The following is a 144,179-nucleotide window of genomic DNA, read 5'->3' as shown; positions in this document are numbered from 1 at the left end:
CTTTGTTTGTTTGTTTATTATTTATTACATATACACACTCATCTCATGAGCTTCTTCAGATGGTTTGATACCCTGTATTTCTTTCATTATATTAATTAGGTAATCAATAATAATCACTTTTTCAAATCTTTTTATTGTCACAAAAATAATGATACTAATAATAAGGAAGTATTTTTAATTGGGATGTTTAAATTTGTATACCCAGTTACAAGTACAATTTTAAAAAACTGTTGCATAGTTGCAAGTTTTAGTTACTCAAGTGGATTTTTAATAGGATAAATAAATAAATAAATAAATAAATAAATAAATAAATGGTAAAGACATAAATTCATATATATATATATATATATATATATATTCTTAATTTGTAGTATTATAATATATGTAATATTATAGAGAAAAACCAAATAGTTTTAATAACTGAAATTTAACAGAATAGACTGCTATCTGAATATATGTGGCATTAACAGGAACTGAATTCACTTTATGGAAATAAAAACATTTACTTTCATGAAAGAAAGAATGATTAAGTAATCAGCTTTTCCACAATGCTTAACAGGATTTACTCTGCCTTTTAAAATCCAGGATTTGCTTCTCTACTTCTGACAAAGATTTCTGGCCTCATTCTTTTATAGATCAGCTTGAAGTGACTATTCAAATCCAACAGTTAAAATGGAAATTGACAAAAATCCATTTTGATAAATCTTTCAGCCTCTTTTCCAAGCAAAATGAATAGAGGAAAAAAGCTGCTGCTACATTGTAAAAGAAATTGCTATGCAAGCCAGCATACGACCTTTTTCCCCCAATAGTATACATTAAAAAGAAAATCAAGTTTCAAATCTCTTAAATTCCAAACTACAAAGTCTGGCAGTTAAAAAGAATAAATAATACCCTACAAGAAGACTTTATTATATTTTCATTAAAAATCCTATATTGATTGATTGCCATCAGATCAGGGATGACTTACAGAAATCATATGAATAGATTTTGTCCCAAGATAATCTGAACTCAGCTTGGTCTCTTAGCAGTGCATTCCAAGTGGAGTTGGCTCCATTTGGTCCGTACTGACATGAAGCTCCTAATAAAATAACTGGTTTTCTTTTGAAGCTTGGCCCAAGGCTCATGATTTAATTAGGGCATCAGTCAAAACCCTGACAGCTGCATCCATCCAGTTTGATGTCTTCACTGTCAATTCTGATTGTTTGACCTATTATTATTATTAGTTTGGTGTTATTCATATTTAATCATAATCCCATATTTTTACTCTACTCCTTGACATTATTAGAGCTTGCAGGTAGCAGTGTTATCAACAATACAAATGTTTAATTTTTTTGTCTAATTTTCAATGCACATCTTCTAATTCATATATTCTGTATATAGGATGAATAAACAAGGAGAGAATGTGTAACTGTTTTTTCAATATCTGACATCTTCCTTTCTATGATCTACATTGGGCTCTAATCTGCATTGGATGATCCTCAAACATTATTTTACTGACATGAAATTATAGATTCTGTGATATTTTACACATCCTGTTAAATAAATAGCAATATCAAAGAAAGGAGACTTATTTATTTAATAAATGTCTCAGCTGCTCATCTTGTATACAAGGCTCTGGGTAGCTCACAGTAAAAACAGTAAAGATGGCCAGAATTAAAAATAACAACATCAAAAAAAAAAAACTTAAAACATTAGCCAGGAAGACTCACAATCACTCGAACAAGCCATGAAATGCTATCAGAATCCTAAGTATAAACAGTACAATATTTTATTGAAAATATCCAATTCCTATCAATTTCAATGTATAGATGGCTAAGATATCAATCTGTAGTCAGTTTATTTAATCTTTCACTTCATTGAGTTTTCACATATGAATTCTTCTTTAGCTAATCTAAAATGCATATAAGACAAATTTCATCATCTGGTGTAGCGCTTATTTTGTCACTTTCCCACTCTTTTCACACCATACATCAGTCAGAGACTGCTTTGCTAGGTTTATTGAGTAAACTATGATTACCTGCCTTTCTACAACATCATATGCCATAGTTAACAAATACATTTTGTCAACTGAGAACCCATTTTATCTTAAAAGGCTCCCTTGAATGCTCAAATGAAGGACAAGATATAACTGTTATACATTAAATGTGATCCTTCAAATAGGATGCAAGAATAATTAAACATATTAAATATATTTATAAATAGTTTATAACTTCATAAATAACATAGTAAATTTATAATTTAAATGCATTAATTTATAATAAATTTATAAAGAAATAAATAACTAAATATACGACTTAATATTTGCAATGCGTAAATAACTTCTCAAGGGCAGAAATGATGATTTGCAAAAAGATATATGTAACACTTACAAGACTAAAGGCAAGTTATTCAAACCATCAAATGGTTTAAGTGAGGGATGGCAAACTTCTTAACATCTCAAAGTTTCGCTTCAGTATAAAAATGTAACGATTCCCTTAGTTGGTTGCTCTCTTTCTTCTTTGGAAGAGATTGCGAAGACCAGACTCCTCTCTAGAGCTCTAAAAATCTCCACAGACCATTCTCATCCTGGACATTCATATTTTGAACTGTTACCATCAGGGAGGCATTATAGGTGTCTTAAAATGAGGACTAATAGACTGAGAAACGGTTTCTTTTCCAAGACAATAATTGTCTTGTATCAAACAATGCATATATGATTTAGCCCTATGTATATAGTGGCATTTTTAAACCATCTAACTTACTATATGTTTCAGATAGGTTTTAGACTAGGTTTTTAATTATTATGTTAATTATTTTAATTTTTAAATACTCTGTAGTGTGATTGTGATGTGGTGTTTGGGACACTGTGCTGGAGTAGCTTTCAAATTTCATTGTATTTATAGAATGCAATGACAATGAAGGTATTCTATTCTATTCTATTCTATTCTAGTTCATGCTCAACTTCTTCTAAATTTGGGGACATATGTCAGCAGCACTAAAGTCTGGTTCTTTCAAGGTTATTCTCCATATGAAGGATTAGTTCTGTCCACTTCCACCAAGCTAGCATTTATGATGTTACTTAGTTAGATAGTGAAAGATCTGCAAGAAAACAACCAAGTTCAGAGAGCACCCATACCTCACTTTTCTTATTACCTCCTCAGCAGTGATGGGATTCAATTTTTTTTCCTACCATTCTGTGGGTGTGGCTTGGTGGGCATGGCTGGGGAAAGATACTGTAAAATCTCCAGTCAGAGGTGATATTTGCTGGTTCCCTGAACTACTCAAAATCTCCGCTACCAGTTCTCCAGAACTGGTCAGAACTGCTGAATACCACCTCTGCTCACCAGGTTCTGGCAGTTTGGGAAATTACTATTATATCTCAGTTGACTTCAAGGCTGGCAGGTCTTGGCAGGGAAGGGGGAGGAAATCAATGGGGGAGGAGATTTTTTTTGTGAGGAGAAGAGAAGAGAAGAGAAGAGAAGAGAAGAGAAGAGAAGAGAAGAGAAGAGAAGAGAAGAGAAGAGAAGAGAAGAGTTGGAAGGGACCTTGGAAGTCTTTTAGTCCAATCCACTACTCAGGCAGAAAATGCTATACCATTTCAGACAAATGTTTGTCCAATTTCTTCTTTAAAACTTCCAGTACTGGAGAATTCACAACTTCTGGAGGTAAGTTTTTTCCACTGGTTAATTGTTATGTCAGGACATTTCTTCTTAGTTCTAGGTTGCTTCTCTCCTTGATTAGTTTCCACCCACTTCTTCTTGTCCTGCCCTCAGGTGCTTTGGAGAATAGCTTGACTCCCTCTTCTTTGTGGAAACCCCCGAGATATTGGAACACTGCTATCATGTCACCCCTTGTCCTTCTTTTCATTAAACTAGACATACCCAATTCCAGCAATGGTTCTTTATATGTTTTAGCCCCCAGTCCCCTAATCATCTTTGTTGCTCTTCTCTGCACTCTTTCTAGAGTCTCAACATCTTTTTTACATTATGGTGACCAAAACTGGATGCAGGATTCGAAGTGTGGCCTTATCAAGGCATTAGAAAGTGGTATTAACACTTCACGTGATCTTGATTCTATCCTTCTGTTAATGCAGCCTAGAACTGCGTTGGCTTTTTTGGCAGCTGTAGCACACTGCTGGCTCAGTTTTTGAATTGTTCAGAGCAGTGGTGGTATTATTATTTTTTACTACTGGTTCTGTGGGCATGGCTTGCTGGATGTGGTGTGGCTTGGTGGGTGTGGTGTGGATTGGTGGGCATGGTTTGGTAGGTGTGGCAGGGGAAGGATACTATAATACTCCCATTTCCACCTGACTCCAGGGGAAGGATACTGTAAAATCCCCATTCCCTCTCCTCCCCACCTCACTAACCTGCTTTCCAGCTCCATTCTCCTGTACAGGGCAACAGAAGACCCAGCCGATCAGCTGGGACTCCAATCAGGTGGGACTCAGGAGACAGTAAATAGATGGTAGCAGGGCCAATCAGAAGTGGTATTTACCTGTTTTCTGAACTACTTAAAATTTTCACTACTGGTTCTCCAGAACCTGTCAGAACTGGCAAATACCACCTGTCAAATATCAGAGAAAAGTCTTGGCACATAAAAAGTCACGTTTTCTTGATTGGCATGTCTTGCCAGCTGAAAAAGAAGCTGACAGGCATCACTGTGGAAGTGCAATAACATGAGAGAGGTTTTGCTTTGCCACACCATCTTGCAGAAACTGTGAGACATTTGGGAGCTCATTTAGCATTTCTTCAGAAAAGCTCTAAACAAGTGTTTCTCAAACAGAGGTGGTATTCAGCAGGTTCTGACCAGTTCTGGAGAACCGGTAGCGGACATTTTGAGTAGTTCGGAGAACCAGAAAATACCACCTCTGACTGGCCCCACCCCCATCTATTCTCTGCCTCCCAAGTCCCAGCTGGATCTTCTTGTGTTGCCCTGCACACGGAGCTTAAAAGCAGTTTAGTGGGATGGGGAGGGAATGGGATTTTGCAGAAACCTTCCCCTGCCATGCCCACCAAGCCACACCCACAGAACTGGTAGAAAAAAAAATTGAATTCCACCACTGTTCTCAACCTTTTTTTCACCATGGATGTCCTTTAAATACCTTGTGTGGGCTGGGACCATGGCCACAGACCACCAAGGCTTAAGATTTAAATCATAACATTTCTTCAAGCCTTCATAGACCCCTGTGACAACATTGTGGCCCTCCAAGGGCCCATGGACTCAGTGGCTGGGAACCACTGCTCTAAACAAATGTTTAAATAGTTCTCAAGCCAGTTGACACTGGGAAGTGGTTGCAAAGTGAAGTAGAAGGACTCACTTCACTTTCTGTTCTTGAGAATATTTCTAAAACTACACAAGACTTGAGTGTACTTATGAATGCTATCAATTGTATAGATTGGAGGTACTTGGCAGTGACCAACACCATTTACATTCCTTGCTGTCAGAGCATTATTTTTAGTGTAGACAGTGATTATGCAAATGGAAGAGTTGATTACAGTTCAAGTGAGTCAGCATGGAGAGCAGACATGTTTCAACACAAAAGAGCTTTACTGAAAATCAAAACAAACATGAAAAAAAAGAAGCCAAGTTCTTCCCCTCACCCCAACCAGGATTTTCTAGGGGAAAAAAACACAATTGCTTTGCACAAATTTACTTATATTAGAGGTGAAAGCAATTAGCTTTTCAATAAAAGGTCCTTTTCTCCAGCTGTGCTCCATTTTAATGAGGGCAGCAGTGAGAAAGAGGCTGTAGGTACAGAAAGTAAGTACAGACTTCAAATTGTTGATCATATGGATTTCAGATTTAGCCAAGAATAGTAGGGTTTGTGTTCTATTTTTTACTGTTCCTTTTAATTTATTGGGGAGTTCAGGCAATGTAGTATCAACTCTAGTCTTTACAACTGTTCCCTTAGTCGTATGAAGTTTTGAAAGAATGTACAGTAAAGCTCCTAAAGTTTTGAATAGAATCTAAGCCATACTGCATCCAAAAAAGAGGAGAATATACCGAAATTGTTTAACTCCTAGACTAATTCTATGTTAATTATTATGTGGTTCATCCAATAATCAGGTCTGCCATTAACACATAATATATTTGATTAGTTGCTTTTTTTAACTCCTCACCAGAGAAAAGAAGGTGTATAATTTCTTTATTAAAGAATCAATAATTATAAGAGTAATTTCTGAAATTACATATATGTCTTACACAAAATAGTATATTAAACAATGGTGATTGAGATATTTTATAATACCACAGTAATTTTAATAGTTGTTCTTTTATTCCTAACTCTCCATATTCATAATAGATACAAAAATATTGATACAAAACTGAAGATATTAATAAAATAAATGATGTGTAACAATTGGGAGGGGCAGATATTGTATCAAGAATTCCATTTCCACTTGTACTTTCTTCTTCATGATACTAACCAAAACAACAACTAATATATTAAAGCATTCTTAATTACTCTTGAAATTTATGTTGGAAATGTGAACAATAAGGAACATTTTATTATGTTGGTAGATATGTAAAAAGGCTAGAAAATTCTGGATTCAAATGCATATACTGTTTCAGAGGATTTTGAAGATTAATATGCAATTGAAAACTTATTGACATTTAGCCCAGATGTTTTGCTTCATTGCATGACACACATGACTTGCCATTAATTAATTGTCTAATTATGTTTAGCATAATGTTAACTTCTGCTCTTTTTAAAATATATAATATAGCAAAATATTCCTCTTTTTTCCCTATTTGATGCTGCGGAAAACAGCTGTGTCAGTTCCATGTGACTGCAAGCAATTAGGAACATAACAAAACACATCATTTAATGTTAAGAAGAAACTTAGACCGGAAACACTCCATTCTCTGTTAGATTTGTATCCAAACTGCTCGACATTCCATTTGGGGAGTGGCACAAATTAGCTTTTGTACCCATTCTGAAACCTCCATCTTAAATGCAAAGGATTATAGCTAAGTATTGAACAGAGAAAGGCATGTTTTTAAAGGTATATCATTAATATCATCTATTTTGTTGTAGTTTCGATTTATGATTAGCAGTAAAGAAGCAAGACAAATTTAGGAAATCATATCTGAATTGCCAACATGAGGATGAATACTGCTAGATGGCAGCAAAGAGCTGCAAAAAACGAGCTCTTTGCACATGGCTCTTTGGCTTTTTGTAGTTCACATATGGTAGCCTTAACTAAACTGATCTAAAATAATTATTTCTTTCCTCTTACAAATCTATATGCTCTGATAACATTAACATTCCATTTGTTCAAGAATTTATAAGGAAAAGACAAGTAAGTTTTTCAACATAAAAGCTTACAACCTTCTATCTATCCCAATCTTGCCAATTTCCAGATGTGTTGACTCAGAATTCCTCTGCCAACAAATGCTGATATTCTGGGAACTGAGGTTCACGCAACTGGAAGTTGCCCAGTTGACAAATCTTGCACTACCTTGTTCTCTGAGTTTGGCTACTCTTTTAAAAGTGGGGTGGCAAGTTAATAAACAGAACAATATTATTACAAATCAAAAATAGTCTTTATTGATGTAAAAACTAAATAAGCAACCTCTTTATTCAAGTGTTTCAGAACTAAAACTCCTAGTATTCACAGCTGGCATGAATTTGATTTAAATCAAGAACATATTGTGGCTGATTTAACATTACTAAACTGCATCATCCCTCAACATCATACAGGTAGTCCTCAACAACAGTTCATTTACCGTTACAATGGCACTGAGAAACATTATGAACATTTTTCACAGTTACAACCTCGGTAGCATCCCCATGATCATGTGATCAAAATTCAGATGCTTGGCAGTTGGTTCATTCAACTATCTTGCTTTGCATGTAATGAGTCTATCTCATATATTAGTTTCACCTTGTTGCATTATTGAAATAAATGAAGTTTTGCACAATATTCTAATTTTTCGAGTTTCACCTTATGACCATTGCTGTATCACAAGGTCATGGGGCAAACTTTGGCAACTTTTTGACAAGCAAATTCAATGGGGAAGCTAGATTCACTTAACAAGAAAATTACTAACTTATCAACTGCAATGATTCACTTAAGAACTGTGGCAAGAAAGGACGTAAAATGGAGCAAAACTCACTTAACAAATGTCTCAGGAATTTTGGGCTCAATTGTGGTCATAAGTCAAGTATAGCTATGATTATAGAAATTGTAATCCCAAACATCTGAAAAATATATTGGAAAAACTGACAAGCAGCTGCCATATAGACTATTTCAAATCACTTGTTTATTAGTCCTGTCAAGTTTTAGCAAAAAGGTAGTTAGACTTTGCAGAAACCTGAATAAATCTCATTAAGGAGTTATTATGGTGTATAAATCTCATCTTGTTTTAAAGAGCTGCCCTTTGACCAGAATGCTAGTGAAGATGGACAGTTATTCATAATTTCTAAACCTCATTTTGGTTTGCAAAGATTGAAAGGAAATGAGTTTGTTATTATTACTTATTTTGAGGTTTGGCCATCTCCTGAGATGTGGGGCATTTAATAAATGTGAGATTCTGAGGCTGCCTTTGCTTATTTAAAATCACTATTTGAATGGATGTGTCTGTACATGTGATCAGGCAATTTTGAGTATTACTTTTTGTTTGCAAGTAGAATCAAAACTAACATCTCCCTTATATATTTTTACAAAATGAATAGTAATAATTGACATTTAATTACTGAAAAGGAACAAAACTAGTCAAAATTTAAAGATTTTTTTTAAAATTCTGCCACTGCAGAAAAACCTGGCTTTCTAGTCCCCACCAGCTGACATTCTTTGGCTGATCAGATCTTCAGCATGCCCATTCTGTTTGACCCAGTAGGACAAGTAAAGACTCTTGAAAAATGGTGATCCTTCAGGTACTCTGGTCCCAAGCCTTGTAGGGCTTTATCGGTAACCACCAGCACCTTGACTTGCACCTTGGAAATGCACAGATAACCAGCGCACCTTATGCTGGAGTTTCCTGTGCCAAATATCTGGCACCATTTAATCTAACACCACGTTTTTATGGGTATAGGGAACGAGATGCTCTAGAGGGAGTTTGTCATTTTTTCTGTATTTGTTTTTGTGCAACAATAAATCTATAACATGGTCTCCACTATTAGTTTTGTGTTTCCTGTTCCCCCCCCCCCCAAAATCATCTTTTTGGCAGTTATGAACAGATAGTGTCCAGCGGCAGCTCTAAGTTTCAAGTTACTTGCTCCAAATTTAGTTGACAAGTTATCTTCAACAGGACAACTTATTGTTTAATATGTGTCATCCAGCTACAGAAATCTTATTTGACGGATTAGACATACATTATCCCCTCAAAGTGCCTCATGCTTGACAGATCAGATCCCAGCCTCCTATTAGCTTACAAAAGAGATCATTAGAAAGGGAGGAGAGGCTGACATTAAGCAGGGAATAGCATATCTTTCTCTCAACTGCATCTGTTTAGGCCAAGTTCCAGGTGAGCTTTATAAATCATTTTGAAGAAGGCAGCAGCTTTTTATTTGTTTTTATATGATTCGTGTGCCTGTTGGATTGAGCAGCAGGAGGTGGCATATCTTTTAAAAAGATAGTATCTTTTCCTTTGTCTAGAGGGCTTCAGGAAAAAAAAAACACATATATGAAAAAAATGTGTGCTTCCATTTTCATTTAGATGCTTTTAAATAGTATTTTAATTGACTGATTGCAATGGACTGATTAAAAACCTGTTGGCCATCCTTGTGCCGTTCAAATATGTTGGAACTGAACTCCAACATGCATCAGAGGAAGGAGGAAGTGTCATAAGATTGAGACTGGCTGATGTAAACTATCCGTGATGACCCAGAGTGTAACATGAATGTAACAAAATCCAAAATGTAAATAATTGTCTTTTAATGCCTCCAACTTGGCCCCAGTGTTCAATAATTCTCAGCTGGAGATAAAACTATTCAAAAATAGTCTTCAAAAGAAAGCAATTCAGTCTGAACTTAATGAGCAGATAGAGATGAAATAAAAAAACCAAACAAACTACAATGATGAAATTTCCACAACGGAACAGGATAAGTAATTACCAAATTCAAGAAGATAACAAGGCATAATCTGTTGGAAGGACACACAACCAAGATAACTTAAGCCCAAAATAAAACACACTTTGCTTCTGGCAACATTGTGTTGTAATCGGCTCTCTTATATACTAGTCTCCCCAGCTGCAATCAATGAGGAGGATCATGGCCACCTCCTCTCTCACAAGCCAAATTGTTGCCTTCTCCGTTCCCCTTTGTGTGTCCTAGGATGCAGAGGGGATGGGCCTGGTTCTTCCTCTGACTGCCCAGCCAGTCATTACCTTCCCCAGCCTCCTCCACAACCTCCGGAGCCATACCTCCACTCCCTATTGGCTATTCCTCCTCTCCCTCAGAGTCCAACTGTACCAAGAGCAAGACACTATCAGTATTTTTATTTCTTATTTCTACTTCCTAGTAATCAAAAATCATGTTAAATAGGCAGATATTTTCTTATGAAAAGAGCCCAGAGAATCAAAGTCCTATTTACATAACTAAAAAGAAGAATACACACATCTGTTTTGCAAAGGATAATGTATAAGAACATTCAGAATGTATTGCTGTTCCTTAGATCCAACTATTCATACATTCATCTTAGCAGAATTGGTGGCATTTCCCTCCGCTATCCTCATTGGAACATCTGGTATATATTTTTTAGCTTCTGGGTATACTATATCTGTGTATGCCAGCATAATGCTTGGAATAAAAATTGGATTTGCTTTAAGGATAAAAACATAAGCAATCATTTTCACAACCTTAAAAATCTTTTTAAAAATCAGATATTGTTAATAGAAAATTATGATTCGCAAAAAGTATCATGTTTTGAAACAAAAACTGAATGATATTGATGGGATATTAGAAAAATAATAGGAGAAAAAATTGGCAGATAAAGGGGATGTGCCATGAACTGTCAGAATTATGTATTCATAACTGTTCAAACTGTCTTACTAAATTATCTTACTTAGCTTGTTCCCAAGTAAAAGGAGATCTAAAACTGCAAACTTAGTCCACAGCAAAATAAGTTTTCTTTGATGTTGTGCTTATGAATCACAAATACAGTATATTTGAAGATACTAGCCCATCAGGTATCTTAAGGAATTATTGTCTAGAATTGTGAATTGCATGGGAAATTATATAGGAGACTACTCAGTTCTTGGAGACTGATGGAAACTGTGACAAAAGGGTAGGGAATGAATACATCTGTCTCCATTCTTCCTCTCTAATGAGGTAACTTGCTCTTGAAGTAGTTTACCAGAACTGTTCAAGAGGATTATGCAAACATCACACACTGATGAAAATGTAGGATTCTGTCATTCATGTTTTTAAACTGAACACCTGCTTAGTGGAGTACCTACTGTGTGTATCTGAATTTTCAAAGAGATTGTTTGATTTCTCTGCTGTCTCAGTGTTATTTCAAACTCTATATATTCTATTTTCATGAAAGATTAATATTCCCAGGTAGATAAAGGTTGCACGTTGATTAATTTTGAGAAACCATGTGATAGAATGAGTAGGCAATATTTGCACAAGGGTTAGTTGCTGAATGTATTAAGAGTTATATATGATGGAACATTAACCAGGGAATAAGATAAGAATGTGTATATCTCCTTGATTATTTAAGAAACTTATAAACATACAAAAATGGTTTTGGAGGTGTTAGAATTTGGCTGATTGAGGACATGAATATACATGTACTTTGTATGCAAATGTTGCCAAATTGTTGACTCATGTGATTAGTAGCAATTGCAAATAGAAAGCATCCAGCTCACTCTGTCTCAGCCCAACCCACCTCACAATGTGTTGTTAGAAACGCAGAAGGCATTAACGTCAGAAGGCAGAATAGAGTATCACAGAATAACAAGAGTTAGGAGGGACCTTGGAGGTCATCTAGTCCAACCCCCCTGCTCAAGCAGGGGAATCTACTCCAAATATTTGCCTCTATCTAGGATCGAACTCAAAGCCTCCTAAAGCATTATATACACTAAACTGACCTATACAAGCAAGGATCTAAAAATTAATTTGTGAATGACAAACATGTTTGGCAGAGAAAATACATATGAGAAATTACAAGTTATACATGCAGTTAAAACTAGAAAAAGTAGATAAATATATATACCTTGGCAGAATATGAAGAAATATTAAGACAAGAAAGACAGGAATATACAGTTGCATATTTTCCGACATATATTTTTTAAAAGTTCTTTTAAAGTTGTTGTGAACTGCAAACCGCAGAGATTTATGTCTTTAAAAACATGTAGCATTTCTTTTTTTTTTCTTCCATAGTTTAATACAGCTCCCTTCCTAGAATCTAGTTAACATCAAGTTTGTAATATGGAATTAATGGTTCTTGAAAGAAGCAAAAATGGCTGTATTTAAGGGGATATTTTTGCTCACTTTATTATACAGAAGTGGAAAATTTGGTATGTCAGGAAGAGCATTAAAGTAAGGTGAATGAAATTCAAGCAGGATACTTTAAAAAGTTATAAACTATTGAAAGATAAGGTCAAGATCCAGTGACAAATGAATATGTTTTGAATATAGATTCCTTCTTGCTCTGAAATTGAGGTATCTGGACAGGCCAAGTGCTACAATATATACGTTATTTTTAAATGTTCATAAAAATGAAGGAATTATAAATAAAATGATAGGTAAAGACTATGTTGTGTACTTCCTTTAATTTCTCTGGGATTAAATAATGCAGAAGCAAGCAGCAGTGCTTTGTTAATTTTACACTCCCATGTTGCTTCTGGCATGTGGACAATTTCAAGTTAAACTCTAAATTGTGAACAATTCCTAAAAATAATCCAGTTCATGAACAAGATTCCAAAATCAATATTACATTCATTAGGACAGTTTTCATATTCAAAAGTTATAACAGCTACTTTTGATTTATATATGACAATAGGTATATTTCCCATGCAAGACCTGTTGGACATTGAATTTTATATATGACAACTTAAAAGTAATTTCTTTCGTACAGGATTGTAGCTGAAGACCTGGGCATTTTTTTCACATGCTACACCCTCATCAATTCCAGGAACAGGATGAAGACATTTATATTGGATCCTTGTCAATTATAAGTAATAGCATTTGTCTCATGCACCAATATTCCAGGAAGAATCGTGTTGATTAATGCCATGGACATAGATACATAAATTTGGGAGTCACAGATCAAGTCTGATGCTCTTCCTGTTGCCATAACATATTCTTGTAAAAACTAATGTAGTCCCTGTAAAAAAAAAATGTTTTGTTAAAAATCATATTAAACAATGGAATATTTTTCAAAATGGTGTTTGCTTCCATTGGTCCGAAGAATAGGTCACAAGCTAATTGTGACCATGATCCAGCCTTGACAACTGGGAATTTTGAACAAGCCTTTCCCACTAGCACCAAGACTAACATCATATGCAATTTGCTTTAGGTGGAAATCATAACAAATGGAGAAAGCTTAACTCTTTCATACAGAATAATGCCATACAGAATAATTATGTAATTATTGTTGTTGTTATTATTATTATTCAATATTTTAAACATTCCAAAAAATTTCAGTGTTCTAAAAGAGGTGTTTTCACACTTATTTGGCTAAAAGAAAGTCAGTGGATAGCCTTCTACATCATAATGAAACTCTTTCCAAGATTTCATGCCATCAGTAAAGAAGTCTTTCCATTGACAAATCATTGGGAATTTCTCCTCCTTCAGGAATGCTCTGTCAGTTCTTATCCTGCAGTGCCAAATTCTTGTCTTGCATGGCATCATGTAACACCCACATTTCTTCATGTAAGTATTTTAAAATTCCCCATGTATTACAGCTATTTATTAGGCTACTTAGCAACAATTACTTCAGCTAGCAATTATGTCTAAATTACACACTTTGAAAAAATTAATAAATATCATTGTGTGTTTTTTCATATAATCCGTGCATTAATATCAATCCCATTAAATGCTATAAATACAGAAACCCTTTCAAAGATGTCCAGTTCCATGAATTACCTGATCATGTCCATGGAATACTGTGATGATCTCTGCAGTAATGACCAGTATTCATTCATCTGATTAGAATAAAAATATGATTTAGTTTAACAAGGAAAAAATGTTCTATGGATATTTATTAGCATTGACGATCTCAGAGAAGCTAAAGATGATAATTCACACTTGTAGCTCTGAACCGAAAGGCAGAATAAAAACTGAAATAATAACAATTTGCAGACCTCCCAGCACCCCCAAAGAAGCACATTGTCTTCTGCAATTAATGCTATTGTAGTATGGTAACTATAATTCCCAACCAGTGTGACAGGCAGTCCTTCATTTATTTTTCTGTCATTTTGCAGTATTTTTAACTTTCCTTTTTTTCCAATTTTCTTTCTTTTTCCTACTTTCTGTCTTTCTGTCTGTCTGACTGACTTTTCTTTCTTTCTATTTTTCTTTCTTTCAGAGGATGAATATGGTTATCATGTCTTAGTTTAGTTTAGCTATTTTTTATTATAAAACAAAATTAACATCAACCCAATATAGAAGGGAAGGGAAGACACAATATCTCAGGACATAGCTTTGCAAATTAAATACTGATTTTGCATTGAAGTATAGGAGAAAAAAACACAAACTGAGAATGCATACAACTAGGCTTAAACAATTAACTAAACTACAATATTTTCATAGCATCAGAATAGAAAAGGAACTTAAAGATTTCTACTCTGACCTCCATGCTCAGGAAGATTCCCTACAATATTGAATTGAATGAATAAATATAGAATTTCTGATCAATGGCCATTACATGTCTGTCTCCATGAAAAGCAAATGCACCACACAATGTGACAATCTTTTCTTCTGGTTGACAACTCATACAATCAGGAACTTTCTCCTGACTTCTACTCTGATTCTACTTCCATGTACTTTTAATTCATTTGTTCCACTCCTGTTCTCCGAGGCAGGAGAGGCTAAGTCTACTTTTCGTTCTGAGTAACAAGCTTCTTAACATTTCATCCCCAGAAAGATATTTCTATAATTGCTGTATGGGAGGGGGGGGGACTATTTCTTAATGTAAGATGCCATTAAGAAACAAATAAAAAATTACAGGGGTGAGAAGGATAACAAATTACTCTTCATTGTATTTAAAAAACAAAAACAATTAGACTTCACATTCCCAAACTTAGATTGCACAATATTCCGAATTTCTGATTTCTTAGCTAGAAATCCATTTGTGTCATTTCCTACTCAATTACTGAAAGTTGTTGTTACTGTTGTTGTTATTATTATTAATAATAAAAATAATAAAAATAAAAATATTTGCACAGCTTAAGACTGGAGAAGTCACTCTTACACACAAAAAGCATTAACTATTTAAACAAAAACATCAGAATTTAGCACTAAATTCCTTGGTACCGGGCCCATCCCAGTTGAGTTATGGTTATAAACCATGATCCTCAGACTGATAGTTCTGAAATGTTTTTCCAATTCTTCCTAAAAGGATTATGATTTTGCTATTTCTGAATGATTCATTGAAGAGAAAAATCAAGTAGATCCAAACTCCTTATAATGAATCTCTTTTTAAATCATCATGTTATTATCTCAAGTAAAATCTTTGATTGTGCATGCAAGTATGGTGTTGTGTTTCAAACCCCACTCAGTCTGCGTTACTTTAGATGAGTCATTTTTCCTCTGGTCAAATCTTCATCACAAGGTTTTAGGCCAGCATAAGTTCCCCCAGGGAAAAGGTGAATTGGAAATTGAGTAATAAATATAGGTTTTAAAGATGTTAGAAAAGGTCAGTACCTGTTCAGACACTGTAACTGCATGCCAATTGGCTGGGTAAGGTAGCCTCTTAAGTCCTAAAAATTCATTATCTTCATCTTGAGAGGCAAACGGTAGTCCCCAAGCCACTGAAATGACAAAGCCACAAACTTGACAGTCATGGGTGCAAAGAATATACAAAATCTAAAATATACTGCTGTATGTCAGATTTCTCTAATCTGATGGTCTCTAGATATGTTCTACTCATGGGCATCTGCATGGGGGCAAATGACATATGTGTCATGTGAGGGTCATCACACAAATGATATGAATTATGTATGTTCCATCAATCATATATAATGTCATAATACATATTACCTCATTGGGCCTTTTTCTGGATGATAGATTCTACTCATATCTTTTGGTCACACCAGCTATGGAAAGTGTAACTAACTCTATGTTAGTTATATTCCAGAGTACTATGCTAGGGAGAAAATTTCTATGTTTTTAATATTACTAAACAATAGATTAGGCTGACTTTTATAATCCACAAAACCAAATATTATTTTGAAAGAAAAAATACATCTAATCTGAGTCACCATAACTTTCCAGTTGCAATCCATTATACCTAGTGAAATTGAGTTTGATAATGTAAGAGCACTTCCTTGCAGTTCTTTGTGAATCTCAGCAATTCGTTCAACCAAAATTAATATGCATATTTCAAGAACAAGCGTAATGTGTTTTAAAAGCTTACCTGTAAGCAGAACAACACAGGTCGTCGCATGAAGCATTATAATACTCATGGTGCCTTCTCTCTCATTCGAAAAGTAAAAACTGTATCCTTTTTGACCATTGGATTCCCTTTGCTTTATCAATCATTTACTCTGTGTCTGAACAGTTGTGCAGAACGAGGGCAGAGTCCATTGTTGCATTTTCATGTTCCATCGACCTCTCTGTGCCCTTTAGACTTTCCTACATGGAAGTTTTGATTCACTTCAGACATGTTTTTTCCCTTCTCTGCATGGACACTGGACCCATTAAACTTTAAACTTTATTGCAAACACGTTTCCAGTATTTTTGCCTTGTGAGCAGAGCTGGGTGAAATAATTTCCTTCTTGAAATAAAGACCAATATGGTCCCTTTTTGCTGTTCCCCATTGTAAGGAAACTATAGACAGCACCCTTTAGTGCTAGTGAATCTCTTTTACAGTTACCTAGGATAGGCTAATTTAAAGTATCCAGTATAATTTTCCATATCCTGCCTGCTCATCATTCCACCACCTGAGGATGTGCAAGCCAACTTGTTGCAGATTTCTGTCAGCATTTCTACCTATCATCTGCCTTCCACATTTATTATTGTGCAGCTACATACTAAACCAATATAGATAAGATGCGGAAGCAAGCATGGAGTGGAGAAGTTTACAATCAAGCTATTAAGAGCATGCCATTTTAAAGAAAAATTCTTTTCAAATAATGGCTTGAATATTTTGGGTTTTTTTAATGCAGTAAATTGGGAGGGTAACTTGCAACTTTAAGGCATCTTTCTGGGTGTTACCATAAAATGGGACCTGACCTGGGGTGCTTACATTGAAGCACTGGTCAAAAGGGCCCAGCAGAGATTATATTACCTGAGACTTCTCAGAAAACAACAACTGCTGGTGACCTTTTACGGCTGCACCATAGAGAGTATTTTAACTTACTGCACCTGTGTATGGTTTGCCAATTGCACAGTGGCAAATAGGACAGTGCTCCAGAGGGTTAATGTCATTGCCCAGAGGATCATTGGTTGCCCTCTCCCCTCTTTGGAAGAGCTTTATAGCTCCTGCTGCCTTAAGAAAGTTCAAAACATTCTTGAAGATCCATCTCATCCTGGGCACCCTTTTTTTGAACTATTTATTTAGTGTATTTCAAATACATGGACTTATAATAGTTCAAATGTTAATGTCCAGTCTACCCAGCCATCCAAGGACAGGGTGGTCTAATGAGACATTGGGCTGGTATAAGCTCTTGATGGACACAATGTGATGGATATTTTGTCACACTGAGGGGTAGAGACAAGACCCCACTTAAACAATGAGTCCTGGCAGACACCTTGTTGGTTATGGATCCTGTTCAGAGTTGACCAATGCTGGTGAGGAAGGTCAAAATCTAGCACCTTTTGTGTAGCATCATCTACATAACTGCCCGTATCTGGGTGTTCAGCAGCCTATTTGGCTTTCCACTGTGAGTTGATGTCAAAGTTGTTAGACCTGTTGAGTGAGTGCCAGAGAGGGCTTCCTGGATTTAAGCCTGCCAATTGATAGATGAGGAAGATCAGTGTGCACAGGAAGAAGTGGGTTTCTCATAATTTTGTTGTACTCCTTCACTAAGGCTTCCTGCCTTCGTAGGGTTAGTGGTGCTATTTGGCTCAAGACGAGGAGCCAGCAAGTAGGAGTAGATTTTATGCAACCACTTATGATCCTCATTGTTTCATTTAGTTTAGCCTTGAACGTGTGGCAGCTGTTAACCCAAATGGGGGCACAGTATTCAGCTGTGGAATAGACCAACCCTGGTGCTGATATTCTGAGAGTAGAGGGTGAGGCTCCCCATCTAGATCCTCGTAGTTTCTGGAGTAAGTTGTTCCTGGTATTGATTTTAGTAAAGATGTTCTCTAGGTGTTTCTTATAGGAGAGAATCCGATCCAAAGTTACTCCAAGGTATTTGGGGTGAGGATCATAAGGGAGAAGGTTGTTATTCAGGTAGGCCTTTGTGGTGACATTGGCAAGTTTGTTGCTGAGACGGTGTTGCTGAAATGATATTGTTGAGATGATTTTGATGAGAAGTTGTTTCAAAATTAGGTGATTTCACAATAGTCAACATTTACAAGCCACCTCAGATATCCTGGCTACAGCATGTTTTGGATGTCAAACCTCACCCTGAAATTTATGCGGGTGATTTTAACATCCATCATGTAAATTGGAACTATCGCTCTTCTGACAAAAATGGGGATCAGCTTTATGACTGGGCTGTTGCAAATAAAGTCCACTTGATTTTTGATGCCAAAGACAAGTGCACTTCCCAATCTGCTGCCTGGAAATGTGTAACTAACCCAGATTTGTATTTTGTCTCAGAAGGCCCAAACATGCAGCCACTTCCAATAACAAGGAAAGTTCCTGACAAATTTCCTCAAAGTCAACACTGTCCTGTTTTGCTTGAAATCAGAATTCAGATTCTCCTAATTTGCTCCACACATAGATCCAGATGGAATTTTCATAAAGCTAAATGGTCAAAATTTTCCAAAAACCTCGACAGTATCATTCATCGGATCCCACCAACCAGTCAACTAATGAAACTGGGAGCTGACAGACAACTACTTGACAAACACCCAGAGTAACTGCTGATCAAGTAGCCTTCCTCTCTAAAGCCCCAATAGTGAAGGACCACTCAACTACAATCATCAAAGTGCTCTTACCCTTTCAACGGTCGGCTTTACGCACTCTGAATTCACCCACCCTTTCTCTGTGGACAGTCTGAAGTCCGACAAAGCACCAGGCTTTGTTGATGGCGTCCACCCCAAATTTCTAATTCATTCTGGGAGACTAAAAAGGAATTGGCTCAGCAAATTCTTTTCAAACATACTTTCTAGTGGACACCTCCTACCAGAATTCAAAAGGGCCAAAGTAATATTGCTTCTGAAACCTGGCAAACCACAAAACAGAGTAGAAAGCTACCATCCCATTGCCTTTCTGAGTTCTTGTTACAAATTTCTGGAGAAACTTATCATAAACAGAATTGGACCCACATTTCTGCCCTTGGAACAAGCTGACTTTCATCATAATCGCAGTTGTGTTGATCAGGTGCTGAGCCTAATTGCACATATTGAGGCTGGTTTCCAGCAAGGCTTAAAAACTACAGCTGTGTTCATCGGCCTTACTGCAGCATACTATACCATGTGGAAGAAGGGTCTGCTTTACAAACTGAGTCACATCATCCCCTGTAAAATCCTCTATCACCTAATAAACAACATGCTCAGCAATAGATCCTTTCAGATCACTATGGGGGACAAAGTTAGCAAGTTTAAGAAGACTCAACCAAGGCCTTCCACAAGGTTCTGTATTGGCACCCACAATGTTCAATCTTTAGATCTCAGATATGCTAGCTACAAGGGGACAAAAATTTGGGTATGAGGATGACCTGGCCCTAGCAGCACAAAATAAAAACTTGGAAGTATTGGACTGCCTCTTCTCTGAGGACATGAAGTCCCTGGGAAAATCCTTTGTTGACTGAACACTCATGCCCAGTGTCAGCAAAAATGGTGACTGCCTGTTTTTTTTAACTATTACCATCTGGAAGACAGTACAGGATAATAAAAACAAGGACAAATAGGCTGAAAAACAGTTTCTATCTCAGAAGAGACATTCAATTCTACTGTATAGTGCAATATTAATGCAGTATCAGGGGTTTTCAGTTCAATTGTATAGAATGTGAAGGATGTCTGTGTTTTACTTTTATAATTATAATGTACACTGAAGATGGCATTTAATTTTGTTGTATGAGGTGCAATGGCAAGAAAGTAAACTAACTAATCTTGTGATCCTCAGTATAAGTTTAGCCCCCTCGCCAAGATTCATGAACAGATTTTGCCAAAACTAATCACTCCATTTGTTTGAACCAGTTTGCATTAATACAATCAGTTTCTGCACTTCCACTGCCCTACTTAGAAGCTATATATTATGGTTCTTTATCAAATGGGTGCTTCGAATTCAGGGATCAAAATGGAATCAAGCAACCCTTTGTCAAAGGGAAGTGTGATGACCCGTAGTCTCTCAAAATAACCCCAAACCCAAAACATATATTAAAGTCTGGTAAAGCCTTCAACTTAACTTCACTGTTTTATTAGGCACAGTTTAAAGGCACAAAAGTAAATAACGAGATAAACAGAAAACCAAAACAAACCTCATTGATGAGAGTTCCGAAGCAAGCCGAGATAACTAGTTATAAACTCCAGGAAATTAACTGAGAAAAGTCCATGGGAAGAATGCCAGCAAAGATAAGCCTCTTTCAAGGTGAACACTAATTGACTTCAGCAATTCTAACTGCGCAGTTGCAAACTTATATACATAGCTCCCACCTGCAAGCCACGAGGAGGTTCATGGTAATCTCCTCTTGAGTAGACCTCACTTTTCTCTGATCCTCTCCTCCCTGCGTGACCTAGGGTGGATAGGGGATGGGCCTGGATCCTCCTCTGACTGCTCAGCCGGCCTCTGCCCTTCCCCAGCCTCCTCCACCACCTCTGGAGCCACACTCCCACTCCCTGTTGGCTGTTCCTCCTCTTCCTGTCAGACTCCACCAAGGGCATGACAGGAAGCAACCCTTCCAAGAACTTTAATATCTAGACCATGGCCTTTTTAATGACTTGTGGAACAATTCCCAGAATTCCTGAGCTCAGATCTAGACCATTCAATAACCAGCTATACTGGCTAGGGAATTCTGGGAGTTGAAGTCCACACATACTACAATTGAGAAACACAAATCTAGACCTTTCGTAAAATCAGACAAGACCAAAGTCAGAGGAAAAAGGATGTTTCTATGCACTTTGGTGTCTGACCCCACCTTTGATTAAGCCCATTTAAACAGATCAGAATATAGGAAACTGTTATACATATTACAGCTGTGGAAATATTATGCTTTGGAAATAATACAGAAAATTGGCCTTGGCCCTTGCCAGTGTGGGACTGTATGACCTCTTCAAAGAAGCCATGGATTTTCTATCTACTTTGAAAAGATGCTTCAGGCATATCTCTGTTCTTTTCAAAAAGCAACTTTTGAATCATTTTCAAAGTATATGTGTATTCATACTATGTGTCTTTTTTCTCTCACTGAATATTTGAAAAGAGGTTTCACACAAGTTATGGAAAATATGTGAGTAGGATCTCACATCCTGCAACATGAATCTGATGTCAGGAATAGTCCTAAAAATACTGAATCCTTTGGAAAGATTTGTTATAGTACCAGTATGGAAGTCCATTAGCCTTTTGCATTGACAAGAAGATACAAAGTGAAGTCTTCTTTCATCATAAAAAAAAGTAAACAAGCAAACCTTAAGTGTTGCTTTGCACTGCAAATTCATTCATTTTCAAGGGAATAACAATAATTTTCTTTATTACATGATACTAGAGCTGAAAGGGGTCATTTCAGCCATCAAATACAACATGTTGCTCACCACAAGAATCTGAATCAAAGAATGATTGACAGATTGCTTTTCATTCAGTGTTTGAAAGAAGAACTGACTGCCTCTCGTGTAGGTGATTGAATCTAGAAAAGGATTTTGGCCGCTAATCTGGTGCTTATGACCTATCAGAGTGGACCTTTTTGCAAAGGCAATTACAACTCATAACTCTTAAATATTCTAATAATGTGTGCTTTTTCAGAAGAGCTGCAATTCACTTAACTGCAAGCCATCATCTTTGAAGCTGCAAATTCAAATGACTGGTTTTGGATGCAATGTCATTCAGTCTTATTTACAAACCACCCAAGTTCCTATGCACCTTACTACAGATATGATGGATGGCGGGTTTTGTGAATGTGGCCGCCTGCCTGAATAAATCCCTGCAGTTTTCTTGGCAACTTTTTTGGAAGCGGTTTACTACTGCCTCCTTAAGGTTGAAAGAGAGTCACCAAGCTGGCTTCGTGCCTAAATCAGGCGTAGTAGAATTCGCCGGCTCCTCGATAGTAGCCTAGTGCCTTAACCACTACACTAAACTAGCTCTCGGTGATAAGAGCATAAACGATTATTTACGCCCACTAAAGGTGATTGGCTGTAGCTGATGAGAATTACCTGTACGGAGTAATGACTAGGCATTGCGTTACAGTAATTTGGGCTATTTTCGCGTCCGGACTCTGCTTCAAGGTTGTTTCCATCGCTTTCTCCACAAGAGGGCGCCTTCGGTCCGTCTCCCTCCCTCCCTCTCTCTCTCTCTCTCCCGCCCTTCCCTATTCCGTAGCCTTTTCGCAGCTACGCCCTGGTTGCGCTGCTTTGCACGTGGGCGGCGAACGAAGGGGTTTGCTCGGTTGTTAAGCTCTCGGCGACGAGGCTGCTTCGCCTTGGCAGCGTCCATGGCCGGACCGGGTCTTTATGGAGCTCTATGTAGGGCGGAGTTAACGCTGGAGTTTTTGCATGCAAACTCGTGAGTGAAACAAGAGACAGTCACGTTTTGTGTGTCGATACGTCGATTAGGTTCTGCCCTCAATGGGGGTAAAAAAAAAAAAAGTCCCGTTTTCCTGAATATCAAGTAATACTGATAACTTTGCGGGACGGCAATTTTTCATTCAAAACCCAAGGAATAACCAAATTACCAAAGCGCGGATCAAACGGTTGACCAAGTGTTTTGACAAACTGGGAAATCCAGGGAGTTGAAGTCCACCCATCTTAAAAGTTTTCCAAATATTGAAAACACTTCACTAGACAAACCGAGGGCGGGGAACTCTTTTTTGTGAGTCCTACTGATTTCGGTGGAATAAAAGTTCCTGAGATTGTGGCATCTTATAGATGGGTACATTTGCTAGCACATACATTTCTATGAATTGCATCTTTTAGGGTCCACGGTATTTCATGATAATCAATGCTTTTAAGAAGTGCGTCTTAAGACCGACTAGAGTTGCATGTTTTATACATTAGATTGAGCTGCATGTTGATTCGGGTCAACGGTATTAGTCCTATTGGATTTAGTGGTGGCAATTCTCGGGTAAGTATGAACAGGTTTTTAATTTTGGGCAATAAGACACCCTAGGGAACCCAGTCAATCCGTATTGCAATCAATCAGATTTGTTAGAAACAAATCTAACTGTAAGCCTGATCTTGAAAGAAGTAAGAGGGCTAAGAATAAACCCAGAAACATTAACTAAAAGAAATGTTGAAGATAATAAGGTTTGATTAAAAAGATAAGCCTTTTACCTGTCCTAGTGTTTGAGCATTGGTCCCTGTTCTTGTCTGCTAGTTGGGGTGAAGGATCTGCTGGGTGTATCTTACGATTTATTATTATTGTATTTTATGATTATCATGATTTATACTTGTATGTACACAGATCTTATGCATTGGAGACAAATTCCTTGTGCATCCAATCACACTTTAATAAAGAATTCTATTTTTCTGTGACATACAGAAAATTAATTGCTCTTACTTTCCAGCGTATGTACCAATATCTCTCAAAGCAGTATTTATCCCCCCATCTTCCCCTTTGAGTTTTTCATATTTCAAAGACTGCAGGGTTCTAATGCACTCCAAATCCTTTTTTGTATTGCCATTTTCTGCATGTGTAATTTATCCCTGTGCTTTCTGGCTTCTTTTGTGTTAAAATTGCCTTAATGCTTCTTTCTAGCACAACACATGACTTTGTTTTTGGAGCAATAGCTGAACTGATTGACAATTCACGGTAAATATGTTGCTTTTAAGGTCCATGTTTTATAATAAGCTAAGCTTTTCGTTCTGGTACCTGAGTGCCTTTCCCAGTGGCCTTTTATTCTGTTTTGTTCCTATTTTATTTTCCCCACCAATTTAGACAATAATATTATGGTACTTAGACCAGCTTCATTGGTCAGGTTTTGTATCAACAGTACAGCTAAGCCTGGAAAACTGAACAAAACCAATCTCTCGTATAGCCTTCTCCAAGACTTCGCACTGAGATGGGTTAGGATTCTAGCAATTAACATTCCACCATGCCTGCAGTGGGGAATCTTGCTCTACTGCCATAATAGCTACTTATACCTGAAGGCTTCTCACCGAGTCATAAGTTCAGGGACTGGATCCTTTCAACCCTGACAATGGAGCTTCTGGCCAAGCTGGTGTGGACTGACACAAAAACTTAATTAGTTGTTTCTTTTGCTTCATTTAATTAAATGCTGTTATTTAAGAAATCAGCTTTAGTCTTGTACATCTGTCTTGGAGAATGAATTGACAAGAATCAATGTCACCCATTGATTGGGCTAAGTTTTGGTGCTCTTTGAAATTTGGCCTTTAGCATAATGAACCTTCTTAAGGCTTATTTATTACTCCTCTAACTGCAGTTTCTGAGTGATGTACAAACTAGTTAAAAACTATTCTTGAATATGAAGCATATAACAAAGAAAGTTGCATAGTATACAAGATAAAATAATCAGGCAGCCATGAGAATGATAGTAAACAAAACATAATTCTTATTGTTCAGTGCCCTTATAAATTGTAGGAGTGGGAGATCGTGTCAACTGCAAAATTCACCTCCCCAGTGCTTTTTTGGGTGGTCTTTTTCACCATAGAACTGCTCACATAATGTGCCACATGCACTGACATTTCTTCAAAAACTACCTTTGAATTTAGACAGAGCAATCCAGTACCCCTTTCAGTGTATCTCAACATAGACAGGAACTTGTAGATATAGTTGGGCAGAATAAATGGAAGGAGAAGGAAGATAGTTATTTTGGTTCTTCTTTTATTGTTGTTTGTTTGCTTGTTTAGCATAGTGTTTTTTAAAACAATTATTTAATTTCTTTCTCTAGATTGGGAGGATTGAGAGGAAAAAGTCTTTTGGCCTCTTTTTCTGGGGTTTGAACTGGAATTCCAGATGCAGAGGAGAGAATTCAGCCTAGTGCAGTTCCAATATTGTAGTTTTTCGATTTTCTATATGTTTAATTCACTGATTTGAGGGGCTTAAACTTATACTTTATTGTAGCTTTTCAATTAAATTTTATTGTGTTTTTATTTTGCTATTCAGTGGCAAATCATATTAATATGAGTTGACGCTATATAAACTAGAGTATTCTGCTTTTCCAGGACATAAATTCTTAGTTAAAAGGTAATACGTATTATTACTCTGGTGTTTTGGGTTTTTTTTAATACTTTAAATATATAAACCATATTTTCAGAGATGCTGGTGCCACAAGACTTGACATTTATACTGGTGAGTTCTATATAATTAATAATTTGTATATTAAATATCTACTTTTCAGTGACTTCTTCCCTTGATTGCATTATTTTATTGGACACCACATTAAATTTACTTATTACCCGCCCTTGTGAAAATAAATTCTTTGGAAGATTTCTTTCTTTCTTTACTTGACAAGGCAAAGATATATCCTACACCTGGGTAGAAGTCACAATGTTTATGTCTTTAACCTAAAGATCTAGTGGCAAATATGTACTTTGACATAGATAAACAGACAGACAGACTGACTAATGTATGGTAGTTTATTAAAATGTAATAGAGATATATGATGGGAGGAAAGAAAAAAAACATTACTGAATCTGATAACATATATTTTATTTATTAATAAACATGTTTAGGCTGTTCCAAGGATTTGATAGTGGAGCATGCAGCCTTTTATTTTCTGAGGCCTTCAGTTGCCTTTTGTGTTAGGGACAACATTCCATAAAGTGGGCATCACCAGGAAAAAGTTGCATTTTATTTAACTTTGGCTTCATTATAATCAAATTAATTTATTTATTAGACATATTCCTCATCTGTTTTTCTCTTCTTCCAATTTATAATTTGATATCAGCTTTTAGATCGTTTGGGGGAGGGAGAGGAAGAGTGGTATAGCCTAGGCTTTGTAGGGAATACTTTATTTGAGATTAAGTAGATGTGTAAAACATATGTTATTTAAAATTAAAATTAAATTAGTCATCGCTGAATAAATGAAACTAACTTCGAGTAGTCTCTCCTACTTTATTGCAACCTTTAGCATAGTTATAAGAATAGGGAGAGGATCTATAAGTTCCTTGGATCAATCAGTCAATAATTTCCTTGGACTTCCCTTCACTCTGATTCTCCACCCACCCCCCACCCCCAATGTTTTTTTTTCTTGTAAACCCTGCCACCTGAAGGGGCCAGAGAAATGTGCAGGTAAGAGGAAGCACCACCTGCCTTTCCTGTGCCTGGTTGGTTTTCTCTAAAACAGGATTTCTCAGCCTTGGCAACTTTAAGATATGTGAATTTCAACTTACAGAATTCCTCAGTCAGCACCTGGCTGGGGAATTCTGGGGGTGGAAGTATACATGCCTTGAAGTTGCCAGGGTTGAAAAATACCATTTGAGATACTACTGAGGAGGGAACTAAGAACAAAATTTCTCTTTGCTATGGTTTCTCTTTCAGTGAATAATGATCACCTGCGAGGAGGATTTACCCTGTGCTTTCTAGATGATGGATGTGGCATGTCCCCTTGTAAGTACTGTTTCCTTGAACAATAGTGTGGTGTCGTGGTTTCAGAGTCAGATTTGGTTTGTGAACCCTTGGGGAATGGGAAAAGAAAGATCCATATTCCACATGCATCAATGCTAAATTGAGCCCCATTTCTGCAAAAAAGAAGGAGAGAAAGACTTTACTACCAGTAGACAGTGGTTGTAGGAAGGTGAACCAAACACAGGCCTGTGAGTGCATAGATTAAACTGTGTGAAATTTACTTGTTGACCATTCTTCAGTCATCCCAGTTCATTTAAAAATGAAGTGTATTTCAACTTCCAATTAGCCTTTCAGTATAACAGAATTTCTTTATAATATCACTTGGATGGTATCTTATCCCATGGGACAAAATGTGCACTCTGTTACTTTCCATAGCACAGAGTACCAGCAGAGTGAAAAGAGGCAGAAAAAGGTATCCTTGATGCCAGCAGTTATTTTTAGTATCAGGGCAAGAGCTGGAGTTCCACCAACATTTTCTCATAAGGGAATTTGGATCCTGATGGAAAAAATGATTTGAAACCTGAATTATTTTTATTAGGGAGGGTCCCTGAATGTTACAGCAAAGAAGAAATATAGTTAATTATTCATGTATTAACAGCAGCTAGGATTGTTTTTGCTCAGAATTGGAAAAGTGATAAACTACCGTCAGAGGGAAAAGTGATTGAGAAAATATTTGAATGTGCAGAGATGAATAGATTAACACTGGCAATTAAAGAAAAAGAAGAAACTGAATATTACGTGATATGGGATCTATTTTATCAATGGTTGGAAAATAAAACAAGTTAAAACAGAGTAGATGAGTGTATAGAGAAATAAGATTGTTATAACAGTAATAGACATAAGAAATAATGGATTATAAAGAAAATGTGATTATTGTTATATTGGTAAGAAAAATATAGTTGTTAGCACAAGGTATATGTACCCAGACAACACACTGTATGAATGAAAGATGAAATTACTGTAAATATAAAAATAAAAATTATTATTTAAAAAAAGGACATTTGGATTCAAATCACAAGGAAGACCAGGAAACTAACTCAACAGTCAGAGGAGATATATATTGTCTATAACAGGGATGTCAAACTCATAGTGGCATCATGTAACATATTGGGACTTTTTCCCCTTTGCTAAACTAGGCATGGGCGTGGCCAGCGCGTGATGCATCTGGCCTGTAAAGTCATGGAATCAATTATTAACCAATCCATTCTCCTCCACTTAGAGACAAACAACCTACTCTCTAATAAACAACTTGGTTTCAGAAAAAAACTAACCTGCAATCTGCAACTCTTACACTGCAAAAACATATGGACTACACAACTCGATCAGGGCAAAGCAATAGACGCAATCTACATAGACTTCTGTAAAGCCTTTGATTCAGTGGTACACGACAAACTATTCCTAAAACTAAAATCTTATGGTATCTCTGGACACCCGCATAACTGGATAGAAGCATTCCTGTTAAACAGACAACAAATGGTCAAAATTGGGAGTGCCCTATCAAATTCTGTACCTGTCAATAGTGGCGTCCCCGAGGGCATTGTTCTCGGACCAACTCTCTTCATACTCTACATAAATGACCTCTGTGATCATATTAAGAACAACTGTGTTCTCTTCGCTGATGATGTAAAGCTGTTCAATACCATAGACGATACTGCTACCCTTCAAAAAGATCTTGACTATGTATCAGAATGGTCAAACAAATGGCAACTTCAAATCTCAACAAATAAATGCTCTGTCTTACATATTGGCAAAAAAAATCAGAAAATAAAATACAAGCTGAATAGTCAAGACCTTGTTGATGATCCAAGCTCTGTAAAGGAACTTGGAATACTCATCTCTAATGATCTAAGTGCTAGAGCCCACTGTAACTACATAGCCAAAAAGGCATTAAGAGTTGTTAACCTAATCCTACGTAGCTTTTTCTCCGGTAATATCACACTACCAACTAGAGCATACAAAACATTTGCTAGACCAAAACTCGAGTACAGCTCATCAGTCTGGAACCCACATTACATATCTGATATTAGTACAGTTGAGAAAGTCCAGAAATATTTCAGAAGAAGAGTTCGCCACTCCTCTACTCATTGCAGAATACCTTATACCACCAGACTCGTAATTCTAGACCTAGAAAACCTAGAACTACGCTCCCTTCGGTCCGATCTAAGTATAGTATATAAAATCATACATTGCAATGTCCTCTACCTGTCAATGAATACGTCAGCTTCAACAAAAACAATACAAGAGCATACAATAGATACAAACTCAAGGTTAATTGCACCAAACTTGATTGCAGGAAATACAACTTCAGCAACAGAGTGGTTCAGTGTCTGGAATACTCTACCTGACTCTGTGGTTTCTTCCCCAAACACCAAAAACTTTAACCTTAGACTTTCTACTATTGACCTCACCCCTTTCCTAAAAGGTCTGTAGGGGGCGTGCATAAGCACACCAATGTGCCTACCATCTCTGTCCTATTGTTTCTTTTATTTTTCTTATATGTACCCATTTCATGTCTTCATAACTATGTATATACTTATACCTATTATCTTGTAAGCGATTGACAAATCAAATAAATAAATAAATAAAATAAAGTACTTGGGATAGGCAGATACTATTCGATGATGTTAAAGGTTTCATCACACAGGATGTAAGCCATTCAAAGTAAAGCTGTCTTTTGCAATTGACCAGTGATGATTTTGATAATGGTAACAGTGTTCAAGGAGTGCTCCAGTGTTTTGGGATATATTGTTAATATGATAGCAGTTTTGAATAGTACAAAGTTATTTTCCATGTTGTTTCCCATGGCAAAAATATGGTACTTCAACAGTTTGCCATAGCTTGGATTTTTCCCCTTTCTTGCTATAAAGTGTACTGGTTTGGGATTTCTTGAAAATCTTGAATTCTGGTAATATCCAAATGTGGTCCTTCTAAGCTTTTTTCAAGTTCAGGTATATAGAAAAATAGAGGCAAATCTACTATGTGAAGGGATACTGAATATAAGAAAACTAACTTTGTAAACCACTAGCTTTTGACACATCAATTCTTGGACCAGAATGAGTTGCTAAAGATCATAGTGATGAAGGACCGAGTTATTAAGTTCAGATTGGCATATATTGGATTTGAATGTCATATATTACAGCCACTGCGTAAGTAATTTTAGATAAGACATAATCTTTTAAGTATGGACATATAACACATATATAGATAATAATCTCTACTTACAGAGTTACAGCAATTAATGTATATAATACGATCTAACTAAATTTTAAATGTTAGAGTGTATTTTTTTAAAAAAATATGTACTGTTACAATAGGAAATTTGAACAACATTTGAAATGTTATAAACCTATTTTAGATGAAGCTACAGATATTGTATATTTTGGAAGGTCTTCTAAGAGAAAAGACCCTACAATGATTGGACGTTATGGCAATGGATTGAAATCGTAAGACTTATTTCTTTTTATATTTTATTACATAGTTTTTATTCTGGTTGTCATGAAGTACAAGAAGAAATATATAAAATGCCAAAGTCTTGCAGGTTAAGTGCCATAAAAATAAAAGTTTGCACCAAATCTAACAGTAACTACTTTCACTAATAATATCTTTATTCACAAACGTATGCAAACTTGTGAAGCAATATATAAGCAATGCTCTTGTATTTGAAAAAATGTTTTATTTAAAATACATAATAAATGTATGGACATAAAAGAAAATTGCAGTCAGTATGAAAGCAAAATTATGTTATGTTGTTGCAAGATATGAAGATAAGGTTGACAACATCAACAAAGTAAAATATAATTTTCATTGTACCATAAATACCTGGGGGGGGGGGGGCGAGAAATCTGTAATAGATATACTTGCTTGGTTTTAAAGAAATAAAATCCAAGGTCAGTTTATCATAAATACTGAGATAGAACCTTGCCTTGTGTGTATGGATAGGATGGACTTATATTTTTGTAACAAGTGGCTACCATCTTAAATCACCATAAAACAACCCTTTCCCTAATGTATGACGTATGTGGGTAGATAGGAGATGAGAAGGAGACTGAATGACTAATTAAGCATTTGTTAGAGAATGGGGAAATGCACAGAAAAGAGTAGGATATAATTCAAAGCTAAAATTTGAAAAGAATCCTAATATTCCACTCTGGATTCTGATGGCAACAGAGAAAATAAAACAGTGAAAAAAGGAAATGTAAGAAAAAGGAAACAGTAAAGGAAGCTAAATAAATATGTGATTAAACTTTGGCTGTAGCATTTATATCTTATATGAATCTGTCTGGTATTAGTTTTTTAAATCAGTAAAGTAAGAAAAAGAAAAAAACTATTCAGATTCATTAGCTGTTCAGATTCGTTAATTCATATTTTAAAAATGTTTTTTTTCTATATTTTTATTACAGAGGATCAATGCGAATAGGAAATGACTTGATATTATTTACCAAAAAAGAGAATACAATTACGTGTCTTCTTTTCTCTCAGACATTCTGCGAAACAGAAGGTCTCAGTCAGGTATGTTTGTTCACAACTACATTTTGAAGTATTTATTTCCCATTTTTATGTCCTGATAAGAACATCAAGGTGGTTCAGAAACTGGTATGTAATTAAAACATGACCAAGTTTATAGACTGAAATAGCACTAACACGGAAGTGCAAAAAAAACATAACAAACCCAAAGAAACATTATATATTGCATTTATATTTTTGTCATTCCTTCCTGCTTACATTAAAATGCACAGTGTCTATTCATGTCGCCTTTGTGTTATTTTCCAGGTTATTTTTATATAAATGAAAAATATTTTTAAATCCCACTGAATCCCCCACAACAAAATATATGAATTAACTTATAACCAAAAGAGAGTCTCTCTAGCATGCAACCACTCTATATGTTTTATTCATGGGTTTTGATCATTGCAAGTTAGCTGATTCTTTTTTCCAATGCCATATAATACTTAAAATGACCTTATAAAAATTACTTATTGCATATGGGCAAATTTGGAATATGGGTAGCACTTTCATGAATATTTATAGAACTGACTACCTGATTAGGAAATTCCCCATTTATAAATTAGCTGTAATTATGGGGGAAGCTTGATTGAAAACATGCATTTACTAGGATTAAGTTATGTCCACTGGCACACTTAGGATAGGATCTAGGTATCACCCACCCTTATTTTTAAGTTATAAGAATATTTATAGGTTTATATATGCCTTAGGTGTTCAAAGATAAAGATGATACTAGTATTTTACCCTCAACATCCAGTTGTAGTTGTAAGTATTGTTGTGTGCATTTTCACCCATCACAAGAGCAGAAAATCTGGCAATAAGATTTTCTCAACTGTGCTTGGGAAGACAATGTCATCCTAGAATATCTATGTCCCATATCCTATCCACAAGAAACAGTTCCTTAATATAAGGAAACTTGTATGAAAGTTTTAGAACAAATTGCTGTAATGATTATAAATGATGGCTACTGTCATAAATCCTGCCCCTTCATTTCTCATTAAACAGATGACAATAGAAGAGTGGATAATAATCTTCTCTGAAGATGGTGTGTCTGTTATTTCTGTCTGGCCACTCAGCTGTGACATTGATTGATGGGATGTTTTGAACATACATCTGGTTCTGGGGCAGAAATTCATGTTCCCATTTAGTAATAATATTTTGCCTGTGGACCTAATTTTAAACCATTGAAGAAATGTGGGAAAGAGAAGGCTGAACATACAAATACAGGTCATGTTCTTAGTATTGAAAGTAGCCATCTATGGCCCAAGTTGCAAACAGTTCCTAAAACATATTTTTCATGCCCCTCTTATTACTACAGTTTAATTATTGGCATGTGGATAACATGGTGGATCAACATTTTGAGGCATTACAAACAAAACTGTACAGTAAGCTGCAAAAAGCTTGAAACAAACTCTTGAGAAAAAGGAGAAATACCTGTAGTATCCACATGTGTGATTGGTTATTTGAAGTGAAGCTCTCTTTATTTCCAGAGTCTTAAGTCCTCAATGATCACAACTGGGACTGAAATTTTGATTACATGTCATTGCAGTTGTTACCATTTGGTCATTTCGACTCAGGTCACCACATGACCTGACTTAATTTTTACAACTGTTTTGAGGGTGGTTGTAAACTAAGTCACCATGTTTGTTAAGTGAATTGTGTGATCATTAAGCAAATTGTGTGGTCATTAATTCAACATCTCCATTCAGTGCTTTTTTGCCATGTTCTTCCAGAAAGTCACAAATAGGGGTCACTTGACTGTGGGACAATGCAGTTGGTTATAAATATAAGCCAGTTGCCATACAACCAGAATGCAATCTCATGACTGGGGAAAGGTGGGCAGGAGTGCAGGTGGCAGTCTAACTTTGAGGAAAGGTCATGAGTGACTTCTTTTGAGTCCTTTATAACTTTGAAAGAGAATCCGTCGTTACATTTTAGCATGTTTAAATCTTAACTTAAATAGATAAACCACATATTTATTTTGTATGTATGAATGTATGTATGTTAACTTTAAAATTGTTAATGTTTACTTATTTATTTATTTGTTTGACTTGTATGCCACCCATCTCATCTACAGGTATACTGTATAGTTTTAGCCTCTAAATATAGTCATACAAATTTGCTAAACTATTTAATTGGATAATTAAAAGTTAATTAAAAATGAATTTCCAAGGTTACCCACACAGAAGTTCTTCTCTGAGAAAATAATGTTTTAATTGAATAAAAACCTTTAAGGCATTTATAACAAGTTAAAAGACTTTTAAGGTCAAAGAAATCATAAATGTATGAAATGCATAAAAATCTCCAGTTTTTTATTTTATTTTTGCCTCTTTTTACAACCTTGCTTGCTACAGTTGTAAAGTGAATCACTACAGTTGATAAGTTAGTAACCTGGTTGTTAAGTGAATCTGGCTTCCCCATTGACTTTGCTTGTCATAAGGTTGCAAAAGGCGATCACATGACCCCCGGAACACTGCAACGCTCACATAAGTATGAAACACTTGTCAAGCATCTGAATTTTGATACAGTACGTAATCATAGGGATGCTGCAAAGGTTGTAGCTGTGAAAAACGGCTATAAGTCATTTTTTCCAGTGCCATTTAACTTTGAATAGTCACTAAATGAACTGTTGTAAGTCAAGGACAACCTGTACTCTAATGTTCTTGGTTACAGGTCATAGTGCCAATCCTTTCGTGGTCAAGTGACACAAGGACTCCAGTAATAGATGATCCTGAGAAATTTTCTACTCAATTGTCCATAATTTGCAAATATTCTCCTTTTAATAATGAAGATGAATTGATGAACCAGTTTAATGCCATTTATGGAAAAACAGGTAAGTTTACCACTTAAATTTAAATATTGTCCACATATACCAATATTGCTCTGTCTTTTGCAGATCATTGCCTTAAGCAGTAGCATGAGTATTGTGAGCTGAACCAAGGCATGCTGCAGCATAATTAATATGGGTCAATTGAGATTGTAGCAATTAGCAAAAAAAACCAAAAAAACAATAGACTAAAGATTGAGGCACTATTGTTTCAACAATGAAACAGACAATGGCTGCAACTAGTGGATAGATATTTTTCCAAGATTATCAAGTGCAATAAAGAATTTTAAGTTGATCCTTAAGCATCTTGAATTCAGAACTTCACAGAGGCCTCTCTGGAATTCTTCCCCATAAGTTATGCTTTCTGTTCTTGAACCTGAAATCCAACAGAGCCTGCACTTCCTTAGAATCGAATATAGACTTCAGAATCAAAAAGAAGGCATTCTGCATATCCTGAGTCCATCAGTATCTTGAGAAATTGGAATCGTTAGTCAGCCTGAATGCTCTTTACAGCAAACCAATTTTCAGTTGCTCTGTGCATGTATGAAGGCCCTCATTTGTTGTTGACTAACATACAAATGTAAAGAAAACTTCCAGCCTACAGAATAATTAAAGAAAAACTAAAAATGGTCTTGAAGATTATGTAGATTAAATAGTTGACTTGGAAAGCCATGTTTCAATTACCCTTTAAAGAAAATTCTGAATACAATTTCTGTAAAATAGAAATTTATGTGGCTTTCTACTACAGCTAAAATAGAAAATGTATTTTCTGTATAATGTATTTTATATTTAAGTGGGATGACTTCTTTTTGTGCTTTCCCTATAAATGTGCACAAAGTGGTTTATTCATAAATTTATATACATGCTTTTGAGTCAGTAATGATCTAGATCTAGATCTAGCTGAACAAATTTTATGAGAAAGACGTATAAATCCTATTTTATGATGATAGAAGAAGGACTGTATAAAAAGATCATACTGATATTGCTTTTACTGTCAGAAGCCACTTTGGATTCTAAGCGTTCTTCTTTCACATATTACTAGAGTAACAGGATTCTGTTTTTCTGGTGATAACAAAAATAGTGTCTTCTATTATATATTGCTAAAAATTGATTTTCACCCAAAGAAAGGGATCTTAATGTAGAGTACACAAGTATCCATACATTGATAGTTCAGAAAAAGATATGCTATTCCACTATAGTGAATCTTCACTGACATTATAAGATCTTTTTGTGGGGGGAAACAATACAACTTGTTATTTACATATTCAAACCTAGGAACCCTGCTGGTGATATACAATCTGAAACTTGCATTGAATGGGGAGCCAGAACTTGATATTCTAACAAATGAGAAGGATATATTGACTGATAGGATGCCAGAGAAGTAAGTTATTATGAAAAAGAAAGTAGGATGTTGTTATCTTGGAGAAATAAACATTATCTCAAATTATTGGCCGTGTTGTACCTTGCTGTTTAGACAAGCATATGAAGAATATTTTTGTTCTTAGTTGCCTTCATATGTTCTTTCCAAAATCCAAAAAAAAATGTTTTATATGCCTTTTTGGGAAGGAATTGTCCAGCACCTCAGTTTTTCTGACTGCTTTGTATGATTTCTTTCACATCAGTAATACACTATATTGTCTCTATCCAGTACAATTCTCTTAATTGAAATGTATTTGGCCTGAAATATTTTCTACACCAGCTATCCAGAAGAAAAATCACTAAGAGCTTATACAGCTATATTGTATCTCAACCCACGAATGAGGATATTCATTCAAGCTGAGAAAGTCAGAACCAAGCATTTGCTTTTCTGTTTTTACAGGCCCAGGTGAGTCAGCTTTGCTTACAGTTATAAAAGCACACATTTAAATGTTCAAAGCGATGTGCGTGAAAGCACTAGGTCACCACATTACAAAAAAGGTGTTGAGACTTTGGAAAAAGTACAAAGAAGAGCAACTAAGATGATTAAAGAGACAAAAACATATGAAGAACAGTTGTAGGAATTGGGTTGCCAGTCTAGAAGAAAGAAGGACTAGGGGTAACATGATAGCAGTATTCCAGTATTTGAGTGGCTGCCATAAAGAAGAGGGGGTCAGTTTATTGTCCAAAGTATCAGAAGGCAAGACAAGAAACAATGGGTGGAAACTAATCTAGGAGAAAAGCAACCTGGAATTTAGGAGAAACTTCCTAACAGTTAGTACAATTAACCAATGGAACAGCTTGGTTTCAGAAGTTGTGGGTGCTTCATTACTGGAGGTTTTTAAGAACCTGGACAGCCGCCTATCTGAAATGGTATAGGGTCCTCTAAGGTCCCTTCCAGTCTATTCTGATTGGTTGATTAACTTCTTTGGTCCCAGTAACAAATTGATTTTGATTTAGAAGAATTTATGACCTAAGACAAACTAAAATCACTCTTAACAGTAAATCAGTTGGGACCTAGAATTTGGAACACTTTAAATCAGATTATCACTTATCAACAGGAATAGGCTTTATTTGGTTTACTCTTACTGCTTTGAATTCTATTTTATTGAATGTGGGTTAGAAATGTTGTTTCTGAAAGATTACTGCTGAATAATGCAAATAATTCAAATTTCATGTTTTGTTTTGTTTTGTTTTCTAATGAACCTCTAATATTTTAATACTGTCACTTGCTTAGGTAGACCAGATAGGAAACATGAACAGATTAACTAATTTTATCTTACTTAAGGCTACATTAACAGAATCTTGAAAGTTTCAAAGTACAAATCTCAGGCTGCCTCTTTTACAAATCTGAGAAGTTAGGGTGTCTCCTTTCTGAGTCTCCTTGTCTGCCCATTAAGTAGCTGTGACCCTATCTATTCCCTAAGCATTAAGTAGCTGTGACCCTATCTATTCCCCTTCTTTCTCAAAGTCTTTCTCACTTAACCATTACAAATGCAGCATGGATTTGGAAGTTTAGTAATTAATATCCTGGAACTGGTTATGGTGAGGCTAAAAACAGTTCTGGAGGCTAAATTATCCATTGATCTCTCAGATATGCCTGTTTGAAAAATAATCATTTAATCTTATGTGAGAACAACAAATTAAATATTTTAACCAATTCCACGATACCTGGCCAGGTTGACTTGTATGTTTTGCAGATATAACCATTTTAGAGAGAGAAAGAACTAAAACCCACTTCAGAGTATTCGTTAGTTTCAAATCCTGCTTCAGTTATGGATTATGAAGCTGGCTTTTGAAGGCCTCTAGAAACCCCTGGGAAATTGGGCTTACTGTAGGAAAGTTGTCTTTATTCTCCTCTAAATAATTATATAGTGTAAATGACACATCCATGGACAGAGTTCTGCAGATATCTTCATTTGTGCATAAAGGGAATTTTATATTATCATGTATTTGGAGCCGTGGTGGTGCATGTATTTGGAGCCTTGATGGTGCAGTAGTTAGAGTGCAGTATTGCAGGCAAACTCTGCCCATAGCCTGGTTTTCGATCCTGATGGGCCTCAAATTGACTGAGTCTTCCAACCTTCCAAAGTCGGTAAAATGAGGATCCAGATTGTTGGAGGCAATATGATGACATTGTAAACTGCCACTACAATTTTTTTGACAAGATTTTGGAAATAGTTGACATTCCTGCCTCCTAGGGCTGAGAGGGATTGGCTCAAAGTTATCCAGCTGGCTCTGTGCCTAAAGTAGGACAAGCAGTCCTGGTTTCTAGCCAGGTGCCTTAGCCATTATACCAGGCCAGCCCTTGTATGCATACTAATTCTGTGAAATTCATGTTTTATGTATTAATAGGATGTATCCATATACATCATCTTCATTCAAACAAATTGCTACTTGTGAATTACAGAAGGCACAAATGGAACTAAAGGCTGGTATGCAGTATCCAATATTCATATTTATATATATATATATATACTAGATATATACTTTAGTTCTTTCCATTATTTATTGATTGATTGGTTGGTTGATTGATTTGATTTGATTTGTCAATTGCTTACAAGATAATAGGTATAAGTATATACATAGTTATGAATACATGAAATGGGTACATATAAAAAAAATAAAAGAAACAATAGGACAGGGATGGTAGGCACGTTGGTGTGCTTATGCACGCCCCCTACAGACCTCTTAGGAAAGGGGTGAGGTCTATAGTAGACAGTCTAAGGCTAAACTTTTTGGGGTTTGGGGAAGAAACTACAGAGTCAGGTAGAGTATTCCAGACATTGACCACTCTGTTGCTGAAGTTGTATTTCCTGCAATCAAGTTTGGTGTGATTAACCTTGCGTTTGTATCCATTGTGTGCTCTTGTATTGTTTTGGTTGAAGCTGAAGTATTCATTGACAGGTAGAGGACATTGCAATGTATGATTTTATATACTATACTTAGATCGGACCGAAGGCGGCGTAGTTCTAGGTTTTCTAGGTCTAGAATTACGAGTCTGGTGGCATAACATATTATGCAATAAGTAGAGGAATGGAGAACTCTTCTTGTAAAATATTTCTGGACTTTCTCAACTGTACTAATATCAGATATGTAATGTGGGTTCCAGACTGATGAGCTGTACTCAAGTATTGGTCTAGCAAATGTTTTGTATGCTCTAGTCGGTAGTGTGATATTACCAGAGAAAAAGCTACATAGGATTAGGTTAACAACTCTTAATGCCTTTTTGGCTATGTAGTTACAGTGGGCTCTAGCACTTAGATCATTAGAGATGAGTATTCCAAGTTCCTTTACAGAGCTTGGATCTTCAACAAGATCTTGACTATTCAGCTTGTATTTTATTTTCTGATTTTGCCAGTATGTAAGACAGAGCATTTATTTCTTGAGATTTGAAGTTGCCATTTGTTTGACCATTCTGATACATAGTCAAGATCTTTTTGAAGGGTAGCAGTATTGTCTGTGGTATTGAACAGCTTTATATCATCAGCGAAAAGAACGCAGTTGCTCTTAATATGATCACAGAGGTCATTTATGTAGAGTATGAAGAGAGTTGGTCCTAGAACACTGCCTTGGGGGACACCACTATTGACAGGTACCGAATTTGATAGGACACTCCCAATTTTGACCATTTGTTGTCTGTTTGACAGGAATGCTTCTATCCAGTTATGTAGTTGTCCAGAGATACCTGGAGATTTTAGTTTTAGGAGTAGTTTGTCGTGTACCACTGAATCAAAGGCTTTACAGAAGTCTATGTAGATTGCGTCTATTGCTTTGCCCTGATCGAGTTGTATAGTCCATATGTTTTTGCAGTGTAACAGTTGCAGATTACAGGATAGTTTTTTCCTGAAACCAAATTGTTTATTGGAGAGTAGGTTGTTTGTCTCTAAGTGGAGGAGAATGGATTGGTTAATAATTGATTCCATGACTTTACAGGTGATGCAGCATAAGGAGATTGGTCTGTAATTTTCAACTAGGCTGGGTTCTCTCTTTTTGAAGATGGGGATGACCGTGTATTCACATTTTTTTTAATGTTTACGGTTTTTTCCCCACAGCATTGTTTTTTCCATGGCAATAAAGAAAAATAGTTGACAGACATTTTCCCATTCTGAGGAGAACCTTTACAGTTACTGGGATAACCTTTTAAGCACTTAAAAACTTAGGAACTTCTTTAATCCCTTAGTTGTTTTAAACTTATCTAATTTTCACCTTTAGGAAAAAAATAGTATGGGCTAAAGAGAAATCACTGCATCTTTTGGGGAATCAGTAGCTAATACCACTGCAATAATAGAATACAAAAATGTTACTTTTAAAATATAAGTTGCAGATAAGGAAGAATAGCATGTGAAAAGTAAATGTCAGAAAATATGCAAAATGGAAAAGTTTCATCTGTTTTACTTCACCCCTAAAAAGCTAACTTTGAATTGAATCCAGGCATGTTCAGAGATCAATCCCAATATAGGGAGGTTGTTTTTGTGCTATTCCCATTCATGAAATGATCATAAATCAGGTGCCAACTTTAAGGAGTCAACTTTTAGGAGTCAACTTTAATAGTTTTGCTTTGTATGTCACATAGATTGAAGAAGCATTTCTCCCAAACAGTTTAACAAATTCTTTTGTTTATGCTTGTAGCCGAAAATGCTGTGGCAGAAGTAAAAAGCAGACTAGAACAATCTTCCTTGTCTGAAGATAGTGAGGTATTGAACCAGGAATAACATTTATATTATATTTATCTGAAGTTTTCCTTTCAGAGATCAGTATCCTTTTTGGTATGGCCAATATAAGGCTCACCGAAATGAATTGGAGTGATAAATATGGAATTGGAGAAGTGAGATGAACACTTCTCAGCATTATATTGACTTGTAGATAGCCATATCCCCAAAAATATTTTCTATGCCCAAAAATTTCAGCGTACTTGTACGGATTCAGGGTGGGCTGCTACTGGTTCATCCCGGTTCAGGTGAACCCATAACTAGTTTTATGACCGGTTTGGCAAAGTGGTAAATCCCACCCCTGGCTGGCCCCTCCCAGGCATCCCCATGTGGCCTGTTTGGATGCCAGGTAAGTGCAGGGCCCACACAGAGGCTTGGGGAGGGCAAAAAACCGGGCCTCCCGGAGGCTATGGAAGGCCAGAAAAAGGCCTGTTTCCATCCTACAGAGGGCCTCTGGAGCCCAGGGAAGGCCATTTTCGCCCTCCCGGAGGCTCAAGGAAAGCCTCCTGAGCCTGGGGAGGCGAAAATGCCCTCTTCCCCACCATGATGTAGGAGGCCGACTAGGCCATGCCTACCATGGCCACGCCCACCCAGCAACTAGGCAGAGAGCCGGTTGCTGATATTTTTGAAGCCCACCCATTTATACTATTCTGTGGAACCTGCATTTTTTGCAACCAAGATTCTGATTTGTCTTTGGATACATATATGCTATATATAATGCATACAATGTTTATTTGAAAAACTGTATTGCAAACTTCATAGAACTGTGAATTTAAAGGTTTAATTGAGTTTCAGTCAAAGGTGTATATAATTAAATGATTCCATCTATTTTTATTTTATATTTACCTTTTATTTACCAATATGTTGCTAATTCCCAAATGGCTTTGGGTGGTGATGACACAAATAAATAAAAAAGATGCATAAACTCTAACCTTCTATAAACTCAAAATTTCCTAGGTAAAGTAAAGTGGTGATAAGGAGATTTTATATTTACTAGAGAAGACTATAACCTGAAATATAAAAAAGAATTTACTATCAACATTAGGTGCATGAGGTATATAAGAGGTGTTCTTTTGAAGACTTGTAGCATGGAGAGACTATATGGCTCCAGGTAATTAAATCATGTAAGGAAGTCAAAGTAAATACTTTGATTTGGCTTGGGAAATAATCAATTCAATGTAGTAATACTCTACATGTGAGATGTGACATATCTGAGCAGTTTTATTCACCATGAGGTCTGCTATGTTTAGGTCAAGTGCAAGGTCTGCGCGCAAATACCATGTAGTAGTAATTCAACTTTGGGAGAATTATATGTGTATCACTGGAGCAGATTTCTCTTTAGAAGTAATACACAACCAGTTTCTCCAATATGCTTGTTACACAATCTCTGAGGCCATCAATTTGAATAGAAAGCTGGAGGAACAGTGGGGGGAGGGGACAGCATTATTTTTAAAACTATATGCATCTAATTAAAGGGCTTGATACTCTGGATCATTATTGTTGCAATTACCTTTCAAAATATGGCTGGAGTTAGTTTTTAATCTATGCCCTACAACAGAGGTGTCAAATTTGCAGTTCGCAGGCTGGATGCATCATGCACTGGTTTAATGAAGGGGGGAAATTTGCAATATGTCTCATGATGTCACGAGTTTGATGCCCAGTATCTAACACAATTTCTATTTGCATTAAAAACATTAGGTAAAACAAATTCTAAGAGAAAATGTGGCCAAACTTTAAAACACTGTAAAACATCAACATAAACTACATTTATTATTGCTTCCTGATTGGGTTAGTTAAGATAGTTAGATTATTTGCTGAAAAATAAAGACTATTAACATGGATAATTCCAGATTATTGAAAGTTTGCCTGGCATGAGCTTTAAACAGTAGGAATTTATTTCACATCTTGTTAATTGCCTGTTTACTACTGCCAAGTTTTCACTAAGCTATCTTAGCTTTCGGTTCATTTATTTTTAAACAATGTTTAGAAAGCAGTTTTCATTTTGGATTTCATCATGGTAATTGAAGCCTAATTATACCTCTCTAAATCATTATTTATATTCTTGGGGAATAATCCTGTTATTAATCCCTCCTGTGCTGAATTTTTATGCTTAAAGAGCTATGGCTTCTACTAATAATTCAAAGCTTCCAGCTAAATATATGCTGTGTCCACCATATGCTGGTGCTATACATAGATAGTTTTACATACTCCAAGTCAAGAAAATGAAATACTTGTGGTAATTAACTAAAGGTGTGATGAACCTTTCTGATGGCCAGTCTACTAAAAATATGATTTTAATCTAGTGGAAGTTCCATTGTTCTTTGGTAGTTTTACATGAGGGAATCCCAAATACAATCCATTTCAACTTCAATTAAAAGGAATTTATAAAAGAATTATTCAGTCTGATTATTAGTGCTAACAGCATACATCCATATGCAGCATGGGTTGATATTGTATTTATGTACTTGTAGCAATTATGTGTGCATAACCTGCTCAAGCAACTCTAAGCCTTAAAATAATAATGATAATGCCTTAAAACATTGCATCCTAGCATTTTCAAAAGTCTTCTGTGGTCTTCCAAATTCAGTCTTCCAAAGCCCTGTGGAAAATAGAAAAAGATGAAAGGGTGGTCCTCAAAGGATAACCTGTTCCTTGTGAGGTGGCTGCTTCTGAGAATGTAAGAAGGTTTCAGGAGGCTGTTGTAGCCGAAAACAGAATTCACAATGGCCGTGGGCAGTCTTCCAAAGCTCCATTTTTGCTGGCAGAAGGTTGCAGGAAGCTGTCACAGCCAAAAACAGAGCTCAGGAGCTCATTTTCATTGTCAGAGCGTTTGGACCACTACAGGCGCCCTGACATAAGTGATGTTGAGTTGGCCATGCCCATCCCAGCCCCATGAGGTCAAACACAACCCCGATGTGGCCCTCAGTGAAATTGAGTTTAACACCCCTGTCATATTGTGCCTGCTTCTTCCAAAATTGATTGAGGTTCTAATTTAATTTATAAGTTGCATTCTACAAATTTAAAGTAAGATCTAAGAATGAAATGTAATATTACATTGTCCTTCTCCAATTTGTTCCTTAATTTACAAGCTAAAGTAAAATGAAATGCTATCTATGTGTCTTTAGTTTAACCTAAAGAAGATAACCTTTTTGAAGCCAAGAAACTAAAGGGGCAACAGTGGTTTTCTGATAGAATCTGATGGACAAATATGTCTAAATATGCAACAGCGGTTTTCTGATAGAATCTGATGGACTAAATATGTCTACTTTATGTTTTGGATTTTAGTTTTCATATATACCCCAAACATAAAAGGCAGAAACTGTTATCATCAATATACAACTGACAGCTGTAGCTTTCCTATCCATTCTTTATCCTCAAAACGTTTTTCAAAATAAATACATTCATTCATAAACAATAAAATAACTTCTTTTTCCTTTCTGATATTGTGGGGAAAAAGTATTTGCAAGTTGTGTTTCAAGAAGCTCTGGAGGAAGAAAAGAGAGTAAGAGAAAAAAATGAAGAGAAAAAAAGGCAAGTTAAGACATAATTACTTTTTTGAAAAGATATTGCAACTGAACAAAACCAAAATAGTTTACTTTATATCACAAATAGTTATAAAAATTAGTTCTAGAGCCAAACTAGTTATCATAGCTTTGTCGTATTTTCATAATTCTGCAGATATCACGTACATCTAAGACCAATACTTATTCAAATTAAGTGTTAAAAATAACCTCAATTTCTTTTAGTTTTTGCAATTCACACATGGATAATGCATCTTTGTAACACCTGTTTAGAATCTTTCAATTTACACAATTGTTTGATGGGAGCACAATCATTACATGTTCAACACCGTTTAGATTTGAGTCCTGCCGAACTTGATATATTTTGGTCCATTCAGCATTTTTTTCAGATTATTTTTTAATTAAACCATTATTATTTATATAACTAACTCATCATTGAACCTACATAATACTCCTTTTTCCTCCTTTTTTTTCTACAACAATTCTTTGAGATTAGTGGAGCAAAGTTACTTTCATGAGCAGCCAGTTTTCATGCCTAAAGTGAACTAGAATCCTCAGCTCCTTAAATGTCATTACCTCGTGCTCAGTTTTCCTCCATTCCTACAGTGAACACATTGGTACAGTATTCTTTCCAAATGGTACAGAATTGGTATTCCAGTTAATCCAAAAAGCTATGGCTTCATACCTCTTAATTCCAGTACTTCCAGTCCTGCTAACATTAGCAAGAGACTCCTGGGCCAAGCTAGATTCTCTGCCATTGATGTTTCACTATATATATAATATATATGTATGTATGTATGTGGGTACAGGTGTATGGGTGTATATTAAAAGGAGAGAAAGAAAATTTTTCCCCTCTTTATTTTGTTTCTTTTTAGAAACCTGAAAAGACCAAAAAGGTTATTCATAATATTTGGAATAAACATTCAAAACAGAAGTCAAGATGGAATGCTTATCTATAGCAATAATCGCTTGATCAGAATGTTCGAGAAATTGGGATCACGGAAAAACACAGGACCATAGTAAGTTTTCTTCTTTAACCTGTAAGAATCACTTTTCTGTATTGCTAAAAATATTTTATTTACTTTTATTTGACTTAATTGGATTGTTTATAGACAAATTTTCTGATTATAAATAAAAATTATAAAGTGTTACTTTTTAAAAATACTAAGCAGAGAATTTTTGAAATTCGATATAAATAAAAGCATCTAGGACTAAAGTCATGATCCATTATTTCATATTTAACACCTAATTTTCATTCCACAGCTTTGGTTCTGGAGCTGTGGGGATTATAGATGTACCATTAGATATTATGGAACCGACACACAACAAGCAGGCTTTTGCCAACATTAAGGAATACAGGCACTTGCTGAAATCAATGGAAAATTATCTTATTCAATACTGTAAAGACATGGGGATAAGTAAGTAGTCACAGTTCAAGATGATTTGCACAACCATAGCCTCATGTTAGTTCTGTTAAGACACTCTGCTTCAGTGAGACACTTGAGGGCTTGAGTGAGACTCACAGTCATGCACACCAGCCCTGATGCCATCTTGACATTCCTTTTCCACATTTATCAAATAACGCTTTTACTTGTAATTCACTTGAAGGCAAGTAGGAGCCTTCACAGGATGGCGAAAATGATAAGGCAGAAAAGAGAAACCATTTCTGATTTTGCTCCTTCAGTGTGGGAAAATGGAAAAGGCAGAAATGATATGTCCATATTCAATAATATGCATATATAATGTTTCCTTGAATGTGGATATATAGTATACCAGTAATGTAATATAAGAAATTACTACATGGAATATCTATTTTGTTAGTATTATTCAGAACTTACATTACTCAGTTATGAGAAATGGGCAGGGGTAGAAGAAATGTTGTTTCTTCCAAAAGATCACTTATTTTGGCTCCTTTATAGCCAGTAACTGTGGCTCTATTTCTATAAAGCTAAACTGTTAATATGACAACTGCTTATGATAAAAATAGGAACTCCTTTTAGTGATTGCTAGATAGTATTGAGATAGAAGGGTCATAAATAAAGGATCTGGTGTTTATCCCCCTATTGGATGACACTGATAGATTCTTCACCTTGCCTTATTTAACATTCCCCACCCTATTTCCGGTCCTTACCCAATGCACTGGACCCTATAATAGCAATAGCATTTAGACTTATATACCGCTTTATAGTGCTTTACAGCCCTTTCTAAGCAGTTTACAGAGTCAGCATATTGCCCCCAACAATCTGGATTCTCATTTTACTGATCTCAGAAGGATGGAAGGTTGAGTCAACCTTGAGCCTGGTGGGATTTGAACTGCCAAATTGCAGGCGGTCGATAGTCAGCAGAAGTGGCCTGCAGTACTACACACTATCCACCGCGCCACTGAGGCTCTTATAATGCTAAGCAAGCAACATTGTTTCTTTCCTGGTAAGACAGGTGAGACGTAACTCTGCCAGGATTTGAATCCCCAGTAGTATGGTGACTACTACTTTTGCCTTAGGCATAAAGCCAGCTAGCTGACCTTGGGCTAGTCATTTTCTCTCATCCCTAGAAGGCGGCACTGGAAAACCACTTCCAAAAACGCTGCTAAGAAAACTGTGCAGACTTATCTTGTCCATCTCCAGGAATCGAAACTGACTTGAAGGCAAACTCTCCTCCCCCACCATTTTTTTAATGTCTTGTATTGTAAATTCAGCTGGATAGATTCAGGTTTTTACTTAACAAGGTCTCACTTTAGTGACAAGATTATTGTTGTGAATGCACAATTATAGAAGACCTCAACTTATTTCATCTTAAGCCTCTAGAGGAAAATTGGTATACCTATGAAATTTATAAATAAAATGCAGATGGATTGTGGTCGTTTTGTATGTTGTGTAAGAGTGTTTACAATTAGTAAGATCAAGCTGGAAATTGTAGAATAAATATGCTTGAAAATTAAGTTATATTGATTCCCTTTAACATTGTTAAACCAAACAATTCCAAGGGTTTTTTTTTTCAGTTTAAATATGACATTGTTCTCAAGAAACACAAAAATTATGAACTTGAACTCTATTTAAGTGCCCAGGTTGCCATTACACTACTGTCGTTTGGAGAAACTGCTTTTTGACCTGTTCTTGTCCTTGTTCCGGACTATAACCCAGCAATCTTCATAGTTTTCCAACCCAAATTGATCTGATGGAGGTTATGATTGTTCTTTCACTGCAGTGTATAATGTAATATTGAAACTATTTATTTTCTAAGGTCAAAAAGGAGAAAAGTTCTGGAATGATTTTGGATATCTAAGTGATAAATGGTGTGAAAGACCTTCTGAGGCAGTTCAATATAAAAGAAGACGAGCAGCAGAAATTCCTTACATTGTGCAGTGTGGTGAGTTTCTATAGCTAGGCAGTTTGAAAGGAATAAAGGAGTAAAAATAGAATGCAGTGAATGATTCTAAAAAGACTCTTTTTTCCTTTTACTTCAAAGAAGAGAGTTTGAGCTCTCCTCTTCATGGGTGCTGCATACAGCTGTGTTTTTCACTTCTTCATGAAAAGATCTTCTTGTAAACACTTCCTTTGTTTCATTTTTGCTACCTTTAAAAGCAAACTATCAGGCAGCAGGTGTAAAATATTTCCTTCATGTTTTATTATAAAGTTAGCAGCATATAACAAATGTCTTTGTTGGCCTCACAGTAGAATAAAAAGGATTATAGGCAAGTATACTGTTGGTTGAGAACTGTTCAGATTAAAAAAAACCTTATTTATTTTTTTTCTTTTAATCTCTTCACGTGGTGGCATTCCTGGGGATGTTGAGATAGAAGAGAGATACACAAACAAACTGAAGTCACAAAGATTTTTTTAATTGTTTGATCTATTTTAACAGGATCTTGTTCAGCCTTCTATTTTTTCAAAGTGCAGTTTAAGATTTTGTAATATCCATTTTCCTACCTGAAGTCTATGTAATTCATGAGGTTTTTGTTTTGCTGCCCAACTTCTGGTTTTTATTTAGGCAACCATATGCCTATATTTTAGCAATCTTGATCTCTAGATCCCATCTTACCTTGTGGGAAAAAACATCCCTAGACTATATGTGTGGGAAAGGGGGGGGGGGCGCACAAGCACAATTTTAATTGGCTGGGATTGTGAATTAGTCCAATAAATTGTGTTGTAGAGGATTATCCTATTTTGCATGTGGTGGGTACTATACAGATATGGCCACTGTGTCATTAAACTTGAGTAAAGAAATCTGAAGTTGCCTAACATGATCTATGTATCACAGAGATTTATGTGATTGTGAATTACATGTATCCCTTTTGAATATCTTAGGTACAACTCCTCGAGTATTACAACAAAAATTCTAGATTACAATATTTAAGGCTGTAGAAAGGCAAAATATTACACCTAGACTTTGCTTTAACAACTATCCCATTTAGCAACTGTTCAAAGTTAAAAGCACTGACAAAGTAACCATCCAGAATTGGAAGCAAAGACCTGGCTTTTTAGGTCTGGACTAAGGCTGGGTTTGGTTTCAACCTGGATTTGGACCTCTTAGGTTTGTTTGGGCTCTGTTCTTATGTTCCAGGTAGAGCAGGCTATAGGATGGGCCATGTGCCAATGTAATGTGCACACCACTCTGTGGACCTGCAGCCTTTCGGGTGACAGCCCTTCTATGTATTGTATGGCATTTTTTTCACTGTGGATTTTTGTTTGTTGGGATTTGTCAATGGCTTGTGTTGGAGAGATAGAGGAGTGATCTTTATTGGCTACTAGGCTTGGCTAGTAACCAATAGCAGTGGTAGATTCAGTTCTGGGCTAAGGGAACCCAATTGCACAACAATGATGGAATGTGACCCTGTCAGCTGCTGCCAGTGAGAAAGTGGTTGAGAACCTTGAATGAAATGGATTATCTGAATTTCTTTCAGTTGACAATCATACCTAGATATGGGACAAAGCAACATTGGCATACTTAAGGATGATCTCTGAAGACAGTGGGATATGGGTTTTAAATCCATTGTTGCCCTACTTGACCTCTCTGCAGTTTTTGATACCATCAACAATGGTATCCTTCTGGATTGACTCAAGGGGTTGGGAGTGAGACATAATATTGTGCTAGTTTGCTGCTTTTCTCTGGAGTCAATTCCAGTCAGTGATAATTGGGGGAAAGAGTCCCACCCTCAGCATCTGCTATATAGAGTGTAATAGTGTTAGATATTCTCTCTGGTCCTATTTCACGTTTACATTAGGCCACTGGGTGACCTCTTCCATCATTATGGGATAAGGTATTGTCAGTTTGCTGATGGTATCCAATTACATATTTGTTCCATTGGCAAAATATCATAGACATCATCTCAGAGCCTGGAGTCCATGAGGGTCTGGATAAAAAACAATGGGATTCAAATAAATCCTGGCAAGACTGATTGTCTTTAGATTTGGGGACTTGTCCGTTCTAGGAATATGTCATTGTTGGTGATAGATGGGGGTTGTGCAGTTCCAAATGGACACTCTACACAACCTGGATCCTCCTGTACTCTCATCTCCTTTTCAAAGAGCAAGTGGCAGTTGTGATTAGAACAGCCTTTACACAATCTCACATTGTGTACCAGTTGCATCCATTCCTCGATTGGAAGGCTCAAAGTTACCTAGCCACCTCCCAATTAGACTATTCTAATGTTCTCTACATGGAGCTGTTTTGAAGAATTTTTGAAAAGTTCAGATGATGCCAAATACAAATTGCATAAGTAGTTACGTGTGTCTCAAGAATAACACATGTTATACAGTATCTCTCTTTAGGGTTACTAGTTTGCTTCTAAGCTTATTCCATAGATCTGAGAAAATATTGCACTACTAAGTGAGGAAGTACTTAATTATATTAAATGTATTTAGTTAATCTACTTTTAATCTACCTTTAATCTTCTTTTAATAAAATCTAAATTTAAATTGAATGCAGTTTTTGTTCTGGTTGCCCTAACTTCTTTTGATCTTTTCTCCACTGACTTTTATTAGAGGGTAACTCATTCAATGGCATGTCATTCAAAGACTAAGTGAAATCCAGAGATCTGGGAAAGTATGCTCTTTAAATATGTATTTCAGTTCTGAGTAGTATTGCATATTTGATAGTATTTAGTCAGCTTAGGTTTTGATTAATATTTGGATGGAAATCCCAGGCTGAAGCTAGATAAAAAAGGGGCAATGGCAAACTGCTTCCATGTTGACTTCAGGGAAACTACACAGATGTGATTACCAGGTGTTGATTTCAACTTGAAGGAAACTATTTTATACACTCAAATGTTTCTAAGCTAATTTCAGATAATAATAGTACTATTCTGAAGGAAAAGTCCATATCTTAAGTAATATTTTCTGATTTGTGATATAGGTATTAAGTTCCTAATAAAACAAATTATAGAGGTTTAACCTTCCATGTAAAATCAACTTAATAATTAATTTTGGATTAATTCTGTTAATTCATTAGATGTTTGCCTCAAATGGAGACTCTTGTCACTTAATAGTGATATAAATAATGAAGTTCATGACATCTGGAACTGTGGAAGAAGTCCCAACTCTCTAGAAAATAAGTAAGTAGTAATATTACAGTAAATCTGCTCTCTTTCACTACCAACAGAGTTCCTTTTCTCTGCACTGTTCCATTAAGTGTGCTTGACATCAGACTTCAGACTGGTAATTATTTTTATATTTGTTCCAACTATATTTTATGTCTCTCAAGATTGTTTTAATTATAAATAGTTTATAATACACTGTTATTTAAGTCTATAATAGACATGTTCCTAAAGTCAACAGCAGTGCTTAATGAGCAAACCACTTAAAATGTGTCCTCAAGTTATTTTGATAAAAGAATATTACTATTATAAACATTGACTATAGAAATTGTTGAAGAGCAAGTGTTCAGAGAAGCTTCTATTCTTTGTAATTAGGAAATTATTTACCTTTATTGAGTAAATATTCTTGATTGAATATTTAAATAAAAAAGGTAAGAGCAAAATAGAGTAATATTTGCTTAATAATAACACTAGAGCATTTAGAAATCATGGAAGGACAACATTAAGTAATATTTGCTTAATAATAACACTAGAGCATTTAGAAATCATGGAAGGACAACATTAAGATATTAAGTGCATCATATTGTACATAGCTCATGGAACACTAGGTCAGAACAACAAAATATTAATACCAAATATTTTACATGCAATACTGTATAAAGTATATATTTTCCTTGTACTTTCATTTATTTGTTATGAAGTACTATATATGCACACACATTTAAAAAAACTAAACATGAATGCACATGTTCAGTGACTGAGGGTTTAGTCTTTTATTATGGGTAGCATGAAACCATGTGCAAAGCCATTTGACTATCATTTGCAAAACCAGGAGGTCCAAGACGAAACATAAAGAGGAGACCATAATTATTTCTATAAATAATGTATTTTTCTTGCAATTTGATAGGTGCAGTATACCAGAGAATTTGCCCAGAATCCCTTTGGGCACATTCAACCCAACTCATTATGTGAATGACAAAGAAAAGCTATTAATTGATTCCATTCAGAGAAATAAAAGGAAAGTGGAAAACCTGGTGAGTTATTATATAAATTATCATAGAGATGAATATGTTTTGTTCCAAGAATTTATCTGGCTAGAATTAAGTAATTCCATTTTTATTAAATCATATAGAATCCTACACAAGCTTTGAATAATTAAAATGTTGGTATTTTTGAAGGTAGATGATTTTGAACACAAAATTGAAGTGGCATCCCAAATGCACCAAATTGCTAGAAAGGATTATTTGTCAGGATAATCTAAGAATTATCTGACCCAGGGATCCCCAACTCCTGGACTGCACTCTCCTACTAGGCCTTAGCAAGTTTGTAACCGGGCTGCAGAAGTGGCAGATGAGCGCATGTATGTGTGTAGCTCCACTTGCATGAGCATGTGAGCATGCATGTGTGTCCCATTTGTGCTTGCTCACCATTGTCACGTACCCATTCCCTCTCCTCGCCACCTGGTCTGGAAAGTCAAAAAGGTTGGGAATCGCTGATCTAACCCACTTCACAGCCTGATGTTTTTGGCCCAAAAATAAATCAGAAAAACTAGACTACGTATTCTCTTCCTATGATCCAGCATGACCAAATGTAAATACATGTATGTATGTCTCTCATAGATTAAGAACTGCCTTGCTCAAATTTCCATAAAGTGAAAACTATATAGGTAGATGAAATGGATCAATTTGCATTAAAATGAAAGGAGGAGAAAGTTGGCAGAAAGTGTTCAACTGCATACTTGTAATGTGGATGCTTTTGTAAATGTCCATTGTTTTTGTAGCTTTTATTTCAATAGGAAAGAAGTTGTGTGGACTGTTGTATAACTAAATATAATAAATTTGGTAGAAATAAGTTCAGTAGAAGGATTTGCTCATATAAATTCTGGTTTTATTAAAAAATACCTATAACTTTTTTTCAATACATTTCAAAATGTCTCAGAAAGCCAATTATAGAATGGAAGATCTGTGGCAAATAGGAAGTTGAAATTTTGAATAAAGGGAAGGAAGCAAAAATTTCCTTGAACAGCAGTCCCCAATATTTGCCCCAAAGGGGCACATAGGAGATATTATGCTACAGTCAGGATATTGGTCCAGAAGTCTTAGTGATTCCTACTCCAGCTGATCATTGACTTTCTAAATATATAGTAGGGTTAGAAAACCTATATTCCAAACTTCCAGACACTTTCTATGAACCTTGAAAGATACTTGAAAGTGGCAGTCAGAAAATCACTAATATTCTGACTGTAATATTATTAAAATTCTAATTCTATCTACATTGAGATTAGGAATCGAAAGTTTTTGTATATTATCTAGGGATGTCATTGTTTGATTGACTGATTTGTATTCTGTGTTTGTACATAGTAAATGTTCAAGGTAGCAAATAATAGGACTTTTCCCCCTGAGTTTCCCCATTCATAATAAAGTTGTTTGAAAGAATAAAAAGTAAAAATAGATATCTTTTGTCTCATTTTTACAGCAATTTCGTTTGATTCAACCACATAAATTTTCTAAGCATACAGATGACAGCAAAACTCCTGCTAAGGATGTGAGTAATTTGGACTGCAATTCTATATATAACTTTCTTGGGAGCATATGTCATTAATATCAATGAAAATCAGAGATGAGCTTCAGAACTGAATCTAATGCATAGTTTAATCTTGTATGGAAATAAATCTGTATGCTTTTTTAAAAAAATTATCAGAACAGCTGTAGCTGAGAATGAAAATCTAAACATTATTTAGATTAAATTCAGAAGGAAAAAAATTCAAACAAAAATAAAAGTATGTACAAAATATTAGTCCATTTGATAAATCTATTTCAGTATTTCTTAGTCAAATATTATATGGTTGATAAAAGTAGAAATAATTACAAAACATGCTATGGAAAAAAATCAACAGGGATTCAAAAATATTGTCAATATCAGCAACTAAGCTCAGAGAACACTAAGAATTCCACAGTTCAGTCCTAAACAACAAATATTCTATAGTCAACAAAACTGATATCTTCACTTACGTATGCAAATATACTGTACATATGAAAGCGCAAGACCTCTTCTACATATTTAAGGTATGTTATAATGATGTACTGTACTATGTCTTAATGGGAAAATGTATTTCCTTAATTAACTAAAACTGCATCAGCCACAAGTACATAAGAGGAATCATCTGTTAGAAAACTTATTTTTTTCAGGACTACAAAGTTAAATTGGGATTTAGAAACCAAGAGTAGACCCCATTTGCAGTTCTAATTTGTAAATCAAGCAAAAAAAAAAAAAACCAATAGAACACCCATATTCTAATTTCTACTTAGACAAGCAATTAATAGAAAAGAAATGATTACATTCATCTTATGGAAATATAACCAGTAGAAACATAGAATCTCAGGCTATTCAGTACATTAAATCAGAGTTCCCCAGCCTTTCCTGCTTTACGGACCATTAGGGAGAGAGGGGGACATTGCATGTGCTTGCGCGCTACTCAAGCAACTGGGGGGGGGTGTGTGCTTACCTGCCAATTCCTCTGCCCAGTTCCATATGGCTCAAGGCCCAGTGGTGGATTGCTGGAACCCCTGCTTTAAGTAACCCAGCAAGATATGGTGTTTAGGATGATTTCTAGAACTACCATACAATTTTAGGATCATATTTTTTTCCCCAAGAAGCAAGCTAAGGAACTGACAGAATTGAGAGTTTGGAGGAGAATAACCATATCCAGGCTTAAAAGTGATATTGGATTGTTGTTTTCTTGTTTTCAAAAAAAAAATGTCTGGAAGAATGTCTGCCAGAAGACTTTTTATAAAGATTCATCTCAAGCTTACAGACACCTGTCTACGAAAAATACAAGTAAGGGACATATGCAACAGTCAAATTATCGAAAGCAAGCATTGGCAAGGCAAGCAACTTGTTCACAAAGGAGGCGTCAGTTTTATCAGGATGAAAAAAAATTCTCCGTGGCAGATAGAAAGAATCACAGTACTCCAAAGGTATAATATTTCAGAACGCTGAAAAGAAAAGCCTGACAATAGTTAACATGTGCTTAATCATTTCTGTTGTAATACAATGTGAGTTTTGTTTTCATTATGGGATTCTGTCAAATAGATTGCTTGTGTAATATCAAATGATTTGAGAAAGAAACCTTTTTTTTTAAACTGCATAGGTAGTCCTTGGTTTATACCAAGTCATTCAAAGTTACAACTAACCCAAAAAAGGAAGTGATGACCCAGATTATTTGGGAACATGGCAACATGGCCACATTTATGACAGTTGCATCATCCCACAATCACATGACCACATTTTATGGTGGTTTTGCTTACAAAAAACATGCTCATGGGGAACCAATGGTTTGTTTAATGACCATAGTATTCTTTTATGGACTGTAGCATTTGCCTTACAACCTTGGCATTGCTTAACAACTGTCACAAAAAAGACTACAGACATAAAACATATGACCAACGCATTTTATGACCATAATGGGCAAGCTCCAGTATAGTCCTGTGTCGAGGACTACTTATATTATTTTTATTTCTATTCAATTCTTTTCTGCATGTTCTATTTTTTTCATTTTGTTCCTTTATTTGTTCAATTTGTACTATTATCTTTTTTTCATTGTAATTTTTAAATAAAATTACTATTTCAGAGGTTTCAGATGGGAAATAGACTTATCCACAGAGAAGGGCAGGGCATAAGACATTTAATAGGGAGAGAGAATGTTAGAATGAAGTCACATCTTGGGATGCTTGCACAGATGTATAGATACATATATTTCTTTATACACTTACTTGCAAGTTAGCTACAAATCACATACATAATAATGCATCTAATGCTTTTTTCAGTGCAGTTAATTCACATTCTATATCCAGTCTAATAGGTGTTCATATGGAACATAAAGCTATCTGATCTTATTTCAATAAACGGTATTTTAAAATAACCTTTTAAAACTTCAGACTGGTAAAGTCTTCAGACTGGTGGCTTATGGGAAGTGAGCGATGGAGAGGTATAGGCATTTCAGATGTTGCACATCTTGCCTTCCTCTCAGGATTCAAAGACTGTGAATTGAGTCGATCCTATTCTTGTTTTTCCTTTCCACGTTCCTCCTTCCTTTCTCTCTCCATATCTCTTTCCTTCTCTCCTTGCTTTCCATCTCACTCTCAGACTACCTTTGCTGGGTCTTATAGTTAATTATAATTATAATATAATTTAAATAATAATTATAATATAATTATTAAAAGAATGCCTGTTCATACTGTGCATTGTACAGTTGCAAACATGCATCTACTTAGCTTTGGTAATAGGTAGCCTGATTATCCTAATCTTGTGCCATCATGATTCTGTCCCACCTATGTGGGAATTATTAGGTTGGGCAGGTTGCATTAGACAACATCATATGTCCAAATAGTTTTTGTGCTACCGCATTGTACTGTTTACAGTTTTAAAAATGGGTAAACAGCTGTAATGACATAAGAAGCCTAGGATGGGGGGTGGGGGGTTGTTGGTAAATTCAAAGCTCATTTGAGAACATACTTTTATTGGATTATCTTATTATTTGCATAATAAATCACAAAATTACTAATTTTAAATCAAGTAAGACAGGTAGTTAAACAAAAGAAGAATGTGGAAGAAATTGACTACAATTTAGGGCATTTATGTCCTAAAAGATTAGCTTATGAAGATTTCATAAATGTTAAAGTTGCTTATTTAGTGTTTATAATTGATTTAAATTGGTGAATAATTTGAACAAGGCAGTATTGGCAGTTCTCCAATACTTAGCCTTTCAGTTTTCATTAATTATTATTAAATAATTCTCATACAGATACTATCTTCAGTACATTTTGAAAGTTGGTGTTATGAAGAGCCTGAATTGAAAATTGAAACAGAGAACAAGCCAGAAATCATTTATGTAAGAGCCTGTTTGTTTTGCTTTGCTTTTCCTCAGTCTGACCCCATACAATTACATTGGGTGGTGAGTAATTTTGCCTAGACCAGTCTCAGACAGAATGACTATCATCCATATAAAGTAGCACTGGGATATATGTCTGTGTGCTAGCTGTGCTGGAAAAAAAACAGAAGTGTTCTGACAGACCACTGGAGTTATGTTGAGCTTGAATAACATGAGACCAGAATGCAGTGGAATAGTTGCAAAAAACTAAATAGCAAAAAGAACAGGAAAGCTAAGACTGGAATATAGCACTTTGTGTTGTGAATAATTTGAGCAGTTAAAAGGTCATTTTTTGGATTTGAGATTATTAATCAGGTGTTATATTATTGTGTATTTTTCCTTTAGCCTGTGTTCTATATTTTGTCCTCTTTTGTTTTTAAATAGTTGTTGATTACCTTATTCTATACTGGTATTTAGCCGCAGTAAACTTTGACACACTGACAAATAAATGAAGACTCAAATTAAGCTTGATTTTGGTAACTATGGACTCACCCATATGGTTTTCTTGTATACAGAAGTTGCATACTATTGTCTTCCTCTGGATGTTTGTTGTTCACATTCCAGAGTGAACCCTTGAATTTCCTCTTTCCTCACTAGAGAACTGACAAGGTCCAACAAGGTCCCACCCCGCTTCTGGGGAAGGAGACAAGAGATCATCCGTAACTGGCTAGATACTTCCAATTGTTATAACATTCTTCTTGTGATTGTTACTACTAAAATATTTATTTAACATACTGGGAAGTAAACATCTCATTCATGTGTCTTTCTTTATTATATCCTTGCAACAAAAGAAGCTTTCATTACAGATAATATAGCATAATGTTACTCAGTTGGGTACATCCAACTTACTAAAATTCTGTTTTAAAATCTTCTTTATTTTTATTACTTAAGACTCATCTCTCTTGAATGTTTATCAGAAATACTGTATATTCTGTCTCTAATGGAGAAAAAGACAGTCCCTAAACAATTACACTGGTGTAATTAGCACATGCTTAAAAGAATTAACCATTGTCAGTTAATTATATTTCTGCACTTACGCTAACTAGTCTAACTGGGGGGGGGGGAAATTAGCATTTTAAGCTACAATTTTACAGTCACTTTGGAGACTGATGTTAAGTAGCATTATGAAAAAGAAAACTAATGGCTTCCAGAAAATAATGCAAAACAAACATTTTAGAATAACTTAAGAATCATTTGCATCATAAAATGCATAATAGCCAGAGATTAAAATAAATGTTGTTTGCATTCTCAGAGTCCGTTTGAAATGTAAATGTGATAGTAAATCTTTGTTGTTTTCCTGGGTGTACTACATACTACCCAGGGAACCTTGAAGAAAGAGTTACAATTCTTTATTGCCTAGTATCAAATTAGGAGGAAAATTCATTTTTTTTAAATACTTCTTAATAACTGATGGCCTACAAGCGAAAAAGTTCCTTGCATGGGGGAAGGGGGAGCACATAGGATAGCAAATATCTCACCTCTTACTTGCTTTTATAAATGGAGCAAATGGTTATTTCTAACCTATAGTTTCCAAGAGAATAAATAAGGAAATATATAGTTATTCCTCCAATGCAAAAATTAAAGCGTGTGAATAATAAAAAGAAAAATCAAGGTGTGTGAATAATACATTTTAAGTTAAAGTTAATTATTTAGGAGTTGCATGCTACTTCTTTCTTTCAAGCAAAGTGTTTTACTGCAGATTACATCATCTGATAGTGAAACTGAAGATCTGCCAAAGGATGAATTGTTTGCAGGGTGTGTTTTAATGAAAAAAGGTAATGTTGATGTTGAATTCTGAATTTCTTGCATGTGAATTAAAGCTAACAATCTTTACCTCCAGATGTTGTTTTACATTTCAAATACACTAACGGGGGGAGAGAGATTATTGGATGAAACATTGCATAACTTGGGAATTTTCACTTTTTTGTTCAACTGCTAATATATACTCTCTGAGTAAAAGGTAAAAAGAATTGATGTACTAGGATACTGTATAATCAAATCATCAAAATGGCCATTAGAATGTGTTTTCTAAATGAACTGCAAAGAACTCTTTATGCCTGTATTGTGGATGGCAACCACAGTTATAATATAGATGATATTATAGGCATATTCTTATATGATGTGCATTCATCTTAAATAGTATTGCTATATGGTATTAAAGGAGGAAGGAAAAGTTTTTCTTGCTATCCAATAATGCTGAGTGATCAGGAATGAAAGACATATCTAATCTCTGCCCTGCAGCAGTTAGACAACAGCAGTTAGATACTATTCTCATAGTGTAATATTTAATGGAAAAATTTTTTGCACATTTTTGTACATAATACAATACATAATTGTATTATGGAACCTCTTTCAAAATGTGAACTTCCACATGAGACTTTTCATGTTCTAAATAATTGGAAATCATAATGAGCTCATATTAGTCAAGCCATGACCAAGTTCAAATTCTTGGACCATTTATCAGCTAATATAACCAATTAACACATTAACTATATTTTCCACTCATTTTTTCCAAACCCCCAGCTTCCAGGAAGTTCTTCAGTTTTCTTATCCTACCCATCTGGTTAAATCCATTGATTAATAACTTTGTTTATTATTGTCTTAAATGTTTAAACCACGTGAAGAAAAACAGGAACAGTGTGAAGAAACATCTGACAGTTTCCTTGGTTTAAACAAGCATGGGAAATCTAAAACAAAGTTTAAGCTATCAGCAAACTCAAAAAGGTGAGTGTACTGGAACATTTGGTAGACAAATTCTGCATTTCTGCTATTAGCAGTGTTTAATGTTAGCCTAGGATTCAGGAGAATCAATCAAGTCCAATTCGGCCACAGAACTGCGCTACATGGCTTTGATTGGGTTACTCAGCCCAATCTAGTGAATAGAGGGAAATGTTTTTTGGGGGGCAAAGGGAGAATGCAGTGCAATGTATGTAATTCAAAATGCTAGGGGAAAGGCAGGATATGAAATTAATGAATAAGTGAAATACATACTTTATATAACATTGCAATATTTTTAATGACAACAAAGTGAAGGTATTGTTTTAGTTGTATATAATAAACATGGCTAAAATAATTAATTTGCTTAACATTAGTAAATACATACAGTATCATATACGTGTCTATTAGAAAAGCATCGATCAAATTAATATTAATTCTGCTAGAACAGAGGTAAACATACTTTGAAATATAAGGATTCAAGCAGATTTTTCCATTGTTATTTCTGTTTGTACAAAGCAAATGCTATTGCAAAGAAAAGTCATAATTATTAATTAGAATTGTGATTAATTTTAAAAATTAGATATAAACATATAATAAACTAGTATTCATATTAAATTATTTTAAAAACTGTTGAAGTTTTGTCATGCATGTTAATTCTCAGTGCAGTTAAAGCCAGATTTCAGTTTTATTTGTTGAAAGCATCACTAACCATGCATGTTCATAAGCAATTTCTTTGGAAGTCATGCATGAATGTTATGGCTGCTCCCACGTCCTAAGAATAAATTTGCTATATACATTTGATCATCTCTTCCTCCTAAAAAAACAAAAAGGGATAATAGAATAGAAAGGATAAGCACTCCCACTTTTCCAGGAGACCTATGGCAACAAGTTACTCATTGTAATTCAATTATTTCCAAATCTTTGTTGCCCAGTGGATATCATTTTGCTAGAGTGATTCATTGTAATAATTTCTTTGAATTCTTAGGAGTTCTCTCATTAGTATATTTATCCACCTTCTTTTTTATTGCATTTGTATTGGCCAAGCATCTTTGTCTTCTCCAGTAAGTCTTATTATAGAAAACTTAAGAAGATATATATAACTCCAAAAAGACAAATGTGAATTGAGAGAATCTTTTCTGAAGATGTATCAGAAACCTCTAAGCTATATTAATGCTTAATTAATTAATGCTTCATTAATTAATACTTCATTAATTAATGCTTCGCTATTAATACTTCATTATTAATACTGCTAGTGAAGTCTAGTTTTACTTTCTCCCAAGCAGTAAATATCTCTCCTGATGGCTGCAGTCAAGATATCTATGAATTTTTGAGTCTAGGAAGATAAAATTAGTTACTTTGGGCTAATCACTCTTTGTCAGCCCAAATCACAGGGTTATAGTTGTGGGGGGAAGTAGAAGGAAGAAAGGGTACTAGGTATGTTTGCCATCACGAGTTATTTATAAAAGGAATAAATGTGCGATTAAAATATATAATAAAATAATAAAAACTACTTACTTGCTCTGGTCTGACATTAAATGTGACCTTGGATTTTGGTTTGTTTGTTTTTTACTATTATTATTGAGAACCAGTTTTGCACGTGGGAGCATATGTTCTTGTAATTTCAATAAATGATTCCTTAAGTCTTCCTCACTTCCAGCCAAAAAAGTAATTTCATCACCATAAATGAAGTCATTTTTTTCTCCCAATAATTTTAATTCCAATTTTGATTTGATTTGATTTAGCCTCTCTTATGATATATTTTTGGGGTTTTTTATTTAAAAAGTCATAGAGTATAGCTTTTATATGCTAGACGCCATACTCCCCCCAAAATGGGTCAGATCAAGAAAAGAAAGAGTGGATAAAACAGAACAAAAACCTACTTTTCGTTTTATTTTAAGTTGAATTTTAATTATAGCATGTTATTGAATATAGTTAATATATAGGCATTTTTAAAATTATCTTCCACTACCTTACAATTTTTCAGCCAGTTTTGAAAAGCTCTGAAGGTTTTAGGTTGAGACCCCCTGATCTTCATTATTGCTTGCCTGAAAGTAATGAAAAATTCAATCATGGATATAAGAGGCCCAATAAAATATAGATTTTTCTTTGTTGTTTTTTTTAGTAATAGTAGTACCTAAAAGATTGAAAACTTCTATTATGCCCACTTGATTTTATAGAGAACTATTTTTTTGTGTGATTTACCTGGCATCCAATAGACAAGAAATATTAATCATTAAAATGTAAACAGATTGAGAAAATGATCTGGATTTGTAAATTGCAGTTGTAAAGCTCACTGAGAAATCTTGAACAGTCGACACAATGCCAATCCAAGTGACCTAACAATCTTCACAGAGTTCTCAGAAATTTAAATAATATTGCAGGGCTTGTTCTAAGGCCTAGTATCCTACTGAGATAAATATAGCAACTTAAGCCCAATCAGATTATTTGTTAATTTGGTTTAGTGTTCATTGAATAACAGGAGCTGTCTAGAATATTAAATAGAGATGGTTTTAAAGTGCACATCTGATCCTTTTAATTAGAATTTAATATTGGGTTTTCAATATGTTGGTTATCTGCTTTCATTGGGTGTAATGTAATAATGAATGCCTAAGGTGTTTCTATTTAGTAGATCCACAGAAGCTATCAAAGAAGACACAGATCAAGTCTTTGTTGTGGAAGAGAAGTCAGTTGAAGTTTCACATCTAACTAAAAATTCCCAGAGCATCACTAAAGCCAAAATGATTCAAACATTAACATCTCGTATCAAGTGAGTAGTCATAAAAACTCAAGTTTATAAAATGTATGTTTTATGTGTATTTACTTTACTCAGTGTGTGTCCTTGTAAATCGTGCAGGCTGAATTTCACACCAGTTGAAATGGCCATTTAAAGTATAGTTGCATTCTGTGGAATCAGTATTGAAGAATACCCTATATAAAATTCTCCAAGGACTATTTCAGTAAGAGCCACAATTAAAATGGGAGTGGGAGGAGGTATTGTACCTTTGTATTTTACTGAGTAAGTAATCAAAAGAATTAAATTTTCAGACAGATATAATTTGAACATGTTTTTTAAAAATTACAATTGTACTTTTTTGTTAAACTCTGTTGCATTAGCCACTCTATTTTGGACCTATCATACAAATGGGGAATCACTGTGTTATGATACAGCCAGTCACAATGAAGTATGAAGAGTTTATTCATTTTCCTCCTAGGAGAAAAATACTCCTGAGCTTCTAATTGCTCCCAGAAGTGCTAATTACCACACAGAACTCCTTTGGGATAGGAATAGAAACTCAGAAATTCCTTTTCTTTTTTCTTTTTACTCTTTAAGTAAGAAAACAATTTGGTTAAATGGATTTTTAAAAGCAATTCATTGTTGCTTTAATGTGTTGGTTCACGGAAGTGTAGTTTTAAGGATTGGAATGTTGTAAAAATGGCAATAATTTCAGTTAAATGCAGGAATGTCTAAACTCTGGTAAAATATATAGTGGCTGTACATCATCCAGGTTTCAATAAAGGACCCCGTGGCTCTTTAAGGCTAACAGATTTGCATGGTATTGTTGGAAGAATTATCCTTCTGGGTTCACTTCCAAGTGGGAAAAAGACACTGGAAACATAGAGGCTGTTTGGAAAGATGGTTTAATGGTGGACAGGACCACATGACTTGGAGCTCCAAAGACAGAAGGTCAAGAAGAAGGAAGGGCTGAGATGCTGAGGGTGCCTGGTTTTATACCCTCTGTTGAGATTTGAATTTGACCGTGTATTCTGATTGGTTGTCAGTCACCATTTACAGTATACATACAATATCATCATTTGTGAATGTTTTTATTTTATCAGTTGCATAAAATAGACTGTCGTAAGTTAGAATAAATGGTATTAAGTCTGGATTCTAAGTTCCTCAGAATACCATTTTTACCACTAGAAAGAAGAAGGTATGTAGATACCGTGTTCCTCCAACAATATGGCCTCCCCCAATAGGAAGTCCCAGCATGCTTTATAGGCATAAAATCAAATTAAGCCCCTCCCCCAAATTAAGGCCTATATTAAACATGCGAAATGGGGGGAATGGTGTGGGGGCTGGCCGTTAGGAAGTACTTTTGTTTCATACCCGGATATGGTACTGCCTGCATTGACCGTAGCATTGGTGGGGCACTTCGTATCGGGAGACCTTCCGCCGTTGCTTTCCCTTCTCCCCATGCTGCCGCGGTGTTTAAAGCAATGCCGTGGCATTTGGCGCAGCCATGCACAGCCAGCCAGGGCTCCGCCCTGCAACCTGAGCCCAGCGGAGACGCTTGGCTTCAGGCGCTCCTGTCGCTGCCTTCCCTTTGCCTTCGAAGGCAAAGGGAAGGCAGCAACAGGAGCGCGTGAAGCCGAGTGTCTCCACTGGGCTCCGGTTGCAAGGAGGAGCCCTGGCTGGCCACACATGGCTGTGCCAAATGTGACGGCGTTGCTCTAAACGCCACAGCAGCACAGGGAGAAGGGAAAGCAATGGTGGCGGAAGGTTTCCTGATATGAAGTGCCCCACCAACACCGAGGTCAACATCCAAGCCGTCGCCGCCCGCCCGAGGATGCAAGGGGGGGGAATTAAGTCACCCCCCCGAAAAGACGGCCTAGCCGTGTTTTGGGGGATCAAAAAAAAAAAAAAGGCCTGGTCTTATTTTGTGAGAAATACGGTATATATTTTCCCTTTTAAAAAGTGCATGAAAAGGTTTTCTCCTTCATGGAGTTTCTAGAACCATGTACTGACTGGTATGTGTGGCTGTTTATTTTACTGCAATGCTTTATTTTTTTTTCCAGAGAAATACTGCTCTATTTTTTACCTGAATGTGATAAATCAAGAGACCATATTACATCCATGTGCCCGGAAGATGTTTTATCTATGTTCAACGTGAGTGAACATTTAAATTACATTAAAATAAATGTGTCAACACATACGTACCAATATCATATATTTACTGGCAGCCTCACTCAATGTCATTTATTCAGCAACCATTCAAATGATGGTGCTGAATGAAGGGACTTACAACCTTGAAGTTCTATTGCAACATCACTGTAGACATATGAACAAAATTCAGACATTGATAAACAATTTTTGCCATCTGCCTATTTGCTGCCACTGGCTGCTCTTCCCACTACTGTATCAACTGGGGCCTTCATTCACACTGCCTTTTGCAGTTGCACAGTTGGTGATGAGCTGGCCAGGGTCTCTATATATTGGCTAGGGCCTCCATGTGTGAAAGGACGACCTGGCTGATATAAAATAGAAGGCCTGACTGTTGGCACAAAAGAAAACCCCTATCTAGAAGCACATATTGCATGAAAGCAGAAGGACCTGGTCAGTGTGCAAAAGTAGGCCAAAAGGACAGAGATGTGGAAATAGATGGGTATAGATGAAGTAGACAGTCCCTTACATTTTTACAAGAATGGTTTGGATCTGGGTTTGTTCTTACCTGATGACAACATGGGATTCACTCAATGGCAGCAATTGACATTGCCAGAACTTTGGCTTAATGACCCACACATCATAGGGTTGCAGTGAAAACTGGGACTGCCAGTATTGTCCTCACTAAGTCATGTGGTCATGTGATGCCACGCTTTATAACAACATTGCTTGCTGATAACAATGCTGGTCCCAATTGCCATTGTAACGCAAGGACAATCTGTATTAAGATATCCCAACAAGTTTGGAACCAATTACTCATTGGGTAAGGCATGTGCTATCTTTTCATCCAAGTCCTTAATAGAAATATTGAAGAACATGTCACCAAGTATTGGACTCTATTTAATATTCTGTCTAGTTTGATGAGATGCCAGTGAAGAACTCTAGCCATGACCCATAATTTTTATATATTCAATGAGCTTTTTATATAGACTTTGTCTAGCCCTCATTTTTTCTCATTGGAATTATGCTTTTAATTTCTCCTTTTTTAAGCATTTCCACCAATCGACTTTATTTTCGTACTAGTTGCCTTTGCTAGCATTACATGGCCATTTCCACTGGTGTTCCTGCTACTCCACTTCTTCAGTTAACTCTTCCATTCTAATGAGCATCGTGTGAAAGATACTAGATATTTTGTGCCTTCCTCAGCCTTCCAAAAGAGAAAGTTGTCAGCAAGACCAGTGAGGGAAACACCAGTATACTTCAGTTTTGAATGTAATTAGTTATAGTTCATTGCTGTAATGAATAAGACTGTTTTGGACAGTGCAAACTGAATGTTCAGGGACCTGATGCAGACTGGATTGTAGCTATAACTTCCCCTTTTTTTTCTTTGAAAATTTATAATTTGCTATTGGAAGATACACCATATGTACCTTTACTTTCATTAAGCAGCTAAAAGTAAACATCAGCAATAGTTTTATATGTCCTCATTTTTATCCAAATGTTGTTTACAGCACTGCCTCATTCATTCATTCTGAATTAACAATAAATACTTTTAGCATATATAGTTCAAAACCTCCTCTCCTATTGCTTCTACCTCTTTCAAGCAAATGTCCTTCAGCTGCTGTATTTCACTGATACGGCACCAAGTTTCTATTATACCTAGAAAATCATATTCACTTTCTTGTCTTAAGAGTTCAAACTAATCTTGTTCTGTATTCTGAGAGTTAATGCATAGCCAACAAATGCCCTAATCATTATGACACAATTTTCTTTCTTATTTTTAATTGAATGTTTAAATAGTCACTATTTCCAATTCCACTTTTTTCTCTAGCACTTAAGCCTTTATCTAAAATTCTTACTTCAGAGTTTTCATCTCCAGTCCATGAAGTTACCAGGAAACTCAAACATTTATCTCAGAAACAGACTCTCAGAGTCTGTTATGGACTACCATGTCCATAACTAGTCATTCATTTAAGTCCTGCTAACCCTAATCAAATTGACTATGCTTCAGATATGCTTGTTTCAGTTTTAAATTCACTATCACAACTCCTTTACTGAGATATTTGCTGTCCTGTTTTGCTTCTGTTTCTCCTTCTGAGAGCCTAAGAGAATCTGAAAATTGTTTCTGAATACTAAGTACTGCAGAATATCATCTGTATCTCTTGCTTCCAATCTCTGGGCTTCCTTATTTATTCAGCTCCTTTTTTTCACTATGAGTTTATGCTGTAATAGTTTATGCTTTGCCTGAACTAATCATTCTCTCATTAGGTTGGTTACACTCAAAGCATAGTCCCTCTACTCTATCCTGTCACATATTCTTCAAGGACTGCTACAAAGTTTGTAGATTCTGCAAATGTATGCCAGGTTCTTAGGCAAAAAAACAAACCTGCTACAGGTATTGCATGTCACAACTGCAGATTTCTTCATCTTCATTTTTGTTTCTAAAGGCACCAACATAAGGAAGGCTTATAGTTCTTCCCTTCTTAGGCCCTCCAAAATGGACTCTTACCTTAGAAGGGAAATACGGATTCTTCCTTAGTCTGCCTTGCAAATTTCCATTGGCATCTGGTAGCTTAGTGGGCATAAATAGTTGCATACAGAATTTATTTTCCATAGTGTATTTGTTTCTTCAAATTGAGCGATTAACCATGCTAAACTGTTTTGTTTGTAAAAATGTGTGTCACAAATTCACTATACTCAGTATGGGTTATAAAACTATTAAAAAGTATAAAGATCTAATACAAGTAAGTAAAACAAGATAATTGATTTTATTGTAATTTTCAAATTTTTCTAAGTCTCCTTGTGTATTTATTACAATTTATTACATTTAAATCAGTAAATAAATGCAAATCTTAGTTGCATGGCCATTGAAAATCCATGTTGCTTGCTTTTTGCAGAAATACTGTTTTCTCTTTTTTATACAATAAGCAAATCTTGATTTTATATTTTAAAAAATAGACAAGGCTTCTTAAGTAAATTCAGATTATCATACTAACTTTTATTTTGTATTACTTTAATAGCCAATCCAATATCATTCTCCAGCTGTCTTTCTGCTTATCTTAAGTACCCCACCATACCTAGGATCTTCTTGACAATGCAAATTGCAGGCTTGGAGATATGATCTCAGATTGGAATCGAAATGTATATAACTTTAGTATTTGAAGCCCACTTTTGTTTCATTTATTTTTATTATTTCCATTCCATGTTTGCTTAAGGAGCCTTTAAGGCATTTTTAGATCTTTCCTTTGTTTGTATGTGTTTTGGTGACTTTGAGTAAGTTTTGATTCCTGGTGATTAAAATATTTTTAGAAGTGATTTACCATTATCTCTAGGTATGCCAAACAATCAGCTGGCTTTTGTGGATATTGCAAGATAAGAACTTTCGTCTCCCAGCTCTTAGTCTTATACCTTACTCACTAGACCAACCATTCTATATTAAGTTCTAATATGAATTTGATTCTTTCTGAAATATTTCTACTTTTGAAAGGCAAAAATATGTGATTAAAGTCACTGTAGTTTGATTTTTTGTCTGATTAAGCTATGTGATAACATTTCTTATATACTTATTTTTCTTTTTGTTTTTTATAAAAATAGTTTAAAAGACATCGGGATCACAATAAGACTGTCATTTTATCCATTGATCAGGTAAAACATAAAATATGACAAATATTTTCTGAACTGATTTTCATCATTGGTAATAGATATATTCTTGAAAAAAATAACAGTGAAATACAATTCATGAGGTTGTGTTGCTTCATAGTATGCTTAATTGATACAAAAAGAATAGCCCTCATTATACAGGTGAAACTTGAAAAATTAGAATATCATGCAAAAGTTCATTTATTTCAGTAATGCAACTTAAAAGGTGAAACTAATATATGAGATAGACTCACTACATGCAAAGCAAGATAGTTCAAGCCATGATTTGTCATAATTGTGATGGTTATGGCTTACAGCTCATGAAAACCCCAAATCCACAATCTCAGAAAATTAGAATTTTTAATAATTTTTCCTCTTCACTCTATGAAATACTAATTTAATAAGAACCATACAAGACATTTGGGGATTTTTTGACGTAAGGGCATTAGCCTTAGAGTTTATGAACACCTATACTCATTTAAAAGTAGAACTGCAACCAGCCTTTTCACTGCACTATTCAAAGTTTTAGGCTTATTTCCTAATCCTTCTATTTGAGAATTCTTAGCTGTATGAGCAATCTGTGGTTCCTTCCAATGGCCAGCTTCATAGTTGAAATGTGTATACGGTTGTTTTTGGGGGATTACAATGTCTTTCTTGGATATTATGCTATGGAGAACTCCTTCCATAGACAAGTTGAGCAACTGTTTAAAAGGAGGAGGATAGTTTCCTTAATAGATAGCAGAACATTGCACAGTAGAATGAAAAATTTTGCTTAAAATTTGTAGTAAATTGCAAACATATAAGCATATATTTCAGTATTTCTCACAGTATGAAAGACAACTTTCCAAAAAACTCAAGCGTCAAGAAGAACATTGCTTTCAGAAAGTCTATGCCATTGAAAGACAAATTTATCTACGCAAAGAGCAAATAAAAGCAACGCAAAAAAAGCTTGAACATCTTCGGAGAAAAATAGCCCTATTGCTATCAAGAATGAATCCCGTAAGTGCTATTATTCAATTGCAATATTATATGCAATTAAACTACATTTATTTCTGCAAAAGTAATATTTCTTTATAAGTTATATTATCATTCTACATCACAGAAAATATGGTTTGTTTCAATATTTCCAATAGAGCTGCAATCCAAATGAGGTTTGTAGGAAGCTAAGGAAACGTTTTTTAAAAGATTTATGGGCTATTTATGTTTTTAGAATTATAAGCAATGGAAAATGAAAATATTAAAGATGCCATTTATTTGGCAAATTCTGTTTCCATTGAAATATTAACGTAAGGAATGTCTTTTCCCTGATCAGCCAGATAGGTTAATTTAACCAATGAGATATAAATTAAAACTTAAATGATTAACCAAAATTACATTATTGGCAGATACTTCTAATGTCTACCTTTATGCATTAGTTGATACATAGAGTGATTTTTAAAACACTAGACAAGCTGATCCTTAAAATTCTTACTTAAATAATTTGTATATAACAGCGTAACAAAATAAAATGGAATCTTAGATTATTCAATTCTTTTAATTTGAATATTACTATTGATTCTATTAGAATTTTTATTACAGGTGAGTCAGTCTTAGATAAGTTTGCTTTAAAGCGTCATCGTTGTTTCACGGAAATAACAGATATTGTACAATAAATTATTGTTTTAATATATTATTTTTTTTAAATAAAATAATAGTAATAAGGTATAAAATTATATAATTTCCAATATAAATAATATACAATACATCAGTACATACAGGTCTTAATATACAAGTCTCCAAATATAGACCAAAATACTAAAAAGCCATTCAGAAAAGAAAATAATGATTTGCAAAACAGGAGAGCAGTTGAAGATGAAAATAATCCCCCTGGCTGCTATTTTTCTGATGGAGATTAGCCTTATTTAAGGGTGAATAAAATATGCAATCAATTATAACAATGGATGTGCTGTCCCACTCTGTTGGTTCTGTCTACATAGTTGGAACAACTGATGAAGCTATCCCCTTTCCCCTATTAATGAAAATTCAGATCCAGATGAATGTTCATATCTAGCATTACAAGATTGGGATAGAACCCAGAAGTTATCACACGTTGGGGATAGAGCAAGCATACATTATGCATAACCAAATGTTTGAATAGAAGTTATTTTTTCCAGTGACTTTTTCTTTTTAAATTTCCCATTCTAAGAAAACCATTGCATATGACAGTTGCCTGTGATACACAGTTTTAGCCAAAGGGGCTATTTAGGTTAATTCTCTCTGGAGCTGTTACTATAATAGCAATGCATGTTTGCCATCTGTTGTTTCAGCATCTTGTTATAAATAATCTGGAACATGTCGATACCATCTTGGAAGAATGTTTAAACCAAGAAACCACTCATCTTTTGGTTCCTGTAACTACTAACTTTTGACATAAGCGAATCTACATTGCCGGATAAAGAAAATGGGAGAGTACATAACACTTTATAGTGTATAATAAGATGCAGATATAGATGCAGGTAACAGGTGGTAAATAAAATAATCTACTGTTATTCTGCAGAAGTCTTCCATGTTATAGTGTTAATTAAAGTTCTAAGTTGTGTTTTGTGATTTACCTGTTGTATTTTGAAATTATTGGAACCAATCCATGAAGACCATTTACTTTAAAGTGTATGGGTGTAGTTTAGCAAGAAAATATTTATTAAATGATTTGTAATCTATAGTCTATAGTCTTTTGAATATTCTGTTGGAATTATTGTAGAAATTATTAAAATAATTTTGTGTACTTTTATTGTTTTGAAATAACTTCATGGACATTATATAACTTTTTTGCATGAAAATTAAAGTTTGTTATGACACGTTATTAAAATTTACTACATAAGTAAAGCTAATTTAAAGCTTGATTGACTAGTGTTGTTGACTGAAATAATTGACATGTACTTATTAAGGGAAACATTTAATCCATGACAATTATTTAAAAGCTTTCCCCAATAATAAATGCATATTTAGGGTGTAATGAAGACCACATCTTAAAATTATCTTAAAGGAAACAAATCTTTAGCATAAGACCTATTGAATGCTTCACTCAGTCTTTCTACTTTTACACTAGCTTTATCACAATGGTGTTTTGGAATTGCAAAGTATATATATCATATTTTTGGTGAAGAAAATGCTATAGCGTATATATTATACTGAGGCAAAGATGACAAAGAGCTCAGGGTTACCAGAAGAGAAATAGCTAATCAGAGCTTTAATGGCACAAAGATTTCCAGTTGCTCTATTCATCCCTGCTGTTTCTTCCTTGAGTTGATAATAGAGTTGAAGTATAACTTACAGGATATTTCTCTTCTTCCCTCCAATCATTTCAAGTATCCATCTATAGTTTTATTTTTCCTGCTTTCTTTCTAGGAGCCTGAAATAATCACTTGTAACTTTATTCTGTTTCAATTGTTCCATCTTATTACGGCATATTTTTCTCTCTTTCAATTTCTTTGCTATAATCCTACTCTCTGAAATTACCAATTACTTTCTCTATGTGGCTTTTAGACCTCAAATATCTAGGCTAGTTTATGAGCCTTAACTATTGGTCAGCTGCAGTGAAAACATTTCTTTGTAAATTTATGGCTCATAGATTAGACAATCCAATGATAATGAATCATTAGCTTATGAATTAATGGTTTAGCATGAGACCAATGAATTTTGTTGTGAAAACCCAATTCAAAATTAATCAACTTAATGTGATAAAACTAATAACATAATGTTTAAAGATTAGAAATCCTGCTGTTTTTCTTATTATTTTTTGACAAATTAAAAAAATACCTTCAAGAAGTTAATGTTTTAATATCTTGAAAACAACAGGATACATTGATCTAAATTATAACTGTATCTGAAACTAGTACAAGTAACATCACAAAGCCTTATAATGTCAAACTGTCAGGCATGAAAAACTAGAGCCACATGTTAAATTCCAGTTAAACTGATTTATTGCTCATGTGCTCTGTCCTCTGTACAGGAAACTAGTCAACTAATGGTTAGCACTATTTTAGCATTAAATAAGGGTTAATGAATTCAAGGCGGGTTGAACTTAGTCTGCTTGTAACATCATAGAGATTCTAGGCTGTTTCCTGTCGCCTATGTCCCCCTGGCTTCTACATAAACCATTTAAAAATAATTTAAATCAGATGTTAAGGAAGAGGACTGTATAAAGGGAAGTGAATCACAGTTATTTGGAAGACTCAAAAGGAGGTTCAGCAGAATGTAGAACAAACAATGGTATAGGAAAGCATTGCCCACAAAGTCATAGACAGACATTTAATATGGAGGTTAATTAGTCAATTAAACATTAAGGGCCGAAGACAGAATAGGATAAACATGCTATGCAGTGGTAGGATTCAAAATTTTTTTACTTTTGGTTCTGTGGGCATGGCCTATTTTGTGGGTGTGGCCTAGGGGTCATGTGACTGGGTGTGGCTTATTTGGTGGGTGTGGCTTGGTCATGTGACTTGGTGGGTATGGCCTGGTGGACATGTGACTGGGTGGGTGTGGCGTGAAGGTCATGTTACTGGGTGGGCGATGTCACTGACTTCATCCTTGCCTATCAGCTACTACTGCAAAAGACATAAAACAATATTGTGCTTTGATTGGACTTGATTGTGGCTGTAAGCTGAGGACTAAGGTAACAGAAGGGATCTCTTTTTTCACCCAACAATGTACAGTCTTATCAGCATGGGGTCCAAAGAAAGATACATTTTTTCATTGTTGGAAGTTAAAATCCATCCCTCTCCTAGGAAAATGAAATATTTTAGGATATATTAATAAGGCAGAATATTTCCCCTAAAAAGAAAAGTAACAACTCAAGAGAGGCAGAAATTCACCCCCCCCCCCTTTGCTAATGGGCCATTACTCTGGCTAGGCCAGTCTCTTTTACATAACAAAGATCTACTCCAGGTAGAGCTATATTAGGAATTGCCCAAAGCCCTTTCATTACATCATCATCCAGCAAGGCTCAACCAAGTCTGGGACTCAAGACAGCCTACAGAGGTGCCCCTGCATGGCCCATGGGAATTTGACAACCAATCAGAATACAAGCTCAAATTCAAATCCCAACAGAGGGCATAAAACCAAGGAACTCTCAGCCCAAGAGCTCAAAGGCATGTGATCCTGTCCACCATTAAACCATCTTTACAAACAGTCACCAAGTTTCCAGAGTGTTTCTTCCCCAGAACTGAACCCAGAAGGATAATTCTTCCAACATCATCTAAGAAGCTAGATCAATAAGAATGAATTTCATAGGTACATCCACAGAGCAATACTGATTTCTTTTTCTAAAATTTATTCCTCAGTCAGTTCACTGATTATATGAATTAGGTTCAGTGTTTAGGTTAGTGGTGTCATGGTTAAAACAATGGTAAAGCAACATGGATTTAAAAACCAGAAATATTTTATTGGGTAGAATACATATTTAATTTTACACATGTTAACAGCTGCTAGAATTGTCTTTGCACAATGATGGAAAAACAAAGATATGAAAATGAATGAAAAATATTAGAATGTGCAGAAATGAATAAATTAACAATTACAAATTTACAATCAAGAAGGCTTAGAATACTTTTTAACATGGGGTTTCTTTTATCAATGGCTAGAAACAGAAGTTAGAAATGTAAAAGTATAAAAGAAACACCAATTATATAAGGAAAGTTCAGTAAAAAAAAGATAAGCGAATATTATTAGTATTTGATCATTGTTAATGCGTAGATAACTTTGAGAGCATACCTGTCGCCCCCCCCCCAAAAAAATACTGCAGATAAAAACCAGTTTTTTACTTAATTCCCAGACAAAGCCACTACAATAAGAACCCTGGATTGTTCCCCCAAGGATGCAAAACCTCACACCAGAAATCTCAGCCCTTCTGCCTTTTAAGAAACCCCAGGCAAACAAGCAAGACAACAAAAAGCAACACTAAAGTACAGTCCTTATTAAGGTAAATCACCTGGAGGTCCCCATTTACTGATTCCTGATAGAATTAACCACCATGATAGGAAAGACAAAAGACCCAAGCAAGAACAAAAACAGAGCATGGACACTTGAAACCCATCAAACAGGCTCAGAAATCTCAACGTGTCAAAACCAACTTTAATAATGGTGGAAGTGTTATACCCCAAAACAAGTTACTAATTTTCTCAGAAAGTAAAGTTGCTGCCAAGCAGCTGGACACGTAAAATGCCCCCTGACCTGAATGCTGCAAGCATGAACATCAAAAAAATGCTAGGATATGTTGTTATGTGCCTAAAAATTAAAGCTATCTTTTTAGATTTTTCCAGCTGTATCTACTTTGCGAGTGTGTGTGTGTAGTTTTCAGCTGTGTAGGGAGTATGTTTTCAGTTGTGTAGTTTTGTGGGTCTGCTGCCAGTCCAGAAAAATTATACTGTAACGTGACTGGATTGGCAGCAAGACCCACAAAACTACACAACTGAAAACCACACACTCACACTCACACTCACAAAGCAGATACTCCCTACACAACTGAAAACTACACACACACACACACACACACACACACTCACAAAGCAGATACAGCTGGAAAAATCTAAGATAGTTTTAATTTATAGGCACATAACATTTCACACAATTTAAAAGAACTTCCATACACATAATGACAACCTCACAAAGCAGCTGCTTTCTAAAAATAAAAAAGCAGCTAAAATTTCCCAAATTTTATATGACTTTTTTTTATGAAAAAAAAATTAACACACTTACTGTTTTTTTGAATCAGGGGTCTTCAAATTTGACATTTAAGACTTGTGGACTTCAACTCCCAGAAGCCCTTCTCCAGTCATGGTAGCTCAGGAATTCTGGGAGTTGAAGTCTACAAGTCTTAAAACTTGCCAAGTTTGAAGACCCCTGCCCTGATTTAAATAAGAAAAAAAAGGCAATTGAAGAAAACAGGGAGGCAGAATCAGTTGCTCACCTAGGAGATGGATGCAGCACAAGCAAGGCAGAAGACAAGTTTAGGAATCGAAAAGTTTAGGAAAGACAAGTTTGGGAATCAGGAGAAGGCCTCTGAAGGAGGTAAGTGCTTGCTGGAGGCTGGAAGTGAGAGGGAAGTGGGTTCTTTTAACAAGGCTGGCTAGGCTGGAGCCTATGGGCTCTAGCCTGGCCAGCAAGGACCTCCAAGGGCTTTTAGAAGCTCTTGAGGGGGTGGGGGGTGATCGCGATGGCTTGGAAGCAATCGTGGCAGCTCGAAAACTCGGGGCAAGACTGGGTGGCAGGAAGATCCAGGGTCTTCAGCAATGCGGCACAAGTTATCGTGGTGGCTTGGCTGGCTACACGAGGCCCTGGGCTACAGGCCATGGCCTCCGGAGGCTCCTGGATGAAGCTGGGCAGCGGGAAAGTGTAGCAGGGGCCTCGGCAGTGCAGTACAAGCCACCACAGCAGTTTGGCCAGCTGCGTGATGCCCAGGCTTTATGCCACGGCTGCCAGAGGCTCCACAAATGCCCGGACGAAGCCAGGAGGTGGTGGGAAAGTGCGACGGGGGCTTCGGCAGTGTGGCACAAACCATTGCTGCTGCTTGGCCACCTGTGTGAGGCCCCAGGATGGAGGCCATGGCCTCTGGGGGGCCCCAAAAGCCCAGGAAGCAGCTGAGCAGTGGGAAGAATCACTGGGGGTGGGCAACCGCAAGAGTAGTGGCCGGCCCACAACAGACCCGCGGTGACTTGGGGAGCTATGCCAAACCGCAGATTGTAGCCACCGGGTGGCGGGAAGGATCACTGGGGGTTCAGCCCGGGGCCAGGCGCTGGGGGCTCAGTGCTTACCTGGTCCTGTAGGCATATCTTGTAGGAGGTCCGTTGGAGAAGAGTAGATTAGAGTAATCTCAAATCAGCTTAAGCAGGCAACCACAGAGAAACTAGCATGCGTAAGCAATAAGACCACTTGGCAATGCCTTTTTATAGGGTGGGCTTGGGATGGGCGGGCTGAGCGTTGTGTGGGTGGGGCAAGCGAGCGGTGAGAGGGCAGCCAGGGCAAGCAAGCAAGTGGTGACCACTCGGGCGACCGGAACCGGTTTGGGGGGATGGCCAGCCAGAAGTTGCTAACAGTTCCATGACCCACGCCAAATTCTTGCTACCGGGTTGCCAGAACCGATGCAAACTGGCTGAATACCACCTCTGATCTGTACCCTTGAGTTACATAAAAGTATGCTTATATACATTGGCGGCCCTATTGCCAATCTCTATCTTGCCACAGTAAAGAAGGCAATAAATGATATATGTCAGATCTTGATGCAACCAACATCAAAAACAAACACAGCAGGGTGTGATGTTTATTGTTGTAAGTTTGTAAACTAACAATCTTGACAAACTGTCAAGTTTCTCTCTACTACATATTCTACCATAACAACAAAAAAATTAAAGTAAGGCTTATTTTGAGTTTCAGTAATATTTTCTGAAATTTCCCTTTGACAGCTTGCTCATTCCTTTCCCATTCCTTCACAGCAGTTCCCTTATATATTGAGGTCCAAGTTAAAGGATATGAGAATTCTTTTGACTTTGTTTTCCCTCCCATGAAACATTACCTGCCAATGGGAGAAAATGGTGGATTTAAGCACTTGTCATGTTTGTTTGTTCAACTTAGAGGACAGGTAACTCCATAAGACTCACAGCATACAAAAACAAAAAAACCAACAGCATGATATAGCACAGACCATGTTCTCACTTAATAGTGAACAGGTGCTCAGGAAAACAGTTGAAACAAGGAAAATCTCTCCTAATGTCCTGTTCTCTCTGCGCCCATGACCTGTCAGTTGGATTAGTTCTGTACATGGTACTAGCTCTCTTTGACATCCAGCTGATGGGTAGAAGGCACTGACTCAGGATGGGCTTCAGTAGAATGGATGATCATTAATGTGACTCAAATCATAGCCTACGCAAGCTCAGACAGGAGCTACAAGGTAAAACTAAACCACAGAGGGAATAGAATAGGAACATGTTTTTGCAGAGCCCACGTTTGCAGAAAAATTAGTTCTAACCTGCTAGGGTTTAATTTGAACTTGTTTGGCCTCCTGCAGTCCTCACAATTTCCATATAAGATACCAGATCAAAACCTTCATAATATTTCAGACCTATTCCTGGCTGAATTTATCCTTCACATCTTGTGGGGTAGGGATGCAATGGATGAATTAACTCAGATTTAGAAGTCATTATGGCTTAGATATACGGAGATTGACAAAAATGAAATCACTTTACAAAGAAATAGGATTTAAATATTTGAGACTTTTATAAAAATAAGAACTAGAAGAAGTCATCCTATACAAATTTCTCATGAAATGAAGAAAGTATATGTATGATGTTTAGGAATGTGGCAGCTTATGTGTGCGAGTATTATTAAGACTGGCTTAGAATTTGGAAATATTGTGTCATTTAGTCATATAGAATTTGGCTGTCAAGTATTTTAACTTTTTATTAACTTGAATTAGCTTGATTTTAATATATATGAGCAGCATTTATTATTCTTCAAGTGAAGATAGAGTGGCACAGCAGATACTTTTCATATAACAATACTTTTACTTATTTAATGAAACTTTGTCTCTAATCTACCTTTATTCTCAGACAATGGACTTTGTCCCTCTGACCTTTATTGAAGGGTTTGTTTGTTTACTAAATTATAAGCTGCAGGAAAAAAAGAATATAAAAAGGAGAAATGATATAAAAATATACAAAATATAAAATAAATTAAGATGTTTAGATGTTAACAGAGAAAAGAATCAAGATTGCAGGAAGTGCTAATATCACTTTATAATGTCTTGGTAAGACTACCCTTGGCATACTGCAGCCAGCTTTGGTTGCCACAATGTAAAAAAGGTGTTGAGACACTTGAAAGGGTTCACAGAAGAGCAACAAAGATGATTGGAGGCTAAAACATAAAGAATAGTTGCTGGAAGAAGGGAAAAACGAATCCACTTATTGTCCAAAGCACCTTTTTCCCCAATTTTTTTCCCAAAAGCCATCACTGCTAAACAAATAATTCCCTCAACACTGTTGAGCCTGCACTGTTACTGTTAATCTTCTTATCACTCTTTATCTCCCATCCCCTCCCACTTGTGACTGATGACTGTAACTTTGTGGCTTTTTATCCTTATGATTTATATTGACTGTTTCCTGGTATGATTTGACTGCTTATTGTACCCCATGGCTATTATTAAGTGTTGTACCTTATGATTCTTGACTCTTGAATGTATCTTCTTTTATGTATACAGAGAGCATTTGTACCAAAACAAATTCCTTGTATGTCCAATCACACTTGGTCAATAAGGAATTCTAGTCTACCTGAAGGCAGGACAAGGAGCAAATGGATAGAAAGTAATCAAAGAGAAAACCAACATAGAACTAAGGAGAAATTTCCAGACCCAACAATTAATCCGTGGAGCAACTTTCCTCCATAAGTTTTGAATTTTCCTGCCTGAGCAGGGGGTTGGAATAGAAGATCTCCAAGATCCCTTCCAATTCTCTTATATAACTCCAAAAATAAGAAAAAAAAATTAAATGATTTTCATCAAATATAGTTAATTGTTCTTCCCTATACACGACGTTCTTCCTATATAGAACCCCTTTTCATTAATAAATAAATAAAAAACTAATGAAGATTTTATTTTCTGGACATCCAAAATATTGATTAGTAATCAAATCATAACACCTATTTCTGCATGAATTATTTTTAAGAGCAGCACCTTTCTATTTCATTTAGAAGTGTTAATATTGTAAAAGAACTATATTAACTGGTAGAGCTGAAGGTAATCCCACTTCTATTTTTACTTATACTAAATCTATAATGATCTTAAGATGCTTAGTTGTTACATGTGTTGGAGCTCCTTCTATTCCAGTTAAACGTGAGCCACTGCAGTGAAGGAAAGTGTTCGCAAAAACAAATTTAAGAAAGCAGGATAGATTAATTACCTCCAAATGGGTGCCAATGAATCAATGGAGGAAATCATTGCTATGGAAAATTACCAATGGTATGCAAAATTCATGAAAGAATGCCCATCTGGACAACTCACCATGTATGAATGCAAGAAGGTCCTTGGTCTTGAAAATTCAACTACACAGGCGAATAATTATGTTGAGAAAGTATTCAATATTTTTGACACAAATAAGGTAAATTATTTCTGTAGTGCATAGTTTTTGGTAATTGTGTGCTGTTTTTCATTTATTGTATACAGAATATTTTAGCATCTTAAGTCTGACATTTGTTTTACAATTCCTTCTAAATTGATTTTGCAAAATATAAAAGTAGCTAGTATGCCTGTTTAACAAGGTTTTAATTTATCAGTGATTAAAATATATTTTATAGCTCTGATAGTTATCTTGATATCTCATACTTTTGTGTCCTTTACACATTGATATCTGTGAGATGCACAGAATTAAGATATATATAACAGAGGTTGTAGACTTTAATATGGTTGCCAGCGCTGTGCCTTCAAATTTTCAAGGGCGTATGGAGCTATTAACTATTAAAACCACTATGTATCAATATTATTAATCTTCATGAATTTGTCACATTCTTTGAAATTTTGGAGCCACCATACGTACCATATGCTTCTATAGTAGTTCCTGTGGTCATTTCTCTAAAATTGCATGCCCAGTTGTTGTTATATTTCATTACTACAATTTTATTTATCTTTTCTATTTCTATCCCATTATTCCTGTTCAATATTCTTTCTGAAATAAAGAGTTGTGTATAACATTCCTAATGTACTTGCATCATATTTACTCACTTGTTTTATATTTGCTTTCTCTCCTAATGATACACACTTTAAAAAACAAATTTGATTATTTGCAATTTATTTGTGACGGTTTCTTTCATCATACTTAATGTATCTTAAAATGTTTTTGAATTTGTCTTTCCCAAAAAAACTAGGCATATTAAGTTTGTAGGAATTAGTGATTGGCTTGTACTTTGGGGGATTATTGACTTAATGTCAGCCTTGTGACTAAAGTTAAGTATAATCTTAGCTTAGGCAAATTACAAAACAGTAATGGCAACCATTATTATTTGAAGATACAATCTGTCAAATAACTTTTAAGAATATAAGCTAGACTCATGAGCAGTGTTTTCACAGGCCCAGCAACTATACTTCTTTACTTACTAATTTTTTTCCTTTGGAAAATGTGACAATAGAATATTAGAAATTGATCTTATAGTATAGCATAGTATATACTATACTATATATAGTATAGTATAGTATAGCATATAGTACTTTGTAATGAGAAAGGCTTAAAGAAAAACAGAATTTCAGCAGAAAAATTAGTATCACTAATCCTTTATGAAGTCAAAATAATGTGACTCATGAAACACAGTCAGCTCTCATTGCTTTTTCTTAGCACTGAAACAATTGCAGAAATCCTGGAAAGTTTCCGGTTAGGCACAAAGTTATAAAACCAGGAAAAAAAAATATTTATTAATGGTTTTATGCAACTCATCTCCCCTATAAGGCAACTCTGGCTTTAAATCACCGTCATTTTTAAAAACATTCCCATGGATTGTCTACCTGCTCATTGGCTGACACTAATGAGAACTAGGTTGTCTAACCCAGAACTCACATAATTTTATTGCTTATTCATATGTATATTCATAATAGATGCGCACGCACGCGCATACGTTTTTATTGTAACATTCCTTAAACTACAATCTCTTGCAAATAGTGGGCTCCGATGCCAGAACTGGTGGTTCTAGAATTCTAGGTGTAATTCTTACAAACTGATAATGCAAGTCTGGTAGTTATAGTCCTAGCTCCTGATGTTCCACCCAGATAACACTATTATAAGACAGTAGCCTCAGATTTTATTTGGCATACATTATACTGCTACATTTAAGCAGGAGACTAACATTTAATTTAATGTGATAATTTCTCAGGCTTCTCTTCCTGCAGCTTACATTTTCAATGAACTATATTTGATGTCTGTCTTGATCTAAGATTGATAAATTGATAAAGTTTCACTATAATTCACTTGGCTAGGACATTAGTGGTTTCTAATTTCAGCTTATTTGGATAAAGTATACTTTAAATTGATTATAATTTCTAATAATATTTCTAAAGTGAAAAAGAATCATGCATATAATTATTAACAATAAAATTTAATTGTCTTATTGAGGACCTAATTGCCCATGCCACTTATGAGTGGATTGCTTTTAGACTTGGACTTTGTATAGATAATGAAATATGGGACTATTTATGCAGAGTATAAATTGAAAAAAGATAGTTGTACAAAAGTTTTGGAAACACTATATATGTACTAGATTAATATTTGTATTAGAGGAGTATATATAGATTATAACTGTTTATTGTTAGGACATAGACTGTTTTTCTTTGTTGTTTTTTAAACTGTTTAATTAAAGCACTATTTATGTTTTTTGACATTTGTCATTAATATTTTTTACTTTATTATTTATTATTTTATGATTTTTCATTTCTATTTTTGATATTAAAAAGCAATTATATTGAATAGTCCAGATCTATAGGTGCCACCCACTTAAAACCATAATAGGCACTGGCAGTTATGTCACTAAATGATATGATTGTTAAGCAAGACAATAATTGTCCATGACCTGCAATTTCACTGCCGGCTTCTCTGTTTACGTGTTGAAAGCAGACTGCCATGCTTGCGAATGATCACATGACTGAGGGACACTAAGATAGTAGAAAGTATGAGGACCATTCCTAAGGTTATATTTTTAGTGTTATCATAATTTTGAATGGTCACTAAATAAAGCAGTTGTTAAGTGAAGACTATTTGTATTAAAAAGTGCCATCTCTTGAGGCTTATATTTCCTTTAAGGTGTGCTTGTATGAGCATACAGACTACTCATGAAACCTGTGTACAAATAAAGTCAAACACTCACAAAATAAAGTTTAAGTAATACAGTAATAATTAATTTAGTCATCATAAAACTCTGAGCTCACAGTCCCAGGGAGTCCTGCAAAAACTTACCACCTCGGTTTAACTGCAGTAGGCAAGGTGCATGGACTGAGCAGAACTGAATGAAATTTTGTGACTCTAACAGAGAGGCTAAGGGAAGCAAATGTGTGAAGTTATCATGCAAGTACCATATCAGTCATTGAGAAAAATATATAATTGCGACATTTGTATAATGTACCAGTGCACTAAAATCATCATTTTTAGGTCAGTGCAGTTTGCTGAAGATGCTGCTGATTAATGTCAATCTGTTTGGAAAAGGCAGCTTTTAACAGCTGTGAATTCAACATTCCAATTGACTTCATGCGTGCTGTATTGGAAACATGATCCTTCCCTGCACCCAAAAGAGATCTTTGGGTGAGGTGGGAAATAGTAAACAAGGAGTCAGAGGATTTGATTCTGAGTTTATACCTTTACCAGAGATAGGCAATTTGTGGCTCTAGCTTGCATATAGCAGAAAAGCTAGCCATGAATGCAGTCACTCTCTCTCAGCCTAACCCATTCACAGGATTGTTGTTGTGAAAATAGGAGGAAAAAGGAATATTATATATGTTCAGTGCTTGAAGTCCCTTATAAAAAATAATAAAGTTGGGATAAAATTAGCTATCTATCTAGCTTATCTATCTATCCATTCATTTAATATAATTGCACTCACTTTTCTGCCACATCTGCCACTGAAAGCCACCAGAGTTTAACAAGAGTTAATTTGCACATATTTAATGTATATATTGTTCACAATTTACACATGGTAAAATGAGACTTTTTGCAGTTGGTAATATTCAGCAGCAGTACATTGGACCCGCTTTGACTGCTCTTGTTCTTCTAATCTACGAATAGAATATTTACAACTTTTCAGAAGTTGCTGGATTTCTGCTCCTAACAGCTTTATGAAGCAGGCCAATGGTATTGATGGATTCAACTATTCTGCACTATAATTCTTATAATCTCTTAGAGTTCAAAGAAATTCACAAAAATGGTAGAAATCCTTTTAGAAAAATGATTTGATAAAAGAAATCAACACAAAATGTTTAACTGTATTTAAATTTCATGAGGGGAGGCACAAACTGCATCCTATCCCATGCCTGTCAGAATAGTTTATGTGCTTATATAGTATTAAAACATGATTGTTTTATTCTGATTAAACTATAATCACAATAATTAAACTATAATCGTATTCACTTTTTGAGTATTCTCCTTTTCTGTCTCATACACATAACTTGCATGAATGTAGCTGTTTGTCCAGCCATACTTGCATACTTCTTTGCAAACTGTTGACAAATCTGCTTTGGAATCAATCATTTCTTTTTTATATCCATGATGTCACCCTATTAATAGTATTAGATAAAAAGCTATTTTGCAATACATTTGATTGTTAAGGATTTAATCTTGCAAGTGTATTTCCCCAATATAATTCAATGAGATTGCTTCTAACCCAGTGGTCGCCAACCAGTGGGCCATGGCGGGCCACTGGTGGGCTGTGAGAAAATTTTGGTGGGCCACAGAGAAATGCCCCCCAAAGCACCCCCCAAAGCCCGCCCACTCACTGGCTCCCACCCTTCGGCCGAGCGCAAACCTGCAAAAAGCAGCACAGTCCTCGCTGGGCAGGATGAGGTAATAGCACTGTTGCAGCAAGAGGGAGCTGGTGGCACAGGTGGACTGAAACGGCAATGGAGATGGCAGGAAGGTGCAGGAGCGCCACACTACTTGCATTTGCGCAGCACTTCCATACCTTCCAGTTTGCCTCTCCTGGCCTGGGCTCTTCCTCGATGGCTGCGCATTGTAGGGACGGCCTGGGGCAGGAAAAGTACTGGCTGGTGGTGGTGGGAGTGATTCTTTTTGTGAAAATCCTATGACATGCTGAAATGACGAGCCTTTTCAAGAAGAGATGAACAACTTACATTGCTGTTTTTCACATGGAGCAAACAACTGCTATCAACCTCATGCTCTGCTAGCATCACTTAGATTACTGACAATGTGCTTTTTGTAAAATATTTTGTAAAATTGCAACTGATGTATTAAGACAGTTTCCTAGGTGAGTAAAGTAGGTGGAGCTCCATTTGACCACATAAAGAAGCTGTTCTGCTATTGAGTTAGGAAAAAACAATGCTTAGTGTACAAGTCATGCCAGATGGGGTGGGAGAGAAGGGAAGACTCAAACAAAGCATTCCTGGTAGTGTTGTGGTTCGCCGGCAGCCAGTGCAGCCAGCAGCAGAATCGGACAGTGGGGAAGAACGGGGACTAGTCAGAGAGTCTTAACAGAAATTTGAGCTGCAGGTAGTGAGGCTGTTCTTCTCAGTGGCTAGAAACAGTTCTTGATGTGGAACTACCGTTTCCATAACGAACAGTTCTGGTTTGCTGTAACAGCAGTGACATTTCCGAAGTTTACCACTTTTACTTTTTAAAATCTGGTGGGCAGTCTGAAGTGGTGATACAGAGAGGAAGTCTCTATACCACATTACTACTACTACTACTACTACTACTGTTGTTGTTATTATTATTATTCCCATGATAGATGGTTATACAGCGAGTTGTTTTCTGTTTCTGGCCTTTTACTGATCCTTTTCCTTGTTTTTGAATGGGTGGAATGCTCTTCTGTAGCAAGAAAGTTACAAGATAAGGAAGCCATCAAAACATCCTTAATTATTTTTGCAGCATGTTATCTTCTTATTAATATTATTGTCAAATAAATGCAATTTCATATACTTTGCAAATATACTCACACACACACCCTTTTTTTTTTAAAGGATGGACTTATTGACTATTTGGAGTTTTTAGCTGCTATAAATCTAGTGATACGAGGGAAAATTGACCAAAAATTGAAATGGTATTTTAAACTTTATGATATTGATGGGAGTGGAACAATTGACAAAAAAGAAGTTATCAGCATGTTAATGGTGAGTAAGCACACAAATTAGCAAGGATAAGTCTTTCAATGGGGGTTTAATACTGTGAATATACTGGTGTTTTGACTGTTATAATAAAGATATAGCCAAATTGTCACTTATTTCTTTACTGTCCCAGAGACAAGGGCAATATGTATCTATTCTGAATTTTCCCCACTTCCATTAGGCGAGACTGGAAACTATCCAAAGCTGCTATCGCCTGTTGGTATTTAGGCTTCTATGTGTTATGCATGTTTTGATTTGGATTCGTGCATTGACTTAAATGGTCCCTTTCCAACTTTTTTTTCTTACTGTATTTATTAATGTTTTTATAGTGTCCTCCAACAGGAAGACTCTATATAGCAGATTACAACAATGTAAAAATATAAAACAGTGTAAACCAATATATGAATTGCAAAAAAAAGAGATGGAGCTGAGCAATGTCTGATGATAGTTTTAAAGGGTTCTGTAGATTTGACAACCTCTGAAATTGGGTTAGTTCTTAGATGGTACTCTCAAGGGACAGATTCAATGCTGGCATGCAATATCTAATAGATCTTGTTACTATACTATGGAAGACATCATAAGTTAAGCTTACTGGTAATAAGTGTAGTGATTTTAGAAGAGATGTTATCTGCCAGAATACATTTGACCTGCCAGCTGTATCTTCTAGGTCACTCACTTCACAGGCTCCTCCAAATATAGTATTTTAGTAAACCTATGGTGCTTCTAAACAGATAAATACTAAGACATCGATCACCACCTTCACTTCTTCAGCCGCAATGCAAAATTAAAAGTAATATGAATAGTATTTTTTTTTAAATACCAAAACACCGTGATATGCATTTCAATATAAACTTGATGTGTTAATAAGCCTCTAAAGTTAGACTCTAGACTCTTTTAAATAATGTGACTAGCTACCCCTTACATTTGCAATACAGTGTGGTTATTCTTACATTATTATTTATTTAGGCTATTCAAACAATCAATAAAAACCAAGAGATGACTCCTGAAGAATTGACAAACCTGATTTTTCAGAAGATAGATGTAAACAATGATGGTAAGCATAAATAAACCTTGAAATCTTTATTTTCATTATTTTGCAATTTTGTAAAAGCGTTCTATTGATAAAGCTTTAAAGAGTTAGTCACATGTTCATACATCAAAAATATTATAAGTGATTGAAATTGATCTAATAAGATGATTACTGTATGATGGACATTGTACAAAGCAAAAACTGATTTTTTTAAAAAATTCAAAGAGCCATTCAGACTGTATGGCTTGATCTAATTGTTTGTTTGCAGCAAGATAAAATCAAAGACAGCAAAGAAAGGAAACAGAAAAGTATGGTTCATTCATTTCATTTTTGAATTCTTTGTTGAGCAAATTTTATTAAATTGCTTTACAGAGATTCTAACAAGAGATTCTAACTGTACTATAATTAATTATCTTGAGATCTTTTTTTTTTTTTCATTTGATCGAGAGTATCCTGCCAGAAGTGATTATTGGCATTTAAATAGTTATAAATATATTTAATCATTCTGTGTTTTTTAGCAGCAAAGAGCTGAATCTTGCCATGAGAATCAAAGTGAGAAAAATGAATGTTTGAAATGTTGCAAGATGTATTTTTATCCAGATGGAACAGGATAATTTTACCAAGCATTCTTCAGTTGCATTGTTACTTACCTAAGATATTCTTGCTTTGGTTGTATGTTAGGGAAATCTGATTTTTATTTCAGTTAAGTTCTATTGTAATTATAAATCTCAGTTTATTGTAGGTTCAGCTTCATATTCATTAACCCCCTAAGCAGCAACTCTCAATTCCAAAAAGAAATATTTAAGAAAAAGTTTCATATATACTATTGAGTCTCTGAGAGCTTTTTCCTTCCAATATAAAACTGATCAGAACGGAATAAATATGCAGAGCTAAAAGAAGATGAAAGACTCATTCTTTTGACACATTAAAATAAAACTAGTAACTGAGATTCAAATTATATAGGCCCACAAAGGCAAATATATTTTTCTTCTGCATTTTTATTGTTTCAGTAAAAGCAGCTTGAGGGAGCAAGGAGTTTGAATTGTCTGAATATTTCCTTAGAGCTTAAGAGTTTCTTTTCCCAGTTTTCATTATCTCCATCCCCCTCCCTGAAGCTTCGTCATACAGCTTGCATATCTAAGCAGTATCGCTCCAGCCTTCCTCAGTCTAGGCTCTCTACATTAATTGGCCTTTAATTATTAGAATGGTCATTCAACAGATCTGGAGTGGAAGGCAACAGATCGAAGAAGTCTGCTCTATTCATCTAACAAACTATTCTACAGATGGAACTGCAGGATTCAGAAATGCATCAAATGCAATTTCAAATGAATGGAATATTTGTTTCCCACAAATTGAAGGATATTGTTGGGGAACTATATTACTTTTACCAAGTACAGGTAGTCTTTGAGTTACGACAGTTCACTTAACGAAGGCTCAAAATTACAACATTTCCACAAAAAGTACTTATGATCCAGTCCCAAAGTTAAGTATGTTGCAGCACCACTGCGGATGTTTGACTTTACAACCAACCGCAGAGCCATTGCAACATGCTCCCTGCCAATTCCCGCCCCCATCCTGCCCTGCTGGGTCTCTACAGACACTGGGCCTGCTTTGGTAGCCCACCATGTTCCATATGCTCCTCCGTATCCACACCAATCACTTAATTACCTTGGGAAGATCTCCAGAGTTTAAGTCAATTGCTGAAGTTCTGAACCCACCTGGATCTCATTAATTGCACCACTGTGGAGATGGATAAAGAAGTGAAGAGCTTGGCGCACCAACTGCCCTGTACCCTTCACTTTCTGGGATCCTTACAGCCCATAGGTGTCTCTGTGCCTGCCAGATATCCACCAGAGAAGACCCAGCAAACAAGGGCGGAGGGCAGCTAGTGAACCAATTTCTCAATCCAGCTCTGCAGCAACACAATTGGCAAGATCTGGGTGAGTTTGGCACTCTAACAAGAGGTGGGGCAGGGCTACACTCACTTCTGAAAGAGACAGGGCAGCCCAAGGCTTCTCCACTTGGCTGGACAAGGGCCCGGCACCCAACAAGGCGAGCACAGGGGGCATGGCGTTGCTGCTCTGGCTGTTAGGGAACTGTTGCTGAAAATATGCAATGGGCACACGTGGCACCGTTCAGACTACCACAAAAAAAAAAGCCTACAGAGATGTGATAGATCTCAGGTTCTTACACATTCCTCCATGCAAAAACGCTTTTCCAAAGAGGACAGAAGTGTGTGTAAAAATACGAGATCTAAGGAAAACAGCTTTGCAACAGCAACTTGAGCTCTGGATATCTTCCAAAGTAAATGACCAATTGGTGACAGGTGAGAAGAAGTCCCAACCAGTTGTGGGAATCCCAAGAGGTGGGAAGTAGAGCATGGGATATCTCAATGGGTGGGGAGAGGCCTTTGATGGCTGGAGACAGTGGACTTGTCCCTGCACTAGGCCTCCCATGATCTTCCCCACTCCTGAGGTACTTTGTGTGCTTTTAATGACCCACACATTCGATTAACAAATGCATGAGGGGGGAGGGATGGGGCTCATCCATTTAACACAATTCAGTTAACATTACGATCGTAATGGGCAGGCTCCATTACATTCATAAGTCGAGGATAACTTGTAATGAATATAGTAGTGGATATGACAGTGTTTTCCCTAATTCCAAGACAGAAAAAGTCAGTCTACAAAACTTTGACTCTAAAGAAGTGCATATTGTTTTCATATAGGGGAACTCACCTTAGAAGAACTCATGAATGGAGTGGAAAACGATGAACATTTCCGGGAAATTATTTCAAAGAGCTTTGAACTCTCCAGTGTACTGGAAATTTTACAGAGTGAGAAAAGACACAGCATCTGACACATGTTATAAATGGCACTTGTGACAAAAAGAACAATTCAAGGAATATCAAATACCAAGACTGATAGTTGTATTTCCCACCCACAATTCAAAACAATAAGACGGTCTAGACAGATTATTAGTTCAGAACTGTTCTTCATCTATTGCCCTTTTCTTTCTCATAACATACAGTAGCTTTTGTCTACATACATGATAAAAATTTTGTAATGCAGAAAGAAAAAAGAAGCACATAACACTAGATAAATACAATTGGAATTGGGAAGACATTTCTCTAGAAGATACAGAATAGATAAATTGCTTAAATATAATTTGTTTAACTTGAAATTTGGAACATGGTGATAAAGCATTATATAGGACTGTCCTATTTAGATCAGTTTAGGATGAAGTATGTTTTTTCAGTAATGTAATATCTACACTAATCAATTTAAAAATAGGAGTATTTTTTATTAATTAACACCTCAATTAATTTAACAGGCAAAATATAAATAACTATTTGGAAAAGCAGTTAGCTACTTTGGTATTATAGAAATTATTTCAAATGTAAATTAACATGATGTAATGGTCTGGTATTTAAAAGGTTTTTAAGGGTTACAATTAAAGAAATCAGTCTTTAAAAATAAACCTTTATCGCAAAATGAGACAAATTTGAGGAAATAATTAAGAGGATGCATTTCAAAACTTTATCTTCAGCTATCAAAGATTAATTCCAATTACATGAAACATATATTTAACAAAACAATTTAAAGGTAATTATTAAAATTATCATTTCTAAAATCCTAGAGCAAAGGCCAATGTTCTTTCCTGCTTGCATATCTTTTTCTTTTTATTGCTTTTGAAAAAGCATAGTTTCAGCCATTCCAAAATTACATATTCGTAAGTCAAGTAAAACTTTCCTTTTTCTGGCTATTGGCTTTTCGCAACATCCTTTACAGTAACGGTGCAGGAGTACATACAGCCATGAATGCACACTCCTATACATCACTCTTAAAGTTTTCTGAATATGAAAAAAAAAGAGGAAATCTTCAAATATTAGAACAATGTGAAATTCCTATGTTCAGATTTGCCACCTAAGTAATTCCCTTAACTTTATAAACTAATCATGCTAAAAATTCTCCTCTCCTTTTGCCTCTCTCCTCAACCAAGGAAGAGGGAAAAAACTGGGCACACATTCTTTTTACTGTCTGTCGTATTATTGACAGTTTCCCAAATCCGGAATTGAGAAAATCCAAAATAAATTTTCATCACACTAAGCTATTGAAAGTAGCTCAACAATGCCCAAGAGGCTTGTTTCTCTTGTTCCTAAAACAGAAATATTTTTCATTCCTACCCAGAAATATAACTTTCTGTTCTCAAACTAAGCTATAGTTATTATCCCTCAACCTCCATAGCACATGTCAATTTGTGTCAATGCTACATTTTAAAAATCTCCTTTTTTGCTATCACAGGAAGCTTTAAAAATTGTATATTAGTTTTCTGAATTCTGTACAACTGCACTCTGTGTACGTTTTATTAAAGTGAACCTCTTTTTGAAATCTTATTTCCCTGAACTTTCTCATAATTCATCCTTTGTATTGTTGTCTTCTATTGTATTGTTTTTATTGCTGATATAGAAAAATTTGTTTCTAATTAAATTGAATAGATCAAGTTCTTCTCAGATTATTAGCTGTTTAAAGATTTATGTAACTGAACATAGTACTTGCCATCAATAGTCAGCTAACACTCACTAAACCAGGGGTTGCTAATCTTTTCAATCTCGGGGACCACCAAACTCATATTTTTAAATCCTGAGGACCACTAACACAAATTTTTTAAAAAGGATAATATATTTACTATAAAAATTTTATTTTTATATTAAATATAAATTTAGTATTAATTTATATATATATATATATATATATATATATATATATATATATTTATATATATATACACACACATACACACACACACACATACATATATACATACATACACATATACCTACACACACACAGACACACACACATATATACATATACTTACATACACACACACACACACACACACAAATGCTTATTTAAAACAAAATCGTAAATGCTTAATCATAACTGTGGGGCAGAGCGAAGGGAAAGGAGGGGTATCTCTCATCCTTTGGGGGGGAAGAAGGAGGATTTAAGAAGCCACATGGTGCCTAGAGGCTGAGAAGATCTGGACGGGGAGAAACTGGCTCCACCTCAAATGAAAAAAAAGCAGGGCCATCTCATATCTCCCCCAAGTCAGAGGAAACCTCTCCCTCCTTTGCCAGGTGTGGCTGCCTGGAGTTAGTTGGGGGAGGGAAGGAGGGCTGGGCTGGAATCGCCAACGGGCTCCTAATAACCAGGCAACACCACCCCTTCAGCCTCCACATAAGAAGAGGACTCCCCGAGGCTAACCTCCAGGTTTCTCCTGTCGCTTCCAAGCAGAGGATTCCTCCCTGTGTGGAGGATGTAGGGGGGGGTGTCAAGTCCAGAAAAGCTGGAGTTCTCCCCTGCACAAACAGGCTGGTTATCAGGAGCCTGTCTTCCTCAGCGCTTTTTTGGTCTGGGCATTTGGTCTCTCCTCTCCACCCCATGCCAAAGGAAAGCCAGCCAGGCTTCTCCTTCCCTTCGACCTCCACTCAATCTTACTTCGGGACAGAGGAAAGCGCGCTGGAAATGTGTGTTGGCTTTTCCAACACGCCTTTCTCCGGCGCGCTTGCTTGCAATTTTTCATGTTCCTCCAGGCCTGGCTTGCTGAGGGGGAAAGAGCAGACCTGATATCTCTGCTGCTCCCCCCAGGAAAAGAAAGCAAGCAGAAACAGCTCTCACTGGGGCGAAAGAGCAGAGATCGGAAGGCACAAGCAACAGAAAGCAGCGCTTTTCAAAGTCAGCAGCTTCCGTCTTCTCTTGCCTGTGCCTTCCTCGACCTCAGCTCTTTCGCCCCAGCGAGAGCTATTTCTGCTCATTTTTCCTGTGCTTTCCCCGGACAGTGATGGCTTGGGCCATGGGGTGGGGGGCAGCAGCAAAGCATAGCATAGCACAGCACCAAAGGGACGAGGAAACTGATGTCACCCCCACCGCCCCATTCCGGATGTCTGAATTGGATGGTGAGTGCAGACTTGCCCCCTCCACCACCACCACCAGCCAGGAGCTCCGCACTACTTGCATTTGCACAGCACTTCCACACCTTCCAGTTGGCCAGGAGAGGCAAACTGGAAGGTGTGGAAGTGCTGTGCAAATGCAAGTAGTGCGGCACTCCTGCACCTTCCGGCCATCTCCATTGCCGCTTCAGCCCACCTGTGCCGCCAGCTCCCTCTTGCTGCAACAGTGCCATTACCTTGTCCTGCTCGGCGAGGACTGTGCTGCTTTTTGCAGATTTGCACTCGGCTGAAGGGTGGGAGTCAGTGGGTCGGCGGGCTTTGGGGGGTGCTTTGGGGGGCATTTCTCTGCGGCCCACCAAAATTTTCTCACGGCCCACCAGTGGGCCAAGGGCCACCGGTTGGTGTCCACTGCACTAAACTACAGCCTCCATGATAAATACACATTTCTCTGGAATAAACTTTAGGATATTTTATCAACCCTCTTCTTCCCGATTTATTTTTTAAACAAAAATCTGGGGAGATAAAAGAAGAACCTTCTGTGCCTGAGCTGGGAAAACAAGAAAAATGTTCAGATAAATGGGTAGAATTCTTGAAGCAGGAACAAAGAATCATAAATTCCTCAGGTTTTAGGATATTACTTGGGAATAGTCTAGTTAGATGTTGTATCATGTTGTAAATTTTCTGTATTAGAAACCCTACATTACTTTGCACAATTAGGAAATTCTGATTTTATATCATTTACATATATTTACATTACTAAAACTGTGTTTCCCTGAAAATAAGACCTAGCCTGATTTTTGGGGGATGGGCCCAATATACAGCCTATCCCCAAAAATAAGCTCTAGTGAAGGGGGTAGGTATGGCCAGCACAGGACGAGCCCTTCCCTTCCCCAGTCACTTCATGGCTGCTCGGCCCCTTAATAATTGGGGCCTGCGGATCAGCTGAGCCAGCAAGGGCCGGGAGCTGCCTCTCATTCCTTCTCTCTGGACGCAGCCTGTTCCTTTCAAGTGAACAAATGTCACTTGAGAAAAGGACGCACGTCTCACGATTGCAACGCTGAAGGCTCAGCGTTTTGGGATGTCCGTGTGTGTTGAGCTTGCTGAGTGACAGGCAGGAAAATCCCCCTAATTTTCCTGCCATTCGCCAAAAGGGCTCCATTCTGAGCCTTCAGCATGTTCCAGAATTGCAACGCTGAAGGCTTGGAACAGAGCATTTTTGGTGAACAGCAGGAAAATGGGAAGGGGGATTTTCCTGCCTGTTATCCTTTCCTCAAGCTCAGCACAGACTGAGGAAAGGACAGAAAACAAAATCCCCTCCCCATTTTCCTGCTGTTCACCAAAAACACTCCATTCCATGCCTTCAGTGTATCCAGGACCCTACAAGGCTTGTTATAGCATTGAGCGTGCAAGTAGAGGCATCACCATGAGGTTCGTCACATTGCTGCAGCCTCTTGGAGCAGGATCCTGCAAAGATTGTTGTGCCGTTGTGCATGCAAGTGGCAGCACCACCACAAGATTCAACCGGTGCAGCCACTCATGGCAGGTAATGTGCCAATGTGATTAATATCACGGCAGTGTTGCTGTTCACAAGTGCAATGCCACAAGAAGCCTTCTGGGTTCTGGTCAAAGAGGCTGCGCCAGTATGACAAACCTCATAGCGGTGCCACTGCTCCTATGCATGGCTCAATTGAGTTGCGAGCAGCCCGGGGATTTAGATGGCCTTTACGTGGCTGGGATGCCTGCAGGATCCCTGGCTTCCAAGTCCACCGAGGCCCAGCGTTTGGGCTCCAGTACACTCTTCTCTGGACAGCAGTGCATCAATGGCATGTCTGGCTGAGTCTGGTCTGCTGAGCTTGGCCACCACTGTGCTCTGGGGGTGGGGGGAACAAGCCCAGCTGGTTTCACATGGGAGATTAGGCGCTGCGAGAGAGCCCATTTTTCACGTTGGCTGGATAGGGTTCAGCCATGCAGAAGCCAGTCATCGGGGTGTCACTCTGAGCAGGCGCCGATCTGGAAGTGGAAGTGGGACAGTCCCCTTACCTGGTTTCCCTCCGCTGTTTCTCATCAAATGGGGGGCAGGCAGGGAGGAAGAGACAGAAAAGAGAAACAGCAGAGGAAATCCTTTCAAACAGCGTTGCCTGCAATTCTTTTTTTTTTTTAAATAAAGTTTTATTTGGGTTTTCACACACAAAATACAAGTAAAACATCTTTTTTGAAAATAGCATAATCCCGGGTTGAACTTCTTTATACAGACACAAAACTCAATTTCATGCTCCTTTTTGTATTCTATTCCATATCTTATACTATTTTACATTTTCTATATAGTTTTTCCCCTCTTTTAATTTTCTCAATTTTATTTTGATTATCTCATCTCATTAAACAAATTTTCTCCTGTAGTTACTAATTGGAGTATGATACCTTTATATCTTTTAATTACATCCATTCAACTCTTATTTAAAACTTCAGTATATACCTTAAGGTTATAACCTTCAATATAATACATAATAGATAACTTCCAATCGAATTCTGCTTGGTACATTCTTATAATACACACTATATTCTTTTAAAAAAAGAAAGAAAGATTGTAAATATATGTAATTATAAACCCTCATTCCATTCCAGTTCAGTTCTATCATTAATAATTATTAACATCTTAACATCTTTAACACTTTTCAATTAAATATCATACTTCCTTAAAAACACATATAATCTCCATAATTAATTTTTCCCTTATTTCTCTTCACGTTTTATAAATCATTAAATATACCTTTTGTTACATTTATTTATTGACAAGTATTCCACTGAATTACGATAGCTATTTTATCAGACATTTTAATCATACATTGTTTCATATTTTCTAAAATTATTTCTGCTTCTAATATAACCATACTATCTTATGTACCTTTGCAGAATCCCTTTTTCCATTAAGTTTTCACCCATTATCTCTAAATAGGCCCTGTTTCTGTATATTTTGCTTCTGTCCTTTATAACTTCTTTTCCTTTCTTTCTTCCCTCTCATCTTCTCCCTCCCCTTTTTACCCCCCTTGTCTCTCTAGTTCTAATTCTCTCTTCTGCATTTCCCTCTTCTGTTGCTTTCTGATTTTATACTTATTTTTCACTCTATTTTGGGGGGGGGGGGAGTTGTTTTTCCTAATTTTAAACTTTCCATTCTCTTTCCCCCCTTTCCTTTTTTTCCCCCACCTAAGATTACTTGTTCATTAAAGATGGCTTCATTTTTGTCCCAATCTTCTTGTTCTGCAGGCATTTCTTGTTGTTTCTCATAATTCCAAATCTCCATTTCTAAAAACTGAAATATGAAGCCAAAAGAACCTCTCCCTTCTTGTGCATCTTCTTTGTACTTTTTAAGTTCCATTTTCAGTTCTTCTAAAAGTGGAGCCATTTTAAACAGTTTTAAACAACCACCGGATTGATTTAGTCATTCAAAACAATAACCAAGAATCCAGAAATCATCAAGTAATCCAGATAGTCCCAAATTATATCTTCTTATTTCTTTTTCCACTTTCTCTTCCTGGGGTTTTTGTTGCAATATTTCAGTTAGAATGTATCTTTTGGAAGTCTTGTTGAGATTTTGCTGTAAGTTCTTTTTTAATTCCAGGCAGTCTCCTCCCTTCCAGATCCTGCCCTTTTATTCTTCCTCTCTCCTTTCCTGTTTCCAAAAGCTTTTAATTATCCAGAAATCTTTATTATCCTTTTGACTTTTTATTTTCAGCATTAAATGCCTATTAATGTCAAAGTGGATTTTTTTCCAATTTCTTGCTTAAGTCTCTTAGCTATAGGAAAAGGAAAAAGGAGAAAACCAAATCTTTTCCCTTTTCTCTCTCCTTCGCAGCTTAAAAATCTTCTTTGGGAAAAATGTTATTGTTTTTTAACAGTTTCAATTCCAGGGTACCTTATTTGTTGCTTTTGCTGTTTGACCCGGTCAACCAAAACTTTCTCTTATCTTCCTCCTGCACATTCTTTTCCGGTCGAGTTCTTCTTTGTGGTGGCCATTTCTGACCACCGCTGCAACCGCCTTTGGGAAAGGGAGTAATGGCCAGCTGGGGAGGAGAGATGCAGCTCTCCTCAACCCTACTGGCAGTCTCCCCCCTCTTCACCATCTCTACGGGGTGGCTTAGTAGCCCCAAAACCAGCTGGCTCGGGGCGCTCCAGCAGCAAGCAGGGAACGAAGCCTCGCAGAGATGAGTTTTCTGTCTGTCGCTGAAGAAGCTCAAACCAGAAGTCCGTTGCCTGCAATTCTTGTTACTCCCTTCCATCGTTTCTCTCATTCTCTCACATTTGATTGCTTCAAAGGGGCAGGCTGCAGTTTGCTTCTACATTTCTACAGGTCTCACAAGCCTCATTTTCTCAAGCAGCATCAGCTGGGTAGAGGTAGGGGCGGGGGGAGGAGCCGATTCTGGCGGACTGCATGGCTTTCTGCCTCACCATTATCGCTGGCTCAGCTGATAATGGCTGCAGTTAAGGGGACCAGCCACCATTAGATGACCACACTCCCTGCCTCCTGCACCTCCCCCCCAAAAAAACCCTCCCCCAAAATAAGCCCAAGTGCTTATTTTCAAGCCTAAAAGAAAATAAGATCTGGTCTTATTTTGGGGGAAACACGGTACTACATAAAGGATCTTTACAGCCCATGTGCCCTCGACTGGGAATTAAACTTAGGAAATGCTGGTTTTCAACAGTATCAAAATGATAAAATCTGAATGATCTGTACAATCCATATTCCTTTAAGCTTCTCACATAACAAGTTCTACATGACTTCTGCAGAACAGAATTTTCTATTTTTATACAATACTTAATATATAGTACTATTGATATACACTGTATGGTTATTTAAACTATGCAGAACTATCAATAGTTCAATTCCTGGAAGGTTTCAGCCCATAAAATAATATCCGACTAATCTCATGAGAGAAATCCTATGTGATATCACCCATTTGTCAATGTAACTGAAAATACTAATAAGATATACATAGAATATCCCAGCCAGTATGGTGTAGCAGGCTAGAAATTGGGAGACTGTGAATTCTAGTTCCACCTTAGGCATAAAGTCAACTGAGTGGCCTTGGGCCAGTCACTTTCTCCCAGCCTAGGAAGGAAATAGGATGTCAAAGGACTCCTGAGAAATCTTGCCAAGAAAACCACAGGAACTTGTCCACGAAGTCTTGGAGAATCAGATGTGGCTGAACAGAAGAAAAAAATAATAACTAGGATTATAATACAGGTGCCAACCTATCACCCGATGGGTGTAGTCATAGTGAAATAAGTGGACACACTACAGTCAGTTCCTCTCCTACACACAAACACACACGTACTTTTAAAATGTATTTTAAAAGATACTGGTGTTTGTGCTCCAGACACATACACATTCCACCTCCTCCTTTATTTCCTCATTTTACTATTCAGAGGAATATTTTTTTTCAGGGTTAGAAAGGAGAGGCAAAGTAGAAAGGGGAGGGAGAGCTTGAAGAAGAGTTTGTAGCTTTAGTTTATTATTATTTTCCATCATACTATCTTTATTCTTCTACCATATCTTAATATTGTAAATGAAGTGATGTTTTAAGAGCAGCTTAGAACTGCTGCAATAAACACATGGCAAAATTATCATTTGTTTCTTTGTCATCTCTGGGATCAAAGGGAAAGGAAATATAATATAGGGCACCATTCCTGGTGTTGGAAGAAAAATCCTTCTGGGTTCAGTTCCAAGTGGGGAAAAAGACACTGGAAACATGGAGGCTGATTGGAAGGTTTAATGGTGGACAGGACCACATGGTCTGGAGCTCCAGAGTGAAAAGGATGATCACATGCTTCAAGGTGAAGGAAGAGATCAAGAAAAAGCTGAGGTGCTGAGAGTGCCTGGGTTTTATAACCTTTGTTGGGATTTGAAATGGAGCTTGTATTCTGATTGGTTGTCAGACTCTCATGAGGCCATGCAGGGGCAAATCTGTAGGCTGTCCTGAGTTCCAGGCTTGGTTGAGCCTTGCTGGATGATGATACACTGAAAAGGCCTTTTGGAGATTTTTGTTATGTAAAGTATTCTGGCCCAGGCCTTAATGGCCCACCCATTAACAAAGGTTGGGGTGAGCTTCTACTTCTGAGGTGAGTTTCTGCTTCTGAGTTGCTACTCTTTTTAGAGGAAATATTCTACCTTTTTAATATTTCCCAGGATATTTCATTTTTCTAGGAAAGGGGTGGATGCTAACTTCCTACAATGACTTCAAGAAAAAAAAATTAAACAGTCTTAAGTGACAGTACAACTCATCCAATGTAGCTATTTCCAAAGGTTACAGGTGAGATGGGTATAAAATTTTGATAAACTACATACATATATGTGCGTATTTCTGTATATGTGTGGGTCTGTATTCTGTCCAAACAACAATCAGCCAGTTTTTTCACTTTGTCTGAATAACAAAATGTTCACTCATGCATTGAACTGTTTAGTTTACTTTTATTTTAAAATTGGTTGTTACTTGCTTTTAAAAACAGTACTACCAAATCAAACATTCTATCAAATTGATGAACTATGTCAAAGTTTCTGAAACAAATTTTACATACTAATACAAAATAGGCATAAAATGATCAGCGTTATCTTTTCAAAGAACTAGACTATATCATTTAAATGTATATTTTGTTTTTAGCATTTGAAAACCGTAAAGCTGACCATATTTTTTTTTAAATGATAATTTAGAATATATTTAGAAGTTATTAGATGTTATTAGTTTACACATCATGTTAAAACTTTAGGACAGCTAGTCATGATCATCTTTAATCTCTCACACCACATAGTTTACACAGAACTATAAAATTTTGATATTAGTGTAGCAAATTCTTATTTCTTTTTGTCGTGGTTTTATCACACTGCATACACAATGCACTTATTTTCATGCAGAGAATAATTTTGACCAACTCTTGTAATTCTTAGAAATACAATATAGTAGCCTCTAAAATATTAGAGTCTTTTCATATAAAATTGCTTCTGGTGGAGTTTTTTTCTCTATTGTACAAGTACACTGGTTCACCAAGATACTTCTAAAATGAAGATTAATCCTAGTTGGAAGTTTTTATTGTTTTTCATTTCTTTTTACCTGAAAACAGAATCAAATCCCAAATTAGCTGTTTCTGGGGGAGAGGCTGGGAGAAGACAGGAGATGGAAAGAACTTAATCCTTAAAGTGCCATCCACATCACTTTATTTTATGTACGCCCAAAGTAAACTTGCAGGACTATGAAGCTGCCTATTATGGTATAGGTCCTCCTGCTTGAGCAAGGGGTTGGACTAGATGACCTACAAAATCCCTTCCAATTCTGTTATTCTTTTTTTTAAAAAAACTTTATTGATTACAAAACCAAAATATCAAACAAACACAACACACAGAAGAAGAAAAAAGAAATAGAAAAAAAAGAAATGATTAAAAAACTAACAATTCTACTATCGACAGTCTATGGTTCCTTGTTTGTTATCAATATTGGTGATACATTTACAAATACATCTTATTGCGAATATATAATTATGATTTACATTTTACGTTATTTACTAATATATTTTCTATTTTTGTTCTATCCAGTCATACCAGCATTCCCAGCTTCTATAATATTCTGATGTTTCTTTTTCCTTAAGTGCTAAGGTTAACTTCTCCATCTCTGCACAGGCTGTTATCTTCTGTATAACCATCTCCTCTGTTGGAATATCTGCTTGTTTCCAACACTGTACAAAGGTTATTCTGGCTGCAGTAAGAATATGCAGTATTATATATTTGACATTTTTAGGAATTTGTCTATTAAATATCCCCAATAGGAAGAATTCTGGTTTTAATTCAATTTGCTCCGCCGTTATTTCCTCTAACCATTTTTTTATTCTATGCCAGTATCTTTGGGCTTCAGTGCAGGACCACCACATCTGAAACAATGTTCCCTGTTTCTTTTTATATTTCCAGCAATTTGGATTCATGTTAGGAGACATTTTCGCTATTCTCAAGGGTGAGAGATGCCATCTATAAAACATTTTATAGGCATTTTCTTTATATGTTGCTGATCTTGTAATTTTATTATTCCTTGTCCAAACCTTTTCCCATTCTAATAATGTAATGCTACGTCCTATGTTTCTGCTCCAAGCTATCATATTGCCTTTGACTACTTCCTCTTCTAATTCCGTCTCTAGTAAATAATTATAAAATTTAGTTATTATTTTTTTTATGTGGACCTAATAAAATTTTATCTATTTGTTGTGCCTTAGTATAAATTCCAAAAATTTTCTTGTCCAGGCTATATCTATTTTGAATTTGCAAGTAAGCCCACCGGTCTACTTGTAGTCCCTGTTCTTGGAGATCTTGCCATGATTTTAAAGTTCCTTGAACGTCAAGAAGGTCTTTGTATTTTATCATTTTATTAAGATCTAGATTATTTGGATGTATCATCGCCTCCATCGTTGAGATCCAAATTGGGATTTTTAAATAATGTTTTTTTGTTGTTGTTCCAATTAGCCAATAAGGAATCTCTAATTATATGTCTGTGGAAATACTTCGGCTTAATTTTCCCAATGTCCCATAAAAATGCATGCCATCCCTTCTGTAAATCATGGCCTTCTAAAAATAAGATCCTTTTATTCAACAGATTTACCCACTCTTTCAACCAGAGGAAGGAGGCTGCACTATAGTATAATTCCCAATTTGGGAATGCCATACCTCCCCTGCTCTTCATATCTTGCATTGCCTTTAGGTTTATCCTCGGTTTTTTCTCTTGCCAGATAAATTTGGTGATTATCTTGTTAAGTTCCACGAAGTAATTTTTATGTATTTTTATTGGTATTGTTTGGAATAAGTAAATAAATTTGGGCAGAATATTCATTTTTATAGTGGCAATCCTCCCTAATAAGGAGATTTGCAATTTAACCCACATCTCTAAATCTTTTTTTAACTTGCTGTAATAATTTATTATAATTATTTTCCATTAGAGTTTTGCATTGAGCCATCAACCAAATTCCTAGGTATTTAACTTTTTTTACTATTTGTAATCCCATAATCCTGTCCAATTTTAGTTTTTGTTTTTCTGTTAAATTTTTAGTTATTAATTTTGTTTTTTCCCTATTAATTTTAAGTCCTGCAACTTCCCCAAATTGATCTAACTCTTTCAGTAATTCTTGACCTGTTTCAATTGGTTCCTCTATGAAAAATACCACATCATCTGCAAACGACTGGAGTTTATATTCTTCTTTTTAAATTTTTAGTCCTTTTATTCCTGGGTTCTGTCTAATTCGTGTAAACAATGTTTCCAAAGATAATATGAAGAGCAGGGGGGATAAGGGACATCCCTGCCTGACTCCTTTCTCTATTTTCATTGAGCACGTGTACACTCCATTAATTATAATATTCGCGTTTTGTGAATCATAAATTGTAGTCACGATATTTTCAAACTTAGTGCCTAGATTCATATTGTAAATTTGTTAAATTAGGAATTGCCAATTTAAATTGTCAAAAGCCTTCTGTGCATCCAAGAATACAAGGGCCGTTTGTTTTTCCGGGTAAGCTTCGTAGTATTCTAAAACATTTAATACTATCCTTAAATTATTCCTGAATTGCCTATTAGGAAGAAATCCCTTTTGATCTTTATGTATATATTCATTCAATATTTTTTTCAATCTATTTGCTGTAATCGTAGTAAATATTTTATAATCAATATTTAACAGGGCCAATTCTGTTATTCTTATGCCAAAGATGTTTTTTTCATGAAGCTACTGTGGACTTTCTGGTTAGCAGAAAGTTCAGTTTCCTCCTGAGAAAGCACCTTTGGGGCAACCATCAATGACTGAGAATCTCCATAGACAGTTATTCTTAACACACTAATCTCATTATTTCTAATCCTTCTGATATAATGCACGCGGACCTAAGAAAAATCACAACCCACCTCCGGCAAAAACATATGCTTGTCTTTCGGCATCACTTTAGAGTCGTCAAAATGAAACTCTTAGAACAGAATTCCTGCCTAAGAAAAAACAAGGCGCTTTTCAAGCGTTCTCTTTTCATTCCCGTCTCCGCCCACGAGAGTAGATGGAAGGTAGAAATGAACATCCGAACGTTCAAATAGAAAGATTGTAATCAGACTGACTTTCTATCCTTCTGATTGGGCGGCCTGCAGAGAGCGACGCGAGCGACCGCCTACCGGAGTCAAGAATCGGAAAAGTCTTTGCGGGGATTGGAATTGGCGCTATATTTGAATTGGGAGTGGGCGGGTTTTTGTTTGTCAGTTTCAAGTCTCGGCCTTGGTATATCGAGAGAAACCAATCCCCACTCTTAATGGTGGTGGTGGTCTTGCGCATTAATTAAGGGCAATTCACATGGATAGAATGTGGCAGTGAAGGGGGGGAGTATCTTTATTATATACCCTCGAAGTAGAAGAAGCAACGAAAAGCAGCATGGATTGGAGTTTCCGGCATAGCCGCTACCGCTTCGCTTCTGCCATGAGCAGCATTGTGAACAAGGTAAGCGCAATGAGGATTGAGCGTGGAGGAAACGGCTTTGATGTAGAGGATCGGAACTGCATGGAAAGGTTGGAGGTGTCCTGTTAGGGTCCAAGGCCTTGGCGATGGCTAGCCTGAGGGTCTTTTTTCCGAACTGATTTCTTGACGACATGTAACATTGATGTCTTCCTCCCTCCCTCCGTTGAATTAGTAGTAGTGGCGGCAGCAGCAGCAGCGGTTGTGCTTCAACGTTAGTACATAGTTTTTCCTGCCTGAAGGAGAATGGAGGACATTCCGATTTAAAAGTCTGTCTAAATATTTGAGGCCACTGAGCCAAAACTGAGCAGAAGTGGATGTGCTTTTACTGCGGTTTGTGAAAATTACAGCCATGCTCAGTTCCTTGGTATAATTGCTTCATCAAATTCAGGAATTCCTGAATATAGATTATTGTTTAGCCGCAAAACATAATATTGGGTTTGTATAGTTAGACTGCACATAATGCAAACTAAGGTGACGGTCTTTGGAACACGAACGAACACACACACACACACACACACACACACACACACACACACACACTTGATTCCCAGATGGTGACAGAAGCCGTGATCATATGAAAGTCTTCATGTGATCCACATCACGTGAATATAAGTAACAAGGTTTTTAAATCGGGTATATATTTTCTTTGGTTAAAATCCATCTTCAGTAGAAATTCTAATCCTATTAGGCTACCTGTTTTGAAAAATGTCTATTTTATCGAATAGAACTGCTTAATAGTTAGAAAACATGCTAAACTGATGTGGTATTTTCTTAATTTAGTACAACTTTGCCTTTGAAGAGGATATAGTTGTCTCTATCAAATCATTGATTTATCAGACACAGGATGGTAAGATTATTTTTACCTTATTTTATTACTATACTTATATTTCATCTTATAACTACAAATACAGAAATACATTTAATCTTATTTTAGAATAAAATGAAAAATGATAACTAATAATATTATTCATTAGCTTTGTAATCCAACAAGACATGTCTGTCTCTGTATGTGGATGTGTTACATGAGAATGTATATATACATCTTAAAATTACTAAGAATAGAGCTGCTTCTATTATATAAAAGTATCTAGGTAAGAAATTGTCTTCATGTACATGCTGAAACAGGACAATCAGAAAATCAAATATATTAACATGAATAGAAAATTAAATATAATCCTACATTAAGAAGTGCTTAAATTGCGGAGTTTATGCAAACATACAATAGATTGCTACACTAAACTAGACAAAGGTGTTGCAGTTATCCTAGATATTTTAGTGGCATTGCATACTGTCAACTACAATGCAAGGGTTGATAGATAAAGGCACAATGGTCGGTGGTTCCAATACTTGCTCACTGAGCATATACCGAAGGTATTCAGGAAACTGGGCACTTGGTTATAAACAGCCTCATCATTTAATATTTTTTGGCTATTCTGTTCCAACACATACCTGAAGGCACTGGGAGAAGTCATCTGTCACCTTGGTTGAAATATCAGTATGCTGACGATACTGATACTCAGATATACATCTCCACCCCAGGCCCATTGGAAAATATGGGTGTCTGGATAGTATCGATATTTGGAGAGTATAAGAATTTGGGGGGTCATACTTAACCCAAACATGAGAAAATGGCTGTTTATTACCATATTTAGTCCTTGAAGAGGTTGTATGCACAGATGGAATGCACAGATTCACATCTGGTAGTCCTCCTGGTCTTGGAGCTCTTGCTTGAAGAGCAGGTGAATACCACACCCAGGAGGGCTTCTGCATAGCTCTGACTGATACACCAGCTATGGTTTTTAGAACAGGATGAACCCACATACATGCACTTAATATATCTCATATTACAGAACATGATTGAAAACTGGTCCAAAATGCAGTAGCATGTCACCCGAGTTCAACTCAGGCAATCAAGCTAAATTTCATTTTAAAAAATTATGGATTTTGATGCTTTTTTTAGGTTTTTTTTAATTTGAAATATTTAAATACCGTATTTCCCCATGTATAAGCACCCCCTTTGTATAAGCCACCCCCCCAATTTTTGGACTGTGAAGTTTTGAAAAAAATATTTTATTAGAGAAACAAGTTATGAAGAAAGAAAATTTACAAAGAAACAAAATTCGACGTCTAGATCTACAACTTCGGTCATGATGCCGAAAGTGGTGCGGGCGACGCTAGCAATCTTCGCATCGGAACGAGAGTAGGAACGAAGCATTCAGGCCGATGCCTAGCGTATGCATTTCTATCGCGTACTCGCACTCGTAATCGTATCATCACGTACAATTTTTACAAAAAAGTATAGCATACTGCTGGAAAACCAGTTTATTCCTACTTTATTATTTTATGCATTTTTCACGTATAAAAAGTGTACCTGCTTTGTATATGCCACCCCCCTACTTTTTGGGCTTGAAAATTTTGGAAAAAAGGGGTGGCTTATACATGGGGAAATACGGTAAACGACAGCTAGAGTTAAATATACATGGAGAAGTAATCTAGGGTCATGGGTAATGTTGGATCAAGTTCAGATGGTAATAGAAAATGTTCATAACTTTACTACTTTAAATCTGAACACAGGAAGCTGGGATCCAGTCTCGTACTTCTCGATGACATAAAGTTTATCTGCAGGGAATTAAATTTCAATGAGATTGTTCTTAACCTATTGTCATCTCAGATACAATGCCAATTTACAGCAGAGTAGAGCAGGGGAGCAGAGAAGGAAGGGAAAGAGTGTAGGGAAGAACAACAAAGAAGATTAGGGGGCTGGAAGCTAAAACATGAATAATGGTTGCAGGAATTGGGTATGTTTAGTAAAAAAAAAAAAGTTTAGGGAAGGTCCCAGTGTTTGAGGGGCTGTCACAAAGATGGAGGGAAGGGATATTTTCCAAAGTACCAAAAGGAAAACAAGAACCAATGAATGGATAATAATCAAGAAGACAAGCAACATAGAACTAAGGTTTCCATTATTGGACATAGCATACAAAAAGTGAATGGAAAATATATTTTGCTCATTGATCTTATTATTATAAAGCTCTTTCTTCTTGCCTACTATTATAGTCTGGAATGGTCATTCCTTATTCCTTAATTGGAGGAAGATAGCCCCTAGCCCAGTTGAGGTCTCTAATTTATGACTTTGTCCTAACTGAAATTTATATAAGATCTTAATCGGAAATACGTATTCCAACTAATGTATATATTCTTTTGCAATTTATAGGGCCAAGAGTTTGGGGAGAAGAGTCAAATGATGAAATTTTAGATGTGTCTTATGAGGTATTAAAATGTATGCCTTTCATTCTTAACCTTGTTATTACTAATATTAAATTTATTTTCTAAGTTGTTGGGTCCATGTTTAAAATCTAAAAACATGTGGTTGGATGTGGATGGTGTTTGTTGTGATTCAGAAGTTAAGTCAAGATGGAGCTAATTTGTAAAGCTTTTAATCAATACTAATTCTTCCTTAACTCTTAACTCTTCCTTCTACCAAAGCGAGTTGATAGTTTTATTATTCATCAGTTTTAGGTATTGACTATTATTATTTTGATTCTGAAGTTGTAAAGCATCAGCAATGTTTTTTTTTAGTATACAGAAAATAAATATATTTCATTTGATGGTTACAGATAATAAAATATCAAATTTAAGTTATTGTAATTCAATCTTTATTAAATAATCATTGCATAGATCAGGCTTTTCATTTGAGATAACAGAGTTAGATGGGACCTTATAGGTCTTCTAGTCCAACCCCCTGCTTTGGCAGCAAACCCTCCTACACCATTTCAGACAAATTCAGATCGGTTGTCCAATCTTTTCTTAAACACTTCCAGTGTTGGAGTAGCTACAACTTCTGGAGATAAATTGTATTTATTTTATAGCATTTTTGTTTTTGTAATTTGAATGATGAAATTCAAATATTGTTGTCAAGTTTTTAAAATGTGTTACTTTTTCTAAGTAAGAATGGCAGATGATCTTGTTACTGAATATTGTTCTGAATACAGTTCTTTCTCCTAATAGTTTTCTTCTATATTTGAGCATTAGTAGATGACTCAGACTAATATGGATTAATTAAGGTCTGTTTATATCAGTGGAATTATAGGATAAGTAATTTCCCAAACATGTAGTTTACTGGGAGTTACAATCAAGACCAAATATTTATTAATCAATAGATCACTGAATGTCTTCTAAGTCTGGGGTCCTCCTGTTCATTGGCTATTGCTCCTATGTTTTTATTGGTAGAGTTTCCTAGTCCAGAGAGATATTTTGAGTTTCTATAAGGTATGCAAAGCCAGTAGGTTGAACAATTTGTAAAATTTCAGATAATCAAGTCTCGTTATTTAAATAATAGAATCGTAAAACGTGTTTGAACTTTAATTGACAGAGGAGGAAAGAAAAAAAAATCCTACAAATGCCAGTTTGCTGTCCAAGTCAAATTGGAATTTATAGTTAAAACAGAATTTCCAATTTTGTTTTGGACACAAACTTTTATTCTCAATTTAATTCAATTCAAACCTTTATTGTCAATGCACAACATGTGTACAATGAGATTGGCTGAGCCTCACTTAGTGCACCCCCCCCCCATATAAATACATCTCAATAAAGCACAGTGAAAGAAAGAAAATCCCTAACCCAGTAAATCATACTAACAAACACAGAATCCTCCATACATATAAGTGGATAACATTGCATTATGTTATATTGCACCAATAAATATATTGTAATGTTCCCATTTCACCAAATTGATGTTTCAGAAGCAATAGAAGGTAGGCTTGAGATCTACTTAATCAAACTTTCTATGAATTTCTTTTTAAGATATTCATTACCACTGCAAGCAGGTTATAGCAAAAGAAATTTCTTTGGTACAGTATAATTCTGAAGTTTGTTTAATAGTAGTTTCAAGACTGTAGATAAACATTTGCCTAGATCCGTGATGGCAGACCTGTGGCACGCAGAGCCATTTGTGCTGACACGCAAGCCACAGGCAAACTTATCTCACTGTGCATGCCCGCACCTCACAGTTGATTTTGTTTTGGTTGGTTTGAGGCCTTTTACGGCATCCCAGAGGCTTGGAAAAAGCCTCTGCAAGGCTTCTCAGGCGAATTATAGGCCCATTTTTTAATTTCCTGTAATACCGGAGGTAACTAAAGAGCCTATAATTCGTCCTGAGAAGCCTTGCAGAGGCTTTTTCCAAGCCTCTGGGAGGCCGAAAAGGCCCCAAACCAGCCAAAAAATCAGCTGTGAGGTATGGATTGCGCGGGCATGCGCAGGGGGAGAAAGCGTGCACATTGCATTCTGGGTGCTGGCATGTAAGTATGGGCATGCTGGCGCGCTCGCAATTTTTGGCACAGGAGCCCAAAAAGGTTAACCACCACTGGCCTAGATTCTCTCCCTTCTCTGGTAACATGGATGTTGGTAATATTTGTTATTGAACAACAAAGTTTTCAAGTAAATAATTGTCCTTTTATTACCATTATAAAGGAATTCATTAACTAAAGTCTTTGTTTAAAACCACAGAACACAATAGAATGCCAAGAAAAACTAGGTAAGAAAAAGGTTTTGAAATTTCATATCTCTTTCTTTTAGCCTTTAATTGTAATACATAAAAGAAAACTTCAAGATTTGGATAATAATTGGTTAGCAAATGCAGAGAAAAATTGTGATGAAAAGAGAAAACAAAGAAATAGACCAATGAATTTATACAAGTATGTGCAGAAGTTAATATGTTTTATGCTTAATAATAAAAAGATATATTAAAATGCTGGCAGCTTTTGGTTATATTGGTAAATAAAAATCAAATTGCTTTTGAATTTAGTTCAACTGCTGAATCAGGTTAAATGGAAAGTATTTATTTAATCTTTTAAAAATAGATGTATATACCGCCCAATCTTTAATACATGACTCTTTGCCCAGGTGTAATAATATAATGCAGTAATATCAACCAATCTCCCATTAAAACCATACAGGCATACCGTTATACAAAACATTTGTACAAGATGCTTGGGTGATTGTTTTAAACTTACTTCTAAATATAAGAAATATGTTGATCAATAAAATAAGTGTCTGGTTTGTGTGCATGAATTGGCTTTAAATGCCATTGAAGATGAAATTTTATTTTCAGATGTGCATATCTAACTAATTTTTTTTCTTTTTAATTAAGTGCAAAAGCAGAATTCTGATTTTGAAGAAGACTCTACAGATGAGCAAGTATGATATGCCAGTAGCTTAGGAAGAATAATATGAAACTTTTCTTCAAGTATATACATTTTCCCATTCTTCAGTTCTACTCTCATGCACCATTTTTTTTTAAATTAAATACTTATTTGCTGATTTCCTCCCCTGCCCCTTTCTTCACACTAATAATTTTAGTTTTATTGTGATTTTGATACCCAATATAATACACTAGGTTACAGGATGATCTTATATTTTTAACCGTATCAATGATTGGTCAAACCTATTTCTTTCTAATTTTGAATAAAGAATAATATATAAAATATATCTGAGAGTAATGCTTATCAGTGATTTATCGAAATATATGAAAATATAAAGTCAACATAGCTTATATGAGAAGCCATTTGAAAAATTTGTCATCTCATTGTGATATGCATTCCGTAGCTTTAATTCTTAACTGTTACCACATTGGCTCTTACTCCCAAGTACCCTTAAAACATGATAAATTGCAAAATGAAATAACATAAGTAATATTACTGGGTGTCTGATAGCCAAAACAACAATGAGGAAACTTCAGAATCCTCTTGAATAAACCATAGAGGCATTTAATTTGTAAGTATCTTACTGAAGGATCTGCCCAAGGCTATTAATGTAAACTTCAATATATTTATATTTAAAGCCTGAAAAACAAGATCATTTTATCTGCGTTTCTCATTGTGGCATTGTCCTATATAAAAGTGGAAATTAAATCTCAGCCACTCAAAGTTGCCTGAACCATAAGATGGGTGGCAAATAAATTTGATAAATAAATATAAAGTTAACAAATTATAGTTTTGTTTGATTTCCCCTCTCCCCCATCCCATCATAAAATTGACATCAACATTACAAATGCATAGTGATTGATAGCAACAGAAACAGTAGTTATTCTGCAAGTTTGGAAAATATAAAAAGAAATTAGTATAGAAGCATTTTGGAGCAAAAGATGCTCCGAAGTTTGTACGGTAGCGCATAACAGAATATCGTTGTGTGTATATGTACATACATTCTGAGAAACTTTTTTTTTTTTTTGTAATAATCAGTCTTTACTAACTTCTTTGTCACTCAGTAGTAAAATTGATTTTGTACAGTAATTGAAGTTAATTCAATGTTTGTAATTTGGGGTTTTTTAATAGACATTTGAGGAACATCACTTCATAGACCTATATGAAGACAGCCAACACAGTCCAGGTAAGCACAAAACATGTAACCCTGAAAATTACTTTCAGTTTATCGACACACATTTTACTATGGGTTAAATTTATTTTAAAATGCATTTAACTGATACTTGATCTGCAAAGACAATTCCTATATGTCATACTGTATTTGTATTTAACAATATCAGTGTATCATAAACCTCATCCTGTGAGTTAATGAATTAGAGAATTTTAACCCAAAGTGCAATTTTTATTTTTTGTTTCTAGCAACATTTTGGGTATCTTTTTGTACAAATGAATGCTCAGGTTGTAACTAGTATCTGACTGAAGTGTATTAAGTCTATAATTAAAAATCATACCACACGAATATATAATTATAGCTCCTTTTACCTTTTTAAATCATTAACATGTTGCTAATTCATTATCCATTATTCAAACAAGTAAGATTACTGTATTTGTGTCATTATTTTTTTAAACCTTGATTTGGAAGCTTTCTGTATGACATTTATTCATGGCCCCCACATACATTTCTAAAAGAATGTACAACCAGGCAATTTAAGTGAAATCTATCTTATTCTAGCTGTACAATTACTTGTCAATGAAATGCTTTTAAAGGCCATGGTAATCACATTTACCATGGATATACATTTTTGGATATACAATTTTTATATTGGCAACAATGTAATGTTTGTTTTTTAATAGCTACCAAAAGAAGAGTAAATCTTTCCTTTATTTGCCCAAAGAAAGATATGTGTGTGTGTTTTTCAGAAAGTGAAAAAAATCCTATATGAAAAATTAAAACCTTGGGATTTGTTATGCTGACAAAAATAATTTTTATTTAATTTTGAATTGCAGATAGCAAAGGAAAGGCTGAGTTGGCGTCTATTAAATGTCAGTTGGCCAATATACATATCAAGGTAATAATATACACAAAAATAAAATTTTGTTCACAACATTAGGATATTTGTTTTAAGTATCTTAATACATTGACATATAGGTAATCCTCATTTAGAAATCACAATTGGGAGTGGCAACTTAGTCATTAAGCATAGCAATTGCTAAATGAAACCAACTTGCTTACAATCCTACTTCAATTTTTCCTTTGTTGCACAAACCTTCAAAGGTCATAAATGTGAAAAATGGTTGTAAATTACTTTTTAATCCATTGTAACTGAACGGTCACTAAGCGAGACATTCATTAAAGAGATATCAGTTGTATGATAAGGGATATCATATCATCTGAACTCATACTTTCCTAACTTGCAAAAAAAAACCAAACCCACCCCTGTCAAAATCTTTCAGTATAGTCAGCAAATATTTATGGCATTTTATCTACACAGACAATTGTGCATTCTATTCTAACTGGTGTGCCCGTTTGGAATTGGATATTTTGTCATGGAAGCTGCTTCAAAATCACCATGGACAAGTCGGGGGAACTTTCCATTAACAAAATTGTTACTGTTAAAAATATAATCACAAATCAACGATTTTCTAGAAACAGGGGTCTCCAACCTTGGCAATTTTAAGACTTGTGAACTTCAACTTGAAGTCTACAAGTCTTAAAGTTGCCAAGGTTGGAGACCCCCTGTTCTAGAATACAACCCATTCTGTCCCTTTACCATGAGATACTACTTAATGACTCTACCCCGAATTAAGGAATTACAGGGTCATTCAAAGGGATTTACTTCTTGCCTATTTCCTTTATGCAAACATACGATACTAAACATTAGTTTCTGGCTACTTTCCAAGTCAACTTATGTGGACCAGTTCAAATGAAGATTGTGATGAAAACTATTTTGATTTGCAGAATGACAATTTTCTTTTTATTAAAGTATTTTGCATGTTCAATATAAGCAGTAAGATGAAACAGGCATGTGCAGAATCTGATAGACTAACTTGAGAAATGAAAAATAAGGGGGATTCAGAATATTACGATACTTGGAACAGGTTTTTATCTGTGGTTGCAAAAAAAGGGCGGAACAAAAACAGCTAGGAGGATTGGAAGAAAAATGTAAATATTGTACCAATAATAGAAATGTTAATGGGTTTTAATACACCTTTGGTATGTATGGCAAAGTAATGCCAAAATGGCTGCGCTGTATTTTGTATTTATAGTTGTAAACAATAAAAATATATATTTAAAAAAAGATCAGACAGGAAACTTGATGACCATCAAGGAGACAGGGCAGATCAGCTGGGTATGTTATTGCCCACAGACACCATATTGAAGATATAATCCTAAATATAGTAATTAAAAAATTATATAACACAGAAAATGTATGACAAAAAGTATATATGCATTATGTTTTAATATTTTTGTGGTTCCTTTTTAGAGGTCCTTACTGGGTAATTTTTTACACATGAATTATTTTTCAATTTTCGATTTCCAAACATTAGAGGTACCCAAAAGTTGTGACATTCCTTGGGGACTGTAAAACAAATGTGGTTACTTTAATATAATTTAGAAGTGCTTGTTAAGTAACTAAATATAACTTTTTAACATTTTATTTGTTTTATTTGCATGACATATAATCTTAATCATTATTATCTAACAAGTAGTACCCTGCTCTTCTGTAGTATACTGCCATAGGAAAAAATATATGAAACAATGGTTAATAATCCTAAACTGAAACATTTATATAGTTTTCTGACATTAATCTTGGTATCACAATGAATCCTGTTGAATCCAGGTGAAAATTGGTTATTATAATATATATTATAATTATATATAATTGGTACATGTCCAACTACCTTGTTCATATAAAAAGCACGATTTCATTTTGCTCTTATGTCTTATTTTTATTAAAAGGATAACATCCCACTTGAATGCACTTCTCGAACACCTGTGAAAAATAAATGCAAAGTAGAAATGGACATTATGTTGAAAGATTATGCCAATTCTGCTCCAGCAATGTTTATGGTAATACAGCTTTTAATTCATTCTACTTAAATTTCTTTCCTGTTATAACTGTATAGTCCATATTTTTCTATCCATGGTCTGATTTCTGTCCATAGAATTTCAACATAACTATTAAACTTTTATATATTTTCTGTAAGATCTGTAGTGGCACAGTGATCAGAATGCAGTATTGCAAGCTAACTCACTGCTCAATGCCAGGAGTTCAATTCTGACCAGCTCAAGGTTGATTTAGCCTTCCATCCTTTTGAGGTTGGTAAAATGAGGTCCCAGGTTGTGGGGGCAATATGCCGATACTGTAAACCACTTAGAGAAGGCTGCAAAGCATTATGAAGCGGTATATAAATGTAAGTGCTATTGCTATTAAAAAGACCCAATCTTCGTATGCATATTTCTGTCCTTGTCCGCTCTTTTTGTCTAAGCATGTAACGTGAATTTTGTACTACAACAGCAATAATAAACATAATCTGTATCCCAACATTTGGTTTAATGTTTTTATTAACTACATTCTTTGTATATCTTGGTTTAGGTTACAAAACCAAGAAGTATTTGTCAGTTGTCTCCTTTGCGGCAAAGAAGGAAATTGGAAAACAAATCCTTAATCGGTGAGCTTCGCAACAGCTTCGAGATGCTTTACAGTACTGAAAAAATTTCTTTTTCCTTTTTAAATTTTTTAGGAACTTGTCCTTATTTTTAGGATTTTTTTAATTAAAGGATAATATCGAATGTCTCAAAAGATTTTCATGTTCTTTGTCTTCAAAGCTTATCTTTTCTAATAGACTAGCCAAGAACTGTATTAATTTGGCTCATTAAAAAATCCTTGGAATGATGCTTGTTAGATATACTACCTAGGTAAGATTATTTTTAAAGCACTGGCTGATGTCATGTGTTATATGACAATTCTAGGACATTTATTTAGAAAAGAAAACCCAAATTGTTGCATGATCTGGATCCAATAAGGAATGCAAAAGTATTTCTTTTGTGCCCTATTTATTTTATCTTTGTAAATACAAATTTCTGCTACAGAAAGTGCCATACACCCTCTTTCCCCCCTCTCTTATTTCAGTTTTTTTCAGCTCATCTGCCTATACCATCTGAATAGAAGGAAATGAACAGGCAGGCAGTAGCTGAAATAAAGTTGTTCTGCCTTGCATTAAGAATGCTTTATAATTCTTTGTCGTATTGAGTTAATGTTTTAGTCCATCCGGTTTAATCTTTCTTTACTGAACGTAGTGAAGACATCCAGGGTCTCAGCTCGAAATCTTTGCTTAGAACTCTTATGATGGCAGTGCCATGAATTAAACTTGGAATCTTCTGTGGTAGAACCTACATGTAATTTAATACTACTAGAAAGAGCACCACTTAAATGGATTGTATAATTGGATTGGAAAACTGTGAGAGAGCACACATGCTCATGCATGCATTTAATCAGTATCCATGTCCTACCTTTTTTACACAGCTGGGTTGCAGTCCCAGAAATATTTTATTCTGTATTAGTCTTTGAATAACTGGCCTTTAGAATTTACTTTAAGACATAACATTATTGTTAGCTGCAGACAATCGTTATAGCGATAGCCCTCTAGATAATTTAAAATGATTGTGCTAAGAGGTACCTATTAATAAATCTGTAATTAACAATGCAACTGAAAATTTCTGTGGACAGATAAATAGGGTTAAATGTTTTCAAACAATTAAATACTACTTTATTTCACAGGTATATTTTCTAGTCCTCCATCATAAAGTAATTTGCTCTATTCTCCCTGTAGAATGATATGATTATATTTCACAATTTGACATCCTGTGCCATATTTGAGATTAGTTTAGATATATAAGCCTACATTTTCATATGTTCTTCTGACTATTTAATTTGTAAAATAGCTTTGGAGATATTACAGTTTAAGTGAATTTATTTCTGAGATTAAGAATCATTTTTAACATTTGTTTTCTGAATATCATTAGTTACATAATTAATATACTTATCTAAAGCAAAAAGAAACAGTAAAAACAGCCTGATTTAAGAACCATGAGTTTATGAAGTATTCTTACATTTCAACATCATTCAAGACAATATAGATCTGTGTTTTCATTCAGCATGTATTAGCCTATGGTACTGATAAAATGTTCCAAGTGCTATCCACTTTGTGGATACAGCCATCAAGTATCTATATAATGGATGCTACCTGGGCTGCTAGCAGGATTTGGCGTATAACTGAAATCACTAATTTTGAATATTATTGATTTTTATTGTTTTATTATTTTGTTGTAATATTTTATGTTTTGTGCTTGTGGCTTAGATCCATGTCCTACCTAGTTCCTTCAGTTGGCTGAGGGTGTGTATGAATGAGATAAGCTAGGTATGGGAAACAATTATTCTGAAGGTATCATATCTTTAAGGAGAGTGAGTTACTGTTTCTATAAAAAGCATTCAGCTGTCTGATTCTTCCTTAAATTGTGAATTACCCGTGAATGAGTAGGACCATTATATAGGAATATTCCTGGCTAGATCTAATTGAATCATGAGCTTTGGCATCAGTAATTTATAGCTTATTACCTTTAGACTAGAGGACTATGAAATGCTTTTTCATGAAACTCTTTTTGAAGGCTACTTGGAAACTGCTATGCTTGTAAAGTGCAGCTTCTTGCATACTGGAGAGTAAAAGCCATTACACCCATATAATATCTGTACAGTATTATGGATGCTATATTGGCTGCTGATAGGTTCCTAGGTATAATTCAAATTGCTATTTTTGAAGCGTTTTTACTGTTGTGTTTTATAATTATATAACAATGTTATTTTATATTTTGTAGTTTTATTTATTATACAGTGAAACAGGACCATGCTTGATTACCACAGAACACAAGTATAATAAATAATAACTAGCACTACAGTGAATTAAGATTTAGGGTATACCATGAATTATTTTAATGAGTCAAGCTATTGAGTGACATTGTAACAGATCAAATAGACATTTAAGAAAATAAGTATCTTCATTACATAATGTAAACAAGTCAATACTAAGTGCTACTTTTTTGTACCTTCATTTTATTGGATCTAAATAGGGTGTGATACAATCCAGAGGAAGCAGCTGTCACCTGTATCGCTGAGATCTCCAGAACCATCCATTTCTGCTGCTTCACATTCAGTGAATGGGACAACTGTGCCTAAAAACCAATCCCTTCTTAATAATGGAACTGGACATAGTAGCTTTTTAGAAATGTATGAATCTGCAGATGAAAACTGTTCATGGAATAATGTCACAATAGCAGATTTGTATCCAGGAATGGTAAAAACTCTTAGCAGACTATTGGATAAAGTACCCCAAAAATCTTTTTCCAATTCATTAAACAAGCAATATAACTATAGATACTGTCATTCTAAAAAAGCAAAATTTAATACCAACAAAGAGAAAATGCGAAAGTCCAGAGTACTAAAATGGACATCTGGCTTCATTACCGAAAATGCTGAAAAGAAGAAATTATCTATAGAAAGTAATGGTGACAAAAGCCCTTTTTACAATTCAAAACGTCAGGTACTATGCTCTGAAAAAAGTATTTACAGAATAGAACCCACTGTATCTCAGAACTCAAATAGAATGGTAATAGACTGTTCTGGTATCACAGAAGATCGTTCATACAGTGAAAGAACTGGAGAAAGTGTTACAGAGGAAACTGTTTTTCCTAGAACTCTTTGTGCAGACGAAACATTTTTTGTCAAAAATACAGCTTGTTTCCCTTTATCTTCAGACAATGTAAAAAAGAATCAGAGTTTTGAAGATTGTTCCCGTACATTTTGCACTGTAGATTTAGACACAACATTTAATCCAAAAGCAGAAAGTGAAACTGACAAACTGAGTACAGTGGCATTCAAAACCACCTCAAGTTTAAGTTTGTCCTTGAATGGCAGTACAAACTCCATTTTACAAAGAAGCAAATCTCCAGTGAAAACCTCTAATGGACTCAAAAATCATGAAATTAAAACTTTCACCGCCACTGTTTCATTACCACGAAGTCATTCTTTTTCATCGTTTCATGTTAACCAAAGTCCCATCTCTTATAAACAGAAATATGAAGATGCATTTGAAAAAATATATAAGGAATTGTGTTCTCCAAAGTTGCAGAAGCCATTTAAGTGTTCAAATATGTACACAAGCCTTAGAAACTCTGCAGATGTTCACACTTCTGGTTTAGGTAATCTGTCCTCAAATTTCCATAAAAAAACAAACAGTACAATTGAAGATATGTACCAGAAATTATGTTCTGAAGGCTTTCCCAAATTTCCAACATTTCTAAGAGCAGCAAACTTAAAAAAATACGAAGGAGTGCAGATATCTGAAACTGTAAATGCCCTTGTTAATTCTCCAATAAGAATTCTGCCTGCTGTTGCCAGAATTAAAAGAGCGGCACATTTTTGCAATGAAGATTTTCAGTATTTACCTTTAAAAAGGTTAAAAAATAAATCTGATCATTCTAACAGAATATATCAGAAATTACCTTGCAGGAAAAACATAAGTGATACAACTTTCATATTGCATTCACCTGTTAAAAATAGTTCGGCATCAAATACGGTAAGTGAAATATAATCTACAGTGCCTTCAAACCTCAAAACTGTTTTAAAGTACCAAATCCTTTAAAAGTATTTTATTTATAGACAACATTTCTAAAATACATGAACTTACCTTTCAGGGCAAAGTCCTATATGTACCTACGTATAAATCTCATTGAATTTAGCACAAATATTTTTAACTAATCTCTTAGACTAAGAATCTTACTAGTTGTTACGGCACTGTGTGGTTCTCCTTACCGGTGTTCTTTTCTAATACATGAAATTAGATTAAGGAAGAATATTAATATTTGGATGCTAGTATTTTTTTTCTTTTAAAACTTTGCATCCAAGCAACAGATTAAACATGTATGACAGATGAAAGGTAACGTAACGTTTGATCCAAGTCTTCTGCAAAAATAGCATGATACTTGGAAACTAAAGTGATGCAGAATGGAAAAAAGTATGGTAGAAGCTTGTGGCTAAATAACATTTTATTTTGGGACATTAGCAATCCAGGTTGATGATGTTAGTTAAAAGTCTTAAACTTTTTAATTTTCAGAATTACGGAGGTTCTGTTGCTTCAGGTCATGGATTTCTGGCTACTTCAGTTGCTGATATGGAAGGTTGGTTTAAAAGATTAAATGCAAACTATATAGCAATGTATTGTTCTTTGGTCAAGTTAGGCAGCTAATTGTTTATTCCCAGAAATATTCAAATATTAGATCAACTAGATTTTTAATCCTGTATACTATATAAAAATAGTATAGGCAACAAACAATAGGCAAGGTCAACAAATGCTGTCAGAATAGCACAAATAATTTCAGGTTTTTTTAATGACATACCAACATTGTTTCTTTTTGTCTGAACCTATTTCCTAATATGACTAATTCCTAATATTCCAAATTAGGAACATTTTTTCCTAATATTAGATCATTGTGTTGAAGATTTTGAATCTATTTTTAACTTCATGTGTCCATTGACTGACAAATCAGTCTGCATTTGCTTTTGTTTTTCCCATTTTCAATAATATGAAATTAATGTATACAATTTTTGAGTTTTGAATTACCATGTTATAGTTGGAAAAGAGTGTCAGAAAGTAAAGGCAACTGTATGTGTATTACATAATCTGGAAAATATGAATTAGGTTGATTTGTTTAAAAATATGAATGGAACTAATTTTTTTTACTATTTTTACTATTCTTCCCATTTCTGAATTGCCCATCTCAAAGTACATTTGAAGTTAGTTTCAATTTGGTTTATAAGAAATTTACAGTAAGAATAATATTCAACCTGCTAAAGGGACAGTACTTTACTTTTTGTATCTTTGTTATGTTTTTTTATTCTTTTTGAAATAATTTGTAACCAAAATATTTAAACATACACTTTTAATCCATATATAACATGTTCAAAGAATCCGGGATTTCAGATATGAATGAAAATATTCCCAGGTGTTTGCGGGGACATGAGTTTTCAAGAAAGTCACAGAATTATATACCAAAGTAAGCAATATTTGAATTCCCTTTCAGTATTTCATTTATTTATCAAATTTTTATTGCTGTCTATCCCACCTTAAGTGATAACAATTTCTTTCTTATATTTTTTTGTGAATGCGTAGAAAAGAAGAGACAAAATGCTCAGGTATCTCTATTAGCTAACATTAAGGCAAGATTGATAATCTTTCTATTGCCAAGATTCATATTTAAAAAATTGGTCCAGGGAATCAAAGGCCCTAGTGAGCAGGAGAGATATCTATATAAAATTGGTAGATCTGAGTGTTTTCCTTGTTTTTAAACTATGAAGAGCTTTACTGTACAATTGCATTATCATTTTGTAACTACCTCACAACACTGGAAAAATGGAGTGGTTGAAAGTGGTCCCAGAACTCCCAAAGGAGTTTCATGTGGCCTTGAGGCTTAAATTTGCTCATGGTAATCTGAGGCATGTTTTGTGGGATTACAAAACAGCTTCGTGCACTAAGACATAAGATACAGTACAGAAGATCATCTGTGCTCTCTTCTACAGTATATTCCTTTCTACATAATAATCTGAGGGTAGGCAGTTCAGGGGAGGCGGGAATTATGAATGATCACAGATAAATAAAAACAAGGTCCAGTCAAAGCAACATTATCTCTGTATGTTGCTCTGTGTCACTGAATTTATTTAACTACTGTGCACTGAGATGATTAATTATTCCTTCATCAATATATTGAGATGATTAGCATTGCTGTATCAAAAATGATAAATTATGGGCATACCGTAGTGAGAAGAGACAGACATTGATAGCCAGAGATCATCTACAATTAGAGTTGGACATTAATTTCTTTTAGAATTCAAGCAAATAAAGGGAAGTGAATAGATGAATTATTTTAGCTTACAGAAAAACAAAACAAAAACAAAAAAAACCACCAACCTGCACATGTTGATGTACAAAACTTCATAACATATACTTTAATATTCGCAGTCATGTATTTGTGCATATTTCCCCAAAAAACACTTTCATATGAAAATTTGAATCATATAAGAGTGATGGATACTAGCCGATATCATAAATTCCACTGTCAGTGCTAAGTCATATTGGTTGATCACTACATTTCACTAACAGAAAGAAACCAGTGATGAGTTTCTTGTACATCATGCATTATTCACACCACAAATGACAATTTTGTCATTGTTTATGTCACAAGTGACCTAAGCTTAAGATTATTTTGCTTTGTGGTACATGTTAAAATATTCTGGAGTTCTAATTATTATCTTATGAAATACAGCATCAAGATCAGTGGCATAATATGCTTTGGTGGGCTTTATATTGCTTATGTGATATGTCGTGTATGAATTTCTTTGAAATGCATCAGAGGGTCATTAGTTTATTGTTTATGCATAGAAGTACAGAGGTGGATTTTCTTTTCAGTTAAAAAGGATATGATCAATATACCTGTGCGGGGAGCTCTTTTGCTGCTTTGTATTTGTATTTGGTACTTATCAGTCTGTATTAAATTTTGTTTCTTTGCTAGAGTTTCCAGAAAGCTGAGCTATAGTGATGGGAGAATCAGAAGAAGAGAACACATACAGAAGGATTACGAGGAAACATTTCTGGAAGGGTTTGGAGAGGAAAATGATGTTTTTTAACCAAACATATTTTAATCCAGTAATTTCTAGACAGAATATATATTCAGTGGAATATTCCTGAACTAAAGTGGGAAAATATTTTTTACCAGTTCTTTAACTTATCAGTTCTAGCAGAGGGTAGTAGACTTAAAAGACTGCAGTGAAAATGGAGAGATTAAAAACTACTGATATAGTTCAGCATCCAAATCTATGCAATTCTGTCATTGGAAAATTATAGAGATAATGGAGACTATGTTTCTAAAATTCAGCAGTTCAGCTAATTGGTTTTTTCCTTCTTAGTAGTTTATTTAGCTTAAGTGGCTATAAGAAACATCTTTTGCAGCCCTTAATTTGTTTGATCTGCACCTCTAGAAAGAGGTTATTGGGAATTGAGACATAATCAATAATTGTGTTTTTATAAAGTGCTTTTAACTTACTATTCAATAAGCTTGTGGATTTTTTAAAGAAAAATCTTTGTTTTGTTGATAAAGAGTATATTTGAAAATATACTTTTTTGTTTTGATTTTATTTTAAATATACCTAATATTTGACATATATATCTTCATCTAATAAACATTTTAATATGTTTGTATTTTGTCTGAGTTTATTTTAAACCTACTACTGGAATATATAAAACTGTTCACCTAGAGTAAGTCTTTCCTTATTTGCTTAACAATTTTCAAGGCTACCCAAGATGGAACATGGAAGGCTTGGCTTAAAAACCATAAATTAAAAATAAAATGCAATAGATAGTGTTATCTTGGGGTGGTAGTGGAACAGTAAATAAATTGTTCCCTACCTTTGGGTGTTTTCAATCAGCAGGGATGGGACCAGCAAGAAAGGCTCAATTCTATAAGGCTGCCATGTGAAGGAAAATCATTTCAATCTTTTTTTTTTTTTTGCTTGAACAGGCCAGGTGAAATGGGGAATCTATATATCAGGATAAGGTACTTCTAAGGCTGATGATGTTACCTAGTCAGGGTAATGAAACATCTGCTAAAACCACTCAGAGCATCAAGGAGCCCTCATTTCAACCTTAAGCTACAAATATTCTGCTTTATTGATCAGTTAAAATACATTTATTAAACAATTAGAGGAAGCATTACATAGTACATATTTTGGAACTACTGGTAATTGTTTATTTTCATGTCAAATTAAATAAAATATATTTAAATATTTGCTTCCTAGAATTATACCAACTGTATAATTTTCTCTTGAATTTGTTCACTATGAACAAAAAGCGACCATTACTAGTAATTCAAAAAAGTGTAAGACAGGTTTAAAGGTCACTGACTAATTTCAAATTGTGCCTAATTCAAACTTCATTGCTATATTATGATATATCCAATGCATTCATGTAGTTTTTATTACAAAAAAATGTTTTGGACTGAACTGAACAGGTACAGTATATCTGAGCAGCAATTAGGAATATCACTTCTTATAAAATACATGATAAAACAGTGGTGTAAAAGTCAATAGCAATCAGTTAAATACAATGAAAAATTTCAAATTCTTCCTTGGAGATTTATTTTTATACCTCATTTACTACTTTATAGACCATTTAATTCAGATGCTCAAGACATTACATGCTCATTGAATAATTGGGATTGACTCTTAACAGTTCTTAACTAGCAGGAAACTAAATACATGCCGACATTACATTTGCTCGCTGTATAACTGTTAATTAGATGAATCAAAGCTGATACATTATTCCCTAATTAACCTTAAATATTTCCTGATGTTATTACATGTGCCGTATGGCAAGTTACAATTATCCAGAACAGAGCTGAATGAGTACGTTTTTTTCAGAAAGGTAGCAAAAATTTTGTTAATGATTCTAATCTTCCAATGGAATATAACGGTTTTATAGTAAAAACAGTATTTTGGCTTCTCATATTTGAAGCAGGTAGAGGGTATAACCAGTTCCACACTGGCCTGCTAAAAGGACTAAGCAAGTTTCTCCATGGCCCCGATAACTTCTTGCATGATCCAGACTCTTCTAAGCACATTTAATTGAAAGTCTCAAAAAAATAATAATGAATTGTTTCTCTACAGAACTCAATGGCACAATTTTATTCACACAATAATTTATCTAACTTGGCAATTGATTATCTCAGTGAGTGTTTAAATTGAGAAAACTATTTGGTTACTGAAACATGACATCATTTGCATTGTGTTTTAAACCAAACTCTCTGAACGAATCAACGTGAGAAGTATTTTCAAACGACTTATTTTCAGCATTGAGTTGTTCACTGTTGAGATAAATGCAAGACAGCATGGAGTTCTTTCCGATAAGTTGATTTTCACCCATTTCTAATGTAGGATATTTCTTTTTGGGCTGCATTTTGTGCTTTCTTCTGACACTATGATCAAGGGAAGCATAACACATTTGGCGTTCAGCTGTTTGCTACAAAAAACAAGCAATTCATATTATTGATACGTCATTTTTACTATGATGGCAAACAGCTAACAGTAAAAGTAACAATTCAGTTGTATGATACACCTAAATGAAATGATATAAATTTGCAATTAAGTGTTTGAACATTGGGCGCTATCTAACAAAATGAAATTCAATGGTGAAAAAAATAGGGTTCTTCATTTGGGCAAGAAAAACCAAATGTACAGGTACAGTATAGGTGGTACCTGGCTCACTAGTAACTGATCTTGGAGTCCTAGTGGACAATCCCTTTAATATGAGCCAGCAGTGTGCTGCAGCTGCCAAAAAAAGCCAACACAGTTCCAAGCTGTATTAACAGATAGAATCAATTTCATGTGAAGTGTTAATACCACTTTATAATGCCTTGGTTGGGCCACACTTACAGGTGAAACTCGAAAAATTAGAATATCGTGCAAAAGTTCATTTATTTCAGTAATGCAGCTTAAAAGGCGAAACTAATATATGAGATAGACTCATTACATGCAAAGCAAGATAGTTCAAGCCGTGATTTGTCATAATTGGGATGATTATGGCTTACAGCTCATGAAAACCCCAAATCCACAATCTCAGAAAATTAGAATATTACATGCAATCAATAAAACAAGGATTGTACATAGAACAATATCAGACCTCTGAAAAGTATAAGCATGCATATGTACTCAGTACTTGGTTTGGGCCCCTTTTGCAGCAATTACTGCCTCAATGCGGCGTGGAATGGAAGCCAGCTGCCTGTGGCACTGCTGAGGTGTTATGGAAGACCAGGATGCTTCAATAGCAGCCTTCTGCTCTTCTGCATTGTTCGGTCTCATGTCTCTCATCTTTCTCTTGGCAATACCCCATAGATTCTCTATGGGGTTCAGGTCAGGTGTGTTTGTTGGCCAATCAAGCACAGTAATCCCACGGTCATTGAATCAGGTTTTGGTGCTTTTGGCAGTGTGGGCAGGTGCCAAGTCCTGCTGGAAAATGAAGTCAGAATCCTCATAAAGCTCGTCTGCGGAAGGAAGCATGAAGTGCTCCAAAATCTCCTGGTAGATGATTGGGTTGACCCTGGACTTAATGAAGCACAGTGGACCAACACCAGCAGATAACATGGCTCCCTAAATCAACACAGACTGGAAACTTCACACTGGACTTCAAGCATCTTGCAGTGTTTGCCTCCATTGTTCCTCCATACTCTGGGTCTTTGGTTTCCAAATGAGATGCAAAAGTTGCTCTCATCAGAAAAGAGAACTTTGGACCACTGAGCAACAGACCACTTCTGTTTTTCTTTAGCCCAGGTAAGACGCTTCTGACGTTTGTTGTTCAGGAGTGGCTTGACAAGAGGAATATGACATTTGCAGCCCATGTCCAGGATCCGTCGGGTTGTGGTGGCTCTTGATGCATTAACTCCAGCCTCAGTCCACTCCTTGTGAAAGTCCCCAACACTTTTGAATGGCCTTTTCCTGACAATCATCTCCAGGTTGCTGCTTGTGCACCTTTTTCTTCCACACTTTTCCCTTCTACATAACTTTCTATTAATGTGCTTTGATACAGCACTTTGGGAACATCCAACTTCTTTTGCAATTACCTTTTGAGGCTTTCCCTCCTTGTGGAGGGTGTCAATGATGGCTTTCTGCACAACTGTCAGGTCAGCAGTCTTTCCCATGATTGTGATTCCTACTGAACCAGACTGAGAGACCATTTAAGGGCTCAGGAACCCTTTGCAGGTATTATGGCTTAATGAGCTGATTAGAGTGGGACACTTTGAGCCTAGAATATTCTAATTTTCTGAGATTGTGGATTTGGGGTTTTCATGAGCTGTAAGCCATAATCATCTCAATTATGACAAATCACAGCTTGAACTATCTTGCTTTGCATGTAATGAGTCTATCTCATATATTAGATTCACCTTTTAAGTTGCACTACTGAAATAAATGAACTTTTGCACAATATTCTAATTTTTCGAGTTTCACCTGTAGCATACTACATCCAGTTTTGGTCATCACGATGCAAAAAAAATGTTGAGACTAAAACGTGCAGAGAAGAGCAACAAAGTTGATTAGGACATGGTTGCAGGAATTGGGTATGTCTAGTTTAATGAAAAGAAGGACTGGAGTGACATGACAGCAGTCTTCCAATATCTCAGGGGTTACCACAAAGAAGAGGGACTCAAGCCATTCTGCAAGGGACCTGAAGGCATGATAAGAAGCAAATGATAGAAACTAATCAAAGAGAGAAGCAACCTAGAACTAAGGAGAAATTTCCTGACAGAACAATTAATCAGTGGAACATCTTGACTCCATAAATTGTGAATGTTCCAACACTGGAAGTTTTTAAGAAGAGATTGGACAACAATTTGTCTGAAATGGTATAGGGTTTCCTGCCTGATCAGAGGGTTGGACTAGAGACCTTCCAGGTCCCTTCCAACTTAGTTGTTCTGTTATTCTGGTAACTTCTTGGAAACAGCACTTTTTCCTCAACTGGTTTCCTACCTTATCTAATCATGAATTCATTATTTTTACTGTGAAAAATTGGATCCATTGGATCGATTCCTGAATCCATTGGAACAGGATCATAAAACGTAAGTTAATATTGGTTTCCCTTTCTCTATTTGAATTGCTTATCTAAACACTTCTTGCTGATACATTTTTATTGCAATCTTTGGAGGAAATGTTAGGGAATTCCATCAAACCTAATATGCTTTTAGGACTGGCATTGGGGCTTCCTGCAAATCAAGAACTCTACTATAGGACTCTTGGTTTCCTGTTAAACCTAAAAGATTTAAGATTTGTCATTATCCACAGTCATCTTTGAACAAGACTTACTGTTTCCTTAGGTTTGCATTCCTTGATTAAGGTTATTATGGCAAGCATAATGTAAATAATGCTGTCACTGCAATACTTGATTCTGATATGTTCGCTGTTGATCCACTTGAACTAATAGCTGCTTGCTTATTCCATATGCATTTGAAGAAGGCTATATTTTTTACTGTTATTGCATTGGCATACCGTATAAGAAAAGTCTATTCATTACCAGGTCATTCCCCTATTTTACTCTCTATTTGGATGAACTGGTTCAATATCTTGATTTCACACAATCCTACTTCAAGTGGGGCAGGGCCTCCTACTTTGTCCCCACCCATACACCTTACTGGAGGGCTCTTGTATAGGTTAACAAATTGTGTTTGTAGCATCTCTGTAAATGGGTTATTGCAACAGTGTTGCTGTGTTATGAGATATCCAGAGATAAGTATCTCAGAGATTATTCCAATAATGCTCTGGCAATGTTAATAATTTCTCAGTACAATTGTCTTTGACCAAATTTGCAAAGCAACCACATAGTTGCACAGTTAAATTTTATTAGCTAGATTTATGCCAGAATATGAAGCAGAATTAGGCACTGGTCCTTCTCTGACATCCTGAAAATGAACTCTGCTCATTTGTGTGAAATCACAGATTCCACCAGTAACTGTAACAGATAACATTTGAATGCTTATCTATGATTCACACAACCCATATTTCCCAGCTCAATGATTAATGTGCTGTTCTTGAGAACTGAGCAGTAAGTAGGAGCCATGCTCAAGCATATTTAGGTATATCTCCTATCAAACTCAGGAGGGTTCAAAATGAATCTTGCTAATGCACAATCCAATTCTGAGAATTCACAGACCTTTTGTTAATTGTAATTAACTAGGTTATGTTACACTGAATCATTGTACCATTCTGTGGAATGTGTACCTGCAGCAGCACAGTGGGATGATTTTGCCAACTTAGATCTTTTCTAGAAAGAGAGTGCAGTCCTGAACTGGATGGGGGAAGAGGGGAGAGGTTCAGGGTAACCATAATTTCAAATCACTTGGAGTATGCCTAGTAGCAGGAAACAGGAGTCCCCAGCTACCAGGCCACGGGCCATTACAGGGCCGCAGACTCTTTGGAACCAGACCGCACAAGTGGCAGGAAAGCATGTGTGCATGCACAAAGCTTCCCTCACACAAGTAGTGACCATTTACCTCTTGGAAAAAAAATTATCCCCTCTCCACCCAACCGCCAAGCTACCAAGCCAGAAAGGTTGGGAATGGCTGGCCTAGACAGTTATAGCTTTAGTTTCGCAAGATTCTGTGTATAGGTGTAAGCCAGGAGTGTTAAACTCATGTTGTCATGGTGGCATCACGCAACATATTGTCACTTTTTCCCCCTTCGCTAAATCAGGCATGGATGTGGCCAGCGTGTGATGCATTTGCTCGTGGGCCACAAGTTTGACAGCTCTGGTGTAAGCAAATAAAAGCATGAGATTTCACTGTCTCATCTCTAAGCTTGGGTTTGAGATCACATCTATCTTGGCCATTGTAACTAAATGTTACTTTACCTGCAATAACTTAGAACTCTTGACTCCATAATTTTGTTAAGTTAAAATAATAAATGGACATAAATGAATGTGACATATCTACATAGAATTGATAAAGAAGATATAGAATTGATAAAGGAGATAGGGCTGGAATTAAACTTTAAATTGGCCAAGATTTTGAAAGTAACGTTCTGTATTTTAGTGCAGCTAAGATCCAGGCAAATCATTCAACACCATAAAGGGCCTTGAAAAAAGCTGTTAGAAATTAAAGAACATTTATATAAACAAGCATGTACAAACCTGTGCATCAGTGGTGGATCTAGGAGAAGGGACATTCATTTGCTCATAGCAACTTTCATCTGAAAATAATTTTTGATGTAGAATGTTTTAAAACAGTTTATATTATTGTTAATCATATAAAGTCCTGCACTGACCTGTTATTTTTCAATACCATGCAATATAGCAGCTATAACTATACTGTGCTGGCAAAAACCTGACATATTTCACTTCCTCTAGATCAGGAGAATCTGCCCCTCAAGGTGCTTAGATCTGGCTGGTGCGACCCACCTGGAAATGGAGAAGAACTGGCCCATGGTGCCTCTGCCAGTGAAAATGAAGCTTCTGAGCTCCATTTTCGCTGGCAGAGGGTTGCAGGAGGCTGTCGCAGCCAAAAACAGAGTTTGGGAGCCCATTTTCGCTGACAGGGCATTCAGGCCACCACTGGTGCCCCCACATGAGTGACCTCATGCACCCCAGCCATGCCCCTCAGCACCCCCAAAGTCAAACACAATCCTGATGCAACCCTCAATGAAATCAAGTTTGACACACCTGCCGTAAATTAAGGAAGGGCTTTTGGTGGGGGCGCAGTATAGTACTCTGCATCCACTTTCTTGAGTAGATATTTAAACTGAACTGAAGAAGCTTCTTGGATGAGAAATGAAACGTTTTCATGGAAAAAAACAAAGTCCAGTTGCCTTTTGGAAAAGCACCTTTGCGACTATGACCTGAATAACTGAGAATCTCCACAGACATAGAAATGTAAAAAAGTTCTGGACTTGTCCACAGAGTTCATGAGAAATCGAAATCATCACTAAAGCATGATAATATAATTAGAAGAATTTACTTATTTTAATTCCTTGCAAAAATATTCAAATAAACAGATCTTTAGTATATAAAGTTTTTATCTTCTGATTGAAATGAAAACATCACTAATATTGTGGCCAAATTTTCAATGGCAACAGTTAACACAAATAATTCGAATAATCAACAATGATTACCATATATTTAATTGCTTTTATATTCATTTACATAGACCATTGGTCCCAATAAAAGTGAATATTAAAAGTCTATACACCCTATTGAAATGCCAGTTATTTGAGTTGTAAAAAAAATCAAACTGAAATAAACCACTTCTGAATTTTTTGCACCATAAATATAACACATAAGCTATATAATTCAATTCAAAAACAAGCCAAAAAAAACGGGTGGGGGATATAACAATAAAAAAACTTACAATAAGTGTACACACTCTTTTATAAGTAGGGATGTGGTTGTGTTCAGAATTAACTAATCGCATTCAAATTGATGTTATACATGTCAGTACACACTTGCCATTAATTAAAGTGACTCTGATCAAGATCAGCTATTCTAGCAGGATTTTTCTGTTTTTTACTAGTTGCCTCTTTCAGCAAAAACCATGGTCTGCAAAGAGCTTACAAAGAATCAAAGGGATCTCATTGTTAAAAGGTATAAGTTAAGATTTCCAAGGTATTGGCTATATCATCGAACACAGTGAAGACAGTCATCAACAAGTGGGAAAATATGGCACAACAGTGACATTCTCAAGAACTGATAAAAATAACAAGAAGAAAACTCATCCAAGAGGCTAGCAAGAGGAATTTCTGGCAAGCACTGGTTGTATACTACATGTGACAACAATCTCCCCTGTTCTTCATACGTCTTGGCTGTGAGGTAGGGTGGCAAGATGGCAGCTTTTTCTTACAAAGAAAAACATTCAAACTTGGCAAACAAGCAAACATTACGTTTGACAAAAGCATGGGGAAAATATGTTATGGTCTAATGAGACCAAGGTTGAACTCTTTTGGCCATAATTCCAATAATTAAGTTTAACAGGGGTGTGCATTTTTATAGCCACTGTAGGTATCTGTATATAAAATATACTAGCAATATTAAAAAAATATTAAAACATTTTTAAAAGATAGGAACATTTGTTATTAACGTTTTCCTGTATTAAAGATGGGGAATTTCCAAATCTCCTCCAAACCTTAATATATTTTATAATGTAATATAATATAATAATATTAGACACACACATATAAAACAGATATAGATAGATAGATAGATAGATAGATAGATAGATAGATAGATAGATAGATAGATAGATAGATAGACGGACTGATAGATATAGATAACCAGTTTGATCTAGTGGTTAGGGAACCAGGCTAGAAAGCGTGAGACCTTGAGTTCACCCCCCATCTTAGCAATGAAAGCCAGCTAGATCAGTGGTCACCAACTGGTGGTCCATGAGAAAATTTTGGTGGTCTGCAGAAAAATTATTTGCATTTTTTATATTGCACTAAATCAGGAATCTTCAAACTATGGCCCCTGAGCCAGATAAGTGCCATGAAGATTTGTGTTGTTGCAGAGAGTCTCCCCTCCCCCCCCCAGAGTCTTTTTGAGCGGGGCAGAGGGTGGCAGAAATTCCAACTTGGAGTCTGCTTCAGCCTTCTGGTATGGAGCTTTGTGCGAAGGCTGGAGGGAAGCGCCACTGGTGGCGAAGAGTTGGAGGACCCTGCTCCAGTGGGACTGCATCATGGCCTGGAACTGGCTGACCATCTCAGCCCTCCAGGCACTGGTACCTGGCCTTGTACTTCCACAGGTCTTCTTTCTGCTTGGAAAGCCTATGCTTCTAGTCCTCAGTGAGGTGCTTCTGCTGAGCCTCCTTCATGGTCAGATCCAATTTGAACTGAGCCAGCTGTTTTGCCACTGTTTCTCATGGTGGCTGCTTAGTTCCAACAACTCCTTCCTGTTGGGGCCCTAAGGAGCCCAGACAGGCAGGTGAGGATTAACTGGGAGAGGAAGGTGAGAAGAGGCCAGAGAAGTGCCCCTTGATGTGAGTGACATCGAGTTGGCGATGCCCACCCAGTCACTTGACCACCTAGCCATGCCCATCCAGTCAGTCATTAGGCAAATCACATTAGTGGTCTGTGGGATTTAAAATTATGAATTTAGTGGTCCCTGAGGTCAGAAAGGTTGGTGACCCCTGAGCTAGATAATTTTGGGCCAGTCACTCTGTCTCTCAGCCCAGCCCACCTCACAGAGCTATTGTTGTGGAGAAAATAGGAGAAGGAAGTTATGTTGGATATGTTCTCCACCTTGAGTTATTTGTAAAAATAATAAAGGCAGGATACAAATTAAATAAATAAGCATGAACTACTAAATTCTTCCTATAACCTGCAACATTGTCTTCCAGAAAAGAAGGAAAGAAAAAGGGGAAATGCCTACAACAATTAGTTCAAGTTAGTCATACGAACCTAAATGCAATGAATGGACAACTTTATCTAAAACTTACTTAGCATCTCCTGATGGTAGTGATTAAGATTGTCATAAACCGGACAAACTTCTTCATGAAATTCCTCATTGCTGTAAAAGAGGGCAAGACAGATTTAAAACAAACAAATGTGGACATATTGTATTACATTGTATTGCATAATTTGTTTATAAAATATAATGTATATGACTACGTGATTTACTTGAGTTTACACTGTTTGTTTTTGAATAAACAACTATTTGAATATAATAGATTGGATCTCAATATATTCTGTCTCCCCTCTGCACTTTCTGCTCCCCCACCCATCTTTTAATTCATATTACTTTAATTGTCTATTGTTATTGTTGTTTTTATTGTTTCATTGTTTTATTAATGTTAAATTTACATTTTTCATCATTTTTTCCCTGTTTTTATTGAAGTAAGCTGCCCAGAGTAAATGGAGCAAATATTTAGCTAACAAAGGAACATAAATAAAATAAATATCCAGATTTTCATTTATAGAAACAGATTCCCGATGTTCACCATAGAGGATGCAAACATGGTTACTTCTGATTTCTCATTTTCTATTTCCACCAATCCCCTGAAAATCTAATCAGTCTTTAAATCTAATCAGAAATTTCTTTGAATATTAGGAGCTCAAGTTGGTAGTTATGTTGTGGGTTTGAGCTCAGAGCTTGGCAATTTGGTTACAAATGTTTCATCCCCATTCGAGGAGACACCTTCAGTGCACTTTGGATTGTGCTTGTCTGGGGAGCACTGGCCTTTATAAACCTTTCTGAGTTCTAGTCTGATTTTGGGCTGTGTGATGGCTGTAGTTGCTGATTCATAGTCCTCGGTTTTAAATACTGTCTGTGTGATGTAAATTAGTGGCGGTATTGTTGTTTGGCTCAACATAGCATAGTTCTACAGACTCTTGAAAGCACACAAAGAAAGCACCCCAATCCAGCCAATTGTCTCACTCCCGGCATATCCACCTACAACCTTGCCAAAAAAATGTAGAAATGCCTAATGCACCTAATCAATGACTCTCAATACTCCATAACTACGAAACACAATTCCTGGACAGGTGCAAACACCTACATATTGATGAAGATGAAACAATTATATCATTCGATGCCACCATATTATTCACATCTGTAGACTTCAAACTGTTGTCCTAATCAAATAACTACTGGACAACACAAAGCCCCCAAGAGGACTACTCACAATAGATGATCTTCTCCAACTGTGCCTAACCACCCACTTCAAATCTAACTGAGAGACCTATAAACAAATGAAAGGATAGCCCATGGGATCTTCTATATCTGGCCTAGTTGCAGAAGTTGTCATGCAAAAGATTGAAGAGACTGTTCTCCCACAAATAAACCCCAAGCTATGAGTATGTTACATTGTTGTTACTTTTGTGATAGTCAAGCACTACCTACCCACCAAATGATCAATGACATCTTAGCTGATATCTGATTTACAATGGAAACCTTAAATGACAACAAATTGCCATTTCTGGATGTCCTTGTAAGCAGAACCACCAGATAGATAGATAGATAGATAGATAGATAGATAGATAGATAGATAGATAGATAGATAGATAGATAGATAGATAGATAGATAGACAGACAGACAGACAGCCATATACATACATACATACATACATACATACATACATACATATATGGCATTCCACTTTGTTAGGGTATGTTCCCACATCCTTCTAGTTGTGCTTTTAAAGTTGTAGCAAAACCATAAACAAAACTGTGTCAGAACACTGTTCAGGAGAGCTGAATCCCATTGCAACACCATGAAAGCCAACAAAAGCACTTATACAAAATGTTCAAAAGAAATGGATACCCACTAAACTTCATCTGGAGATGCCTACACACGAACAACACAAACATGCAAAGCAACACACCTACCACAAAAACAACAATGACCAGATGTATCACAATCCCCTTCATGCAAAATGTTTAAGAAATGACGGCAAGATTGCTGGGCCAACATGACCTCAAAGTAGGCCACAGAAGCCCACAAACCAACCTCAACTCTCAGACAGATCTGTCAAAACTAAAAGGGCAGACAGAAACAAACCAACAATCAGGCATCATATATCGGATGCAACTGCAAGAAGAACTATGTGGGCCAAACAGGAAGAAAACTATCAACCAGAGTGCACAAATGTTTCCCAGCCATCTAGAGACATGGCCCTCCACCCCTCATGTCTGAAGATGCCAAGACCCACGAAGACTCAAAAAGACATGAGCCAGCAGTGTGCAGCAGCAGCCGAAAAAGTTAATGCAATCCTAAGTTGCATTAACATAGGGATACAATCAAGATCAAGGGAGGTACTAATACCACTCTATAAAGCCTTAGTAAGACTACACCTAGAGTACTGCATCCAGTTTTGTTCACCACATTATAAAAAGGGTGTTGAGGCTCTAGAAAAAGTACAGAGAAGAGCAACCAGGATGATTAGGGGACTGGAGGCTAAAAGATAAAATGAACGGTTGCAGGAACTGGGCTTGGCTAGTCTAGTAAAGAGAAGGACCAGGGGAGACATGATAGCGGTCTTCCAATATTCGAGGGGCTGCTACAGTGAGGAAGGGGTCGAGCTATTTTTTAAAGCACCTGTAAGCCAGACAAGGAATAATGGATGGAAAGTGAACCAGGAGAGATTTAACCTGGAAATAAGGAGAAACTTTCTGATAGTGAATAAAATCAACCAATGGAACAGCTTGCCCTCGGACACAAATTCAATCTAACTTGGACCACAGTTGTAACACAGGTGAAGTCAAAGAGAGAAAGAGAATTCCTGGAAGCCTGGTTTTCCACCAATAAATCAGTAAACAGACACATTGACATCGACCCAATCTACCAACCACTTAGAATGAAAGAACAACATTAGTCATGATCTCGAAGGCAGCATTTAAAGACCAATGAATAGCCCCACTGTAAACAAAATTATAACTTGGTAGATCACAAGAAATCGGACCACATCTCACACAGCCAATCAAATCAACCTGACCATGACATCATTATAAGACATCCATACAACAACACCAGCACTAATTTACAACACATCGACAGTACTTAAAACCAAGGCTTATGACTCAGCAACTACAGCCAGCCAATCACACAACCTGAAATCAGACTAGTACTCAGAAAGGTATTTAAAGGCCAGTGTTCCCCCAGACAGGCACAGTCCAACATGCACTGAAGATGTCTCCTTGAATGGGGTGAAACATTTGCAACCAAATCACCAAGCTCGGAGCTCGAACCAACAACATCTCCAATCAGTGTGTTAATATTATTATTGATTCCAGAAAATTAAGTTCCAATTTTAAACAATGTAAAAATAATTTTAGTTGGAGCCGGAAGTGTTCCAAAAATGTATCAGTTGGAAGCCACATGTATTAAATTGGGATCTAAAATACACTGGATAAAGGTCTTTCCATGTAAGCACACCATCTCAAAAAAGGAAGACTTTTGCCATACCTTGAATTATATTCATTATAATCTTCACAAATTTTGCCTGGAAAACATTTTGAAGAAATCAACAAATTTTTAAAAATAGGTGTTTATCATTTCAATATAACTTATTTTTTAAGATGTGATACTTCTTTATTTCTTTATAAAGATATACTAAATATAAGATGGAATGTTCTCTGCATTTTCCTTTCCTACCATACACTTCTAACTGCTATGTCTCCTTGGTTTTGCCTCCCTTCTAATGCCTATTTTCATTCTGGTCTTCCTTCTGCCAGAACTCTCCCATACCTTTTGTTCCCATTTCCACTTTTTCTTCTACTTTCTACTTTGCTAAACTTACAAAGCAGTCTACATGCAATAAGTAGCAAAGAATCAGTTATAGCTAGTATCTCAACCTTCGCTCTGATCTAAGTATAGTATATAAAATTATACATTGCAATGTCCTACCTGTCGATAAATGCTTCAGCTTCAACCATAACAATACAAGAGCACACAATGAATACAAACTCAAGGTTAATTGCACCAAACTTGATTGCAGGAAATACGACTTCAGCAACAGAGTGGTCAATGCCTGGAATACTCTACCTGACTCTGTGGTTTCTTCCCCAAACCCCAAAAACTTTAACCTTAGCTTTTCTACTATTGACCTCACCCCTTTCCTAAGAGGTATGTAGGGGGCGTGCATAAGCGCACCAATGTGCCTACCGTCCCTGTCCTATTGTTTCTTTTATTCTTCTTATATATATATACCCATGTATTCATAACTATGTTTTTACTTATACCTATTATCTTGTAAGCAATTGAAAACCAAATAAAATAAAATAAAAATAAATAAAGATTTATACTGTATTGTATATTCTATACTGCATATAGACTGCTTTATAAGTTTGGGTAGAGCAGTGTTCCAGATCCAAAATGTTTTTATATATTCATATAAGTGTTGTATGAGTATATAAAAACATATATAGAGTGTTTTTCAAGAAATAAAGATACCAGCAGTATTGTACTACATGCAGATTGTATATTTTTTTCCTTTTTCAGAAATGTAGGAGTGTGGCAAGAATGCTGATTGCCTTTATGTCGATTTACGACATAGAAATAAAAAGAATAGACATGGATCATGCAACCTTCAATGCAGATGTGGAGCTGAAGTTTAGTTGCTAATGTTGGTAAGAGTATGTATGTGTGAGAATAAATGGAATGCTACTGAGCAAAAAGAAAGACAGCATAAGTCATATCGCCTTTAGTGTTTAATGTATCTATGGAAATATATGTAAGACTGCTTGCAGAAATGTATTGGTGGAATGGGGATATAAATGAAGTTCTTGATGCAAAAGAATGTGTGTTTGCTGTGAACCCACAATATAAGGTAGATGGTTTGATGCCGTAAATAGTATTGATCTGAACATTTATATACTATGGTAATTATGTTTTATAGGGAAAATTGCAAAAATGACTGAAAGTAACTGGCAAAAACTAAAAGTAAATAGATTGATACGGGTATACCAAGAAAGAATTTTATGAAAAGTGATAAATGCATGGAAAATTTTTAAGAAATGGAAGTGCTAGTAGAAAGAGAGTGGGTAACATGAATGTTTTTCAACATTTATTTGTTGAAAAAAAATAACAATGTCTGTATAAGAATGTGCTTGTACTCAATTTGTTATGTGGAAATGAATGTTTAGTATGTCAGGAAAAACACAAAAGTTGAATGCCAGAGGAATGAGGTACTTAAAAGGATTGTCTGATAATGCAAGAAGCAATAGGGGCAAGAATGAATGAGTGCTGGACTAAATGAATGGGTCAAGAGGAAGGAAAAGACTTAAGAAAGATGTGGCTGGATGGAGTTCATACAATTTAGAGGGAAAGGCAGGGAGGGAGAGAGACAAAGAGAGAGAAAAAGAGAAAGAGAGAACTATTAAAAAGCAAAATGCCAATGTATGACACATTATATACCAAGCAGGACATAAGAACAGTGAGCAAAGATACAAATGCATGAGAAAAGGTAGTGAATGATACTGAGTTAGAATTCTTGATTTTCATGTCTTTCATGTCTTTGCTTACTGTTTTGTTATTCCCATTCTGTGCTTTCTATAACAGAATGTAACAAAAAATAAAAATGTATGTATGTATGTATGTATGTATGTATGTATGTATGTAATATTGTAGCTTTGCTCTGCAGTATTTTCTGAACTTTTGCTGGCTTCTTTTTTAAAGTAATATCTCAAATTGGAGATATCAAAATCTGGGTTATTTGTGTTTTCTGGCTGAGAATAGTGGTGCTGGCAGTGGCTATAGAATTTGATTTTTGGCTCGTATGGTACCTGAAGGCATTTGGATTTTCTATAATAACTAAGCATTTGCATATAGTAATAGGAATTCAGGAGCTTATATACCAGAAACAGCTGTAAAGAAGAAGATTCAACAGCCATCATGGTATAATAGTCATGAACTAAGGGAGGCTTAAACCTGACAAATGCCTACAGTTTGTTTTAACTACATCTAGCACAGTAAACATGATTACTTTTGAAATGGATGATGCTTCTTGTTAAACCACAACTTAAAGTATCTTATATGTATAAATATATATGAGATTATTTTTAATGTGGCCTTAGTGAAAAGAAGCACTACCTTTACTGAGATCAGATAAAGAATTATTCTTTTTATTCCATTGCAGATGAAAGTGAAACCTCACTTCTTCCTATTTCTATAATTTACAACTTACATTATTCTTGTATTCCTTGTTGTAGCTGAGTTTGATTTGCTTATTTTCATCAGCTCACTGCTGTCATTTTGCTCATATGAATGCATTAATTAAGGTTTAGTTTAATTTAAAAGTCTTAAGATATGCCAATATATATTAATAACAAAGATATATTTTGAGACACTATCTTACTATGACCAATTATATTATCACATTGATTTACACAAGATCAGAATATTGATACAGTATCGTTTAGGCTAATGTTAATATATAGTAGCTACAGTGCTCCAACTGAATCTGCAGAGCTATTGGTCAAAATCCATTGTACTATACAGGTAGTTCATTTCTATCCCAGGGATAAATCTGTTGAGTATTTAAGTAAACCTGTTGTGTATTCTCTACTATTCAGCTAGCACCTCTCCTCTCTTCTACATCTGTTTCTTCAGCTTTGCTTACCTTTTTGTTTCTTGTTTTTTAAGAAGTATGAAACATTTTTTAGTAAAGAAATTATCATAATAAGAGTTACAAAAGAAAGGGGTATCCAACAAATGATACACTGATTAGCATCCATTCCTGTAAGAAGAGAACAGTGTAAATAAAAATAAGAATTTTGTTCATTTAAGTTTTTCAATACAGTATTCATTTGACATGCTAGAATTTATATCCATGTATGAATTTTATAAACACAAACACTACTTTTTTCTTTGAAAGGATCTTTGGATACGGGTAAATACATTATATGAGACATGTTCAAATTCTGAAAAACTAATTGTGTGTTCCTATTTGAAATGTTCAATTTTATTTTCTCATACATTGATAAAACAGATATCCATTTTTCTAATATAGAGGCATAACCAGTTAACAATTGCTATAGAATAGTTAAAGAAAGGAGAAAATTTAGATTTTATTAAAATGCTTAATGTTTTAAAAAATGAGTACACAGGAACATAGGAAATTAGAAACTTGTATTAAATCTCAATTTTTATGCTAATTCTGCAAACTCATGAAGAATGTGTCAGAAAGGTGGTGATTCTTTTTTTCCAGAAATTTTGAAACCATTGCATGAATAACAAAATAAGTAAGATATTCTCCATACTTTGTAAAGTCGGGAAAACAAAAAATATGTGCAATTTGCTTTACTTGCTGACAAATTTACATCTTTTAAAAATAGATGTGTGTGTGTGTGTGTGTGTGTGTGTGTGTGTATGTGTATATATGTATATATGTATGGTATTGAGCTTTGTTCGGGTATTTTCCCACGTCAGGCTTCTGTATAGTGTTCATCTGTGAGTTAGACTTTCACAGCCATTTCTGTTTTAAATTTAGTGCTAGCCTACACTGTGCCAGAATGGTTTTTTCTTCATCCTGATTGGTTGGGAGTCTTGCTCTGTGTTTATTGGTCTTGGAGTTTGCTGTGTTCTGCTTGATTGGTGTTTCTAATACCTTCTGTCTGTTTTGTGGCTTTTTTTGTCTTGATTGACTGGCAACATTGTGTTTCCTGTATTGGAAAGTGCAGCTTGGCTCCGAGTAAATGGACGGCTATCATTTATTAGGAAGCTAGGTTTCATCTGGGGGCCTGGTTGGGGTGTGTTTGAGCTGGAGGTATCAGGGGTGGATCTGTTTGTGCCCAGGTGTTTGCCTGGCTTGTGGTGTGGATATTTTTTTATTTGTGAGTGCAGGCTTCCAAATAATTGACAGTCTGGTGGAATCATCTCTTCTATTCATGCATTCGGGTCTTTTTTCAATCTCTATGGCTTCTCTGATAATTCTGTAGCTGGGGTTTTCTATAGTGGCTACGGTTTTGGTGCCATTGAATTAGATGCTATGACCTGTTGCTTTTATGTGTCGGACTAGTGAGGAAGTGTGTTCCAGCTTTTTGACTGCATTTTTGTGTTCATCCAGGTGGGTACTTATTCTTCTATTGGTCTGTCCAATGTATGTGGCAGGGCATGATGCTCAGGGGACTTCATATATGCCTTGGTTTTCCAGATTAATTTTATCTTTGGGGTTTCTTAGGATGGCTGCTATTTTTCTGTCTGTTTTGAAGGCAGTCTTGATGTGATGCCTGTGTAGTATCTTACTGATTTTGTCTGTAGTACCTCTTATGTAGGGCAGGACAACTGATCCATAGGTCTGTTCATCTTCTAGGTCTCCATTATGTCTCAGTGTGTTTTTGTGGATCAAGCCGGTGATTTTGCTTTTGTGGAAGCCGTTAGCTGTCAGTACTTTAGTCAGGATGCATAGTTCAGTCTTTATGTGTGTGTTGTCTGCCAGGCATTTGGTTCTGGCAATTAGTGTTTTGGCCACAGAGTTTATCTGTGCTGGGTGGTGGTGGGATTGGGCATTGAGGTAGCGGTTGGTGTGCGTTTTCTTCTGGTATAGTTCATTGTCAGACGAACATTATACAGAAGCCTGAGGATGGCAGATGAGATTCTGCCAAAATGTTGCTACTTTAAAAGCACAACTAACCTGATGTGGGAAAATACCCGAACAAAGCTGAATACCATACATATAAATACTTTTGTTTTCTCCAAAAATCTGGTTAGAAATCATACAGATCAGGTAACATTGACAAACATATGAGAAATATAGGAAAACATAAAAGAATATTGAGCAAGTCAACATTCAAAACAAAACAGCAAGTTTAATGAAACATATTCTAGGATTTGTACCACCCACTTGTGCTACCACAGTGCTGTAAATTTGAACTTCAACAGCTATGCTGATTAACTTCTAGTTCAGAGAAAACTGTACAAAGGCACTTTTGCAACATTTATTCTGGAGCTATGGGGCAAACATTGTTTTCAGGTAGGATCTGTGCCTTGTCCTGCCTCTTCTGTCTTCTCTGTCTCCTGAAGTCAAAGTGCCTGACTGACTTTCAACCATCATCATTTGCCACACAGTCTCCAGCCTTTTTTCCTTACTGCAAAAACTAATGCAATGAGGAAAGTACATACTGTGGTCAGGAGTATCTGTAATGATGGACACTGGGCTTCAAAGTGGCAAGCATGGCAGAGAGATCAAAGCTCCACTCCTTTTAATGTGTGGCACAGCACTGCAGGCTTGCAAAAGGGAGCAAGGCTTCAATCACACTGCCATTTTGCAGCCAGTCACTATTGCAGCAGATGTTCCTGATTGATTGGATCACTTTTTTTCATTCCTCCCCTGGTCATCTTTCCATTATCCCCTTCTCTGCTCTTCAGCATCTTTTGCATTCAATTTTATCCCACCCCAATGTACTACATGTATACTTTGTGACATTGTTATAACAGTTATGATAATAATGCAATGGAGGCCATGATTTTCCCAACTGCTGACAGTCATTTTAATTGCTTGTGCTATGTCGCTACTCTGCAGTTGCTGCCAATTTCTCTCCAAGGCCACTCTAGCTGGGTAGCAGGAAAGGTCAAGAATCTATCTGCCTGTGTCATGCCTGCCTCACACATCACAAGGCGTAGACCAGACATTCCACAGACTGCTTATCTACACATGTGAAAAAGTAAACACCTTTTGCCCTCACCAACAGGCCTATTGGCAGTGTTTCAAGCAAGAAGGATCTCTGGGGTAGAGCTGTCCATCAGATCTTTTAAAAGAAACTGAGGCAGATGAGCAAGCAAGAACAAGAAAGATAAGCGGGTGAATAAAACTCTTAAATGAGCAAAAGTAAAAAAGCTGAGCAATTAAGAGAGAGAGAGATGAGAAGCAATCAAGAGACAAAGAGAACGAAGCAAATAGAAAGCTTATAAGATAAAAGCCTCCAAGAAGCAACAAACACCAAATGAGAAAGCCAGCATAAAAAATAACAAGCACAAGAGTATTGTACCAAGAGAAGCAGGACTTTAGTGAGGGCTGTAATGTCTGATTCACAGGATGAGTGTGGGCTTCCAGCAAAGCAGGAAAACTGTAACCCCACAAATCAGGTTCTGACAGATAACCAAACCAACAGGTTGCCAAATGTCAAAGCTCACTTCTTGTCTCAGCTCTATCCCATAGTATGGACAGTGAGTAGTAGATGTTTTGTCCCACTTTCAGGATATCTACCAGTGGTTGGGATAGTTGTGGCCTCATCATCAAATGAAGTTAACACTTTGATGACAAAACAAGGCAAACTACACCAGAATGTTAAAGAATGCAGTACAGGGTGAGATATACTCCTATCCCAAAGGTCAAGAGGCAACTGGACTGTTTTTGTTTTTCACTGAAGAAATTTCATTTCTCAGCCAAGAAGCTCCTTCAGTTCTGAAGGATTTTAGCCTAGGACATCTTTGCCGTCATTCTATCCAATAACAAAACATTTGAGCCATAGAATTCAGTGGAAAGACTATTTCCAACTAACAGAGTTCAATTATTCTTAGTTGTCAGAGGATTTTCCTATGATTGCACATAAACTCTGGATCCCTCAGCCTGAATAGACTAGACCAAGACTCTATTAATAGGCTCATTTATCTTATTTTCTTAAATAACTGTATTTAAAGCTTCATTTAAGTTGTTGTGTTTGCCTGATCTTGATTTAATTATACGTACTTTGTTGTATTATAACTGTTCTTGTATTTGATTTTAATTGTTTGAAAGTAAACCTTAGTGGTACACCAGCACTAGACTGTAATATAAATAAGTTATCATATAAATAAAATACGATAACCAGTGGCTTGGCTCCACTTTACCTGTGCTTATGCAAAAGACCCATTTTTTTTACTCTCTATTCTGTCTCTTTCTCTCTCACACACACATGCATACAAATTACATGGTCTCATGATTCCCACAAACAATATCACAATATTACAGAATGAGTGCAAGAATTTACAGCAAGAAATATTGTTTTACCAGCATTATTCCATTGAAACTAATATGCAAAATTTGGAGTTAGTCATGGGTGCACACCTTGTTTCAGATCAAGGTATGGCTTTAGCTCTTAGATGATATGTCAGTAGCACTAGAGTTTAAAAGTGGGTAGGCCATGATAAATAAATAAGATAGATGACAATTAAATTTGATTTATATAATTAAAATAAAATTAACGCCATTCATATGATAATTTCTTATGTATTTAATTATTTCTGTTCTATTGCATTGAAATTATGATTGAAAGGCAAACTTTTAGAGGGGCTCTGGAATAACATTGCTTGAAGCTTTGATATGTGTATCTATGGTTTAGATAATATTTAGATATCTCTGGCTGAAATCAAGGAATTGATCAAAATGAAATGTAATTATCTTTGTAGAAAAAAATACTAAAACAGAATCTCTCTACGATAGTACTCATATGTATCATTTTGTTTTTAAGTGTAGGTATTCTATTTTTATAGAATATAGAATACATAATACTATCAAAATCTTTGGTAACAATTATCTCATAATCTTCAAATTCTGCCCAGAATATAATCTTAATAACTATTAACACCAATTAACTCTGTTGTTACATCCTCTGACCCCCGCTCCTTTAACCTCAAACTATCTACTATTGACTTACCCCATTCCTAAGAGGTCTGTAAGGGGTGTGCATAAGGGCACAATCGTGCCTACCATCCCTGTCCTATTGCCCCCATTTATTTGCACCTATTTCCTGTATTCTTACTCATGTTTATACTTATACCTATAAGGGATTGACAAATTAAACAAATAAATAAATAAGTAAATTAGTAAATCTCCATGGACATTATCGCTGTACAAAAACTTTATTAAGAGTACAGTATGAATATGTATACCTTCATGTTTCCCTTTATATCAACTCTGATTCAATCTAATCAGATTTCTCCAACTGTTACTTTTTAGATGGGCTGGGGTTAATACATCTCGTAAAATTGCTGAAATATTCTTTTTAATTTCATAACTATAATTGTCCCTTTGTTACTGTCATTGGGATATGTCATCTTAGAGAAATAATGACATGCATTTCTGAAAAAAATATATGCAAGAGCAGAATCTTTATTTCTTGTCAGTAATTGATTTTATTGCCTACGTCTGTAGTAATGTTCCTAACTTACAACCCTGGTTTTGCAATGTGGTATGGATCTGTTTTAAAGCAATTCCTTCAGTCAGACTTAATCATACAGTCACTTGTTATTATATGTGAAACCATCATTTTGTCAAAAAGTGTCCAAATTACAACATAATTCTATATGGGTAGTTCCACTGCATACTTTTGTATTGAAAAATTATAAAAATGAAGTATTGGCTTAAGGGAGATCAACAACTAGGATTAAAATCTCTATATCATCAAAGAAGTAGCCATCACACTGAACTGACATAATATGTGGGAGTTTGACAGAAGGAAGTACTTCTTGGCATATTAAGGAAATATTGGATACATTTTTACTGTCTTTACTGTCTCTATACCACTTTACAAAGCAAATCACAGTAGGGAAAAATCTCAAAGGAACTAAAATAATTACTGACATTCAAATGAGCACCAGTACTAAATAAATGGAGTAAAAATTCTGCATACTTTAAACAGTTGATGTATGAAAACAACTAGAATGATTGCTGCCTACTTATCTGGGAATAAATCTAATTGAATTCATTAAGACTTCAGTCGATGTAGACATTACAGCTTAAGGTAAATATATTGATACGAAGAACTCGTGTTGGGGATTCATATCTCCAGGAGTATCAACTGTTTTAATTAAGGGATCACCTATGGTCTATTGTTTTCTCATCCCATACAATACCATTCAAAGGCAATGCAACTTATATTTCAGAATTATAATTCTGCCTTTGTCTTGGAATAATCAAACATTCTTCTGTATATATTTGTGAAATAAATAAAGTTCTCATCTCAGCCATCATCTCAGTAAAAGCAAATCCATTATGTGATTGAACAACCCTGAACTGGCATAAACACAGATATGCCCTGTTAGAATAAGTTTTAAAGGACAATCTAAAAGAGAATTAATCAAAATTTAGTTGGGTTTTTAGTTTTCAAAACATAAGCCTCAAAAGCAAAAGATAGTTACACGACTATATTTTGTGTAAATAACTAACATTAGTTATGAGTACTAACATTAGTTCCTCCCAACAAATATTTAATAATAATGTTTCTTTCCACCTATCTAAAGATAAATTAAAATTCAAAAAGATTATCAAAATGAATAGACATTGAATTCTTTTGGCAGCCTGCCTTTGGATTTATAAACGTTTTGAATAAGTTTTTTTTTAAAGATAATTGAATTTTATGGTATAAAGGAAAGATACTTACCTTTCAATTTCCTGCTGGTTAAAGAAACAAACGGAAACAAAAATAGGTCTCAGTCAGAGACTCAAGAACTGACTTTTGTTTGTTCAACACTGAGTTAATCTGGGGATTTAAAATTCAAGTTTAAATCCTACAAACAGGAAATGTGGTAGGCCATTCTATAACTGCTATGAATAAAAGCTCAATTATTTTTCTTCTTTGAATCAAATTCTTTTATTAAATTTAGTGTTGCAAGTACGAAAGTAAATATCGTTATTCTGAAGATTATTACATTTTAATTGAAAATCCAAATATATATCACATATTGCATGTTGACATACAAATAGAACTTACTAAATATAAAACCTGTAGATTTTTAAATTTAAATTTCAATCATTAAAGTAAATTATGAATTCTAACAAACCTTTCTTTGGAAGGTTTGCAAGACAAATGTTCAAAGGTTTGAAGATTTACCGTGATTTCAGTTTTCCCCAAAGGGCTGATCTCCAGAGTTGTGAGATTTCAGTTCCCATGATCCCCAGCAAGAAAAAAGACTGCAATTATTTACTGCAGTAATAAATCATAAAAAGAAAATATTGGATAATTTTATAGATTGTGTGACTTTTGAAGTCAGTAGATTG

The 144,179-nt window shown here is 35.7% G+C and overlaps 4 protein-coding genes and 1 long non-coding RNA gene across 6 annotated transcripts; 3 read left to right on the top strand and 2 right to left on the bottom strand.

The window, feature by feature from the left end:
• Positions 1–12,185: 12,185 nt before the first annotated feature.
• On the bottom strand, positions 12,186–16,580 carry LOC113436378 (uncharacterized). The gene is made up of 4 exons (XR_015744323.1): positions 16,506–16,580; positions 15,794–15,900; positions 14,015–14,073; positions 12,186–13,253 (listed from the first exon to the last, which is right to left on the bottom strand). It is a non-coding gene; the product is annotated as an uncharacterized LOC113436378 (long non-coding RNA).
• A 6,108-nt stretch (positions 16,581–22,688) lies between these two features.
• Positions 22,689–70,445, top strand: MORC1 (MORC family CW-type zinc finger 1). Its single transcript, XM_087937410.1, has 27 exons — positions 22,689–22,916; positions 24,108–24,161; positions 25,627–25,661; positions 26,853–26,921; positions 30,295–30,382; positions 31,340–31,448; positions 34,116–34,275; positions 35,545–35,650; positions 35,969–36,094; positions 38,041–38,120; positions 40,318–40,382; positions 43,855–43,928; positions 44,794–44,937; positions 45,182–45,336; positions 47,159–47,284; positions 50,366–50,468; positions 51,358–51,484; positions 52,926–52,994; positions 54,218–54,427; positions 56,254–56,340; positions 58,079–58,154; positions 59,004–59,103; positions 61,724–61,864; positions 63,895–63,985; positions 67,574–67,624; positions 68,435–68,617; positions 69,925–70,445. The coding sequence occupies exons 1-27, from the start codon at positions 22,846–22,848 to the stop codon at positions 70,024–70,026; spliced, it is 2,802 nt and encodes a 933-aa protein (XP_087793536.1). The 5' UTR covers positions 22,689–22,845; the 3' UTR covers positions 70,027–70,445.
• Positions 70,446–78,445: 8,000 nt separating this feature from the next.
• Positions 78,446–89,870, top strand: GUCA1C (guanylate cyclase activator 1C). Its single transcript, XM_026700490.2, has 4 exons — positions 78,446–78,738; positions 84,303–84,452; positions 85,413–85,500; positions 88,205–89,870. The coding sequence occupies exons 1-4, from the start codon at positions 78,547–78,549 to the stop codon at positions 88,333–88,335; spliced, it is 561 nt and encodes a 186-aa protein (XP_026556275.1). The 5' UTR covers positions 78,446–78,546; the 3' UTR covers positions 88,336–89,870.
• Positions 89,871–101,525: 11,655 nt separating this feature from the next.
• Positions 101,526–120,444, top strand: HJURP (Holliday junction recognition protein). Its single transcript, XM_026700491.2, has 13 exons — positions 101,526–101,920; positions 102,719–102,785; positions 105,150–105,205; positions 107,441–107,468; positions 108,084–108,130; positions 109,267–109,321; positions 110,143–110,204; positions 112,097–112,207; positions 112,734–112,809; positions 115,265–116,769; positions 117,307–117,370; positions 118,159–118,246; positions 119,759–120,444. Exons 1-13 carry the CDS (start codon positions 101,855–101,857, stop codon positions 119,871–119,873), a joined length of 2,340 nt encoding a protein of 779 aa, XP_026556276.1. The 5' UTR covers positions 101,526–101,854; the 3' UTR covers positions 119,874–120,444.
• A 464-nt stretch (positions 120,445–120,908) lies between these two features.
• TRAT1 (T cell receptor associated transmembrane adaptor 1) lies at positions 120,909–143,658 on the bottom strand. Of its 2 annotated transcripts, none has more exons than XM_026700492.2 (6): positions 143,563–143,658; positions 136,824–136,940; positions 133,670–133,706; positions 130,205–130,275; positions 126,913–126,971; positions 120,909–122,259 (listed from the first exon to the last, which is right to left on the bottom strand). In XM_026700492.2, the coding sequence occupies exons 2-6, from the start codon at positions 136,936–136,938 to the stop codon at positions 121,999–122,001; spliced, it is 543 nt and encodes a 180-aa protein (XP_026556277.1). In that variant the 5' UTR covers positions 136,939–136,940; positions 143,563–143,658; the 3' UTR covers positions 120,909–121,998. The 2 variants fall into 2 exon arrangements, with proteins under 2 accessions (XP_026556277.1, XP_087793537.1); XM_087937411.1 differs by having other exon boundaries at positions 121,932–122,215; positions 143,563–143,647.
• Between the last annotated feature and the right edge of the window lie 521 nt (positions 143,659–144,179).

This window comes from Pseudonaja textilis, chromosome 7 (genome assembly GCF_049901715.1).
Source record: "Pseudonaja textilis isolate UNSWEBS1 chromosome 7, rPseTex1.2, whole genome shotgun sequence".
Classification (NCBI taxonomy): domain Eukaryota; kingdom Metazoa; phylum Chordata; class Lepidosauria; order Squamata; family Elapidae; genus Pseudonaja; species Pseudonaja textilis.
The sequence above is the reverse complement of the archived record's forward strand: the minus strand, read 5'-3'. Positions and strand labels throughout refer to the sequence as shown.

Excerpts from the sequence above, each read along its gene's own strand:
- TRAT1 (XM_026700492.2), bottom strand. The coding sequence starts at position 136,938 with ATGGATGCTAATCAGTGTATCATTTGTTGGATACCCCTTTCTTTTGTA. Across the intron at positions 133,707-136,823 it reads AAAAAACAAGAAACAAAAAG|GCAAAATTTGTGAAGATTAT; the intron begins GTAAGCAAAGCT and ends AATGTTTTCCAG. Across the intron at positions 126,972-130,204 it reads CTACCATCAGGAGATGCTAA|ATGAAAGTTGCTATGAGCAA; the intron begins GTAAGTTTTAGA and ends AATTATTTTCAG.
- MORC1 (XM_087937410.1), top strand. The coding sequence starts at position 22,846 with ATGGCCGGACCGGGTCTTTATGGAGCTCTATGTAGGGCGGAGTTAACG. Across the intron at positions 22,917-24,107 it reads GAGTTTTTGCATGCAAACTC|CACAACACATGACTTTGTTT; the intron begins GTGAGTGAAACA and ends GCTTCTTTCTAG. Across the intron at positions 58,155-59,003 it reads GTGTGTTTTAATGAAAAAAG|AAAAACAGGAACAGTGTGAA; the intron begins GTAATGTTGATG and ends AACCACGTGAAG.
- HJURP (XM_026700491.2), top strand. The coding sequence starts at position 101,855 with ATGGATTGGAGTTTCCGGCATAGCCGCTACCGCTTCGCTTCTGCCATG. Across the intron at positions 105,206-107,440 it reads TTTTAGATGTGTCTTATGAG|AACACAATAGAATGCCAAGA; the intron begins GTATTAAAATGT and ends TTAAAACCACAG. Across the intron at positions 110,205-112,096 it reads TGGCCAATATACATATCAAG|GATAACATCCCACTTGAATG; the intron begins GTAATAATATAC and ends TTTTATTAAAAG.
- GUCA1C (XM_026700490.2), top strand. The coding sequence starts at position 78,547 with ATGGGTGCCAATGAATCAATGGAGGAAATCATTGCTATGGAAAATTAC. Across the intron at positions 78,739-84,302 it reads ATATTTTTGACACAAATAAG|GATGGACTTATTGACTATTT; the intron begins GTAAATTATTTC and ends TTTTTTTTAAAG. Across the intron at positions 85,501-88,204 it reads GATAGATGTAAACAATGATG|GGGAACTCACCTTAGAAGAA; the intron begins GTAAGCATAAAT and ends GTTTTCATATAG.